The 141,737-nt window shown below is 47.1% G+C and overlaps 2 protein-coding genes and 1 long non-coding RNA gene across 4 annotated transcripts; 1 reads left to right on the top strand and 2 right to left on the bottom strand.

Annotated features, from left to right (window-relative positions):
* Positions 1–20,116: 20,116 nt before the first annotated feature.
* On the bottom strand, positions 20,117–23,230 carry LOC140916926 (uncharacterized). The gene is made up of 4 exons (XR_012160688.1): positions 23,146–23,230; positions 23,000–23,048; positions 21,327–21,407; positions 20,117–20,239 (listed from the first exon to the last, which is right to left on the bottom strand). It is a non-coding gene; the product is annotated as an uncharacterized lncRNA (long non-coding RNA).
* A 17,063-nt stretch (positions 23,231–40,293) lies between these two features.
* On the bottom strand, positions 40,294–89,480 carry LOC140916925 (protein eva-1 homolog C-like). Of its 2 annotated transcripts, XM_073358824.1 has the most exons (8): positions 89,193–89,480; positions 73,498–73,697; positions 53,936–54,059; positions 53,118–53,270; positions 52,170–52,313; positions 51,076–51,147; positions 47,953–48,042; positions 40,294–42,466 (listed from the first exon to the last, which is right to left on the bottom strand). In XM_073358824.1, exons 1-8 carry the CDS (start codon positions 89,299–89,301, stop codon positions 42,081–42,083), a joined length of 1,278 nt encoding a protein of 425 aa, XP_073214925.1. In that variant the 5' UTR covers positions 89,302–89,480; the 3' UTR covers positions 40,294–42,080. The 2 variants fall into 2 exon arrangements, with proteins under 2 accessions (XP_073214925.1, XP_073214926.1); XM_073358825.1 differs by lacking the exon at positions 47,953–48,042.
* Positions 89,481–97,183: 7,703 nt separating this feature from the next.
* CLIC2 (chloride intracellular channel 2) lies at positions 97,184–114,297 on the top strand. The gene is made up of 6 exons (XM_073360583.1): positions 97,184–97,610; positions 105,143–105,252; positions 106,265–106,390; positions 109,068–109,174; positions 110,246–110,427; positions 112,316–114,297. The coding sequence occupies exons 1-6, from the start codon at positions 97,554–97,556 to the stop codon at positions 112,475–112,477; spliced, it is 744 nt and encodes a 247-aa protein (XP_073216684.1). The 5' UTR covers positions 97,184–97,553; the 3' UTR covers positions 112,478–114,297.
* Positions 114,298–141,737: the final 27,440 nt, after the last annotated feature.

Below are 141,737 nucleotides of genomic sequence, written 5' to 3'. Positions count from 1 at the left end.
TCTTTGGGACCACACTCTGCTTAGAGATCTGGGCCCCTGTATCCCTCTTCCTCAAGTACTCCCTGCCATTAATTTGGACAACCTTAACATGCTATATTCTGGTTCTGCAGAGGCTAATCTCACAAAACCAATATGATAGGGTTCAATTGCTTGGAGGTTTCCGTGTTGAGGACAGCAGAACTAACATGAGCTATTGGTTGCCTGGTTCTTCCTAGCACAGGTCATTTATTCCTCAGGTGATCAGTGGAATTACACTGTTAGCACCTTTTGGGCTCTTCTGCTTTTACAGGAGATTTGGGATAGGAGTTACCAGTAGAGGTATGTTTTTGGGTAGGAGAATGTTTAGGTTCCCAATGCCCTTCTCTCTTCCCAGGGGCAAAATGGGATCCTCCCTTCCCCCCAGTTTTAAACCCCTCTTTCTGTGGCCTGCCCTCAATAGATGCCTGAATCTGTTCAAAGGTGTCAGCTAAAAAATCCATCTCATCCACAGCCTTTACATCTTTGTCCCATAGACACTACTTTACATCAGCCTTATATATGCTTAGGAAATGCTCTTGAGCAACAAGATCCAGTTAATTAAGAAACAAAAGTGATTTTAAGTATAAAAGTAGGATTTAAGTGGTTTCAAGTAATAACAGACAGAACAAAGTAAGTTACCAAGTAAAATAAAATAAAACACGCAAGTCTATGCCTAATACATTAAAGAAACTGAATACAGGTAAATCTCACCCTCAGAGATGTTCCAATAAGCTTCTTTCACAGACTAGACTCCTTCCTAGTCTGGGCCCAATCCTTTCCCCTGATACAGTCCTGTTAGTTCCAGCTCTGGTTGTAACTAGGGGATTTCTCATGATTGGCAGCCTCCTTTGTTCTGTTCCACCCCCTTTTATGGCTTTGGCACAAGGCAGGAATCTTTTGTCTCTCTGGGTCCCGAACCCTCCTTCTAAATGGAAGAGCACCAGATTTAAGATGGATTCCAGTACCAGGTGACATGGTGACATGTCCTGTGAGACCCCAGCCTCCATTCTTTCCAGCCTGACTCACATGAACACAGGAAGGCTTACAGGGAATGCATCCGATGAAGTGAGCTGTAGCTTACGAAAGCTTATGCTCAAATAAATTTGTTAGTCTCTAAGGTGCCACAAGTACTCCTTTTCTTTATCTAAACAGAGCCATTTACAACCAATTGTCCTGGTTAATGGGAGCCATCAAGATTCTAAACCACCATTAATGGCCCACACTTTGCATAATTACAATAGGACTTCAGAGTTATATTTCATATTTCTAGCTTCAGATACAAGAATGATACATGCATACAAATAGGATGAACACACTCAGTAGATTATAAGCTTTGTAATGATACTTTACAAGAGACCTTTTCATGAAGCATATTCCAGTTACATCATATTCACTTATAAACATATTTCCATAAAACATACGGAGTGCAATGTCACAATTCCCTCAAAACTTGCCACTTCCTTACCCCTCACCCATTTTCCCAACAAATCTTTCATTTTGTTTACATATTCCCCATTACTCATACCAATATCCCTCTTAAGATTCCTAAATTTAACTCTATATGTTTCAAGCGTAATCTGAAAACTTTGCAAAACAGTATCTTTAAATTTACAATAATCTAAAGCAGTAAATCTCAAGCTATCTGATGTGGGGAACCGGCAATTTTTTTTCCCTAATGTGCGCGCAGACTAGCAGCTGATGGCTCACGGACTGGCACCAGTTCGCCGACCACCACTTTGAGTAACACTATCTAAAGCATCTTCAATAGGCATTACATTACCTAGAGAGCTCTGAAAGCAGGAATCTCTGCATTGGTTGCTGGCCAGAGCTCTGTTTGGGGAAGGAGATGGTATATTAGGAATGGAAATGGTGGGAGAGTTTAGAATGTGAAAAGGGGAGAATCCAATTTGTGGTAGGTCCAAAAGCCATTTTGCCATGGGTTAGCACTCCTCCTCTGCGCTCAACTTTGCTTCTTCATCCTATCTCTTAATCTGTTTTCCTGGCCCCCATTGCCATAACTGAGCAGCAGGATAATGGTTCCTGGTATCAGCAAGCAGGCTCTGTCTGGCCTTGCCACTCAACCTGGGTCTTGCAGAGGATGACCTAGGAGCACTCTGGCTGAGCCTTCCATCCCCTAGAGCTCCCAGCTGACTCCACAGTTTCAGATAGCCTCTCATCACCCTTTTACTGCCCCACTCCCTGGGGGATGGGCGGGATGGGAGTCTTTGGTTCTGATTCGTTCAAAAAGTCTCTGGTGAACTTTCCTAGTCCCTTTGGCACTTTTGGAGAAAATGTAGCCTAGTGGATAGAGCCCAGGGACTTGGAAGTCCTGGGTTCTGGTCTTGGGCCTTGCCACTGGCCTGCTGGGTGCATTTGTGTGTGCAGGTCACTTCCCCACTCTGTGCCTCAGTTCCCCCAGCTGTAAAATGGGGCTAATGCTATGGACCTGCTTTGTAAAGCACTTGGAGATCCACTGATGACACGTCTCTATAAGTGCTAGATGGGATTATTTCTGGAAGGGTGGGCTCTGGTGACTAGGGCAATTGGACCCAACACTGGAGTGCCAATAAGAAGACTTTGGAGGCAGGTTTTTTTCCTTTTGGACAGGAGCTGTAAATGTGACTGTATATGTACAAGTCCCTCCTCCTGCCCCTGCTGTGCAGGGAAGGACAGGCCAGGCTGATCTCTGGGGCATGGGTCATTAGTGGGGGCAGTCAAGCCGCACTCCAAAGCAAGTGATCAAATCTGGTACAAGCCTTTCAATAGGGAGAGAGGTGAATGTGCTGCACTGGAGAGATGGGCCGAAGCTTCTCAGCAGATAGTAAATGCTCCAGAAAATGCATTTTTTCAGGGCGCCAAAATGATTTGCAAATTCAGTGAAATTTGACAATAGTTTCAGCTGAAAAAAATTCAGAAAAGTCAAAATATTTAATTTAAATTATTTCAGAAGGCAATGTTTTGACATTTCAATCCAATTTTTCCATTCAGAACAGAATTTTGTTCCAAATTTGCGTGATTTACAAAGAAAGAAAGAAAGAAAGAAAGAAAGAAAGAAAGAAAGAAAGAAAGAGAAAGGTGGTGTAAAACACCCCAAACCAACCCAAAATGAAACCAAAAACTCCCAAAATGCATTTAGGGTTGACTGAGCCGTGTCAGTTGCTTTGAAACAATGTTTCTTTCTTTTTTTTTCCAATTTGGCAAAAATTAAAAAAAAACATGAAAAAAAAATCAGTTTGGGTGCAAATCCAGCAGATTTGTTTTTCCAGCTTTTGGGCTGGCTTCCTGAAAAATCCAGTATTTGCTCCACTCTGCTACCCCGGCCTGTGTGTTTGGCAGAGAACAGGGGTTCCCAGACTATGGTCTGCAGACTCTTGCTAGTGACTCGCAGGAAGCTGGCTGCTCATATGGACCTGGCTTCTCCTGCGTCTGAGAAGCTACGTGGCATTAAAAGGCGCTACAATTACACTTTGGGTATAAATGGTTTTTAGTATGTTTCAAGTGCTGTGCTTTTGATTCGATTCAGTGTAATTTCATGCATAGAGAGAGGCCAGGGAAGGGTTTCTGAAAAGGGGGAAAAAACTATTTGATCAGTGAAAATGTAGAAAGTAGGGCTGTCAAGTGATTTAAAAAAATAATTGTGATTAATCACACTATTAAACAGTCATAGAATACTATTTATTTAAATATTTTTGGATGTTTTCTACATTTTCAAATATATTGATTTCAATTATAACACAGAATACAAGGTGTACGGTGCTCACTTTATATTTATTTTTATTACAAATATTTGCACTATAAAAAAAAAAGAAATAGTATTTTTCAATTCACCTAATACAAGTATTGTAGTGCAATCTCTTTATCATGAAAGTTGAATTATGTACAAAAAAATGACTGTATTAAAAAATAAAACAATGAAAAACTTTAGAGCCCACAAGTCCATTCAATCCTATTTCTTGTTCAGCCAATCGCTCAGACAAACAAGTCTGTTTACATTGCAGGAGATAATGCTGCCCGCTTCTTGTTCACAGTGTCACCTGAAAGTTAGAACATGACACAGCTGAAGTTGGCATCACAACATATTTACATGCCAGATGCGCTAAAGATTTTTATGTCCCTTCATACTTCAACCACCATTCCACAGGACGTGTCCATGCTGATGACAGGTTCTGCTTGATAACAATCTAAAGCAGTGTGGACTAACGCATGTTCATTTTCATCATCTAAGTCAGATGCCACCAGCAGAAGGCTAATTTTCTTTTTTGGTGATTTGGGTTCTGTAGTTTCCGTATTTGATTGTTGCTCTTTTAAGACTTCTGAAAGCATGCTCCACACGTAGTCCCTCTCAGATTTTGGAAGGCACTTCAGCTTCTTAAACCTTGTGTCGAGTGCTGTAGCTATCTTTAGAAATCTCACATTGGTACCTTCTTTGGTTTTGTCAAATCTGCAGCAAAAGTGGTCTTAAAATGAACATGTGCTGGGTCATCATCCGAGACTGCAATAACATGAAATATGTGGCAGAATGCGGGTAAAACACGGCAGGAGACATACAATTCTCCCCCAAGGAGTACAGTCACAAATTTAATTAATGCATTATTTTTTTAATGAGCTTCATCGGCATGGAAACATGTCTACTGGAATGGTGGCCAAAGCATGAAGGGGCATACAGATGTTTAGCATATTTGGGACGTAAAGACCTTGCAATACCAGCTGCAAAAGTGCCATGCGAACGCCTGTTCTCACTTTGTGGTGACATTGTAAAAAAGAAATGGGCAGCATTATCTCCTGTAAATGTAAACAATTTGTTTGTCTTAGTAATTGACTGAATGAGAAGTAGGACTGAGTGGACTTGTAGGCGCTAAAGTTTTGTATTGTTTTGTTTTTGAGTGCAGTTATGTAATAAAAAAAATCTACATTTGTAAGTTGCACTTTCATGATAAACAGATTGCTCTACAGTACTTGTATAAGGTGAATTGAAAAATACTGTTTCTTTTGTTTATCATTTTTACAGTGCAAATATTTGTAGTAAAAATAATAATATAAAGTGAGCAGCGTACACTTTGTATTCTGTGTTGTAATTGAAATCAATATATTTGAAAATGTAGAAAAACATCCAAAATATGTAATAAATTTCAATTGGTATTCTATTGTTTAACAATGTGATTAAAACTGCAATTAATTGGGATTAATATTTTTAAATCATGATTAATTTTTTTGAGTTAATCATGTGAGTTCACTGCAGTTAATTGACAGCCCTAGTAGAAAGTAAGGCCCGCTTCTCTCTTGCATCAACGCAGCACAAAGGGGTCATAATGCTGCAGAAATGCCCCCCGGGAAATACCCTCTGCATAAAGGTGTTCCCCAGCCAGTGCAGAGTTGCCAGGATCACAGAGGTCCCTTCTGGCTTTATAATCTATGAAGCGTTTTGGTCTGCCTCCCCTCTACCCTTTTCGAGAAGCCAGTCTCCCATCCCTCCATCACTACAGGAGGAGAATCTCAGTGGGTACCAGGGAGTATGATTTTACAAACCAGTTTTAAAGCCAGTTGACTACACACATCTGTAATACTAGATACCAGTTTTCAGAGTAACAGCCGTGTTAGTCTGTATTCGCAAAAAGAAAAGGAGGACTTGTGGCACCTTAGAGACTAACCAATTTATTAGAGCATAAGCTTTCGTGAGCTACAGCTCACTTCTTCAGATGCATATCGTGGAAACTGCAGCAGGCTTTATATATACACAGAGAATATGAAACAATACCTATTCCCACCCCACTGTCCTGCTGGTAATAGCTTATCTAAAGTGATTTCCAGCACAAATCCAGGTTTTCTCACCCTCCACCCCCCCACACAAATTCACTCTCCTGCTGGTGATAGCCCATCCAAAGTGATAACTCTTTACACAATGTGCATGACAATTAAGCTGGGCTATTTCCTGCATACCAGTTGTAAGCAAGGTCTGAATGAGTTCTCTCCTGACAGCTAGCTGGGATGGGGAGAGACTTCAGGAGCTAACTGTATTTAGATGAACACACCTGCTCTGCCAAGACACCCAGCAGATAGAGCTGTGTTGCTCAAATATCAACTTTAACTGGTGTTGATGTGACATTCTATACCTTGGGGGAGTGCCCTGCAACTCCCATATTCCTCATTTGTATATAATTGTGATCTTGCACATAAAGCATGCCATGTGAGGTATCAGGGGTAAGGTTATGAACTGGTGAAAGTCACTGTTCTATCTAAATATGCATCTCTTTAATGCATATGAAGTTATGAGATTGTGTTGTATGGTTGTCAGTAAGACATGCTGTAAGTTGGGATATTGGTCAGATGTTAGCTCCCCAAAACAGCAAGGAAAGTAATCAATGCCCAGGTGGCTGTTGAACATCTATCAACAGCCATTGTCCAACAAGGGAGCAACAATGCAATGACTCACTTGCACAAGGCCGCACCAGGGGAATTGCTCAACCTTGCCTGGTGACTCAGCAATGCCCCCCAGACATGCCTGGACTTGCATTCTCCAAGCACATGGATTAAGGGTATAAAAAACACAGTGGTCACATGCTTGGCTTTTCTCTTTCCCCCACCTATGCTGCAAGCAACAAGGACGCTCAGAAGACTGAAGACTCCAACAGAGGAGACTTGCCCAGGTTTCAAGGGTGAAACCTGTGTATTATGACTTGTGAGAAAAACTGCTTAATCTAGATGTTGCCCAGTCTAATAGGGTTCAGAGTTTAGACTGCGTGCTTATATTTTCTTTTCTTTTGGTAACTAACTCTGACTTTTTGCCTATCACTTATAATCTATCTTTTGTAGTCAATAAATTTGTTTTACTGTTTATCTTTACCAGTGAAGTTGCCTGAAGTGTGTGGTAAACCTGCTCAGGTTTACAAAGGCTGGGGTATACAACCAGTGGCTCATCTTCAGCAGTGCAAGATGGTATATTCCTGAGGTACAAGACTGGGAGCATTTGGCTGGTGCCTTACTCTGTGTGATTCATCAATGGCCCTGGGAGCATTCCTGCAATCTAACTGGGTGTAGGGCTCCACATGCTGTTGTGCTGAGTGATAACAGCACCTGGAGGGGTTTGCTGCTTGTCACTAGCAAAGCATTGTGAGAGACAGCCCAGGCTGGAGAGTTAAGGGGGCACAGTGCTCCCATGGTCCCAGGCTGCACCCCAGGGATCCCATCACAGGTGGGTTACAAATCACTTTAGTACTGAATGCAGGGGTAGTGAAATGTTATCGATGTTGTAATCTTTATTGTATGAATAAAGGGGAGAAGAACTGTGCTTAACGTGTCCCAAATGAGGGGGTCACCCTCAGCTGAAAGGACCTCCCTAAACCAGGGGCTCAAATGCCAGACCCCTGTGAAAGTAAGAGGGGTGGGGACAGGTGTCCCAGCCAGGAGATGTGGTCTCTCCCTAAGGGGCTCTGGTCTGGTTTAACCAGTTCCTCTTCACTGTTCAAAGATAAAGCTAAATAGATGCCATTAGGAGCCTTTGTTATTTTAAGTGCTTAATTGGGAGCTGAAATCACTTGTGGTGGGACTGTGTTTCTGCCCAGCCTGCTAAAAGCTGACAATCACTAAGAGACTGATGTGCAGAGGTCACACCAGGGAGTCAGGTAGCAGCAGAAGGTAACTGACAGTTGACCAGCAGGAGCAGAACCAGTGGCTGGCAGGGAGGCCAGCAGAGAAGAGCTATGGCTGGTGAGGTGGCCAGCCAGAGCAAGTGCTCAGATGGCAGAGCAAGCAAGGTGCCTTCTTGCTGGGGTGGGTGGTGAACTCACACAGATACACCTCTGAACTCTGGGCTCTCACTGACCAAGGACAACCACTGTGAGTGGGGTATGGTGAGGGAATGGGTGGCGGGTGAAACCACGCTTTGGGGAGGATAGCCTGCTGGCTCTGCCCCTTATGCCCAAGGCCCAACCCCCCACAGCCCCAACCCCCCTCCCCCAAACAGGAGAATCCCTGAGGGTCCCCCCAACCAGAGGGTGCCGGCCTGCCCACCCTAGCCACACCGGGCCAAGCCGCTGGCCCCCCCACTACCTCCTCTGAGCACTGGGCTGGCCCCAGCGCCAGTCCCCGAGAGCTGGGCCAACCCCAACACTGGGCTAAGCTGCCTCCATGCCCCTCTGAACACCAGGCCAGCTTCAGCACCTTGCCTGCCCCCCCGAGCGCTGGACCCCCCGGCCAAGCCACCCCACTCCCACGCCCACCACTGACTCTCCGCATCCCTCCTCACTTCTCCGTCCCCAAGGAGGAGGGACATTGCAAGCAGCAGGGACTACCAGAGTGGGGGTGGAGTGGAGGAGATATGGCAGGGAGGCAGCAGAAGCAGCAGCAGGCAATGGGGGCCTCGAGGAAGGGATGGGGTGGGGCCACTCTAGGTCAGGTATCTGGCAGTGGGTGGGCAGCAGTGCCAAGGAAGGCTAAGCCTTCCCTGGCCTATTATACCTGCTGCCCATGGGTGAAGGAGCAGAGAGGGGCACAGAAAAGAACTTTTGGTGGTAGAACTCAAGAACATGAGGCAGAAGACTCTGTCTCACGCATGCTGGGGTGGGCGTCCTGCTCATAGTTTTATGTTTATGAATCCTGCTGGTGGTATGTTCCCTAATTAATGTCGGGTGACTTCCCTCCTCTCATTAAAAGTTTCTTTTCTACACTCAGACTCTGCTTGCGAGTGGGGAAGTATTGCCTCTTAGAGGCACCCAGGGGTGGTGTGTAATTTTCCCAGGTTACTGGGTGGGGGCTTGAGCCATTTCTGTGTTCTATTGTTGAAAAGGAACCCTAGATATTTGAACCCAGCCCTGGTTGCTGCCAGTTCCACCTGGCAGAAAGGTTACACAGTTTTTGTTACCACTTTGCGGTGGGGTATTCTCATGGAAGTGTTATCATTTCATGCTCTAGGAGGTGTGTATGTGGAGAAATGGTGGCTTCTCCATCCCTAATGACATCTGGATAATTGACTGGCACATGGAGCCACAGAGCTCGAGCACAGACAATGAAAATGTCTAGTATGTGTGTAGAAGTGAGCATGTCACAAACAGCTGGTGTTCAGGTGAAATAACAGCCACAATTCATTGTTGTTATCACCACAGTATTTACCAAGGGATGAGGTGCCAGTTATTCTTTCGATAGCGCTGCCAGCAGATGCGATCAAATGCTGTGCTTGCATCCCAGGGGCCTTAGTTTAACTGGGGACAGAGTTGCAGGATCAGATCCTAAGTGCCTATGTTCAACCACATATGTAAACAGGGTCTGAATGAATGCTTCCCTGACAGCTAGCTGGGAGGGGGAGAGACTATGGGTGTGTTTATTTAAATACAGTTTGCTCCTGCCTTGTTTACATAGTCATAATATACAGCTGTGTCAAAGGATCAACTTTGGCTGGTGTTGGGTACAAATGACCTTAGTACTGAATGAAGGGGTAGTGAAATATGGTTACCAATGTTGTAATTATTGTAGGAATACAGGAAAGCAGGACTGTGCTTAACCTGTCCCAAATGAGGGGGGCCACCCTCAGTTGAAAGAACCTAATTAAGCAGGGGCTTGAATGTCAGCGGTCTGGGAAAGTAAGAGGGGTGGGGACTTGTGTCCCTAGCTAGAAAACTGTATACCTTCAAAGGGTCTTTTGAGACTGGTTTAGCGTGTTCCTCCCTACTGTTCAAGAAATAGAGCTAAATAGGCTTCATTAGGACCCTCTCTGTTATGTCAAATACTGAAATCAGCTGTGGTAGGAGTATGTTTCTACCCTGCCTGCTAAGAGCTAAAAATCACTGAGAGCTGAAATCACTTGAGATGGGGTAGTGTTTCTGCCTAGCCTGCAAAGAGCTGAAATTTACTAAGAGACTGATGTGCAGCGATTGTAGCAGAGAGGCAGGTGGCAGCATGGTGAATGAGTGGCTGGTGCAGCAGAGAGGCATGATGAGCGGCCAGCAGGGCAGCTGGTGGAGAAGCAGGGTGATAGTGGTGAGCAGGCCGTCAGCAAAGCAGCGGTGGAGAGGTGCGATGAGCGGCTAGCAATTAGTGGAGAGGCACAGTGAGAGCGGTGAGCAGGCAGCCGGCATGAGTGGCCAGCAGGGTGGCGGGCAGAGAGGGGCAGAGAGCAAGTGCCCGAGCAGCAGAGCGAGTAAGATACCTCTTTACCCCACCGGGGGAGGGGGAAGTGAACTCTCCACATGTACCTCTGAACTCTGAGTCTGCACTGGCCAAGGACAGCAACTGTGAGTGGGGTGCAGAGAATGGTCAGGCAAGTGAAAGGGACCTTTGGGTTGCTGGACTTAAGAACCTGAGGGGAAAAGGACAATGTCCAACCTACTTGGGGGTGGGTCTTTTACTCATGGTTCATGTTTATGAATCCTGCTTGCGGTGTTTTCCCAAATTAACGCAGAGTTACTTCCCTCCTTTTATTAAAAGTTTCTTTTCTACACTCAGACTCTGTGCTTTTGAGTACAGAAGTATTGCCTCTCAGAGGCACCCAGGGCTGGTGTGTAAATTTCACAGGTTACTGGATGGGGGCTTGAGTCAGTTCTGTATTGTATCAATGGAAAGGAACCCCTAGATATTGAACCCAGCCCTGGTTGCTGCTGGCTCTGCCTGGCAGAAGGGTTACATATAAAACAGGATAAAACAATAACCACTGGCTCAAATCTCTCATGCTTGCTCTCAGCCCAGAAGCAGATTTTGTTAATGGGGAGAGGAGAGGGGGTTTATAAACACACATCTTCCTTTCCAATCTATGGCACATATGTGCCCCCATCACTGGAGTATCTGAGCATCTCACAATCTTTAATGTATTGACCCTCCTACACCCTTTGAGGTGGGGTGGTGCTGTCATCCCCTTTATTCAGATGGGAACTGAGACAGAGGCTAAGGGTATGTCCACACTGCAAAAGAGACCTGGCAGCAACCTCTGGATTGTGCAAATCGTTGGAGAAGCAGGTTTGTCTGGGGCGCGTCACAAACACCTTGGATCCCATGGTTTTACATATTTTCACTTTGGTGTTTTTTATTGTAGCCAAAACCAAAACTCCCATTGAATACAATGGGATCATGATGAGGTTTCTAATAATGCTATAATAATAATAATAATAATTAATTAATAATAATACTGTGAATTCAGATGTACAAATTACATTAATGTGGGTTTTTGCATGTGCTTTTACTATGTTTCTAATCTAAGGTTCTAAACATGGTTCAGAAATGTTTTTTCTTGTCTTGCACAAGAACTGAACATGTGTACGAGACCATGAACTTTGCAATTTGCTGAGATGCTAAAAGCCAACACTTCAGGTTAGTCTGGGACTGGTTTCACTTTCTTGTTGATAAAGAAGGAGGAATCTTTAGTCTGTTTATTCAGACTCAGCTGAGGCCGAGGAATTTCTACACAACATATTTATAGCAGCCACTTAGATATGATTTCCGTGTTAAGGAGAGGGAATGGTCAGAGAATGTTATTTCTTATTTACTTTTAAAAAGAACCTGACAAAATACATTATCACACAAGTGGCATTTCTGGGGCATATATCAGGAAATGCCAAATCACATCATTCTTGGTCAATAAGTCCCCTCACACTGAGCACCACTCCACATGCCTGGGAGGTGGGTTACGCTTCCCCTAGTGGAGGCTAGCTCCCTGTCCCACCTCTTCTACCAGTGGCCCCACCCACACGCCACCCCAGACCACACTCCCTCCCCTACTCAGCCGCCTACCTGCTTGGGCACCCTCCACGATGTTCACAGTTTCCCTCTTCTCCTCCCCTGCGAGGCCCCCACTGCTAGCACTTTCTGCATCCCTCCTTTCCTCCACTTCCCTCTCATCCCGCACAGGGGTGTGTGTATGAGGAGGGATGTGGTGGGTGTCTCACTGAGGTGCGGGGGGTGGAAGAGAGGAGGGAGATGATGGGGAGAGTCTCGCAGGGAGGGGGATGCAATGGAGGTGAGCAACGAGGAGGGATTCACCAGGCAGTGGCAGGCAGCGGGGCCTTGGGGAAGGGGCGGAGCAGGGAGGGGAAGAGGCTGACCACAGGCATAGCTACCATGGCTCAGGCGTCCGGCAGCAGGGCAGCTTTGCCAGGGGATTCTTGGCCTCCATTGGCCTATTATACCCGCTGCCCATGTCCACCTGTCTGAAGTAGTTTTGTGTTATTTAAACCCCATGTAAGCAGATCGGGTACACCTGCAGTGCTCAACATGGCAAAGAACCCAGGCCACATTGGATAGCTAAAGGGAAAACTACCAGCTATGCCCACCACAAACAGATCAGTGCTTGACATGTATCTAACAAGAAGCACTCATGTTCACAACTTCTCCCAAGGTCTCGTCTACTTTCTTTTGGTTTATTTGGAGAGCCCAACATCCCAAAAGAAGCAAATTGCATCAGCAAAGGAGAACAGAGCTGCCGCTCTTTGATCAACCAGTGAACCTTGGATTGGTGCCCACAGCTGTGCATTAAGGCCTACAGGGGACAGCTAGTGACAACTGGAGCAGTCACAATGCTCTGTCCCGTAACTAGTCAATCAGGCAGTGAATGACTGAGAATGACGGTGGAACCAGTAGAGGGGGGCCAGAACTAAACCCTGGAGTCAAACACCCCCAAACTATAGGGAATTTGGATCTATAGCCACACATCCATCCACCACTGTGATGGGGGCTCAGCACGGGGAGTAGCTGCCCTGCGTAGATTGTTCTTCCCTTGTGTTGTTACCTTCCTATACTGACAGTGAGTGCAGGGGAGGGAGAGCCCATCCTACACCTACACCATGACTTCAGTGGGACGCAAGCATGTGCAGGACAGGATTGCCATTATTGAATCAGGGCCTGTGTGCTGGAGAGGCGCTAGGAGGAACAGCAGAAGAAACCTGGCTGCCACAGCTGACTGCGAGACACCTGCACGTGTTCTAGTAATGTCAGCTGTTTTAAACCTCAACTGGAAATGCAAAGCCCTTTAAATCAACAATAAAACTCAGACTTTGTTTCTTAAGTGAGTTAACCTTCGTCATTCCGAATCTGTGGTTCTGAAGTTTTATATAACAGAGAGAATATTACTTTATTACCTTAAACCCACAAAACAACATACTCTGTCCTAGACGCAGCCTTCTTTACAATAGCCTCAACTTCACCCTGGCTTACCAAGGACCCAAGCAAATGACAGGAGCTGACGAAAGTCCAGAGTTGAATCTGATTGACTGCCACATGAGTCATTTTTATGTTCCTGTGCCTCAGCTGTGATGGAGAATAAAAGCCTCTGAATTAGTTGGGATTGTTGGATTAACGTTGTCTGTGAGTCTACGTGAATGATTGTTTTTTACCCTAAAAATCTATGAAGCTATAACACTGCTAGGCACTGACTTGCTATCTGCACCTGGGCCCCACATACTAGGGCTGCTCTTTGGAGCCCAGGAAGGTGGGGATCTGGCTATCTGGGCAACATCTCTTGCTCTGTACATCATGAAGGCAGCAGAGATCAGCTGAGTTGGTTCTGCTGATAGTTCCTAGGGTGAAATGCTCCGAGGCCAGCAGCAAGGGGCTTTGGTCTCACAATTTACTTTGTCCAGCAGTTGGTGGATTATTTCTGTTTCATTTGGCTTTGGTCCATGACTGTTCTGTGTCTTGTTCTGGTACCCCATGAACCCAGTAAGTTCCAATAGCCTGTTCTCAGTCCCTGCACTGACACAGGGATCATGGACAGGTTGGGCAGTCAGCCAGCTAATCTGAAGCTTCTCAGACTTCGCCTACTTTCTGAGTCCCATTTGCCACTAGATTCTCTGCCTGCAAAGCCCTTTCATGATGTCATCCCCCTCCCACTTAGGTTTTATGACTTTTTCTTGGGAGAATGGGCAGGACTCTCACTGGTTCCAGGAATGTTTATGAGGCCCTTTCTTACCCACTAGAGCCCTATGCCGTATGGTCCTATGCCCTACCCCTGGTGCTGGGGTTGGACCTTTGGCTCTGCCCTTTGGCTTGGCAGCTGGCTCTGGTTCCAGGCGCCTGACTCCAACCATTAGGCCTGATTGCCCATGCCCTGGTCCCGACAGGGAGGTGTAACGGGATGTATTCCCCATCTTAGCTCTGAAAGAGTTAACCGGAGCTGGAGAGCTCAGTTAGGGCACCTGGTTGCACCTTGTGGGTGGGCCAGGCCCAATTACAGAGGAGTGCTGAGACTACCTCTGAGCCCTTTTCGCTGCCAGTTTGGGTCTCCAGAACCCTGCCTTGTTGAGACAGACATGCCAGCCTGCTGCAACACAGACCCAGGGTCTGAACCACAGACCCCAAAGCTGCAGACTTAACTGCAAACATCTTAAGAAGTTCTCCTGTCTCCAGCACCCAGACACCAAGCTCCCAATGGGATCCAAACCCCAAATAAATCTGTTTTACTCTGTATAAAGCTTATACAGGGTAAACTCATAAAGTGTCCGCCCTCTATAGCACTAATAGAGAGATATGCACAGCGGTTTGCTCCCCCAGGGATTAATCACTTACTCTGGGTTAATTAATAAACAAAAGTGATTTTGTTAAGTATAAAAAGTAGGATTTAAGGGATTTCAAGTAATAACACACAGCACAAAGTAAATTACTAAGTAAAATCAATCAAAATATGCAAGGCTAACTTAGGATCTAGTTACAAATACTAACTTCTCTCCCTAGATGTTATCTCAGGTACAATCCTTTTCAGACCAACGTTGTAGTTGATGGCCTGGGTCCAGTAATCACTCACACCCCCATATTTACAGTCCTTTGTTACAGTTTCTTTCAGGCATCTCTTTGTGGCGGAGAGGCCATTTCTTGAGCCAGCTGAAGACCAAAATGGAGAGGTTTCCAGGGCCTTTCATTGTCTCTCTCTTATGGGCAGAAACCCCTTTGTTCTTCTGTGCAAAATCACAGCAACAAGATGGAGTTTGCAGCCACCTGAGCAAGTCACATGTCTATGAATGATTCAGCTTTTTGCAGGCCAACGCCATTGTTTACATATTAGTTGGAACGTTCCCAGGAAAGCTCAGATGTGGATTGCCGTCTCCCAAAGTCCATTGTTAGTTAAGTGCTCCCAATTACTTGAATAGACCCTTCACAAATATGTTGGGCAAACACTTCAAATACAAGCATAGAGCCAATGCTCATAACTTCAGATATAAAAATGATACAAGCATACAAATAGGATGAATATATTTAGTAGATCATAACCTTTGCAAAGATATGTTACATGGCATATCTAGCACAAAGCATATTCCAGTTATGTCATATTTACACTCATAAGCATATTTCCATAAACGTATAGAGTACAATGTCACACCTCCTTCAAAGTGTCCGGTTCTCTGATACTCTCCTTATAGTTTTCAGAGTAGCAGCCCTGTTAGTCTGTATTCGCAAGAAGAAAAGGAGGACTTGTGGCATCTTAGAGACTAACCAATTTATTTGAGCATAAGCTTTCGTGAGCTACAGCTCACTTCATCGGATGCATGCTCACAAAAGCTTATGCTCAAATACATTGGTTAGTCTCTAAGGTGCCACAAGTCCTCCTTTTCTTTTTGTCCTTATAGTGATGTCCATGGCCAATGCTACTCTGGGTCAGCAGGTGGGAGGGTGCCGTACTGTTGTCAGGTGTTTGGTTTTCGACTGGAACGCCTGGTCAAAAAGTAACTCTGGTGACTCCGGTCGGCGCTGCCGTTTAAAATCCAGTTGCAAGCCGGGGACTAAGGCAGGCTCCCTTCCTGTCCTAGCTCTGCACGGCTCCCAGAAGCGGGCATCAGGTCCCTGCTGTCCCTACACACATGGGCAGCCAGTGACACTCAGCATGCTGGCCCCATCCCAGGGCCAGCTCCACAGCTCCAATTAGTCGGGAACCTTGACCAATAGGAGCTGCGGGGGCAGCATCTGCGGGTGCAAGGGCAGTGCGTGGAGCCTCCCTGGCTGCCGATGTGGTGAAGGGCTGCAGGGAGCTGGCGGCCGCTTCCTGGGAGCCACGGTAAGCACTGCCGGGACCCTGCACCCCAACCCCCTGCCCGAGCCCGGAGTCCCCTCCTGTACCCAAACTCCCTCCTGCAGGTCACACCCTGACCATACCCTGCCCCAGCCCCCTCTTCTACCCCAAAACCTTCAATGCTGCCCCACCCCAGGTCCTGCACCCCCAGCTGGAGTCCTCACTCACTCCCTACACCCCAACCCCCTGCCCCGCCCCGATCCCCCTCCTGCACCCCAAACCCCTCACCCCAACCCCAGAGTCCACACCCCCAGCTGCAGCCTTCACCCCCTACCCCCCCACACACACACCCCACACCTCAACCTCCTACCCCAGCCTGGGGAGAGTGGGGGAGAGTGAGCAACAGAGGGATGGGGGATGGAGTGAGTGGGGGTGGGGCCTTGGAGAAGGGGCAGGGGAGGGGTGTTTGGTTTTGTGCCATTAGAAAGTTGGCAATCCTAGGGTCATGCGAGCTCCTAAGCTGGGTTTGGCTGGAGAGCATGGGATGCAGCATAGCCATCCTAGCACTTAGGGCTCCTGCCCACACTAGGGCAGCCTGAGAAATTTGATGAAATAAAATTATAGATTCTAAGCCCACACAGGACCATCCTGATCATCTAGTCTGGACCTCCAGCACATTTCAGGCCACAGAACCTCACCTGCCTACAGCTGTAACAGAGCCCTAACCTCTGGCTGAGTCACTGACGTCCCCAGAACATGGTCTAAAGACTTCAAGGTACAGAGACTCCACCACTGATACTAGTTTAAACTTGCAAGTGAGCCATGCCCCATGCTGTAGAGGAAGGTGAAAACCCCCCAGGGTCTCTGCCAATCTGACCTGAGGGAAAATTCCTTCCCGACCCCAAATATGGTGATCAGTTAGACCCTGAGCATGTGGGCAAGACCCACCAGCCAGACACCTGGGAAAGAATTCTCTGTGGTAACTCAGAGCCCTCCCCATCTAGTGTCCCATCGCTGGCCATTGGAGATATTTGCTGCTAGCAGTCGCAGATCGGCTACAATGGTAGGCAGTCCCATCACACCATCCCCTCCTTAAAGAGCTCATTCTTGAAGCCAGTTAGTTTTTTTGCCCACACTGTTCCAAAACTTCACTCCTCTGATGGTTAGAAACCGTCATCTAATTTTGAGCCTAAACCTGTTGATGGCTAGTTTATAGCCATTTGTTCTTGTGGCCCTATCACGATTGGCCCTTAATTTAAGTAATTTCTCTCCCTCCCAGGTGTTTATCTCTTTGGTGTATTTATCGAGAGCAATCATATCTCCCCTCAACCTTCTTTTCGTTAGGCTTAACAAACCAAGCTCTTTGTGTCTCCTCTCATAAGGTAGATTTTCCATTCCTCGGATTATCCTAGTAGCCCTTCTCTGCACTTGTTCCAGTTTGAATTCATCTTTCCTAAACATGGGAGACCAGAACTGCACACAATATTCCAGATGATGCCTTGTATAATGGTACTAAGACTTCCTTGTCTCTAGTGGAAATACTTCACTGATGCATCCTAGGACTGCATTAGCCTTTTTCACAGCCACATCACACTGGCGGCTCACAGTCATCCTGTGATCTACCAGTACACCCAGGTCTTTCTCCTCCTCTGTCACTTCCAACCGATAAGTCCCCAGCTCATAACAAAAATTCTTGTTCTTAGTCCCTAAGTGCATGACTTTGCATGATTAAACTTCATCCCATTTCTATTACTCCAGTTTTCAAGGTCATCCAGATCATCTTGTATGACATCCAGTCCTCCTCCATATTGGCAAAAAAACCCACCTCCAGGCACAGGAACTCTCCCATGCTGATACTGCAGCACCGAAACCACGTCCTGCGCCCCACACCTCCTGTTGTCGTGGTCAGAGCCAGAACCCTGAAGAGTTGTATCCTGAGTGTAACTGTCACCCCCCTTCACCTACCCATGGTACAACTGCCTGTGGGCTCACTCTGTTGGGTAGCTCCACACAGGTTAGCACGATGAACTCCCTGAGCACTCATATACCTGGGTTACGGTAAATCCAAGTTATTGAACACCCGGGGGTACTGTCTGCAGTGAGGGAGTGGCTGGGATTCTCAGAAGGCAGCTAAGCAAATGAACCCTTCTGAAGCTCACAGGAGAGCTGAGTGCACATCAGCAAAGCTCCCCACGTCCTTTCGAGTGTTTTATTTGCTTAGGCTCATTTGCTATATCTCTTCTGGGCCACGTTTGCTCAGTTACGCGGCTCCACGCAGAGCTATGTCTCCCTAAGCCGTGAGCGGCCAGTGGTGCGTTCCAGATAATGGCCAGGGAAAGCTTCAATCAGACCGTGGCTGACCAAAATGTAAAGTGGCTCCGCTCAGATGCACACTTCCACTAGTTTCAGAGTAACAGCCGTGTTAGTCTGTATTCGCAAAAAGAAAAGGAGTACTTGTGGCACCTTAGAGACTAACCAATTTATTTGAGCTTTTGTGAGCTACAGCTCACTTCATCGGTTGCATACTGTGGAAAATACAGAAGATGTTCTTATACATACAAACCATGAAAAAATGGGTGTTTACCACTACAAAAGGTTTTCTCTCCCCCCACCCCACTCTCCTGCTGGTAATAGCTTATCTAAAGTGATCACTGTCCTTACAATGTGTATGATAATCAAGGCGGGCCATTTCCAGCACAAATCCAGGGTTTAACAAGAACGTCTGAGGAAGGGTTGGGGGGGGTAGGGAAAAAGAAGGGGAAATAGGTTAGCTTGCATAATGACTTAGCCACTCCCAGTCTCTATTCAAGCCTAAGTTAATTGTATCCAATTTGCAAATGAATTCCAATTCAACAGTCTCTTGCTGGAGTTTGGTTTTGAAGTTTTTCTGTTGTAATATCGCAACTTTCATGTCTGTAATCGCGTGACCAGAGAGATTGAGGTGTTCTCCAACTGGTTTATGAATGTTATAATTCTTGACATCTGATTTGTGTCCATTTATTCTTCTACATAGAGACTGTCCAGTTTGACCAATGTACATGGCAGAGGGGCATTGCTGGCACAAGATGGCATATATCACATTGGTAGATGTGCAGGTGAACGAGCCTCTGATAGTGTGGCTGATGTTATTAGGCCCTGTGATGGTGTCCCCTGAATAGATATGTGGACACGGTTGGCAACGGGCTTTGTTGCAAGGATAGGTTCCTGGGTTAGTGGTTCTGTTGTGTGGTATGTGGTTGCTGGTGAGTATTCGCTTCAGGTTGGGGGCCTGTCTGTAGGCAAGGACTGGCCTGTCTCCCAAGATTTGTGAGAGTGTTGGGTCATCCTTCAGGATAGGTTGTAGACCCTTAATAATGCGTTGGAGGGGTTTTAGTGGGGGACTGAAGGTGACGGCTAGTGGCGTTCTGTTATTTTCTTTGTTAGGCCTGTCCTGTAGTAGGTGATCACTAGTGCCCGCCATGGCCAGCGGGGTGCCTCTCCTGAGACCGCTGTTAAATTGCTTCCCAGAGCAAGAGGCTGGAGCTTCCTCCAGTTTAGAATATTTATGTGATTCATTGCACTGATTTAGCATACGTCCCACATTACATTCACAAAGCCAATCGGCTCCACGTCAAGCAACAAACGTGAGGAAATGGCAGACTTCAGCTTGCCTCACAGCTTTAATTGCCCGCCCTTGTTTCTGTGCATCACGGTACAGTTTTTAACTGGGTCTCAGCGTGAGACGTCTCAAGCAACAGTAGCCACACCTACCACTGCCTGCTCTGTCTAGTTACATTTTTTGCCATGAAAACTTATGAAAAATGGATCCTGGGGCTGTTTCTTCTCAATGACTATTTATAATTGGGAAGGCAAAGGAAAAGGAGAATTGCCTCCATTAGCTTCTTTCTGCTTTAAAATTACTGCCTATGTGTCCCGCTTCATGAACACTGTCCTCATCCCCCACAGCCTGTGTCCCCTGTTTCTCTTTCCCCAATTGTTTCTTATTTATTTTGTCTGTTCTTTTCCTTCCCTTCCTGTTTTGTGCAGCTTTCCAGGTTTGGCTCAGTCAGTTTGAAATATTTTTTTTCAGTTCGGCTCGGATTACTTTCTAAATCACTTGTCCAGCCCGCCCCCATCTCCCCAATCACTCCCCACTTTCTAATTTTCTTTTGTTATAGGAGGCCAAGCATGAGAAACACTATACAGAGTAGCAAAAATATACTACATACACTACAGTATAAGCTGTAGGAAAGAATAATATTCTTTTAAGTGGCTGCCGTGGCTGGTGCACGTTGCACTAATCTCTCGCAGTTCAAATCCCCATTCCTGCAATGAGACAGAAATTGAAGTCAGTGTACCTTCTACATCAGTCTTAGCATCCAAACCCTGTCCAAATGCTGGAGGTCATTGCTACAACTCCAGTGTCCCCCCATTGCTAGGACATGTACTGCTTCCCTGGTGGTAGCAATTCTCACAAAGACCAGGCAGAGGTAGTTTAGCCACCAGTTCAGAGCAGGTCCAGATAACACACTGGTTAAGATGCTGGTGGACGCTAGCACTCCTGTCATTGTTACCACAGGGGGAGCTGCATTGGTGGTAGCTCAGAGGTCAAGTATTTGAAGAAAAATGTCTGTCTCTCAGGCCTTGTCCAGACTAACAAAAGCCCAGCCTCCACTGGGAGACTGTAAATGTTCATCAGCACTGGATGCTCTTGAGCTGGTGCTGAGAGGTTTAACTACTAGTCTAGACAGGAAGGAGTGGGCTGCGGCCCTGAAGTCTCAAATGCTTTTTGTAGTGGGGCTGAAAAGGCCTTTGTCCTGTTTTAACTAACCCACCTTCAGCACTGATTTCCCTAGAGTGTCCAGGGCTAGAGCAGTGGAGAACTGGTGCTTAGATAGCATGGCAAAGGGTAACAGGCTAAACTGCAAGAGAAGGACAGAGGCCCTCGGCCGTCCTGGTCCCGTGCAGTGTGGGGAGACCACTGAACGCTAGTGGCAGCTCCAGAACAAGTCAAAGCAACACTCTCTGTTGGAAAGGAGCTAGAATCGCCCTTGCTGTGTCCCGTTGTTGGGCACGAGCTGGGCTTTGCGGAATCTGCTACTGCTCTGTTCCACATCCCTAGCACAGAGCACTGAGGTGCTGAGGCCCTGGCAGGAGCAGGTACGACATGAGCTGAGTTTGGTGTTGTGCCTAGCACACCTGGCCAGTGGAGTCGGCTGCTGCTGCATACTGCCACTGCTCAGAAGCCAGGCAGGCCTGCAGCAGAAGTTGAGCCCTGTCAGTGCCCTGTACCTCTCTGTGGCTGGCTCAAGCCAGTGGGAAGGGCCCCCCACTTCCTAAGAGCAAGGTACTGATTTAGAGGGGGAATAGCCCACCCTTGTCATTCCCTGATTAAATACCTCCCGGCTCTCACCTCTGCTGCCTCTCTCCAATCTCTTTCATGTACTCGTCATGGCCGGTTGTCACGCTGATGTAACTGAGCTTCTGCAGCAGCCTGCAATTGACAGGTGTTGTTACGTGTGCTGTGAGCGATAAAGTCTGGTGATTCATGTCCCTGCCCCTTTCGATGTGTGCCAAAGGGGGGAGGTCAGATTCAAGTCCCTGAATCCCAAATCCACTTGGATGGTTTCAGTTAAAAGGTGTTTGTTTTCTGATTCAGATGTGGCCAGAATCTTAGGAGAGAAGCTGATCTCACAGACATTTCAACCTTACCACTTGTGAGATTTCAGTGTCATTTTAACAGGGTGGGCTAGAGGCGGTCACTCGATTCCCTTAGAAGAGCAGCAGGAAGCTGCAGAGCAAGGGAGTTTGCAATGCGTAAGCTCCAGCAGAGAAGAGAGGGACTTGAAAACTTTGGGTTAAGTGTTTATTAATGTAATAACACAGAAGCTGAGAAGGGTCAAAGGGTTTGTGAATTATTGAGGAAATCCCTTGAAGGGGTAAACTGAGGCAAGGCAGGCCACCTGCAGAGCAACCTCTAGCCGTGAGGGGGCAGCGGGGAGGAGGCCAGCCTGGTGACGTTCATAAAATCAAGACAAGAGCTTTAGACCTGATGGGGGCTTGACCCTGAACCCTGGCGCTGATGCAGCCTCATACCAAACCTCAAATGCTAGCCCTGAGGATACAGCCGCAACATGAACCTGAGTGGTAGCCTAAACCAAATCCAGCTCGGAATAGCACCTCCCTCGCCGGCCCCTAACTTTCAGCCCTTGGCAGGGCCATGCTGGCAGTGCCATGAACAAGGACCACGCAGGTACAGGGAGCAGCCCAGGCAGTGGATTTCCCCTGTGTACCTGGTATGCTACACAGCACTGCCACGGTTAATAGGAAACCTTGTGATTTTATCCGGGTGCTGTTGCACAATAATATCTTGGACACTAGAAAGTAATGCAGAATACAGAGCAGGGAAAGTATTTTACTCTATGGTTTAAAGCACTATGTAAATTTATGAAAATATTAGTAGTGATCATTAATTATTGACTGATTGTTAACAAAGCTCCCCAGAGCAACCTAGCATCCTTTGTAAAGAGGAATTTAAATCTGGTCTAAGGACCACGCAGGTACAGGGAGCAGCCCAGGCAGTGGATTTCCCCTGTGTACCTGGTATGCTACACAGCACTGCCACGGTTAATAGGAAACCTTGTGATTTTATCCGGGTGCTGTTGCACAATAATATCTTGGACACTAGAAAGTAATGCAGAATACAGAGCAGGGAAAGTATTTTACTCTATGGTTTAAAGCACTATGTAAATTTATGAAAATATTAGTAGTGATCATTAATTATTGACTGATTGTTAACAAAGCTCCCCAGAGCAACCTAGCATCCTTTGTAAAGAGGAATTTAAATCTGGTCTGCTAACAGCGAACACCTCGGTTAGGAGTGACTGACAGTTCCAGAATGCACATGGAGAGGAAAAAAGAAAGAAAGGTACACGCAACAGGTCTGGGATGATGATTTTTTCAATGGCAACTGCCTAGATGAAATGAAACAGCCACAAATCAGAGTAATTCCAACTCTTCAAAACACACTCACACTCACTCGTTCATGCTCACTAATAAAAAGGGGCTGCCCCCAGCATTACATACCATTCTGTGAACCGGTCTAGCTTGCTGTGGGAATCTGATCCACGGCCCTCTATTCATGAAAACAATCACCATTGAGAAGTTAGATTTTATTTTCTTGCCATGTAACAGCTCTCGAGTCATTAGACAGGAAGGAACAGCTGGGTTACCTTTTGCTCGGCTTGACATGATAGAAGTGTCTCTGCTGCACTTGTTTTCTGAAGTCTGAACTCTGAATCTCAAGTGGAATGTTTTATGGCTCAGGAGCTGAAGACAGCCTCACGAGCACCTCCCCCTGGGGTTTCAGAGTTCCTCCTCTAACTTTCCTCCAGTTGCAAAGGAGCTGTCAGCACGGGACAGGTGTGCTCCTTCTCAGTGAACTGCATAGGGAAATGAAGGCAAATACACTGATTTTCACTTCTTCTCCTTTCTCTTCCCCCATACACCCCACCAAACGTGCTGCCCTTCCCCCCACCACACCCACTAGCCTTCCTGCATCCCGTCCCTCCAAAATGACACAACCCAACCCTCTCTTCCCACAGCCAGTTTCTATTCTGCCTTCCCACAGCGGCTTGTGGTTCAGTCCCTTAGCCCTGGGTCGCTGTCTCCTGGGTGCTGGCCAAAGACGACCCTGAACTAGCAGCTGGAAGGCAGCTTACATGGGGAATGTGTATGGAGTGAGAAGGAGAACTTCGGAGAGCAAAGAAGTAAGGTGAGGCTGGAGCCCTTCCAGGTCAGGGTCCCCCACCCCTTGTTGTGGCTTTTTCAGAAACACTCCGGGGCCACTGTGCTCACATCTTGGGGGAGTAATCTGGCCCCTGGACTCTAGTTCCAGACTCTTGGATTTTGGGGTTCTTTATAAACAATATAAATAATGAGTCATTGGGCCAGAGAGAGAGAATGACTCTGTTGCCTAGTGGTTATGGCACCCACTGGGCGGTCAGGGGGACCCAGGGTCCAACCCCCTGCTCCAATGACTAATTCTTTAGATGTAGCAGGAGAGATTGACAGGGCCTCACCCCAGAGTCTCCCATCGCCCAGTGGTTAGAGCACTCTCCTTAGAGGATTTAAGCAGGAGTCTGCCACATCCCTGGCGAGTGCGCTACCCATGAGGCTAACAGTTTTAAGGGAGGCTGCGGTAGCAACCTCTGCCCAGCCAGACTTTGAATGGGACCCAATCCAGCAGGCAGCCTCGGGGCACACCCACTGGCCCAGGCCCTAACAAGACTGATCTTCCCCCAATGTGTGCATTGCTCTCAGGCGTAGACAGGAGATAGGCATCAGGATGCCCAGAGGGAGGCAGCAGTACATGTGCTCCAAGGCAGAAATTGAGGCACCGAGGGAATTCGGACACCTACAGAGTTCGGCAGGAGTTTTGTGAACTACAGAGGAGCCTAAAACCAGGACGTAGGCACTGAAATCTGGGCTTTGGGCACCTGAGTCCCTTTGTGAATCTAGGCCTTCCTCCTACTATACCTCACTGCCCCACCTGGAAAGTGAGACACAGCATGTCCCCACCTCCCAGGCATGTGTGAAGAGTTGACAGCCATAAGATGCTCGGATATGATGTTCATGATGCCACACAAGTATCTTAGCTAGGTCGGGTCTCACCAGGGTGCCCTGCCCACATTTCAGATGTTCTTTCGGAGCACCAGCCTCAGCATCCCTGCTGGGTGAAAGCCAGAAGGCAGAGGCTATTTCTAAGCTGCACAGGGCACCATCCACAAAGGGCTTTCGAGCTAAAGAACAATGACTTGAACTGTACCAAAAACCACCTGGGAGCTTGGGTGACCTATAGTGCTTGCCAGAGTAGCATGTTCTAGGCAGGAAGTACTGCTAGGTAAGCAAGCAAGCACATTCCTCACTAACCAAACTTTCCAAGTGCGACCCCTAGAGCAATCACATTTGGAGACCATTGCAGTAATCCAGTCTTGAGGGCAAAATAGGTAACTTGTTGAATTCACACTCCATGTAAATCAGGAGTAATTCTGCAGCTGTATGGCCGGTCTAAATGAGAGCTGAATGAGGCACTTAGCGTTTGCCCTTTGCCCCAAGGTATCCACCAGTGAATGCGGACAGCGATGTGTCTGCATCACAGCCAGGCCTGAAATAAGAGCATAAGCGGCTGAGGATGTTAGGTGAGGCCAGTCCCACCCTACCAAAATCGCCTTGCTAATCTTCACTGGAAAAAGAAGATTGAGACTGATTTGTGTCAGGCGTACAATACCAAGAACATGGGTCCCAGTAATCTTTTAGTTCCCCGATCACCCTTTAGTGTTCATTTATAATGTAAAGAAAACATTTACAAAGCATTCAAACAAACAATATAAAAAATGTAGCTTTCCATAGGGACTGGTAGCAAAGTGGCTTCGATTGCTGTGGAGTGGAATAATTGCTGTTTCTTACATCCATCAACAGGAGCAGTTACATTTTCAAGACATGTGCATTCAGGTCTTGCTGCCCTGGTTGTTATATGGAAGATGTGCTGTATGTCTCATACTCTTTGCATGTAGGGTATGTTTGTATTCTATAGGGATGTGTTTATACCAGCAGAACCAGGGACCCAGACTACATCACTGGTAATAACAATACTGGAAATTATAAAATAGCCAGCTCAGGAGTTTTTGCCATTTTTCACTATTTTACGAGGCCAAGCATGAAAGGCAGTTGTATGACTGGGCAAATCACCATATTATGTAGTTTTTAAAGTTACTGCATAATTGTACTCCAGAGTTTAACCTTTGATTTTTAAAAAAAATGTCTCCTGCCATTTTGGTTGCAAACGTCACCTTCAAAATGTAAACGGATTGTAAATCAATTCAGTGATACCTGCCTGAGTCTGCAGACGTACAGACAGACAAAATAGCTCACATGCAAGCATGAACTCTTCCCGTTCATCGCTGTGGGGTGTTAACACTGAAACAGGATGATGAAGATCTAAAGATCAGCAGATCGCTAACTATTTGAACAAAAAATCAAGCTAACATGCTCGTCCATTGCTGGATGTCATGACAGATATTTGAACAGGTGCAGAGGGACAGCTAGCGGCTGTCACGAGTTGCTAGGATGGAGAATGAAAAATTCAAAACCCTTCTTCCCAAAATTTAAAGTCACTTATACGAGTGTGTCTTGTCCAAAACATTAAACCATAATGTACTGCTTTCTCCTGCGTTACATCTCCCTACAGCTCTCGGCAGTGCAATTGTTTGTCCAGAGAACTGGATTGGCTTTTGTTTTTTGCATTTAACAGATCAAAACGTATCACCTTCGTAGGCCAATTCGCTCACCTTGGGCTCTGTTCCCCAAAGGAGATTTGTTTTTATGTCAGTCGCCTGTGAAGGATTGAGTATTCATAGCATGTCGCTACTGCTCAGCAGTTAGGAAAGTGTAACTAAAGAAACTGCATTGTCATTCTATAAATGGTATTTACCCTGGGTGTTAGGCATGCAACGAAACTATGAATATAGACAGGGAGCACTAAATTTAGTATCTGAAAAACAAACACAGCTCTCTAAGTACATCCAACTAAAAAGGAACATAATGAAAATTTCTGAGGTAGAAGCGAAACTCGAACAGCTTAATGGGACTAAATCGGGGGGCCCAGATAATCTTCATCCAAGAATATTAAAGGAATTCACACATGAATTTGCAAGCCCTTTGGCAAGAATTTTTAATGGGTCTGTAAACTCAGGGGTTGTACCGTATGACTGGAGAATTGCTAACATAGTTCCTCCTTTTAAGAAAGGGAAAAAATGTGATCTGGCTAACTACAGGCCTGTTAGCTTGACATCTGTAGTATGCAAGGTCTTGGAAAAATTTTTGAAGGAGAAAGTAATTAAGGACATTGAGGTCAATGGCAAATGGGACAAAATACAACATGGTTTTACAAAAGGTAGATCGTGCCAAACCAACCTGATCTCCTTCTTTGAGAAAGTAACAGATTTTTTAGACAAAGGAAAGGCAGTGGATCTAATTTACCTAGATTTCAGTAGGGCGTTTGATACGGTTCCACATGGGGAATTATTAGTTAAATTGGAAAAGATGGGGATCAATATGAAAATTGAAAGGTGGATAAGGAACTGGTTAAGGGGAGACTACAGCGGGTCCTACTGAAAGGTGAACTGTCAGGCTGGAGGGAGGTTACCAGTGGAGTTCCTCAGGGATCGGTTTTGGGACCAATCTTATTTAACCTTTTTATTACTGACCTCGGCACAAAAAGTGGAAGTGTGCTAATAAAGTCTGTGGATGATACAAAGCTGGGAGGTGTTGCCAATTTAGAGAAGGACAGGGATATCATACAGGAGGATCTGGATGACCTTGTAAACTGGAGTAATAGTAATAGGATGAAATTTAATAGTGAGACATGTAAGGTCATGCATTTAGGGATTAATAACAAGAATTTTAGTTATAAGCTGGGGGCGCATCAATTGGAAGTAACGGAGGAGGAGAAGGACCTTGGAGTATTGGTTGACCACAGAATGACATTGAGCCGGCAATGTGATATGGCTGTGAAAAAAGATAACGCGGTCTTGGGATGCATCAGGTGAGGTATTTCCAGTAGAGATAAGGAGGTTTTAGTACCGTTATACAAGGCACTGGTGAGACCTCACCTGGAATACTGTGTGTACTTCCGGTCTCCCATGTTTAGGAAAGATGAATTTAAACTGGAACAGGTACAGAGAAGGGCTACTAGGATGATCCGAGGAATGGAAAACCTGTCTTATGAAAGGAGACTCAAGGAGCTTGGCTTGTTCAGCCTAACCAAAAGCAGGCTGAGGGGAGATATGATTGCTCTCTATAAATATATCAGAGGGATAAATACCAGAGAGGGAGAGGAATTATTTAAGCTCAGTACCAATGTGGGCACAAGAACAAATGGATTTAAACTGGCCGTCAGGAAGTTTAGACTTGAAATTAGACGAAGGTTTCTAACCATCAGAGGAGAGAAGTTCTGGAACAGCCTTCCAAGGGAAGCAGTGGGGGCAAAAGACCTATCTGGCTTCAAGATTAAACTCAATAGTTTCTGGAGGAGAAGGTATGGTGGGATAATATGATTTTGGCAATTAATTGATCTTTAACTATTCATGGTAAATAGGCCCAATGGCCTGTGATGGGATGTTAGATGGGGTGGGATCTGAGTTACTACAGAGAATTCTTTCCTGGGTATCTGGCTGGTGAATCTTGCCCACATGCTCAGGGTTCAGCTGATCGCCATATTTGGGGTTGGGAAGGAATTTTCCTCCAGGACAGATTGGAAGAGGTCCTGGAGGTTTTTCGCCTTCCTCTGCAGCATGGGGCACAGGTCACTTGCTGGAGGATTCTCTGCACCTTGAAGTCTTTGGACCATGATTTGGGGACTTCGGTGCCTCGGACGTGGGTGGGGGGGTTTGTTGGAGGGGTGGGTGGGTGGGGTTCGGTGGCTTGCGTTGTGCGGGGGGTCAGACTAGATGACATTAATATCTATGAATCTACAGGAATATGTATTTGTGTAGCTCCTACAGGTTCCAGCTGAGACTGGGGCACTACCATGGTCGACACTCCATATACCCATAATAAGGCCAGTCCCTGACCCAAACAGCTTACAATCAGAAAGACAAAAGGCTGGTACTGGAATGGTCTCATGTGATAGATGGGGACCTGAGGCACAGACATTAAGGTCACACACAGTCTGTCTCAGAGCTGAGAACCTAACCCAGCTCTTTTGCCTTAGCCACAGGTCCAGCCTTTATCTCTGTTGCCTGTTAGGGCTCTGCACTGAAACCCAAAGCCAGGCTTGTGGCTGAGTCTCTTTGTAACACGAAATCCTTTCTGCTGTTCATGGGACTCTCCAGTTTGTTAACCTGGGTCCAAGGCTCTCTCAAGCTTTCAGAGGTGCATATGGCTTGTTCCTCTGTCTGCCATGGCAGGTAAGGAGGGCAGGCCTGGTCTGAGCCTGCCAACATCCTATGGGAAGAATTCTGTTTTCATTGCTTTACAGTTTCTGCTCGTTTTGTTTCCTATTGTTTAGTCCTCCAGAATTTCAGATATTCTCTCTCCTCAGGCAGTTAAAGGGACATCCTATGAATCCTCCTCCTATTGTTATTGGGTCCAAACTGCTGACTGCTTACAGAGGTGGTCAAGGCTGGTTCCCCACTCTGGCAAGAAAGAAAAAAAACCTCCCTGGCTTTGCAGGCTGCCAAAAGGAAAAATGTGCCCTTTTAAAATCCTGAGATCTGTGCCTCTGGTTCAAAATGATCCCATCGCTCTGCCACCATATCAAGGCTGATTCCCCAGTCTGACACACTGAGTGCAGAAGGTGGGGGCCCGCAAGTACTCTAAAAATTAACACTTGCCACTCCAGCCTGCTATTAAACTCCCAAGGTTACAGCTTTTTTCTGCCACCACCCACTTTCTTCCGGCAACTCACAGAAGTTACTAGATCGCAGGCCCTGGCTCTCATGGGAGACTTCAATCACCCTGATATCTGCTGGGAGAGCAATACAGCGGTGCACAGACAATCCAGGAAGTTTTTGGAAAGTGTAGGGGACAGTTTCCTGGTGCAAGTGCTGGAGGAACCAACGAGGGGCAGAGCTCTTCTTGACCTGCTGCTCACAAACCGGGAAGAATTAGTAGGGGAAGCAAAAGTGGATGGGAACCTGGGAGGCAGTGACCATGAGATGGTTGAGTTCAGGATCCTGACACAGGGAAGAAAGGAGAGCAGCAGAATACGGACCCTGGACTTCAGAAAAGCAGACTTTGACTCCCTCAGGGAACTGACGGACAGGATCCCCTGGGAGAATAACATGAGGGGGAAAGGAGTCCAGGAGAGCTGGCTGTATTTTAAAGAATCCTTATTGAGGTTACAGGGAGAAACCATCCTGATGTGTAGAAAGAATAGTAAATATGGCAGGCGACCAGCTTGGCTTAACAGTGAAATCCTTGCTGATCTTAAACATAAAAAAGAAGCTTACAAGAAGTGGAAGATTGGACAAATGACCAGGGAAGAGTATAAAAATATTGCTCGGGGATGCAGGAGTGAAATCAGGAAGGCCAGATCACACCTGGAGTTGCAGCTAGCAAGAGATGTTAAGAGTAACAAGAAGGGTTTCTTCAGGTATGTTAGCAACAAGAAAAAAGTCAAGGAAAGTGTGGGCTCCTTACTGAATGAGGGAGGCAACCTAGTGAAAGAGGTTGTGGAAAACGCTAATGTACTCAATGCTTTTTTTGCCTCTGTCTTCACGAACAAGGTCAGCTCCCAGACTACTGCACTGGGCAGCACAGCATGGGGAGGAGGTGACCATCCCTCTGTGGAGAAAGAACTGGTTTGGGACTATTTAGAAAAGCTGGACAAGCGCAAGTCCATGCTGCTGGATGAGCTGCATCAGACAGTGCTACAGGAGTTGGCGGATGTGATTGCAAAGCCATTGGCCATTATCTTTGAAAACTCATGGCGATCGGGGGAAGTCCTGGACAACTGGAAAAAGGCTAATAGAGTGCCTATTTTTAAAAAAGGGAGGAAGGATCCTGGGAACTACAGGCCAGTTAGCCTCACCTCAGTCCCTGGAAAAATCATGGAGCAGGTCCTCAAGGGATCAATTCTGAAGCACTTAGAGAAGAGGAAAGTGATCAGGAACAGTCAGCATGGATTCACCAAGGGCAAGTCATGCCTGACTAATCTAATTGCCTTCTATGACAAGATAACTGGCTCTGTGGATGAGGGGAAAGCAGTGGACGTGTTGTTCCTTGACTTTAGCAAAGCTTTTGACACGGTCTCCCACAGTATTCTTGTCAGCAAGTTAAAGAAGTATGTGCTGGATGGACTATAAGGTGGATAGAAAGCTGGCTAGATTGTCCGGCTCAACGGGTAGTGATCAATGGCTCCATGTCTAGTTGGCAGCTGGTATCAAGTGGAGTACCCCAAGGGTCGGTCATGGGGCCGGTTTTGTTCAATATCTTCATAAATGATCTCGAGGATGGTGTGGATTGCACCCTCAGCAAGTTTTGCAGATGACACTAAATGGGAGGAGAGGTAGATATGCTGGAGGGTAGGGATAGGATACAGAGGGACCTAGACAAATTGGAGGATTGGGCTAAAAGAAATCTGATGAGGTTCAACAAGGACAAGTGCAGAGTCCTGCACTTAGGATGGAAGAATCCCATGCACCGCTACAGACTAGGGACCGAATGGCTAGGCAGCATTTCTGCAGAAAAGGACCTAGGGGTTACAGTGGACGAGAAGCTGGATATGAGTCAACAGTGTACCCTTGTTGCCAAGAAGGCCAATGGCATTTTGGAATGTATAAGTAGGGGCATTGCCAGCAGTTCGAGGGACGTGATCGTTCCCCTCTATTCGACATTGGTGAGGCCTCATCTGGAGTACTGTGTCCAGTTTTGGGCCCCACACTACGAGAAGGATGTGGAAAAATTGGAAAGAGTCCAGCGGAGGGCAACAAAAATGATTAGGGGACTGGAACACATGACTTTTGAGGAGAGGCTGAGGGAACTGGGATTGTTTAGTCTGCGGAAGAGAAGAATGAGGGATGATTTGATAGCTGCTTTCAACTACCTGAAAGGGGGTTCCAAAGAGGATGGATCTAGACTGTTCTCAGTGGTAGCTGATGACAGAACAAGGAGTAATGGTCTTAAGTTGCAGTGGGGGAGGATTAGGTTGGATAGTAGGAAAAAATTTTTCACTAGGAGGGTGGTAAAACATTGGAATGCGTTACCTAGGGAGGTGGTGGAATCTCCTTCCTTAGAAGTTTTTAAGGTCAGGCTTGACAAAGCCCTGGCTGGGTTGATTTAGTTGGGGATTGGTCCTGCTTTGAGTAGGGGGTTGGACTTCTGAGGTTCCTTCCAACCCTCATATTCTGTGATTCTATGAAATGCAAAACCCTCTTGAGAACCCAGGAAGGTGCACTTGGGAATTTCTTCCTTTGGGGTACCGAGAAGCCCTTTTACCACCACCACCGCTCATCCGGGAAAGAGCTGAGAAGAAAAACAAAGGAAATCAGCTGTTGCCACCAGCTAAGTAAACAACATGCACAAATCTCTTAGGACACAAAAATCAAATTTTGTTCTTAAAAAAGATAAATTTTATTAATTAAAAAAAATAAATAAATTTGGGACTTAGGCTTTTTCTAAATTAAAAAAAAAACAGTTACAAGGATTAAGCATCAAGAATAGCTCTTTTGAGGTCCATCTTAAAGGTTACAAGCAAACCAAAAGCACCTGGGGTTAGCACAGAAGAATCCACAAGCCATAAACAAATATAAGGGATAAACCTAATCACGTCTTCCGAAACATTTCCTGATCTACTTACATATTTGGAGTTTTAGATGAGTAGTTTTTAGGTATGATACTGATAATTTTTCATACCTGGCCCAAGCTTCTCACAGCATAACTGCTCCCTGTCTGCCTCTCCCCGAGAACAATGACAGACAGACAAAATGGGAGTCTTGTTTTAATTTTAAAAGTTCTAGCCTTCCCATTGGCTCTTTTGGCCAGGTGCCCACTCACTTCCTTTTACCTATGCATAGAAGTGAAACTTTTTAACCCTCTACAGGTAGAGCAATTAGAGAACAGCTACTAAGAGGGATTTTATAGCTACTGGGTGGATGGGTGTCCATAGAAGGGAGCTATCCCCACACTTCATTTGTCACATGCCCCCCAGATCATAGATGGTGTTGGCCAGCCTGGTTCAGGTCAGGTCAACACTGGCTGGGATTTCTTCCTGGAGGTTTAGGAAAACAGAGTTAATACGATACATGCACCTCTAATTTTACTAATAATTACATGAAGAACTAAACAGTATTTTTAGTTATAAAAATAAGAACTGGGCAATTTGGGTCCAAACTGCTGATGCTTACAGAGGTGATAATGCAGCGTTAAGGGCAATTATTGTAGCACACAGGAGTAATTGTGCTCAGGAATTCCGCTCAGCCTTTCTCCCCCTTCCTTTCTTCCTCACCTCTTGGTAACCAGATTAGGCTGCTTGAAGCCCAGAATTGCAAGGAGTATTTGCTCTGGGTGTGCAGAAGGGCAGGACACTGGGCAGCTGGAGAGAGGCACTTGGGTTCCTGCTCTGATTTAACCCCTTCTGATGAAGAGTCCATGCTTTCCTCTTGTTGTCTTTTGCTCTTCGCCTGACATACATGGTATGAAGGAGCCACCTGGGCATAGTGAAGTGCAAATCATCCCATGTACTAAACATACATAACATGCCAGGCCTAGCTACTTATATACCCTGCTGGTCTGGCAGGGTCCAAGTGGCTTCTGAACCCTAGCCCATGGGGACCACTAGAAGGCTCACAAACTTTTAAAGGGATACGACCCAATTCTTATACGCTACACCTTCCTTGCAAACTTCCCCTCCCTCCCTTCGAAATTCCAGCAAGAAATCAGAGAAGGAGCAAGGACCTGCAGTTCTTTTGGGACTTGAGTCTGGAAGCCTTCCTAAACTCTTGCCATAGCTGCCTCTGCCCTCATTTCATTTGCTCATTGTGGGCCTGATTCTGCCACCCTTGCTGCCCTAAGTGCCATACTATGCAGTTAGTCCCATTGATTACAGTAAAATATGCAACTACGGTTTGAGAGTCCAACTCTACTTGTCTGTCCTGGGATCTCTCTGTAGCAGAGATCTGCTGGGCTCAGGAAAGTCACTGCTTCTAGGGCAGTGAAGGATTTGACTTGATTATAACCACGGGCCTGGCAGGATACCACACAAAGGACAAACCTCTCCCTAAGGCCTCGTCTACACTAAACAGTTTTGTCGATGAAAGTCAGCTCTTGTTGACAAAACAGTGGAGGTGTATACCCTGAAATGCTCCTCCTGCTGATGTAACTCTCCTGCTATGCCAACATAATAAAACCACCTCAGCGAGAGGCATAGGGCTTATGTCGGTGTAGTTAGGGTGATGCAGTGTGTGTGTAGACACTGCATCTCTTACATCATGGCTCTGCCGAGCCGTGAAATTGACAAGAAAGCCAGCTCCCAAGCTGGGCTGCTTCCTGGTCTTTGCTCCAAGTTGGGCTGCCACCCAGGCTTCCAGCTTGGGCTGCTGCCAGGGCTCCCCACTCCGCCCTGCTGCCCCCCAAGATCCTGTCTCCCTACTCCCCTTTGGGAGCTCGGCAGCCAACCGGACTCTGTGTGTGGCTCTCCCCATCAGAAGCTCCAGGCAGCTTCTCTCGCTACTCTCAGCGTGGAGAGCAGAAGCAAGAAACAGGGGACAGCTGGGCTCCTGGTCAATCTCTCAGGTGTAGGATGGGCTCTCCCTCCCCTGCATTCACTGTCTGTATAGGAAGGTAGCAGCACAAGGGAAGAGCAATCTACACAGGCAGATACTTCCTGTGCTGAGCCCCCGTCACAGTGGTGGATGGATGTGTGGATATAGATCCAAATTCCCTATAGTTTGGGGGTGTTTGACTCCAGGGTTTAGTTCTGGCATAGGAACATAAAAATGACTCATGTGGCAGTCAATCAGATTCAACTCTGGACTTTCGTCAACTCCTGTCATTTGCTTGGGTCCTTGGTAAGCCAGGGTGAAGTTGAGGCTATTGTAAAGAAGGCTGCATCTAGGACAGAGTATGTTGTTTTGTGGGTTTAAGGTAATAAAGTAATATTCTCTCTGCTATATAAAACTTCAGAACCATAAATTCGGAATGACGAAGGTTAACTCACTTAAGAAACAAAGTCTGAGTTTTATTGTTGATTTAAAGGGCTTTGCATTTCCAGTTGAGGTTTAAAACAGCTGACATTACTAGAACACGTGCAGGTGTCTCGCAGTCAGCTGTGGCAGCCAGGTTTCTTCTGCTGTTCCTCCTAGTGCCTCTCCACACACAGGCCCTGATTCAATAATGGCAATCCTGTCCTGCACATGCTTGCGTCCCACTGAAGTCAAGGTGTAGGTGTAGGATGGGCTCTCCCTCCCCTGCACTCACTGTCAGTATAGGAAGGTAGCAGCACAAGGGAAGAACAATCTACGCAGGGCAGCTACTCCCTGTGCTGAGCCCCCATCACAGTGGTGGATGGATGTGTGGCTATAGATCCAAATTCCCTATAGTTTGGGGGTGTTTGACTCCAGGGTTTAGTTCTGGCCCCCCTCTACTGGTTCCACCATCATTCTCAGTCATTCACTGCCTGATTGACTAGTTACGGGACAGAGCATTGTGACTGCTCCAGTTGTCACTAGCTGTCCCCCGTAGGCCTTGTTGAACTTCAGACAGGTGGACATGGGCAGCGGGTATAATAGGCCAGGAGAGGGTAAGACTCCCCATACGCACGCAGGGGGCGCACGCAGGGGAGGAGGTGGAAAGAGGTGGGAAAGAGGTGGGGCAGGGCAGAGTGGAGATGGAAAGAGGCAGGGTGGGGGTGGAGCCTTGGGGGGAAGGGTGGAGCACGGGTGGAGCAGGGGCAGGGCGAGGCAGGGCAGGGGAGGCTTGGAGGAAGGGGTGGAGTGGGGGATGGGCCTGGGGCAGAGCCCAGGGTTGAGCAACCCCCCAGCATTTTAGAAAGTCAGCACCACTTGCAGGCGGTGAGGGCCTCGTGGAGGAGGGGGGAGGAGAGGAGGGACGTGGAGAGCAGTGGGGAGGGGGCCAAGTGGGGAGGGAGTGGGGCCTGGGGTGGAGTGGGGTGGAGTGTGAGTGGGGCCACTGGCAGAACAGGTAAGACCGGGAGCTAGCCTCCTCCAGGGAAAGCTTTGCCCACTGCCCAGACATGTGGAGTTGTGCTCAGTGTGAGGGGACTTATTGACCAAGAATGATGTGATTTGGCATTTCCTGATATGTGCCCCAGAAATGCCACTTGTGTGATATTTTGTCAGGTTCTTTTTAAAAGTAAATAAGAAATAACATTCTCTGACCATTCCCTCTCCTTAACACGGAAATCATATCTAAGTGGCTGCTATAAATATGTTGTGTAGAAATTCCTCAGCCTCAGCTGAGTCTGAATAAACAGACTAAAGATTCCTCCTTCTTTATCAACAAGAAAGTGAAACCAGTCCCAGACTAACCTGCAGTGTTGGCTTTTAGCATCTCAGCAAGTTGCAAAGTTCATGGTCTCGTACACAGTTCAGTTCTTGTGCAAGACAAGAAAAAACATTTCTGAACCATGTTTAGAACCTTAGATTAGAAATATAATAAAAGCATATGCAAAAACCTACATTAATGCAATTTGTACATCTAAATTCACAGCTATCTTCGAGACACCACTGACTTCCTGAGGAAACTACAATCCATCGGTGATCTTCCTGAAAACACCATCCTAGCCACTATGTAGAAGCCCTCTATACCAATATTCCACACAAAGATGGAATACAAGCCGTCAGGAACAGTATCCCTGATAATGTCACGGCAAACCTGGTGGCTGAACTTTGTGACTTTGGCCTCACCCATAACTATTTCACATTTGGGGAAAATGTATACCTTCAAATCAGTGGCACTGCTATGGGTACCCGCATGGCCTCACAGTATGCCAACATTTTTATGGCTGACTTAGAACAACGCTTCCTCAGCTCTTGTCCCCTAATGCCCCTACTCTACTTGTGCTACATTGATGACATCTTCATCATCTGGACCCATGGAAAAGAAGCCCTTGAGGAATTCCACCATGATTTCAACAATTTCCATCCCACCATCAACCTCAGCCTGGACCAGTCCACACAAGAGATCCACTTCCTGGACACTACAGTGCTAATAAGCGATGGTCACATAAACACCACCCTATACCGGAAACCTACTGACCGCTATTCCTACCTACATGCCTCCAGCTTTCACCCAGACCACACCACAAGATCCATTGTCTATAGCCAAGCTCTACGATACAACCGCATTTGCTCCAACCCCTCAGACAGAGACAAACACCTACAAGATCTCTATCAAGCGTTCTTACAACTACAATACCCACCTGCTGAAGTGAAGAAACAGATTGACAGAACCAGAAGAGTACCCAGAAGTCACCTACTATAGGACAGGCCCAACAAAGTAAATAACAGAACGCCACTAGCCGTCACCTTCAGCCCCCAACTAAAAGCTCTCCAACGCATCATCAAGGATCTACAACCTATCCTGAAGGATGACCCATCACTCTCACAGATCTTGGGAGACAGGCCAGTCCTTGCTTACGACAGCCCCCCAACCTGAAGCAAATACTCTCCAGCAACCACACACCACACAACAGAACCACTAACAGAGGAACCTATCCTTGCAACAAAGCCCGTTGCCAACTGTGTCCACATATCTATTCAGGGGACACCATCATAGGGCCTAATCACATCAGCCACACTATCAGAGGCTCGTTCACCTGCACATCTACCAATGTGATATATGCCATCAAGTGCCAGCAATGCCTCTCTGCCATATACATTGGCCAAACTGGACAGTCTCTACATAAAAGAATCAATGGACACAAATCAGACGTCAAGAATTATAACGTTCAAAAACCAGTCGGAGAACACTTCAATCTCTCTGGTCACTCGATTACAGACCTAAAAGTTGAAATTCTTCAACAAAAAAACCCTTCAAAAACAGACTCCAAGGAGAGACTGCTGAATTGGAATTAATTTGCAAACTGGATACAATTAACTTAGGCTTGAATAGAGACTGGGAGTGGATGGGTCATTATACAAAGTAAAACTATTTCCCCATGTTTATTTCCCGACTCCCCACCCCCACTGTTCCTCAGACGTTCTTGTCAACTGCTGGATATGGCCCACCTTGATTATCACTACAAAAGGTTTTCTTCCCCTCCCCCACCCCTGCTGTTTTGCTGGTAATAGCTCACCTTAAGTGATCACTCTGGTTACAGTGTGTATGGTAACACCCATTGTTTCATGTTCTCTATGTATATAAATCTCCCCACTGTATTTTCCACTGAATTCATCCGATGAAGTGAGCTGTAGCTCACGAAAGCTTATGTTCAAATAAATTTGTTAGTCTCTAAGGTGCCAAAAATACTCCTTTTCTTTTTGCAAATACAGACTAACACGGCTGCTACTCTGAAACCTGAATTCACAGTATTATTATTAATTATTATTATTATAGCATTATTAGAAACCTCATCATGTTCCCATTGTAATCAATGGAAGTTTTGGTTTTGGCAACAATGAAAAGCACCGAAGTGAAAATATGTACAACCATGGGATTTAGGGTGTTTGTCACCCCCTCATCCCCTGGACAAACCTGCGTCTCCATCGATTTGCAGAACCCTGTGGAGATAACACAAAAGGTAACAGCTATGTAAAAAGGAACAGCTCCTTTGTGTCATTGTAATTAGCAAATGGTTTGTCACATTGCTGAGTGTTGTGTCATTTTTTAAACAAAAGGCCCTATTGTAATGCATAGGTCCAGGGGGGACTCATTGGACCAGATTTTCAGCTGATCTACACGGCACAGCCCTAGTGAGTGCAATCAATGGAGCTATGCTCATTTGCACCAATTTATGGTCTGTCCCATTATTCCGAATCACCTGACACGAGAGAAATTAAAATCTGAGCACCTCATTATCCTCTCACTTATTTCAGTGTAAACCAGGCGTAACTCCAGTAAAGTTAATATAGCTACCCCAGTGTGAGGGGAGAATTAGGGCTTGGCTACACTTGCGAGTTAGAGCATGTTAAAGTAGCCCCGGGTGCCCTAACTCACGACGCGTTCACATTGGCAAGGCACGTTGAGTGCCCGGACTCCGCGGCTGGAGCGCTCCTGGTAATCCACCTTGAAGTGAGGCATAACGCTTGCTGAACCCTGGCTGGAGTGCCGTGGCACCAGAGTGGATGTCCTGGTCTATTAATACACTCTGATCGGCCTCCAGAAGTGTCCCACAATGCCTGTTCTAGTCACTCTGGTCATCACTTTGAACTCTATACCCTGCTCTTAGGTGACCAACCATCAGACCCGCCCTTTAAATTCTCTGGGAATTTCACAAAGCTTTCAATGAGAGTTGAGTGACTCCTTACCTTTGGAGCAGTTATGCAAACACCATGAAGGGATAATTCATTTACCTCGAGCTATGGAAAGTAAGTGTATCAACGTTGTTTGATACGTTACAAGTGCATAGCACATTATTGGTGTTTCTGGGTGTGATTTTTCTTTTGGGCAATAGCTGGTCTTCCAGAAATTGAGGGACAGAAAACAGCAGCTGGGGACAGAAGAAGGCAAAACTTCATCTGCCAGTTTATTTTTAGGGGTCAGCAACGTGTCCGTACACGGACACAAGTGTCCATGGTAAAAATGTTGAGGTCCATGGGAGCGCTCACCTTGGGAGGCTCCCCACAAGTGGCTCTCCGTCCCTGCTGTTGCTGGCGGAGGCATGGCCAGGTGGCTCTGCAGGCTGCCTCTGTCCCCCGTCCCTGAGCGCTGACTCTGCAGCTCCCAGCCTATTGGCGGTAGTGGCAGTGGCTGTGAGCCCCCAGGCCCTTTTAAATTGCCACAGGGCTCCTAGGCGCATACCCCATAGCTACCCAGAGTCAGCGAGAATGGGGTGCAGCAGCAGTGCCCGTGCCTAGCACCGCCCCGCAGAGCCCTGCCCTTTCCTGGTAGATCAGGGGGTTGGGAACATGGAGAGGGGAGAGGGCCTCTTGGCTGTGCCAAGATCCAGCCTTCCCCAATGCTCCCCCTTGGGGGCCGCTCTCCTGCGGGCTGGCCTGGGATCTCATGGCAGTGCACGGAGCTGATCTCGCAGAGGGGTCTTTCCTTACGCCTGGCCAGGCCCTGTTTGCGTTAAAATCCCCCTCCGCATTTAAATAGCACCAGCCAAATATTTCATGCGGTTCTCAGAGGTGTTGAGACTGTGTCAATCTCCACTTCCCCAGGGAGTAGCAAGGAGCTGGCTGCACCTTTGAAGAGGCACTTTGAAATTAGATGGGCTGCTCAGGTTTATCTGCATGTGAATTGCTGTGAATCAAGGCAATCAACTCGGGGCACTGTCCCTTTATGAGCTCACGAGGGGTTCATCCCCCAAACCAAGGGGAGACCCCATTGCCAAGGCCATCTGTACCCATACGCAAAGTATGCAGCTACGTAGGGCACCAGGAAATGTGGGGCATTAAATTTCCTGGTGCCCTGCGCAGCTGCGTGCTGCTCCAGCCCCTGCCCCACCTCTTCCCTGTGGCCCCCGCCCCTGCTCTGCCCTAGCTCCGCCTCTTCCCACCCCAGCCCTACCCCCACACCCCTGAGGAGTACAGCAGGGGTGGGCCTGCACTTACCGGTGGCGGGAAGTTCAGCGTCCTGGCCCCAGCCTCGCCGCCAGTGAGTGCTGGGGGGTGGTTCCCTCCAGCTCCCCAAGCCAGCCCAGTCCCCTCACAGACGCCTGGGGCCACACATACACACACCGCGGGGGGGATGGGGGGGGCGGGAGGGGGGCTGCGTAGGGCCCCAGAATAGCTAGGGATGGTCCTACCCATTGCACTGCCTGGTTTCCACTCCCAGGCCTTGCAGGCGGCTCTGAATCAACCCCCTGAAGATTAGAGCAAAGGCCAGTAATGTTACACGGCTGCTTCAAAACCCATTCCCATACTAGTTTACTGGGTTTTTTCAGTGTGGAAAATTGTGTGCGCTATTTTACAGATTGAATGACTTAATGACATAACCCTCCGCCAATGTCAGTCACTAAGTCAGGTAATTTTGTCAAGTGTCCGTCACGCAACATGGTGGGACTGACCCCTGTTTGTTCCTAGTACACTCAACCTTGTCTGTAGCATTGCTAATTCAAGCACTGGATCTTGCACAGCTCTGACCTCTTGTACCCACCTCTGTTCTAGTCCAGTGCCTCACACAGCACTGTCTGTCTTACTCATTCCTCCCTTTCTCTCTCTCATTTTTACTTAGAATATGCATCTTTACTGATTTTCCCATACACGCCAAAAAACAGACTCTGATCTCCTTGGCTCTCTATCCACACAATGTTATCACATATCATTAAGGAACATTGACCATGAATTGTAATGTAAAATGACATAACTGGAATAAAAAACAGAAGACAGTTAGGAATGAGTGAAAAGGAGGATAAAGGGGCCTTATAAATAGGCCTATAGCCAAGAAATTAACAGTAACTGAGTGTTAGCAATTGACTGCAACACAACCATGAGTAAGCAGAGCATTCAGTATGAACTGCATCATTAATTGGCTAAAAATTAGTCACATGTCACCAAGAAATCAGACAAAACACCACATAATGTACCAGTCTGATTTCTTGCTTGATATTATTGAGATAGTTCACTGACAAACACCCAACTCTAATGACAATGCAAGGTTTCCACTTCTGGATTCTTCTTGGTAACCAAACCAGGGTAATTCCCAGTCAGAACTTCCAGTTGAAATGACAGACAATCCCATTCAATCCTGCCCTGCAGCACTCCCTGCTGTTTTAAACCAGGATCTCAGGGAGGACAGAAGGATTTTGAGATTTCACAATTTTTGTTTTTCCTAAACTGAAGATCTCAATGTTTTCTGCAAAGGAACATTCCAAAAAATATTTCTTTTGGGGACATGCGAAACATATTGTTTCAATTTTTACTTTTTTCATTTTGTATTATAAAAATTTTGTATTTACTACAAAATGCAAAAAAATTGAAACTAAAAGTTGTTTCAAAACAAAAAAAATCAAAGACGTTTCATTCTGAAAATGTTGGTACAGGTCATTTCAACATTGTTGGAATCCGTTTTCCCCCATGTATTTCTTCCTAAACAAAGTTCAGGAAGAATTCAACCCCATTTTGTGAAACGTTTTGCTTTCAACAGAACTGTATATTCTGGTGAATATGGTTATGTCTTCATTTCTCCAACCAGCTCGCCTCTTGAGCAGAGACTGCCAATCGTAACAAATATGCTTCTGTTGTGTGTGATATAAATACTGATTATGGAATGTATGGTTTCTATAGCAGGAAAGTTATTACATGGCGTTCACAGAATGTATACTAGTTTGCCTAGCTTTGTTTGAGTCATGACAAATCTCTGTCAGGGATCAGACTGTTATCAACATACTCGTTGCACATGACCTAAGCCTGTTATGAGTTTGGGTCCCCAGAGATGAAAATTGTCTCCCTTCCCACCCTGCCCCCACTCCAGGAAGAGCTGCTTGCTGATGTGGAGCCAGTGCTGGCTCATTGCTCTGACGGGTGGCCCCTGCTCCTTGTTCTCATTTGGTAGCAGATTTGAGTTTGTGAATAGCATAGGGGCTGGACTCTTTGAGCATCCAGATCTCCTCTCCCTCGTGGGCCCTGTGCTCAGCAGCACCCTCCAGGGCTGCGGTCAGCTCCGGGCTGAAGATGTTGGATGCATGGTAGGTGCGGCTGAGGTGGCGGAACGAGGAGTCTGAGGAGCTGTCATCGTTGTGGTTATCCTCATTGTGGTCATCCTGTAACTTGCCCCGGCTCAGCTCTAAGCTGCTCCCCACTTTTGAGTCTTTTAAGACCTCCTTCATGTCCTGTATGAAGGCCATTTTGGGGCTGAAGATACAAAGCAGGAACACCAGGCCCCCGGAAACCCCACACAGAAAATAGAGGCCCACTTTCTCGGGGACACCTAAGGAGAGAAGTGCAAACACGTCAGAAGAGAATATGAATTACTCCTAAAGAGCAACAAGCATCATTCTCCTTAGCAATGAGCTACCAGTCTTGTAGCCCTACTGAGCAAGCACGAGAGCAAGTGGGAAGAAGGGATGTAAAAGAACAAGGGCCCTCAATCCTCATTCTTCATAGTATAGGGGTCAGGAAGGAACCTCCCCTGTTCCCCATGATAACATATTATGGAATTAGGAGAGTGTGACATTCTATACCTTGAGGGAGTGTCCTGTAACCCCCATATTCCTCATTTTTATATAATCAGAATCTTACATATAAAACATGCCTTGTAAGGTATCAGGGGAAAGGGTATGATTTGCTGAAAGTCATTTATCTATCCATATATGTGTATCATTAATGCATATGAAGCTATGAGAATTGTGTTGTACGGTTGTCACTAAAACATGCTGTAAATTGGGGAATCAGCCAGATATTAGCTTCCCAGAGGCAACACCAAGGAAAGTAACCAACGCCCGGGCGGGGTGTGAAACAACCCATCAACAGCCATTGTCCAACAAGGCAGCTACAATTCAGTGACTTACCTGCGCGAGGCCACACCAGGGGAATTGCTCAACCTTGCCTTGGAGGCTTAGCAATTCCCACCAGACATGCTTGGACTTGAGTGTTCCCCAAGCACATGGGAGTGAGGGTATAAAGCAGAACATAGCAGGCCCATGTTGGGCCTTTCTCCTGCCCCCACCTATGTTGCAATCAACAAAGACACTGAGAAGAAAACTGAAGACTCCAACAGAGGAGACTGGCCCAGATTTAAGGGACAAATCTGTATATTAAGGACTGCAATATCCAGTGAGGTGAGAAAAACTGCTTAATCTAGATGTTGCCCAGTCTAATGGGGTTGAGAGTTTAGACTGCGTGCTTATATTTTCTTTTCTTTTGGTAACTAACTCTGACTTTTTGTCTATCACTTAATATCACTTAAAATCTATCTTTTGTAGTCAATAAATTTGTTTCACTGTTTATCTTTGCCAGTAAGTTTGTATGAATTGTGTGGCAAATCTGCTCATGTTTTGCAAAGGCTGGTGTATATCCACTTTCCATTGATGAACCAATTGGTGAACCAATTAATAAATCTGCATTGTTCTTCTTGAGCAGAGCAAGATGGTATATTTCCTGAGGTGCAAGGCTGGGAGGATTGGGCTGGTGCCTTTCCCTGTGTGATTCATGAGTGGCCCTGGGAGTATTCATGTAATATAGCTGGGAGTGGGGCTCCACATGCTGTTATGATGAGTGATCACAGTGCCTGGAGGGGCTTGCTGCTTGTCACTTGCAAGGCACTGTGAGAGACAGCCCGGGCTGGGAGAGTGTTCAGGGGGCACAGCAGTCCCACCATCACAGGCTGCACCCTGGGGATCCCATCAAAGTGGCGCAGCAAGCAGGGTGAAATACACAGCTTGTTGTACTGCTTCGAGCAGGGGGTTGGACTAGATGACCTCCTAAGGTCCCTTCCAACCCTGATATTCTATGATTCTATGAGCAAGACTTGTACTTCATACAGTGGTGTAAAGATTTTAAGTGAGGCTTTAAGTGTGGTGGCTAAGGACAGTGAGGAGGAGGCTACTGATTTGTTATTTTCTGTTTGCTTATTTCGAGAAAGGGAAGTAGGGACAGAAAAGCAGGAACCTGACTGAAATAATGAAGCCATTGCAAAGCTGGAGCTTTTTAGACTACAGGTTGCAGAAAAGGAGAGAGAAACATGAGCGGCGAGTCTTATTCCTGGCCTGGGCCCGGCTCCGGCAATGTCTGAGGCCAGGTCTCCCTCGGCCCTGCCTTCCACCCTGCGTGCCCCCGCCCCGCACGTCCCCTGGGCCATTTAAAACAGCCCAGGGTCCCCACTCACCACCGGCAGCGCAGCGGAGCTGGGCAGCTTCCTGCCTGCTCGCTCCATGTTGCTGCCGCCCCCTCCCTGCAGCCCCTGCGCAGGATGGGTCTGTGTCCCGCCCCAAGCGCCCCTGCAGCCAATAGGAAGCTGCGGGGGCAGTGCCTGGGGTAGCAGCACATGGATACTCCCGACATGCTCTGCCTAGGAGCCCCAGGTAAGCGCTGCACCCCTGCTTTGGTCCCCAAACTCCCTCCAAGAGCCTGCACCCCCTCCCATCCCCAAGATCCCTCCAAGAGTCTGCACTCCTGCCCAGAGCCAGCACCCAAACTCTGTCCCAGAGCCTGCCCCCCTCACCCCCTCCTACACCCCCACCCCTTGCCCAAGCCAAGAGCCTACACCCAAGCTCCCTTCCAGAGCCTGCACCCCAGCCCTCTGCACTCCCTCCCAGAGCCTGCACCCCTCACCCACTCCTGCACCCCCAGAGCCTGCACCCAGCACCCAAACTCCATCCCAGAGCCCCTCCCCCACCCAAACTTCCTCCCAGAGCCCAACCTCTCACCTGTCTTGCACCCCAATCCCCTGCCCCAGACCAGGGCCTGCACCCCAGACCTCCTTCCTCCCACCCAAACTCCCTCCCAGAGGCTTAGGCAAGTGTGGGGTGCAGTTTGCGGTGGATGGAGTTTGGGGGGGGCGGGTTCTGAGCATCACCAAAATTTCTACAAACCTGCCACCGCTGATCAGAGACTATTGGAACTGAAAGACCTGGAGGTAAAGGAGAAGCAGGAGGAAAGAGAAACAGAGCAAAAACACCAACTGGACCTGCTAGAGAAGCAGCACCAGAACACACCGACCCCAGTGATTCCCATCACTCCAAAAATCCACAATTTGGAACAATTTATGTCCTGCATACAAGGAGACAGATAATATTGTTGAATATCTGACTACCTTTGAAAGGCTGTGTGCAGTGCATGAGATCCCTGATGCCAAGAGAATTCCTACCCTGATTGCAAAATTAACTGGTAAAGCTCTGAATGTATTCAATGAAATGCCTATTGAGGATGCTTTAGACTATTGTAAATTTAAAAACACTGTTTTGCAAAGGTTTCAGATTACCTCTGAAACACAGAGTTAAATTTAGGAATCTTGAGAGGGATACTGGTATGAGTAATGGGGAATATGTGAACAAAATGAAAGATTTGATGGGAAAGTGGGTGAGGAGCAAAGGTGTTACAAGCCTTGAGGGAATGTTGGATCTTGTTGCTCAAGAGCATTTCCTAGGCATATGTAAGACGGATGTAAAGCAGTGTCTATGGGACAAAGCTGTGAGTCTGTGGATGGAGATGGCGTCTCTAGCTGATGCCTTTGAACAGACCCAGGCATCTATTGAAAACAGCACTGACAGAGGTGTTTAAAGCTGGTGGGAAGGGAAGATCCCATTTTATCCCTATCAAGAAGGGAGGGAGGCTGGGTACTCACCTCCCCAAAACCATTCCTCTAGCCCTCATCCCAAACCTCCTGTAAAAACAGAAGAGCCCATAAGATGCTATCAGTGTAATTCCACTGATCATCTGAGAAACAAATGCCCTGTGCTAGGAGGAAGCAGGCAACCAATAGCTCATGTTAGTTCTGCTGTCCTCAACACAGAGCCCCCCCACAAGCAATTGAACCCTATCGTATTGATTTTGTGAGATTAGCCTCTGCAGAACCAGAATGGAGCACGTTAAGGTTGTCAGAATTAATGGCAGGGAGTACATGGGGCAGAGGGATACAGGACCCAGATCTCTCTGGTTAAGCAGAGTGTGGTCCCAAAGGCTAGTATGTTACCTTGCCAAATGGCAGAGATTGTGGGGGTGGGCGAAAGCAGATTCCTTGTACCACTAGCTAAAATCCATGTTGTGTTGGAAGTTTTGGAAAGCATTTTGACTGTAGGGGTAATGGAACACCTCCTAGTTGACCTGCTTCTTGGTAATGATTTTTCCATGTAGCTCAGGTTAAAGTATTTGCCTGCAGCAGGAGGGAGTTTCATGCTGGGACCCCAAGGGAAAGGGTAAGGTCTCAGGAACTGCTGAGGGAATTGGATTCCTCTGCAGCAGGGGGAAGCCACATGCTTCCAGGTGTGAGAGTGGTTGAGACCAGCTTCTGCATTGCAGCTACAGGCAACACCACATTAGGAAAAGATGGGGATGTAATGGCTGCCAGGGAGAGAATTGTCCAGGTAGTTAGCTACCAGTAAGTTGCAGATGAACCAGAGACAGCCCCCACTCTAGGAAGCATAGGGAAATATGTCCCAAAGGGGAGTCCAGAGAAGGGGGAGGGAGTCTCAGAAACCACTGAGGTGGGTGAGGATCCCTGTGACTCTGTAACACAGGGAAGCAGCGTGCTTCCAAGTATGGGAGGAGCTGAGACTAGCTCCTTTCCAGCAGAAGGCAACGTGTCCTCAGGAGCAGGGGCAGGAGAGGTGTTGTCAGTAATAAAGGAAACTGTTCCAGTTGTTAGCTGGCAGAGTTGCTGATGAACAAGGGACAGACAGTATAGGGTGTTACACCTTGCTCAGAAGCATCTGTCACTGGTCCCAATAGGAGACAGGGTGCCGGGCTGGAAGGCATTGGTTTATTCCAGCAGGATAAATTCTGTGTTTCTCTGACTAGCACAATCAAAAATGGGTTTGACTCCTGGCAGGGTGGGGGCAAGGCAAACAGTGAGTGGACTGGTAACTCCAGGAGTTACTTTGTAACTCATTTACACTAGTAACTTTCCAGAATGGAGAGCTAGTTCGCCAAATGGTACAGCTCACACTGAGCTTGGGGGTCTGAGCAATAAACATTGTGAGGCACTGTCTCTCTCTCTCTCTCTACAGAAACGGATGCAAATCAATATCCTGCAAAAGGCTACGGGTCTGGCTACACTGCAGTCAGAGGTGTGACTGCAGCACGTGTAGACAGACCCAAGCTAGCTCTGGTCTAGCTAGCTCCAGTGACAATAGCAAGGAAGTTGCAGCAGCATGGGCTGTACAACTCCACCCAGGACCCTGGGTATGTTACTTGAGTGGCTAGCCCGCGCTGATGCACCTTCACTGCTATTGCTGTTGGAACTAGCTAGATTAAAGTCAACTTGGGTCTGTCTACATGTGCCGCAGCCGCCCCCCTGGTTGCAGTGTGCAGACACCCTAAGGGAAGGGGGCCAGGAAAGGGGTGGCCATGGAGTTCCAACAAGTGGCCAACCAGACTGGCATCTTTGCTTCTTCCCAGAGTGAGTGAGGAATTCAGCAGGAATCACATTCTTTAAAGTCCTCTCTCAGATAGACTTAGTACTGTCTCCTTGCCTGAGGGAGAGAGAGTTCAACCCTGGGGTCATTCAGTCCTTGAGTCTCCATGACATTGCTCCACCCCTGCAGCAGCATTTTGGATGTGGCTTCAATGGCCAGCCTACACCAGAGGGGCACTAATGGGCATAAAGGGAACGCACAGTGCTGCAGGCTCTTCTCCAAGTGCCCCCTAACATGTCCATGTCTCCCGGCACACTAAAGCAAGAGAGACAGAGTGGAATGTGACTCTCTGCCCACACCCTCTCCACAGAGCACTGTGCACATGCTCAGAGAATTCACGTACCCCAGAGATGGGCAAACATTTCCAGAGAGCTAGTAAAAATCATCAGATCTTCATGGAGCCTGGACAGCCTCGGCCCACGGTACCAGCCACCTGCAGTGAACAAGGGGACATGGTCTTACTGGCTAGGGTACAGGGGTGAGGCGCTTCTCAACGCCCTCATCCACTTTGTGGACTTCAACCTTCACCTGTCACCACACATCTGCCAACTTTCACTCCCACCCCTCCCTCCTCGGTTTTGCTCCTCCCAGGCACTCGGCACGTCTCTCTTTCATGATCCTCGCCATCCCATTCCTAAGTTCTTCCTGTCCACTCTCAGTGCCTTCCATTGTCTGCGTTCCCACTCTTTGCTCCCCCACTACCGTCTCTCTCCCCTCCATGCCATGTTCCAAACCTTCTGCTATAGCTCCTCCTAGTATTCCTTTGCTCCTAGCCACTTCTCTGCCCCTTGGATCTGTTCTTCCCTTAACTCTTCCACAGTCTGCTCCCCTTTGCTATGTTCTGTGGTACCCCTCCTCTGTGGGTCTCAGAGCTTCTCCTATCTGCCACTCTGCTCACTTCTCCTGGCTGGTCTGTATCTATCTGTCATCTCCCCTCCAGAGACCCCATGTTATTGCCAAACCATTTGGCCACATCCTCTAGATCTCACTCCTGGTTTTGCAACCTTGGTTTTGCTCATGAAAAAATGTTACAAAGCTAAGTGTGTGTGGAGGCAGTGCAGGGGGAAGAGTTCTCTTCCCAGTTCTTGTTAGCCTTCCACCAGCTGCCTTTTCTCTAATTCATCTGCCATTGCATGAACTCCCAGTGCAACCTGACTGCCACTGCTACCGTGCAGGGTGCTACAAATACACCAAAGAGACAGGCCTCACAGAGCAATTCCACTTCTCTTTTGCCACTGGCAAAATGTATCCTGCAGTGTTGGGCTGGGATCCTAGTCCACACCCAGATAACTATGGGGACTGAAACCTGCCCTTAGTCAAGGAGAAGGTGGAGTCCCCAGGAAGAGCTGGGGTCCATTGGGAGAGTGTGTGATACCGAGGAGAGAACAAACCCGGTGTGACGGTGCCCCCCATAAGGCTTTATGGAAATATGCTTTTGAATGTGTATATATGACATAACTGGAATATGTTTTATGCTACATATGCCATGTAACATATCTCTGTAGAGGTTATGATCTACTGAAGCTATTAATCCTATTTGTATGCATGTATCATTTTTGTATTCAAAGTTATGAATATTGGCTGTATACTTGCTGATTTTAAATAACCTTAGTAAGACATTTGGTCAACTTCTTTAGAAAAAAGAAAAGGAGTACTTGTGGCACCTTAGAGACTAACCAATTTATTTGAGCATGAGCTTTCGTGAGCTACAGCTCACTTCATCAGATGTTTGATGAAGTGAGCTGTAGCTCACGAAAGCTCATGCTCAAATAAATTGGTTAGTCTCTAAGGTGCCACAAGTACTCCTTTTCTTTTTGCGAATACAGACTAACACGGCTGTTCCTCTGAAACCTTCTTTAGAAAGGAATTTGCAAAGTTAAGTGCCCAATCAAGAAGCATTTAATGAACAATGGATGTTGGAAGGCTCCAATCCACATAAGAAGTTTTCCTGGAGACATTCAAGATACCATGTGGGCTGCCTGTAAAAAATACTGAGTAATGCATGGACATGTGACTTGCCCAGGTGACTCCAAAACTCCATCTTGGAGCTGGACTTTGCATAGGAGAGAGGAGGGGGTGTCCACCCACAAGAGAAAGTCTATTTAAACCCCGGGGAGACCCCTCCATTTTGTATTGAGCTGGCTAAAGAGAGAGCCTCTCCACCCCCAAGGATATCTGAAAGAAACTGGAACAAAGGACAGTAACTGCATGGGGTTTGAGTGATTGCTGGACCCAGACTAGAAGGAGACGAGTCTGTAAAAGGAAGCTTACTGGGTGAGGATTTTATCTGTATTCAGTTTTATTACTGCACTAGACTTAGACTTGTGTGTTTTATTTTATTTTGCTGGGTAATTCACTTTGTTCTGTTTGTTACTACTTGGAACCTACTTTCTCTATTTAATAAAATCACTTTTTACTTATTAGTTAACCCAGGGTATGTATTAATACCTTGGGGGGCAGGGAGGAGGGAAACAGCTATGCATCTCTCTCTCTCAGAGTTATAGAGGGCAAACAGAAAAGGAGTATTTGTGGCACCTTAGAGACGAACCAATTTATTTGAGCATAAGCTTTCGTGAGCTACAGCTCACTTCATCGGATTTTTTTTAAAGCTTATACAGGGTAAAAAGGATTTATTTGGGGTTTGGACCCCATTGGGAGTTGGGCATCTGAGTGTTAAAGACAGGCACACTTCTGTAAGCTGCTCTCAGTTAAGCTTGCGTTTGTAGGATGTGGTTCAGACCTGGGTCTGTGTTTGTGGCTGGCAAGTGTGTCTGATACAGCCAGGCAGGGTTCTGGAGTCCCAAGCTGGCAAGAAAGGCAGGGGCAGAAGTAGTCTTGGCACATCAGGTGGCAGCCCCAAGGGGGTTTCTGTGATCCAACCAGTCACACCCGGTGAATGAATTCCCAGTGGAGAGGGGCCGCTACAGGGCAGAGCGGGGTCTAGCAAGAGCATTGATGGAACAGCATTAAGAAATAAAAGACTGAATGAGACATCCTAGTGAACAGCACTGCACTGAACTGCCTGCATAACCAGGCCGGGGAGCTCAAAGTAATTTCCCACACCCAGGAGACACAGAGGCTGTGTGCCTAAATAAAGGAATAGAGCCCTCCTTCTGTTGCACATCTAGGATAGGCAGATGAACTGGATCTCTGTGACCCCTGTGACCATCAGCCTGATCCATGAAGGGAAAAGGCCCTGATTTAGATTTCTGCTTCCCTTTCTCTGGGCTCAGTCTGCATTCCTCATGGAGGGTAGAAGTGCCTGGCTCAGGGACTTCCCCCTTCACTGCGATGCAGGAGCCAGATTTTGGGCAAACCTTCTTGCACACAGCCTGTGTGAGAGGAGCCAGCCTGGCACATCACATACATGCAGTCCCCAGCCAGCCAGGAAACCCCAACCGGACACTCAAACAAGAGCCTTTCTTAGCCCACACAGCACAGCCCCAGGGGAACAGCAAGTGTTTACCATGTGTGTAGTCGGAGAGCGAGAAGGGGTCTGGGGAATCCTGGCCCACCTCCTCGAGCAGCTGCCTTGGCACTGTAATGAGAAAGGAGACTGCACTGAAAGGGCAGCTCATGTAGAACCCCTGGGATGCGGGTAGCAGCCAGGGATGGAGAGGAGACATGAGGGCTGCACAGGTACCTCAGGTGAGGGGTGTATTGACAGATCAGGACCAACCACCACTGCCAGAAATGTACATACAAAATATTTCCCTATGTCAAAGCAGTGGGCAAGGAGACAGCACAGGAGCCAGCCTCAGTCTGACCGGGGGAATTCTGTGGGTCAAGGAGGGAGGGCCAGGTTGGGTAAATAATGTCCTTGGCCTTGACCACCAAAGACATGAGTTCAGTGAGTCACGTGTCATCCTCGTCTGTAGTGGGCAGAGAGCAGACCCCGGGCTGAAATAGCAGGGGGGCTACTGGCAGGACAGAGGCACATTGGTAGAGTTGTACAAAGGTCCCAGGGGGTGCTGCAGGTCAGGAGGCTGGCATGTGGTACAGCCATGGGGGCAGAGGCAGCTTGCACAGAACCTGCCCATGCCCTGGCTGGTTGGATATTAATCTTGCTTTCATGAGCCCTTAGATCCTTACAGTTTGCTACTTACAAAGAAAGACAAAAATATTTCCTCTAATGGGGAGATTTGAGGATTCACTTTCTGTCTGTATCTATGCACCCTGAAGCTTCCCATCTCCCCACTCCGCACCTGCATGCACATGGTTAAAGATCCATGCCCCAAGAGGAGAAGACAGAGCAACAGCTGCTCAGCATCTGCCCTGTTTCTCAGGGGCTTGGCTTTGTGGCCATTTCTATAGTTCTCAGCCTGCTGCTGACAGAATGCACAAGCATCTCTCAAGGCAGGAGACATGACACCACTCTCATCTAAACTGATCCTGCCCAGCAGCCTCAACAGCTACGCTAGTGGCTTGCTAGGCCAACGGGTGCCCTTAGTCCTCAAGATGCCCCTGCTCTCTGGGATCTGTGTTGTACATCGTAAAGCACTTGCTGGAGTCCTTCCAGCCCCTCCCCAGTGCAGTGTCAGGGTGACCTGGGACTCTTACCACATGTATAGGAGACCCTCAACTGTTTTTTCTCGCCAGGGAAGCAGGGGTCACCAAAGGTGGCCTTGTTAGCCGAGATGGTACAGTTCTCCTTCCTGTGACACTTCCGAGAGACTCTCCTCAAGGCATCAGGAGCTAAGCACTCTGAAAATATAGACCAGGTGGTCACCAGGCTGTGGCACCTGCATTCCCAGCAGCAGGCAGAAAAGCTTAGAAATTGCTTCTGGAAACCATGTAACCCAAAGCCAGACTTGGTCTGTAATATCCCATTCAAATGCACCACGTAGGAGTGTACATGAATGAGCCCATAGTGGTGACCTTGTCAGGAGCGCATGCCTCCCTGCCCACTGAGCACGGAGTTAGCTGTGAAGGAAGGGTGCATGTATTGTGTCCATGCGGCTGATTATATGCATACATCCTCAGCCCATATGGCAGTGAGCTGGCTGAGAGACTGCGTATCCCAGCGCCCAACAGTCACCTATCCCCAGCAATAGGCTGGGAACGTGCATGTCTCGATGCCCACACAGCAGTGATACAGCTGTGCCCAATGTAACGTCTCTGACAGCATAATTACTTATTAAGAACATAAGAGCGGCCACACTGGGTCAGAACAATGGTCCATCCAGCCCAGTGTCCTGTCTTCCAACAGTGGACAGTGCCATGTGCTTCAAAGGGAGTGAACTGAACAGGGTAGTTACCGAGTAATCCATTCTCTGTCCATGCCCACCTTCTGTCAATCAGAGGCTAGGGATACCCAGAACATGGGGTTGCATCCCTGACCATCTTGGCTAATAGCCATTGATGGACCTATCCTCCAGGAACTTATCTACTTCTTTTTTTAACCCAATTACACTTTTGGCCTCCACAACATCCCCTGGTAATGAGTTCCAGATTCTTCAATGTGAAAGGGGCCCAGTCAGATTTCTAGTTCACACCTTCCCAACATACCTACATTGGGTCCAGTCCTGTTTGCAGAGTCGCACTCTGGTTTGCCCCTCATGGATCTGCCATAGCTTGCAGAGTAAATTGCTAGGATGGATTTAGCCCTGCACTGCAGCCTCAGCTTGTCATTCTCACATACGGTCTTAATGCGGTGGTTAGCTGGGAAACAACATTACACAATATTCTGTTGCAGCATTAACAGCTAGGCCTTTACCATTCCAAAAGTCAGAGAGCAAATTTTATGCGGTCCTTTCTGAAGTGGCAGCTCTGAGCTCCTCCCATTTGCCTAAAAGCATCCCTTCCCAATCAATATATAAAACACCTAACAAGAAGAAACTAAGAGACTGAGCAATTCCCTTTGCTGTCGTCTCGGCAACTGGTGAATGTACTAGCTATTTGTTAGCATTTGCTTAAACGATTTGGCAGATATTTTTCATCCTATGGGATTTTTGCAAACTGTTTGCTTTGACTATTTATCTGTGTCACCTAAATCACATGGCACAGTTTAGGCTCCTTAATGGAGAACATTGTCTTCCTGTGTGATTTCACAGCACATTGTCCAATAGGGCCTGATCTGGACTGAGGCCTTGGAATACTACTGCAAGGCAAGAAAAAAAATTATAATCTCCTTCTCTCTCCAGGAGTAGGATGATCTGTCCAAGAGACAGGTGGGGTTAATTGACAATGGCTCGACAAAGACAATGAATCCCCTTTTTGCCTCTGGTACACTTATAGTGCTGACTGCACCAATAGTCTATGGAAAAACCAGAGAGGATGCTAAATGACACCCTCCTTTGCACTTTAAAGCCATTTGCAGAACTCACCTGGTCTGCACTTGTATGAAACTATTAGGTACTTGCGTGTCCCGGGACACGGGTCTGGCCCAAACACTGGGCTATGCACAGAGAACTGACACCAGCGCTGGTCCTGGCACTCATCCAGAAGTTTCTGTGGAGGGGCGGGGGCAGATGGGGAGACAGACATGAATTTAACATTAGAAATCCTGAGGCCACATAGGCATACCCTAGAATACCTTTATAATAAGAAAGCCAGGCAAAGTGCACGTAGCCCTGGTGACAGGGACCTGCTGCTGCTACTCCCAAGCTCTACGTTGCTAGCAAAGCATCAGACTGCAACAACTACGCAAGTGCTGCCTTCTATAGCTGACCGTTTCCTCCATAAGAACCTTTCAAACCATTTTAAAAACTACCAAGCCAGCAATCTCCTCTTGACAAGACAGTACCCAGTGGAGCAGACTGGATGATCACAATGGCTTTGGAATCTCTTACAATGAAATATCACTTTAGTTCAATTGCTCCCACTGACTCCCCTCCTTTTTCAGGCTGTTTAATGTATTGTCCTGGTGGCTGCCACATTTGAAAGAGGCCACCCTGACTTCCCTCTGTCTTCACTTCATCTCAGGACGTATAGCCACAGCTCTCTGGGAATGACACAAATCATGATGTTTACAGCCTACCCATATTTGTATCAGGAGCTCTCCTCCTTAGTTTAGCTCTTTGAACCTTTCCTCAAATCGTCTTCCACTTCTCCCCACACTCCTTCTTGGGCTTGACTATGATTTGTGCTGCTCAGGGTTGGCCATACTGCCCTGTGATGAGCAGTGTGACCACAGGCCTTTGCATAAAGCTAAACCAAAGGAGACATGCATAACACCCAACACACACAGTGGTAAGGAGTGATCCGATCCTGATTGACAAGGTCAATTCTAAGAAATCCTGCAGGCCCAGTCTGGTGTCAGGGCCATCTGCTGAGCACAGAGCTCCTCTCCCCAACTCTGCTGCTCTCTGCTAAATTCTGAGCCTCTCATTAATCCAGGAAGGGCCGGCCTAATCCCATTCTGGGCCAGCCACTCTCACAGCAGGAAGAAGATGTAAAGATACAGGAAACTATTTTTAATGTACTTAACTCCAGGTGGCCTCCCTGGCTGCTTTCTTGCTGGGCCTCTCCCTCCATGGTGGGTCTATTCTCCTGCTGATCCTTATCTAAGGATGTTCTTCCTCTTCACGCCACCACCTGACAGTATGGCTTTGGCCAAGGGGTAGGAGCAGATAGTTGCAACTCCTAGCTGTAAAGTGGGCTAGATCTGCTATCACCCCTAGATCTCTTTTAGGATTACTGCTTAGGACTCTTTTAGGACTGCAATGGGTACCCACATGGCCCCACAGTACGCCAACATTTTTATGGCTGACTTAGAACACTTCCTTAGCTCTCATCCCCTTACACCCCTACTGTACTTGCTCCACATTGATGACATCTTCATCATCTGGACCCATGGGAAGGAGACCCTTGAGGAATTCCACCAAGATTTCAACAATTTCCACCTCACCATCAACCTCAGCCTGGACCAGTCCACACAAGAGGTCCGCTTCCTAGACACTACAGTGCTAATAAGCGAAGGTCATATAAACACCACCCTATACCGGAAACCTACTGACCGCTATACTTACCTACATGCGTCCAGTTTCATCCAGACCACATCACATGATCCACTGTCTACAGCCAAGCTCTACGATACAACCGCATTTGCTCCAATCCCTCAGACAGAGACAAACACCTACAGGATCTCTATCAAGCATTCTTAAAACTACAATACCCACCTGCTGAAGTGAAGAAACAGATTGACAGAGCCAGAAGGGTACCCAGAAGTCACCTACTACCAAGACAGGCCCAACAAAGAAAGTAACAGAATACCACCAGCCGTTACCTACAGCCCCCAACTAAAACCTCTCCAGTGCATCATCAAGGATCTACAACCTATCCTGAAGGACGATCCCACACTCTCATAGACCCTGGAGGACAGGCCAGTCCTCTCTTACAGACAGCCCCCCAACCTGAAGCAAATACTCGCCAGCAACTACAAACCACACAACAAAAACACCAACCCAGGAACCAAACCCTGGTGCCAACTCTATCCACATATTTATTCAAGGTACACCATCATAGGGTCTAACCACATCAGCCAGACCATCAGAGGCTCGTTCACCTGCACATCTACCAATGTGATATATGCCATCATGTGCCAGCAATGCCCCTCTGCCATATACATTGGCCAAACCGGACAGTCTCTACGCAAAAGAATAAATGGACACAAATCAGACATCAAGAATTATAACATTCAAAAACCAGTCGGAGAACACTTCAGCCTCCCTGGACACTCAATTACAGTCCTAAAAGTGGCAATTCTTCAACAAAAAAAAACACTTCAAAAACAGACTCCAACCTGAAACTGCAGAATTGGAATTAATTTGCAAACTGGACACCATCAGATTAGGCCTGAGTAAAGACTGGGAATGGTTGGATCATTACAAAACCTAAACCTAATTTCCCCAATACTAATTTCTCCCTACTGTTACTCACACCTTCTTGTCAACTGTCTGAAATGGTTTCAGAGTAGCAGCCATGTTAGTATGTATCTGCAAAAGAACAGGAGTACTTGTGGCACCTTAGAGACTAACAAGTTTATTAGAGCACAAGGTTTTGTGGGCGACCGCCCACTTCATCGGATGCATAGAATGGAACATATAGTAAGAAGATACATATATATATATACATACAGAGAAAGTGGAAGTTGCCATACAAACTGTAAGAGGCTAATTAATTAAGATGAGCTATTATCAGCAGGAGAAAAAAAACTTTTGTAGTGATAATGAAGATGGGCCATTTAGACAGTTAACAAGAAGGTGTGAGGATACTTAACATAGGGAAATAGATTGAATATGTGTAATGACCCAGCCACTCCCAGTCTCTATTCAAACCCAAGTTAATGGTATCTAGTTTGCATATTAATTCAAGCTCAGCAGTTTCTCGTTGGAGTCTGTTTTTGAAGCTTTTTGGTTGCAAAATTGCCACCCTTAAATCTTTTACTGAGTGGCCAGAGAGGTTGAAGTGTTCTCCTACCGGTTTTCGAATGTTATGATTCCTGATGTCAGATATGTGTCTATTTATTCTTTTGCGTAGAGACTGTCTGGTTTGGCCAATGTGCATGGCAGAGGGGCATTGCTTGCACATGATGGCATATATCACATTGGTACATGTGCAGGTGAACAAGCCCCTGATGGCGTGGCTAATGTGATTAGGTCCTATGATGGTGTCACTTGAATAAATATGTGGACAGAGTTGGCATCAGGCTTTGTTGCAAGGATAGGTTCCTGGGTTAGTGTTTTTGTTGTGTGGTGTGTGGTTGCTGGAGAGTATTTGCTTCAGGTTGGGGGGCTGTCTATACATGAGGACTGGTCTGTCTCCCAAGATCTGTGAGAGTGAGGGATCATAGAATCATAGAATATCAGGGTTGAAGGGACCTCAGGAGGTCATCTAGTCCAACCCCCTGCTCAAAGCAGGACCAATCCCCAACTAAATCATCCCAACCAGGGCTTTGTCAAGCCTGACCTTAAAAACTTCTAAGGAAGGAGATTCCACCACCTCCCTAGGTAACGCATTCCAGTGTTTCACCACCCTCCTAGTGAAAAAGTTTTTCCTAATATCCAACCTAAACCTCCCCCACTGCAACTTGAGACCATTACTCCTCGTTCTGTTATCTGCTACCACTGAGAACAGTCTAGATCCATCCTCTTTGGAACCCCCTTTCAGGTAGTTGAAAGCAGCTACCAAATTGTCCCTCATTCTTCTCTTCTGCAGACTAAACAATCCCAGTTCCCTCAGCCTCTCCTCATAAGTCATGTGTTCCAGTCCCCTAATCATTTTTGTTGCCCTCCGCTGGACTCTTTCCAATTTTTCCACATCCTTCTTGTAGTGTGGGGCCCAAAACTGGACACAGTACTCCAGATGAGGCCTCACCAATGTCGAATAGAGGGGAATGATCACGTCCCTCTATCTGCTGACAATGCCCCTACATATACATCCCAAAATGCCATTGGCCTTCTTGGCAACAAGGGCACACTGTTGGCTCATATCCAGCTTCTCGTCCACTGTAACCCCTAGGTCTTTTTCTGCAGAACTGCTGCCGAGCCATTCGGTCCCTAGTCTGTAGCGGTGCATGGAATTCTTCCGTCCTAAGTGCAGGACTCTGCACTTGTCCTTGTTGAACCTCATCAGATCTCTTTTGGCCCAATCCTCCAATTTGTCTAGGGCCCTCTGTATCCTATCCCTACCCTCCAGCATATCTACCTCTCCTCCCATTTAGTGTCATCTGCAAACTTGCTGAGGGTGCAATCCACACCATCCTCCAGATCATTTATGAAGATATTGAACAAAACCGGCCCCACGACTGACCCTTGGGGTACTCCACTTCATACCGGCTGCCAACTAGACATGGAGCCATTGATCACTACCCGTTGAGCCCGACAATCTAGCCAGCTTTCTATACACCTTATAGTCCATTCATCCAGCCCATACTTCTTTAACTTGCTGACAAGAATACTGTGGGAGACCGTGTCAAAAGCTTTGCTAAAGTCAAGGAACAACACATCCACCGCTTCCCCCTCATCCACAGAGCCAGTTATCTCATCATAGAAGACAATTAGATTAGTCAGGCATGACTTGCCCTTCGTGAATCCATGCTGACTGTTCCTGATCACTTTCCTCTCCTCTAAGTGCTTCAGATTTGATTCCTTGAGGACCTGCTCCATGATTTTTCCAGGGACTGAGGTGAGGCTGACTGGTCTGTAGTTCCTAGGATCCTCCTTCTTCCCTTTTTTAAAGATGGGCACTACATTAGCCTTTTTCCAGTCGTCCGGCACTTCCCCCGATCGCCATGAGTTTTCAAAGATAATGGCCAATGGCTCTGCAATTACATCTGTCAACTCCTTTAGCACTCTCGGATGCAGCTCATCCGGCCCCATAGACTTGTGCTCGTCCAGCTTTTCTAAATAGTCCCAAACCACTTCTTTCTCCACAGAGGGCTGGTCACCTCCTCCCCATGCTGTGCTGCCCAGTGCAGTAGTCTGGGAGCTGACCTTGTTCGTGAAGACAGAGGCAAAAAAAGCATTGAGTACATTAGCTTTTTCCACATCCTCTGTCACTAGATTGCCCCCCTCATTCAGTAAGGGGCCCACACTTTCCTTGACTTTCTTCTTGTTGCTAACATACCTGAAGAAACCCTTCTTGTTACTCTTAACATCTCTTGCTAGCTGCAACTCCAGGTGTGATCTGGCCTTCCTGATTTCACTCCTGCATCCCCGAGCAATATTTTTATACTCTTCCCTGGTCATTTGTCCAATCTTCCACTTCTTGTAAGCTTCTTTTTTGTATTTAAGAGCAGCAAGGATTTCACTGTTAAGCCAAGCTGGTCGCCTGCCATATTTACTATTCTTTCTACACATTGGGATGGTTTGTCCCTGTAACCTCAATAAGGATTCTTTAAAATACAGCCAATTCTCCTGGACTCCTTTCCCCCTCATGTTATTCTCCCAGGGGATCCTGCCCATCAGTTCCCTGAGGGAGTCAAAGTCTGCTTTTCTGAAGTCCAGGGTCCGTACTCTGCTGCTCTCCTTTCTTCTCTATGTCAGGATCCTGAACTCGACCATTTCATGGTCGCTGCTTCCCAGGTTCCCATCCACTTTTGCTTCCCCTACTAATTCTTCCCGGTTTGTGAGCAGCAGGTCAAGAAGAGCTCTGCCCCTAGTTGGTTCCTCCAGCGCTTGCACCAGGAAATTGTCCCCTACCCTTTTGAAAAACTTCCTGGATTGTCTGTGCACCGCTGTATTGCTCTGCCAGCAGATATCAGGGTGATTGAAGTCTCCCATGAAAACCAGGGCCTGTGATCTAGTAACTTCCGTGAGTTGCCAGAAGAAAGCCTAGTCCACCTCATCCCCCTGATCCGGTGGTCTACAGCAGACTCCCACCACGACATCACCCTTGTTGCTCACACTTCTAAACTTAATCCAGAGACACTCAGGTTTTTCTGAGTAACAGCCGTGTTAGTTTGTATTCGCAAAAAGAAAAGGAGTACTTGTGGCACCTTAGATACTAACCAATTTGTTTGAGCATAAGCTTTCGTGAGCTACAGCTCACTTCATCGGATGCATCCGATGAAGTGAGCTGTAGCTCACGAAAGCTTATGCTCAAATAAATTGGTTAGTTTCTAAGGTGCCACAAGTACTCCTTTTCAGGTTTTTCTGCAGTTTCATACTTGAGCTCTGAGCAGTCATACTGCTCCCTTACATACAGTGCAACTCCCCCACCTTTTCTGCCCTGCCTGTCGTTCCTGAACAGTTTATATCCATCCATGACAGTACTCCAGTCATGTGAGTTATCCCACCAAGTCTCTGTTATTCCAATCACATCATAATTCCTTGACTGTGCCAGGACTTCCAGTTCTTCCTGCTTGTTTCCCAGGCTTCTTGCATTTGTGTATAGGCACTTGAGATAACTTGCTGATTGTCCCTCTTTCTCAGAATGAGGCAAGACCCCTGCCCTCTCGCGCGCTCCTGCTTGTGCTTCCTCCCGGTATCCCACGTGTCCCCACTTACCTCAGGGCTTTGGTCTCCTTCCCCCGGTGAACCTAATTTAGAGCCCTCCTCACTAGGTTAGCCAGCCTGCTTGCGAAGATGCTCTTCCCTCTCTTTGTTAGGTGGAGCCCGTCTCTGCCCAGCACTCCTCCTTCTTGGAACACCATCCCATGGTCAAAGAATCCAAAGCCTTCTCTCCGACACCACCTAGGAGCCATTCGTTGACTTCCACGATTCAACGGTGTCTACCCAGGCCTTTTCCTTCCCCGGGGAGGATTGACAAGAACACCACTTGCACCTTAAACTCCTTTATCCTTCTTCCCAGAGCCACGTAGTCTGCAGTGATCCGCTCAAAGTCATTCTTGGCAGTATCATTGGTGCCCACCTGGAGAACCAGGAAGGGGTAGCGATCTGAGGGCTTGATGAGTCTCGGCAGTCTCTCTGTCACATTGTGAATCGTAGCTCCTGGAAAGCAGCAGACTTCTTGGTTTTCCTGGTCGGGGTGACAGATAGATGACTCAGTCCCCCTGAGGAGAGAGTCCCCGACCACCACCACCCGCCTCCTTCTCTTGGGAGCGGTGGTCGTGGAACCCCCAACCCTAGGACAGTGCATCTCATGCCTTCCAATCGGCGGAGTCTCCTTCTGTTCCCTTCCCTCAGATGTATCATCTAGTCCACTCTCCACATTAGTACCTGTGGAGAGAACATGAAAACGGTTACTTACCTGTATCTGCTTTGCTGGTACATGGACACTCCCCTTTCTTCTTCTGGAGGTCACATGCTGCCCATTTTTCAGGATAGGTTGTAAATTTTTGATGATGTGCTGGAGAGGTTTTAGTTGGCGGCTGAAGGTGACAGTTAGTGGCATTCTGTTATTTTCTTTGTTGGGCCTGTCCTGTAGTAGGTAACTTCTGGGTACTCTTCTGGCTCTGTCAATCTGTTTTTTCACTTCAGCAGGTGGGTATTGTAGTTTTAAGAATGCTTGATAGAGATCTTGTAGGTGTTTGCTTCTGCCTGAGGGATTGGGGCAAATATGTTTGTAATTTACAGCTTGGCTGTAGACAATGGATCTTGTGGTGTGTTCTGGATGGAAGCTGGAGGCATGTACGTAAGTATAGTGGTCAGTAGGTTTCCGGTATAGGGTGGTGTTTATGTGACCATTGTTATTAGCACAGTAGTGTCTAGGAAATGGACCGCTTGTGTGGACTGGTCTAGGCTGAGGTTGATGGTGGGATGGAAATTGTTGAAACCATGGTGGAATTCCTCAAGGGCTTCTTTTCCATGGGTCCAGGGCCACTCTCATTACCACTTCAAAAATTATTTTTCCTCGCTTGGTATCCTGCTGTTAATTGATTTGTCTCGTTAGACTGACCTCACACTTGGTAAGGCAACTCACATCTTTTTATGTATTTTCACCTGCTCCTGTATTTTCCACTCTATGCATCTGATGAAGTGGGTTCTAGACCACGAAAGCTTATGCACAAATAAATTTGTTAGTCTCTAAGGTGCCAGAAGGACTCCTCGTTGTTTTTGCTTTCCAGACTTCACCCTCCCATTGAATATCTGCCCTTCAGATTATTTTTCCACAGAGATACTGGCCTGGATTATTCCAAATTTAATTTAATCTGGTTATTTTCTGCCAATATATTAAAACCATTTCACAAGGCCTCATCTGGAATACTGCATACTCTTCTAGTCACCCCCATTCAGGAAAGATGCATTCAAACTGGAATCGGCGCTGAGAAGGGCTACAAGGATGATCAGGGGAAGGGAGGTCCAATTTCATGCAAGGAGGCTGGAAGAGCCGTGCTAAGCCAACATAGGTTTAGTGGGGAGCTGGTTGTGCTCTATAAATACATCAGGAGCAAACACCAGGGATGGAGGAGAGCTATAGAAGCTAAAGGACAATGGTCGTCCAAGGACAAATGAGGATAAACTAGCCATGAATAAATCTAGGTTGGAAATTGGAAGAAGGCTTCTAATCATCAGAGGGAGGGGTCTAGAACAGCCTCCTAACAGGAGCAGTGGGAGCAGCAACCGAACAGGGATTAAGAGGGATCTTGATAAATTTATGACCGGACTATATGGTGGGGGTTACCGACAACAGCAGGAGACAGGGTGTGGTGACTCAGGAGCTCCCTTCCAGTCCTGGTTCATTGATCCAGTTCCTCTGTACAATTTCTCTGCCCTCACATACACAGCTCGTCTCAAGTTAAAACCATCTGCCGGTTCCATTAACCATGGTGTTTATTCCAACTTCTAGGCCAGTTTTCTCAACAGTTTTCAGGTTGGCGGTGCCTTCTTCAAAGTCAAACATTTTTACTATACCATAAATACTATTTACGATAAAAGTAAGAATAAAAAATGATAGCAATGTTATGCCTATAGAATTGATTGGTGTGTGTTTCGAGAGGTGGACACAGAATAGTTGACCTTGAAGTGTGCTGGGAGTGGGGGAGTGAGATTATCTTTGCTTGAGACTGTAATAAAATTTCCAATGCTTCTTGACTCCTGCAATTGCCTATTGTGACCTCCCTGGGAGTTGCAACCCACCAGATGTGAAACTCCGCCTTAGATCATTAAGGAAGACAGCTGTAGCCTTCATAGTTCTATATACTGTGTAGTTTGGCATTACCCCGTGTGACATTTTTTCAGTCAACATAAGAGTTTTTTCATCCCAGACCATTTTGAATTGGATTTTCAATTCAAATTTCATGCAACCATATCAAATCCTTTGCTAAGATCCAAATCCATGGAATCTACTGCATTCCCTTTTCCCACTAATTTTGCAATTCTAGCCAAAATCAAAAATAGCAAATTGATTAGACAAACCTACTCTTTAGAAAACCAACTTGGTTATTGGTCCTGGTTCTGCTACTCTCTAGGTATCTGGTAATTTGCTCTTTTGGTATTTTACTAGGGAAAGAAAGAACCAATTTTAATTTTACAAATTGTTCTGACATTTGTTTTACAGTTAACACATGGCTGCATCTGATTCTTGCCCTGTGAACCTACAGGTGTGTTGTGCTGAGCAAAATACACCATGTAGCTGCAGCAAATAGAGTTAAAAATCCTCACTTCCTATACATTGTGCAGACAGCTTGTCTATGCAAAAGGATCTTCATATATTACGCAACTTCCCTGCACCCCTTCCATTTGGTTATACCTATTTGCTATGTCTGCTTTACGCATAAATTGATTTCAAGCTCTTTGATGTATGGATTATGTCTTCTCTAAGTTTGTACAGTGCCTAGTTCAGTCGGATCACAATCTACATGGAGCTTCTAGTGGTGTTTCCACGGACAGCTCACAGGGTTTTTCCTTTTGTTCCAGTGACAGAGCTGCCACTTTGTATAACAAGATGGCTAGTTCAAGTCCCACCCAAGGATAGATTTCTTCAAACAATTCAAGTGCCTCATATTGCAAAAGATGGAGAATTTGGAAAACAGGACCACAGTGTTGCTGGACCTTGTATCTGTATATTAATCTCCTTAGCTTCCCAGGGAAAGGCATTCAGATGTACTGAACACTGTTGGGAACTTAGCTCATCAGCAGAGAGACCAAAGGGACCCTAGGCTAAGAAGAGATCCTGCACCATTCCAAAGTATTGTGGCTTTCTCACGCCTTGGCTCAGGGCTCTCCCGACCTGTTTCTTTTACTGCAGCCACTAGGCATTAGCAAATTCCAATTTAAAAGCCTGATGAGGCCTTGCCCACAGTTTAACGACTGCCAGCTTATTCTTTCTGTCTTGCATTAAAATGCTGCATGCGCAGCTCCAGAGTCAGGACTGCACAGCTGCTTTTCACTAGTGGAAAGAAAAGGAGTACTTATGGCACCTTAGAGACTAACCAATTTATCTGAGCATGAGCTTTTGTGAGCTACAGCTCACTTCATCGGATGCATACTGTGGAAACTGCAGAAGACATTATATACACAGAGACCATGAAACAATACCTCCTCCCACCCCACTCTCCTGCTGGTAATAGCTTATCTAAAGTGATCATCAAGTTGGGCCATTTCCAGCACAAATCCAGGTTTTCTCACCCTCCGCCCCCCCTCACACAAACTCACTCTCCTGCTGGTAATAGCTCATCCAAAGCGACCACTCTCCCTACAATGTGCATGATAATCAAGGTGGGCCATTTCCAGCACAAATCCAGGTTTTCTCACCCCCCCCCCCACCCCCATCCTGTATTTGTGCTGGAAATGGCCCACCTTGATTATCATGCACATTGTAGGGAGAGTGGTCGCTTTGGATGAGCTATTACCAGCAGGAGAGTGAGTTTGTGTGTGTGGTTTTTGGAGGGGGGTGGGGGGGGTGAGAAAACCTGGATTTGTGCTGGAAATGGCCCACCTTGATTATCATACACATTTTAAAGAGAGTGGTCACTTTGGATGGGCTATTACCAGCAGGAGAGTGAGTTTGGGGGGGGGGGGGGCGGAGGGTGAGAAAACCTGGATTTGTGCTGGAAATGGCCCAACTTGATGATCACTTTAGATAAGCTATTACCAGCAGGAGAGTGGGGTGGGAGGAGGTATTGTTTCATGGTCTCTGTGTATATAATGTCTTCTGCAGTTTCCACAGTATGCATCCGATGAAGTGAGCTGCAGCTCATGAAAGCTCATGCTCAAATAAATTGGTTAGTCTCTAAGCTGCCACAAGTACTCCTTTTCTTTTTGCGAATACAGACTAACACGGCTGTTACTCTGAAACCTTTCACTAGCGTGTAAGTGATATACTCTCAACAGCACCGATTATTACGGGCACTGGCCTCTAGATGGCACTTCCTCCCTTCACAGACACAGATCAATAAGCAAACACAATTACTGGCTGCAACTCAGTTGCTCCCTAAACAGAGTAGAATTTGGTGTTACAGAGAAATCCTTAAGTTAGATGCTGGCAGCACAAACACTGCAGCCAGAGACTATAACACAACAGCTTTTTAGCTCAATAGCAGCAGCTCCAGAAAGCTATGGCTTGTAGCACTTGGTTTTATGCTGAAAGAAGGAACACTGACCAAGACACCAAGGTTAAGAGAAGAGTGCCCTGGGCTTTCTAACTCCCACATACACGGCCATTTGGAGATGGGTAGAAGGGACCAGTGGATGATGCCTTGACAGTGCAACACCCGCATAGAAATGCCCCACAGTCACAGCACTGGGTCGAAGCTCCAGACCTGAACTCATGGGACATGTAGGATTTGAGCCCGTGACTTTCTGGCCCAGAGCTGAGCAGGTTAGGATCAGGTATTTTAAAGGACCAGTGCTCCAATGGGGCTAAAAACAGCCATGAACGTACCTAGAAAATAAATTCAGAGGTGGCTGTTGAGGAGTTCTGTGCGGATTGTTTCCAGCAAAGGATGGAGTTGGTTGCAGCATGCAGGCATTAGTCATCCTGCGTGATCTGTGATGGGCTGGAGCAGGCGCTCAAAAGCCCCTTCTTAAAATACAAAAACCAGTTTGAAAAGAAGTTTGGGGGTGATTGTCCCACGATGGAGGTGCTTCTGCTTTGGACTTCAATATGGTGAGTTCTTTGGGGGAAGACATTCCCCAGTCCCTCCACACTACTCTCAGCAGAGCCCATGCACCCCAGGGACATGGGGTTTAGCATACACAGAGAAGGCTCATTTTCACCACAGTCTCTAGGTAAAATACTACCTTTGCTGCAACTTCAGTCAACGGAAGCCCCATATAAGCAGCCAGAGCCAGGCCTGAGGTGGATCCAGGTTTGGAAGAATTATTTTAAGAGGACATTGTCAGCTCTTCCATTGAATAGGCAGAGCAAGCGGGAGCTTAGGGCAACAAACTCTGTACGAGCATTTGCAGAGCTCTCTAAGCTCCATGGTTCACCAGCTCTAGTGAGATGTTTAGAAGAATCTGCAACAAGATGCTGGGGGTTGTTTCTAATGGGAGTGCCTGGGTGCCACAGCTTTGCAGAGGTCAGGGGAAACCCCCCCAGAATGGCATTACTGAAAGCTTGGTAGCAGCTGGGAGACCCAGAAATAACCAAATAAGGGATAAGAACTGATCATCTGGTCTAACTCAATTTAATCTAAATTGATCTACTGCATTCTGAGCTGTGGTTAACCCAAGAAGTGCTGGCCTGACACCTACAGCTGGCATTCACTCAGAGGACAGGGGAAAGATTTAGAGCAGGGGTCAGCAACCTGCGGCATGCGTGCCAAAGGCGGCAGCCAGCTGATTTTTAGTGGCACTTTTCTGCCTGCCAGGGTCCTGGCCACTGGCCCTGCTAAGCCCGCTGCTGGCCTGGATGGATGGAACCCTGGGCTGGCAGCAGGCTGAGCAGGGCTGAGCGGCTCAGCGCACTGCCGGTCTGGGGTTCCATCTGGCGCCCGCACAGCCAGTCTGGGGTTCCATCTGGCGGCTCCTGACAGCCGGGGTCCTGGCCACCGGCCCCACTCAGCCTGCTGCTGGCACGAGGTTCTGCCCATCCAGGCCGGCAGTGGGATGAGCGGGGCCAGCGGCTGGGATCCCAGACCTGCAGCGAGGGCAGCAGATGGAACCCCAGACAGGCAGCGTGCTGAGCTGCTCAGCCCGCTGCTGGTCTGGGGTTCTGTCCACTGGCCCCTGCTAGCCAGGGTCCTGGCCACCGGCACCGCTTAGCCCGCTGCCAGTCTGGGGTTCCATCGGGGGGCCCCTGTAAATGTAAAATTTATTCCTGGCACGTGAAACCTTAAATTAATGAGGACTTGGCACGCCACTTCTCAAAGGTTGCCGACCCCTGATTTAGAGAGTCAGGAGCCTATTTCTCATATATCTTACTCCAGTCTTTTCATAGATTCACAGACTCCAAGGCGGGAAGGGGCCTTCGTGATCATCTGGTCTGACCCCCTGTATAACACAAGCCAGGGAACATCCCCACAGTAAGTCCTAGAGCAGATCTCTTAGAAAAACATCGCTTCTTGTATTAACAATGGTCGGTGATAGAGAATCCACCACAACTCTTGGTACGTTGTCCAGTGGTTAATTACTCACTGTTAAAAATGTATGCCTTATTTCTAGTCTAAATTTATCTAGCTTCAACTTCCAGCCATTGGATCATGTTAGACCTTCCTCTGCTAGACTGAAGAGCCCATTATTAAATTTTTGTTCCCCATGGACTACTGACTAATCAAGTCACGCCTTAACCTCTGTTCGTTAAGCTAAATAGATTGAGCTCCTTGAGTCTATCACCATAAGGCAGGTTTTCTAATCCTTTAATCATTCTCATGGATCTTCTCTGACCTCTCTCCAATTTATCAGCATCCTTCTTGATTTGTGGGCAACAGAACAGGACACAATATTCCAGCAATGGCCACATCAGTGCCAAGTATGGCTTCCTGGTTGCCTGCCCCCCCCCTTTTTTTTAAAGGAAAAGGCTAAAACCAGAAAGGTCACATACAAATAATCCCTTTCTATCTACTCATGCAACTTTAAATGTAGCCAATATGGAACAATTCTTTGACATTCTCATCCTGAGCTAGCTTCCACAGCCCCACCAATGGAGGCACATGTTGAGAAGAATGATTTTAAAAGGAGACTACCAGCCCGGGGCAGCACAGCTCTCCTATTTACTATGGGGAGAACAAGTGGAAGCCTAGGGCAAAACATTCTGTATTAGCACTTACAGATCCCCGTGTACAATTGGGGGTTAGTACTGAACTTAGCCATGAAACCACAGCTGAAAGGAACATGTGCAGGCAAAGAGGCTTTAGAGTCCCAGACACTGCAAAATGTATGTGAGCTGCTGTTATACTTCTGGGTCTCTCTATTACTCTGTGTCTCTCTTCTACTGCAGTGCCCATTCAGACTCTTTCAGGTGTCCGTTGTCTCTAAGACCAGTGCTGGCAAGAGCCTACACTAGATATGACAATAGAAAAATGTCACATGAAATCCTAGGCCCCTGACAGGACTCCACTCTCTGAGGGCTGTGTACCCAATCAGGTCATTCCCATCTGGTGTTATATCTGTCCTGCGTCTTTCAAAGCATATTGCACTGGTTTCAGGGTGACCCCACACACCAAGGCAAGACAATTTGCCAAAGCCTGGTCTTTATGGCTAGCCCAGAAAGCAGGCAGCCTGGGAGATCAGGGATGCTTAGTAGAAGTGATGAGATGCAAAGGTAGACTTGGCAATGAGAGTGTTTGCTACCGCTCTGGAGACAATCCTGGATCAGTTCAGGGCTAGATCCCAGCAGACAAGCCAGGCACCCTGCAGTGAGGAAGGATGGTCCAGTGATTAGTGCATTTGTCTAGGCTGGGAGAAATCTGGGTTTGATTCTCTCCTCTGCCACGTGTGACTGCAGGCAAACTCCTTAATCCTCACCTTGTAAAATGAGACTCATAGTCCTGCCCTGCCTCACAGAAGGCTGCTAAGATAAGTGTATTACTGATTCCCATGGTGGGGCCAGATAGAAACCTGCAGTGTATACCTGTGCTGTGCTGAAATCCAGAGTGGTGTCTCTGATAGCTCTGCAGCCCGTAGGAGGGTGAGAAAGTGCTCTCTATAATTGTGAGGTGTCTCTTACTCATTGTACTTAGCCCTAGGGTGACCCTGTCTGGATGACCTTGGTGGGGTGTCACACCAGTGCTGTTATTTACATACCATTTCTTTGGTTCTAACCCCATCATCTTGTGTACATGAGATAACTGGAGGCTTGAATGACTTCATGGATCTAGCATAGGGACTTCCCTTAAAGGGTTGGCAGCCTTCTGACCTCATGAGAGAGGCAGTTGGGGGAAAAGGGCACATACCCTGGAGCACTTGGTTTAGAAAGCCCCCTAAGAAATGCCCTGCATGCTGGTTGTGGTGAGTAAGGGAAAGTCAGTGGGCCCCACGAGTGGCAGGAATAGGGGACTGATGGATACAGGCCATAAAGACAAATAACTCAATAAGCCTCCAAACTTGGTGACTGGTTCCCTCTACATCTGTAATTACACAAATGGAAAACAATTTTGACCCATTTCACTCTTAAGCCTCAATACCTTAAGTCAACAGACCTTACTTCAGGGGCCCCTACTCCAATGCTAGGGGTTGACTGCTCCCAGCGGCTGCTACTCCCCATGGACCACTCTCCAGATAACTTCCAGAGCTGCCCCTGGGGCCGCTGCTGCTCGGGCAGTCCCCGAGGCACCCTGGGACCCATGCTCAGGTGCTCCCCAGAGCCAGGCACACCAACTGGTGCATGGGTGCTCCCTGGAGCCAGCTGCTGGGGCCGCCCAAGCAGCAGCCGGTGCGGCCAGCCCTGGGGATGGCCTGAGCAGCTGGCCCTGCGGCCGTTCCAGCAGTGGCTGGTGCGGCTGGCTATGGGGCACCGGAGCAGCTGGTCCTGGGGCCATCTGCTCGGGTGGCCCTGCAGTCAGCCGTACCAGCTGCTCTGGAAGTCCTGGAGGTCACAGAAAGTCATGGAATCCGTGACTTCTATGACCTCTGTGACAGAATCACAGGCTTATCCATGATTAAAATGATCAGTGGCTGGACCAAATGATATTTCCTAGTTTGTATACTTGGACTGGCCAGGGAGATTCAGTCCCTGGAGGGAACCAGGGAGTTAGCCACACCCTCCTCTAGCTGGGTCGATGGGCCCAGAGTGTTGTAACTAAAGAGAGGCTCAACACAAGGACAGCTCAGGCTGATGTGAGGCGTTTGATGGGGAACAAAAGTTGGGAATGGAAAGCCCAGCCTGTGGGTGAAAAGCCTTTGGTATGTTTATTAAGTCAAAAGTGAAATGGCAGAGAAAGAACTAGAGCTGCTGGGCTAGGGAATCTTCCAAAGAGACAAAGCTACTGTAACTAGTTGTGTGATTTATGCTCATTATCAGCAGCATTATTTTCACTGAAATCAGGTTGGTTTCCAGAGAACCAGGAAAGTTGGTTGATTCTGAGGGGTGAGGGGATTGCCCCAGCGGTCACCCATGTTAAGAGTGGTGATGGATAACTATGCTAACTCTGAGCTATGGGGAGATGGTAACACTGCTATCCCCTGTCTGCCTCATTCCTTATTCCATTCATGACTCAGGGAACATGACATCCAGGGCACTCCTAACTGCCTATGGAGGGTTGCTCTTATTATTGAGGCATGTACTATGAAAGGGTCAGTCTGAAGTTATAAGGAAGGTTCCAATCAGCTCTTAGTTCTCCTGTGCTGCTCTGCCCACCTCTTGCTCTAATATTCTCTGTAAGTCCAGCTGCCCTTGGCAGCCAAAGGCACAAGGACAAGGATTTCCACTCTCTTGGTGAATCTAGAACAAGGAGGTGATGGTGAGTAAAAAGGAGCTCAGTGGTGTTACCACAGGCTCAGCTACAAAACAAGTCAGAGCTCTCAGTTCAATTGCAAAACCCAGCTGCATCCTATCCCCAAGATAAGCCAACAGGAGGCAATTAAATTTCACAAGTATAAAGTCCCCTGGCTCATGAGATCAGAGACCCAGGATCAGTCTAGGCTCATGGCTTCATTTTGACTCCCTGATATGTCAGCTGGGACAGTCAAGAATGTTTCTACTAAATGAAAAGGATGAAGATCAGCTTGCTGTAAATGGTGATAAATGGCCTGTCACTAAATAAAAAACATTCCACTGTGATTGTGATGAGGATCTAACTGGTGTCAGAAAAGTCACTGCCTGTTTCAGATGGTTAGAGGATGCCTCCCACCTCAAACAATTTTCACAGTAGTTGTCAGAACCTAGTGGGGTGGGGGTGGTTCAGTTGCTTTAAAACCCCAACATATCTCCTAGTTTCTTATCCAGACACCCCTCCTTAAAATGGTGACACTATCCATACCCAGAATGAAAAGTTAGCTGCTGCTAATGTCAAAGAACCTGTGCCTCTATCTGGCTTTCTGATTTTTTGGCACACAATGTCTTTCCTTCATAAGCCCACATGAAGGCAGATCTCTTCCCAGCAAAGTGCAATGTTAAGGAAGTATTTAACCAGGTTTAAAAATTGTTTTGCCATTGGACTCTACACAAAAAAAGCACCTCTCGAAGAATCTCTTGGGTGAAAAGAATAAGGACTTAGGTATTCACCTCCACCATACATGACTCGAGTACCCAGAGTCAAAGGATAACAATGATTTCCTTTCATTCTGTATTAGCCCCAGTAAATTAAAAACCATGATCTCTCTGTATTTAAATCTTTGAAATTTACATTTCCTAAAGAAGTGGTTGATACTGGGCATGTGTGAGTGGGGTAATTGCTGATAAGAATAGAAAGGTATATTAGGAGAGACCCACAGTGCACCATAAAAGGCCAGCTGCCACCAGGCAGTTTTGGAGTCTGAGTCAGAGAGAGATTCAGTCGGGAGCAGACGGCTGAACTGGAAACCAGCAAGAGAAGCCAAAGGAAAGAAGTCAGAAAAGCTGCTGCAGAGAGAGACAGAGAAAAGAAAACTGGAGCAGAGCAGAGCAGAGCTGACTGACCAGGAGCTGAACAGCGATTAAAGAAGAATACTAAAAGATTTATCACAGCAGCAGTAGTGATATAAAGGGATACCAATGAATTTATAAAGTAAGCTTGCCAGTTTTAATATAATTTTAGTGTAGTGTAGTCTAGCATAGTATTTAACATGTGTATGCTAGAAGTGTGTGTGTGTTTTTAATTGTATTTTACTTATGCAAAACTTAAAGCAGTGGTTCTCAACCAGGGGTACGTGTACCCCTGGGGGTAGTCAAAGGTCTTCCAGGGGGTACTCAACTCATTTAGATCAGTGTTTCTCAACCTGGGGTTTGCAGCCTCCAGGGAGGTCATGGGACGGGCTTGCAAGTGCAGGGCCGAAATCAGTGGGTGACAGCCAGGGCTTCAGCCCTGGACAGCAGGGCTTGGACTTCAGACAAGGCTCACAAGTGAAAAACAGGCTTAAGAATCACACTGAAATGTAAGTACAATATTTATATTCCAATTGATTTATTTTATAATTATATAGTAAAAATGAGAACGTCAGCAATTTTTCAGTAAGTGTGCTGTGACCCTTTAGTATTTTTATGTCTGATTTTGTAAGCAAGTAGTTTTTAAGTGAGGTGAAATGGAGTATGGAAGACAAATCAAGACACCGGGAAAGGGTACAGTAGTCTGGAAAGGTTGAGAACCACTGATTTAAAGAACTACTGTCAGCAATTTGTTACAAACTGGCCACTTGTAACAAAGCACTTTGCTTAGAATCGTAAACCGTATACTACTGTGGTTTAAATGCTCTTTAAATTTGGAACAGGGGATTTGTGTCTTGGGGATTTTGTGTTTTGTTTAGAATTTTTAGGATAGAGCGTATTAGGGATTATTAGTTACTTTGTTTTGGAAAACAATACTGCCTGTGTCAATTACTTTATCCGAAGGCTATATCCATGTCCTTTAGCGTTTCCTTAACAACCCTGGAAACTTATACCTCGGGAAGGACAGTTTAAGGGGGGTAGGGTATTAAAGCGGCATCCCCAAAATCAATTTTTCGGGGTTACACGGTCACTGGACCATCCGTCCTCTCTGGGTTAAGCCCTAACATGGACAAATTTCTCACAATTAATTTTTTGTATGCCTATTCCAAAATTCATCTTGGTTAAAATAAATCTGTAATGCCTCTTCCTAGGTTTATATCCTCAAATGCAGTTCCAGGAGGTGAACCCCACCCAGTCCATCACAGAAGTCCCATTGTCAGTACCTTTCATCACTCCACTGGTAAAACAGCATCCTGAATTCCTTCTGCATGTATAGGTAAGGGGCGGGGCTTCACTACAAAGTCCCAAACCACCCACCATTTTTTAGGATGGGACCTGAGGCGACAATGTTTGAGGGCCAGTTGGCAGATGTGGGGGCACTTTGGGGGGACCCTGATCAGACAATCTGATCTCCCTTGCCTGAACCCAAGAGTATCCCATGTCACCCTGAACACCTCCATGCATGGTACTGCCCTGGTTTCCTGCAGTCCCTTGGAATGTTGTTACTTGTGAATTTCAAGGATGTTTTTGCTTTTACCTGGCGGGCTGTGGCAGACACACACATGATGCTCTCACCAGAGATATTGCCAGTGCTTGGGCAGAGGTTCTGGCTGGGCACTCGACGCCCATAAAATGCAGATAGGATGCTAATGGAGGTCTTGTGGGGACAAATGACTCCCAGTTGCTCCCCATCACAGGCATGGGCTGTGTGGTTCTTCAGCACCTTTTGAAGGTAACCTGAGAGGAGTAAAACACACAGATGTTGTATGCAGGGTCGTTGTAGCCATGCTAGTCCCAACTTGTCCCTATAAAACATAAAGAGTCATTAGAGCTGGGAAGTGTTAGAGCTGCAGGGAATGAGAACACAGCCTCCAGACTCCTGGCAGCGGGGGCAGGAAGGTTTCATAGATTCATAGATATTTAGGCCAGAAGGGACCATTATGATCATCTAGTCTGACCTCCTGCACAATGCAGGCCACAGAATTTCACCCACCACTCCTAAAAAAGACCTCACACCTATAAAAGGTTCAAGACCCAGTTGGAGGAGATGGCCCTGAAGTATCCCAGGCAAATGCAAACTCAGTAAAGGAGGGAGATATTGTGGCAGGGAGGGGAATGCACTTTTCTGCCAGGCAGAGGGAGGGGAATATTGTACCAAGGTCTATACCAGCAGTTCTCAAACTATGGGTCGGGACACCAAAGTGGGTCACAACCCCATTTTAATGGGGTTGCCAGGGCTGGCATTAGACTTGCTGGGGCCCAGGGCCAAAGCCTGAGCCTTACCACCCAGGGCCAAAGCCAAAGCCTGAGGGCTCCCACCATGGTTGGTGGGACTCAAGTTACAGGCCCCCTGCCTGGGGATGAAGCCCTTGGGCTTTGGCTCCCGTGCCTGGGCCAGTGAGGCTTGGGCTTTGGCTTTGATCCTCCCCACCTGGGGCAGCAGAGCTTAGGCAGGCTCAGGCTTTGGTCCCCACTCCTGGGGTCATTTTTGTTGTAGTAATTTTTGTTGTCAGAAATCGGGTCACAGTGCATTGAAGTTTGAGAACCCTAGTCTACGCTAAGGGTTGTCCAAAGTGGGATAAAAGTAATAAAAACCAGCTCAGCCACTTGGAAAGAATAAGCAAGAGTTGGAGACAAACATTTGGGTTTTTTTTAACCTGTCTTTAAGCTAAAAGAACCAATTGGCGGTTTTCAAGGTTTTTGGTGACATAACAAACTTACTGTAGAAACAGACCAAGATGGTTCATAGATTCATAGCTTCTAAGGCCAGGGGGGACAATTATAATAATCTAATAGTTTTCATAACAGACCACAGAAATTCACCAGCAGCACTTGCCTCAAGCCCAATCACTTGTGGTTGAACTAGATCTTATCATTAAGAAAGACATCCAGTCTTGACTTAATGACACCAACTGAAGGAAAACGCCCCACATCCCTTGGTGAGCTGTTGTGATGGCTAATTATTCTCACTGTTCAAAAGTTACACCTTATTTCCACTTCAATTTTTCTAACTTGAATTTACAGCCATTGGATCTTGTTACACCTTTGCCTGCCAGATTAAAGAGCCCTGTAGTATCAGATATATTTTGTGCAGGTACTTATAGACCAAGATTAAGTTGCCTCTAGAGACACAATGCACTGGCACTCAGGGAATTGGAGTTCAGATCACCAGCTCTTCCACAGCCAGTTCCTCACATTGTTCTCCTATTCCCCAGCTGAGCAGAGGGCTTGGGACACTGAGGAGACATCAAGTTTGTTCTGGAGGGACCTGCATTAAGACCTCTCCAAGGTCACTTCTACATTAAAAAATGTAAGCCAGGCCTTATCCTGAGAAGACTATCACAGGAAGTGGCCATGTCCAGGCCCCATTTACACAGGAGTAAATCAGGAATAACTCCACCAAAGTTGGCAGAATTATACATTAGTGTAAGGGGAGAATTAGGCCCTTCACTTTTTAGCTTCTTCTCCTTCCCCTCATCACTGTTATTCAGCTCTTTACAGCAGGGAATGAGATGTGCTCAGTCTGACATGAAAGCTTCTACAGAAGCATTTCCCCATGACTGAAGCTCCAGCCCTGTGTCTGAAATACATAGCTTGTGTCAGGGAGCTTTTGCTTATCAGCCAGCTGAGCAGCGGTGGTATCACTGAGAACAAGAGAAGCAGCAAGGAGGCAAAGTTAAAAAACCATGAAAGCTTGGTTCTAGATATTGAGGGGCCAGTGCTCCACACATGAAGTTTTCAGGTCCCACATGAGTCATTCCTCACCCTGCTCTTCTCTCTCTGCAGTTCCACTACTCATACTATATCTCCCTCATTGGGCCCCACTCAGCTAAACAAGGAAATAAAACCAGAGTAAGTTACAATTGCCTCCCTCCCAGTTCTCTGTGCCATTTGCAATGATTAATTTAATGACATAGACCTACTAAGTGAAGGACCATGTGGAGAGGCTCCCCCATGTAGATCCCTGACCTCATTAACATGTGATCCTGTGCTACGGAAGTCAAGGAGATCATTGGCAGTGAGCTGTACAGTAGCAGAATCTGACCCTCAGAGGGCACCAAAGCAGCAAGAGCTACAGGGCTTAAAACCAGCCAAAGCCACAGCACAGCACTGAGGGCCACTTTCAGTTCCCCTTACCATGCACACTTCAGCCTGAGTATATCCTGACACTCATGACTGTGGCCAGACTTTGAAGGAAAGGTCCCTAGGGAACCCTCCCTACTTCACGTCTCACGAGCCCATATTTAGACAGACACCTATATGCTCCATTCCAGAGGTCAGCACTGTCCCGCGTTCAATGGGGCGCCAATGCCCCCTGACACTGCACTTTTTGCAGCCATTGTGGGCAAGGCCAGGTATACTGTGCAGGCGTTGGGCCTACATCCAGTATAAAGGTCTCTTGGTTTCTATGACAATCTGGGGGGTCAGGCTGAAAAATCCACAGCAGCTGGAGGTGAATTACAAAAACAGGAGCTCCTTATGTTGTTAAATATGACAATGAATATAATCCAGTCTGGGTACCAGGTTATTTCACGCTGTTAATTTCACTCAGCCCCTGAAGATCAGTTCTCAGTGCATGGCAGATACTGCCATGTAGGCCTCAGCAGTGGGGAAGAGGGAGGTTTTAGTAGCTGAGGAGGCGGCAGTTGGGATTTTTGGCTGCGTGGAAGGTGATGGAGGCAGAGTGGGATTGTGGGATGAGCACAGTAGCTGGATGTTGGTGCTAAAAGGGCCAGCAGTGAAATAGCAACCACATTAACTATTTAAGTGGTCTTCAGTGGGTTTCAGAATTAATACTGCAGCTCAGCTCTCTTGTTTAAGACTGTCAGGCTGTCTAAGGCAAGACTGCATCCGCTTACACTCAATTTTCTTCTGGCAGGTTTTCTTTGCAACCATTTTGGGGTGGGGTTGGTTATTTATAATGAAAGTTACAATCTTTAGTGCATTTCTCTGGCAAGGGGTGGACATTGACAAATGCTGCAGCTGAAGAATCATGGAATACATAGCGCCCTGACCATGAGCGACTTGCCCTCTCCCCACCCAACGTACATCGTACTGGGCTTTTGATTAGATTTGCTCATATTGCCCCCCATCAAAATTCATTGCCAGGTCGAGGGGGAGGAAATCTGGCTGTGAGTTGCCTTCCCCGCAGCTTGTGATTAGCAGGGAGCTTCCCCCTCTCTGATACTTGCTGAGGGAAGGAACCATGTCCTCTAGTACCAGCACTGGCCATTAATTACTGAGGTTGTATGAAACTCCTGACATATCAAAGCCCGTCCCACCCTTATCTCCTTCTTTGTAGGCTGATCTCACTCCAGCTCCCCGAAATCCTTCCCTGGCAGTACTGTCCTGCCCCAGGGAAGGATGGTGAAGGATTGTGTGTAAACCCTGAGGGATCCTTTACATACCTACAGCACATGCCTGAGCTTGGGGATTTAATAGCGAGGGTGGGTAGTGAATTGGTCAACCTAATGCCAGCTTCCCTTCTAGGTTTTAGGCCTTGTCTACACTGGAATTTCAACCCCTGATGTAGCTGCATCTCTGTCTGTAGGAGTTTGCACTATTTACACCAGTGCAGATCTCACCAGACTGGCTACATGAGGCATTTGTAGACAAGGCCTTAGAGATCCACAAACCAGCAGCAACCCAGATTTACAAGCAAGAGTCAAAGTCTAAGAAACACTTGTCCTAGTCTATGACTCTGAGTAAAGTAGTCAATTGACCAGATTATTTTTCACTCACTGGTCTGAGAAGCTCTGAATTCACAGCTGGTGAAGGATCTGGAAAGCCGTGTGGCGGGGCTGTGTACATCCAGCTAACCCCCATCCCCCAACTGAGCTATCTGGGGAGAGAGCTGCCATCCACACTGCGTGTATCCACACCTGTTCTCTGAATCCATCCAGAAACACTGGTACCAGGCTCTGCTGCACAATGGACTCTTTTACCTTCCCGGTACTCAGGGCTAACCCTTTGATGTCTGGCGTCAGAGCTCCTCATAGTGCAGGGTTTCCTGTATGCAGACTCACTCCGGGCCCCACAGGGTTAATTTTACACTTGGACACAGCAGCAGATTTTTTGATTATTTTCTTTCCTTCTCTTTTCATTGGTGAGAGAAGAATAACGGTCTGAAATCTGTCCCTAGAGGGCCTCGGCGTTTCACTGCTGGTTCGTTCATCTTAATGCCATTACAAAGAAGAAAACGAGAACGGAAGGGAGGAGGATGGAAATGCAGCCAAGAGGGCAGCGGATCAACCACTTTGGTGGGGTCCCTGCAAAGTCCACCTCCCCCAGAGGGGAAGCAATAGCATTCCTTGGAATGGGCGCTGGTTCCAGGAAAGAACAGTGCTGGACCAACAAGGGCAAAAGAGGGAAGCTCTTGGGGTACTGGTATCCACTGAGAGAGGGGGACAGGATCAACAAGGCCACAGAGCAACATTCAGCCCTTGGAAAAATACTGCTCTTCAAGGGTCCCCACAGAGTACAGTGGTTCGAGCATGTAATAGGGTTGCCTAGATTAGGATCAGATCCAATTAGGATCAGATCCAATTTGTTCTAGGCACTGCACATACCTGCTAAGAGGCCACCCCTACTCCAAGGAACTTATGTTCTAAAGAGATGAGACAAACAAAGGGTGGGAGAAAGCAAGTGTAGTTATTCCCATTGTACAAATGGGGAAACTGAGGCAAAGAGAGATTAAGTGACTTGCCAAAAGCCATGCAAAGTGGTGGTGGTAGAGCCAGAAAATGAATCCAGGGTTCCTAATTCTGAGCCTGGTACCTTATGCTTCAACATTTAATTTAGTGCTGTGAAACAAGACGGACTGACAGCCCCAAAGACCAAAGTGTTCCACTGAGCCAAAGGATGATGGCAGTGCCAATTTGCCCCATTGGGGCCATTCTTCGTAGCCCATTCAGTCAGTTGGGCTCCCTGTGCCACTGCCTGAAAGAGGCCAATTACTGTAAATTAATGTGGGCACCTCTCTATTAAAAGCTAGACACAGTGCACGAGTTCATGTCACAAGCAATGTATCAATAGCCAGCAGAATACAGGTGTCCATCGACCAGTGAACGGAATCACAGGTCAGAGTGTGCCTCCAGGGCACCACAGCAAATACCCTTTAAGTGAAGGTGGCAAGCAAATGACAGAACCAGAGGCTCAAGTTGATTGGTGGAGGAGGGTTCTGATCGGTGAGGCACAAAACAATAGCCCACCCAAGTTAGAACTTACTGCTAAGGTGCTTAACCAGCAACAGTAATGATTCCTGGCAGAGGTGCGTCGTTGATACACCAAGGAGGAAAACGCATTGTGATAAGTGAATCTAAAAGCCCGACGCTGCCAAAACCTCCAGATTCAGCATCCAAAGAAGTGTTGGCATTTCTCTGTAAAATGCAGGGTGCTGGGAATTGTATAACAAGACAGATATGTACAATACACCACAGTCCATGGGGTTTCATTTTTGTAAGGAAACACACTGACCTTGGCTGTACAGCTAAAAATCCGCTAAGCACAGTGATAAACCCAAAATATCACTTATTTTTAGAAATATTCATCATCTTGATGCGTAGTCACAGTTGTAAGCATGTCATATTCCCTTCTAGATAAGCACATATACTCATAATCACATGCTCTTCTCCTGCATGCTTCCCTCCTCTTAATTCACTTTCTCACTGTTGTCTCATCTGAACAAACGTCCAGTTGTACAAAAATGTATGCATCTGTTTAACTTAATGCACACGAGCAGTCCATTGAAGTCATTGGGACTACTTATGATTGTATGATTTTGCAGGATGACCAGCTTATATTGCAAGGTCTTCAGGACAGAGACTCAGTCTTTATCTATATTGTAAAATATATGCCAAGCACATCTATGATTCTATATAGGTTATAAATGATAATGTTAATAATTATTACTTCTTGTTGCAGATTCTAGGTAGTATAGTCCAAACAGCATTGCCTATGCTAAAAAGAACTAGGATTAGAACTATCATTACATTAATAGATTTGAAAGTCAGAAGATACATTTTTATCAATGACTTGGAAGTAGGGCTGTCGATTAATCGCAGTTAACTCAAGTGATTAACTAAAAAAATTAACCATGATTTAAAAGATTAATCGCAGCTTTAATCACACTGTTAAACAATAGAATACCAATTGAAATTTATTAAATATTTTGGATGTTTTTCTACATTTTCAAATATATTTATTTCAATTACAACATAGAATACAAAGTGTACAGTGCTCATTTTATATTATTTTTATTACAAATATTTGCATTGTAAAAATGATAAAATAGTATTTTTCAATTCACGTCATACATGTACTGTAGTGCATTCTCTTTATCATGAAAGTACAACTTACAAATGTAGATTTTTTTTTGTTACATAACTGCACTCAAAAACAAAACCATATAAAACTTTATCATCTACGAGTCCACTCAGTTCTAGTTCTTGTTCAGCCAATCGCTAAGACAAACAAATTTGTTTATATTTATGGGAGATAATGCTCCCTGCTTATTATTTACAATGACACCTGAAAGTGAGTATGTGGCACTTTTGTAGCCGGCATTGCAAGATATTTATGTGCCAGATATGCTAAACATTTGTATGCCCCTTCATGGTTTGGCCACCATTCCAGAGGATATGCTTCCATGCTGATGATGCTCTTTAAAAAAATTATGCATTAATTAAAAATTTGTGACTGAACTCCTTGGGGGAGAATTATATGTCTCCTGCTCTGTTTTACCCACATTCTGTCATGTATTTCATGTTATAGCAATCTCAGATGATGACCCAGCACATGTTGTTCATTTGTCATTGCAGATTTGACAAAAAGCAAAGAAGGTACCAATGTGAGATTTCTAAAAATAAATACAGCCCTTGACCCAAGGTTTAAGAATCTGAAGTGCCTTCCAAAATCTGAGAGGGACTAGATGTGTAGCATGCTTTCAGAAGTTTTAAAAGAGCAACACTCCAATGTGGAAACAACAGATCCTGAATCTCCAAAAAAGAAAATCAACCATCTGCCAGTGGCATCTGACTCAGATGATGAAAATGAGCATGCATCGGTCCACACTACTTTGATTCATTATCGAGCAGAACCTGTCATCAACATGGACATATGTCCTCTGGAATGGTGGTTGAAGCATGAATAGACATATGAATCTTTAGCGCATCTGGCACATAAATATCTTGTAACACCAGCTACAACAGTGCCATGCGAATGCCTGTTCTGACTTTCAGGTGACATTGTATACAAGAAGCGGGCAGCATTATCTCCCGCAAATGTGAACAAACTTGTTTGTCTGAGTGATTGGCTGCACAAGAAGTAGGACTGAGTGGACTTGTAGGGGCTACAGTTTTATACTGCATTCAAAAACAAAGTAGTTATTTTTTGTACATAATTCTTCATTTGTAATTTCAACTTTCATGACATAGAGGTTGCACTACAGTACGTGTAATGGGAGAATTGAAAAATACTATTTATTTTATCATTTTTACAGTGCAAATATTTGTATTCAAAAATATAAAGTGAGTACTGTACACTTTGTATTCTGTGTTGTAATTGAAATCAATATATTTGAAAATGTAGAAAACATCCAAAAATATTTAAATGGTATTCTATTATTGTTTAACAGCACGATTAATCATGCAATTAATTTTTTTATTGTGTGATTAATTTTTTTTAATTGCTTGACAGCCCTGCTTGGAAGAAAACAAAATCATCACTGATAAAGTTTGCAGATGAGACAAAAATTGGGAGAGGAATAAACAATGACAAGGACAGGTCACTGACAGAGAGAGTGGGATCACTAGGTAAACTAGATGCAAGCAAACAATGTACATTTTAATACAGCTAAACGTAGATGTATACATCTAGGAACAAAGAATGCAGTCCTCACTTACAGGCTGGGGGACTCTATCCTGGCAATCAGTGACTCTGAAAAAGATTTGGGGGCTGTCGTGGATAATCAGCTGAACAGGAGCACTCAATGTGATGCTGTGGTCAAAAGAGCTAATGTAATCCTGGGATGCATAAACAGGGGAATCTAGAGTAAGACTAGAGAGGTTATTTTACCTCTCTGTTTGGCATTGGTGCAACCACTGCTGGAACACTGTGTCCAGTTCTGGAGTCCACAATTCAAGAAGGATGTTGATAAATTGCAGAGGGTTCAGAGAAGAGCCACGAGAACAATTAAAGGATCAGAAAACCTACCTCAGAGTGATAGACTCAAAGAACTCAATCTTTTTAGTTTGACAAAGAAGAGGTGAAGGGGTGACTGGATCACTGTCTACAAGTATCTACATGAGAAACAGATATTTAATATGTGCTCTTCAGACTAGCACAGAAAGGTGTAACACAATTCAGTGGCTAGAAATTGAAGCTGGACAATTTCAGACTGGAAATAAAGCATAAATTTTAACAGTGAGAATAATTCATCCTTGGAATAATTTATCAAGTGTCATTGTGGATTCCTGCATTGCTGACCATTTTAAAATCAAGATTGGATGTTTTTTCTAAGAAATCTGCTCTAGGAATTATTTTGGGGCAGGTCCCTGGCCTGTGTTATACAGGAGATCAGACTAGATGATCACAATGGTCCTTTGGACCTTGGAATCAATTAATCTGACCTTCTGCATAATCCTGGTTATAGACATTCATCCACTGATTCCTGAAGTGGATAGACTTATTCTTTCCAACTATGTAAGTCAACTCTAACAAGCTCAATAATTTGTGGGCATTTAAAACATACCAGGCCAAATTCAGCCCAGGTGTAAGAATGCACCAATGTACTTGACTTATGAGCCAAATCCTGAAGTCAACAGAGTCACTAGGGATTTACACTGGTGTAACTGAACACAAAATTTGGCCCTTTGCAACCATCGACTTCAGTGTGGCTGCACTAGAACTGGGAGAAATTTTTTGGTCGAATAGTAAATTCACCAGAAAAATGCAGCTTTGTGGTGACCAAACTATTTAAATCTTGATTTAAAGACTTCAATTTACAGAGAACCCACCATTTACTCTAGTTCAAACCAGCAAGTGACCCTGACCCCACACTTCAGAGGAAGCAAAACCCCTCCATGGTCTCTGCCAATCTGACCCAGGGGAAAATTCCTTCCTGACCCCAAATACAGCAACCTGTTAGACACTGGGCATGTAGGTGAGACCTGTTAGGAGAATGTGAAATAAATAGGATAGAGACTAAACAATAATCTTGCTTCTGGCCTTGCTTTTAGTTTAAACCGGCTGAACAAGCAAGCAAGAAAATATGTGAAAGTACAAGGCTGCACTCCCTCCTCCCACCACAAGTGGGTAGCCTTGCCTTTCAGTAACAAGGGAAGATAAGGGGCTAATCAAGCAGTGGGAGGGTATAAGAAGGAGACGCAAAGTCTGCAAGAAAGTGACCATGGCCAAAAGAAACCCTGCTCCTTACCCCTCCCATCAGGTACAAAAGAGGTACTCATCCCCCCTAGACTCAAGACCTCTCAGAACAGAACACGACCATATATTGGAAGGAGTGGTACCAGGGGAGGGGAACTAAAAATATAATTAAGTTTGCCAAGAAGGGGGGGAGGGGGAAGAGGGAGCTCCATCAGTGTGCAAAGCTAGGGCTTAGGAGAAGAAGGGGGTAGCATATTAGCATATTGAACTGTAGTTGGGGGAGGGGAAAAGGAAAACTCTATCAGCGTATAGAGTTAGCCTAACTGGTGTGAAGGGCTTTGGAATGCGTTGGCTTGCTTAACTCCATAAACTCACTGAATTGCTTGTAGACTGGACTCTGGACTGTTATTTTCCAGTGAACTGTGTCTGGGAACTGAGAGGAGCTGGATTCTCGCCAACAAGACCTACCACCAGACACCTGGGAAAAAATTATCTGTAGTAACTTAGAGTCCTTCCCATCTAGTGTCCCATCTCCAGCTGTTGGAGTGCCTACATTAGCAAGATTTGGCCCAGTGAGCACATATTATTACATTTGCTGTAATAAATTATTCAGGAACCAGAACCATAAGTTATTTTTAAAAAAACCCTTAAATAGCAAGATTCAAAGGGGGATTGGACATTTATACATATAACAAGACTATGGAAACAGCAGAATTAATGATAAGAACAAGAATATAGGAAGGGATATAAAACTTCCTGCTTCAGGGTTTAAGACAACCTCTAACTATTAGGGATCAGGAAGAGATCTTTCTGGGGGACAGATTATCACCCAACCACCTACTGTAGAGTTTCTTGTACCTTCCTCTGAAGCAGGGTGGATTTGATTTAAATCACTAGTCAGGAAGACTAGATTTAATCATGGATTTCTACATAAAAGTGCATTCTTGTTGGTTGTTGTAACCTTAATACATATTCTTCACAACTCAGAGATAGATGTAGGTTTCATTTTTAGAAGGTACACACTATACATTTTTAAGTGATTTATTTTGACAACTTTTCAGATTAGTTTTACAGCTATATCAGAAAATGAATGATTGCTTGGTTATTTCATTTACCAAAGGTAATTGAAGCAGATATTTATGAAGTCATTGGGAGGTGAACTATCTCCAGTTCAATAGGTTAATCATTAATATTTGGAGGATTTTCTTGCCATGCTGTATTAGGAGGAGAACATCATCAGACAGACATTTAAATTTTTTATTTAACTAAAACAACAACGTTATGAATTCTGGATTTTTTTCTTCAACAGCAAAAATAATATTTTAACAAAACAAGCATATTAATTTTTGAATTTAGTTAAACATTCAAGTTTTTTAAAATCAGGTTTGTTTCTGTTAAAATTGTTTTTAACTAAAATACTTAAATGAAATATTAAAAAAAAAGAAATTAAATCGACTATGTCAGCCATATAGGCTTCTGTAGCTAACTCAGTCGTCTTCACCTTCATTTTCCTGTTTGTTCATAATCTGGAAAAGAAAAACAAGCTTTCCTGCTTTTTCAGGTCCCAAACGATTTCTCAGTTTGGAATGAATTAGTCCAAAGGAAGAAAATATTCTTTCTACACCGGCAGAAGAAACTACTGCTGTTAAAAGTGAGATTATCATTTCAACAGTCTCTGAATCCAAGCGCTTAAGTGATTCTACCAGTTCACTGGTGTGTCTTTCTTTAAAAGATCATCAGCAAACATATATTTCTTGAATGGTTCTTATTACCAAACTGGGTCTCTTTTACGGCCTGCTGCCATTATAGGTTTTCCCTTCTAATGAGAGAATGGTATGGTAGAGCTCAAATCAATGAAGGCTACACTCAGAAAGACCTCAAGACTTCTGGAATATGCTGCTCAAACAGTTTCACTTTTGTGTCTACTGCCTGTCCCTCCCTTCTCACATTTATCTCCAGACTTCTTCTCCTTGTCCAGACCTATTCTGCCCCCAACAATCTTCTATTCATTGAACTTTTTGAAACTTTGCATTTTTAAAGAGAGGTAAGGGATTGACTCTGTGTACACAAATTTGCAGAAGGACAATAGGGTTGAAGTCTATTATTTCTCACCTCTATATATTAATTTATTTAAAAACATTTTTGCTGTTAACAAGCATGTTATCTCTGGAGACACAAAATCCACAGTTTGAGAATGGCAAAACTAAGCATCTCTGATGGTATCTTCTAGACTGAGCACTGAGTCCCATTGGGTAGATAGAAAGATTAACCTAAATAATCTATACAGAAGCCCCTGGAACCCCATAAAATTGGGTCCCTAATCCATGAATTATTGGAACTCATTTACAAAACTTTTCATAAACATTACATGAATATATTGTCTCATACTATAGAATTAGAATTTATAATCCCTAGTCCATTATGAGATATCATTGAGCTATAATGTATCTTAATTAAAACTATCTTTAGATAGGTCTTTTCCTCAAAACGTATTGTATCAAAAAATCTGATTTAAATAAAAAAAATCCAATTCCATAATCTGGAAAAGAAAAACAAGCTTTCCTGCTTTTTCAGGTCCCAAACGATTTTTTTTAAATCCAGTCTGGAATTCCTAAATTCCTTAGAACAGGAGCATTCTGGGAACTGTAGTTCAAATGGTCTCACAGGTCCAGGAGGGTGTGTGTGTGTGTGTGTGAGAGAGAGAGAGGGGGAAAATCACACTTTTGGCAGCCCACACCACCTCCAAGTGTGGTCCAAACAAGAGAGATTTCATTGCTTGATAGCCTGCCATACATGGTGCTGACCTGTTCTTTAAACTTCTATGTATATTGAATGGCCAACTGAGCTTACAATGACAACTTAATTGTTGCCAACTCTCACGATTTTATCATGAGCTTCATGACGTTTGATGGTTTCTTAAAGCTCCAATTCCTGGAGTCAAGTGACTATATGGAACTCTCAGCTTTTTTTTTTTTTTTTAAAGTACGTTTCTAGCCCTGATGGTCACAGAGAAAAGCTTGAAAACATGATCTGAGGGCACCCTAAAAGCTGAAAACTCAAAAGGCATCTAATAATCCAAATATATATAAATTGTATTGGGCTTTTCTTTAGTCTCGTGATTTTAGGTGCCTGATGCCAAGCATTCAAAAATGATTCAATACTGCAGTGTGCTCCCAACTCCCACTCTCTCTTGTAGCTGGCACCTCCCAGCAATGATTGTCCTGACAGTTCAACAGTTTTCTTTACAACCATTAGGACTAAAAACTTTTATTTTAAAATGAAATCTGAAATGAGGCCAAAGCTGGTGAAGGCACTGGTGGAACGTGGGTACATGGTATATTGCGTAATACCAGAATCCAGCCTCTGCTTTCACAGCTGCGGGCGGATTGGGGTATATTGTTTTAGGAGTGTTAGAATTAAACAGACTTCAGTCCATACATTTGTTTTAAGGAATGGGGCTTGCAGGGACTTGTTCCTGCCTTGAGGTTCCAGTGACTCAGTCCCTCTTCTCGTGGTTATGAAGTTACCATAACCGTGCCTGATGAAGCCATTTCCTCTTATCTTACTGCAGCCCCATCTGTTATTCTTATTAACATCTTGATATGCATTAATGCTTCTACAAGATGCTTAGGTTTAATGAAAGGCAGGCAGTTCAGTTTATTATCCTACTAGCCCTGGGCTGTTTACTGTGAAACCCAAAAATACACAGCAGGTTTCAGTTTACCACAAAATGGGAAGCAGCTGGGTTTCGCTCAAACACTTTTTGGTCCAGGAGTCTTTGGACAAAGGTGGGGGGAAACATTTTGCTCTTTCTGGCTAGGCACAAATCTCTAGAGGCTGAGCTGGAGTTTGACTGAGCTTAGTTGGAGAAATGTCACAAACTGTAATGGTCACATAGTAGGGCCAGTTTCTCTACTTGCATAAATGGCTGTAGCTCCACTGAAGTCACAGGAGTTTGGGTGCTCGGAACCATTGAGCCCAGAGGGGATACATTTAGCTGGGCTCATAAATTCTAGGGCCAGACATTTAATTGCTCTAAGAAACCCCTATCTGTTACTCCAGCACCATGAAAGGACCTTGAAGCCGGTGTAAGCAGCCCCCAAAGACTACCTGCAGTGCAAGGGTGCTGGTTCAAATCCAGGCATTAGAATCCAAATCACTGCCCATCTGAACCCCTGCACAATGAAAAATTCCAGCTCTCTCGTCCCAGCCAGAGACTCCATTTGTGGCTGTGCTCTACCCAACCCCTCATTTCATCCTGTTCATTTCACAGAAGCAAAACACTGCTCAAATGAATGTCCTAAATATATATGGCATCACTGGGCTCCCCCGACTTGGGTGCCCTCCAGGGTCAGGTTGTACCTGCCAGAGTTTCCCCAGAGTGTCACACACACAAAGGAATATTCTCTCCCTCTGTGGCAAATGCAAACCCTTTTAGTCATAGAAAGGGCAACAGTCTGCGGATCCTTCATGGTAAAACAAAACCCCTCAGTAAAATGCACTCACAATGCACCAGCTCTTCAATCCTATACAAAGGTCTGTTCCCAGATCTCTCACCTGAGTCATTAACCTCTCGGTCCCAGTTCCATTCCCCTGTCCCAGGGCCTCACTCTCCAGGCCTCCACCTGAGAGTTCCCAGACCTGCTGCTCTCCCATGAGCATTGAAGCCATTAAGCCTTGCTCTTCCTTGAAGATTTGGAGCTCAGCCTTCTCCTGTAGCCCCACGTGAGGTCTCCTGTGAGAGGGCCCCCCTCAAGGCTCCACTGCCCCAGGGCTCCTCATCTGTGTGCCCCACTTCACTCAGGGGAACCTCCCTCGAGGACCATCTTCTTATTCCTGTGCCCAGCACACACTGACCAAACTGGGTCTTCCCCTCATTCTCAGGGGCCTCTGCAGCAACTTTCCCACAACTTGGCAGGTTTCTCCAGCTCTAGCCAGTCCTCCCCATGGCCTTCCACAGAACTCACCCCAGCAGCCACAGTTACTCTTCTTCTCCAGGCTTCCTGCAACTCTCTCTCTCTGGGGCTAGTCTCTGTTCCTTCTGTCTGTGTTCTGAGGAAGCTCTCCCCTGCCCCTTCCTGTCTTCCTCCCCCTCAGCCCCAGGTGCCTTCCCTTAAGCCCAACTGGAAGGCAACTGGCCAGTCACAGGTGCATTGGAATCAACTCCTTCTTCAAGGTCCCCGTCACACTATGACATGTGAGTTCTAAAGGCTGCTCGGCTTTGTCTCTGTGCCTCACAGCTCACTCGTACTATGCCCAAACCTCCACGGGGCAGGGAGGAAATGTCACTGGGGTTAAAGCCTCATTGATTCTCTTCTCACATAAGGGATCGTCCTAGAATTAATTTTCTGCTTTGTGACTTCGTCATTCTAACTTGGCCAGCAGCAGCAGTGGCAGTCAGGGCCCTTCTCCTAGACCATTTGTAGCAAACACAGAATGGCCAGAGCTCAGGGAAGGTATTGTTTGCTTCGGGGTCTGATCTGGGTCAGACGGAGAATAGTCTTGCTGGTGAATCACAGCCGTCTTGAACTCAGACGGGGTGTGTTTGTTTGTGTCACTCATTCCCTGACTCACCAGAACTAAATACAGCCTGTGCCACCCCCACACCTCTGACAAATATAACCCTGCCCTACCTCTGCATCTGCACTGGTGGGAATCCCTCCCTGGATAGGTCTGAGAATCTGATCTCTTGGGTGTACAATTAGAGGAAATTGTCCACCCATCTCCACCCCACCCCATCCTCATTCACTGTCTGCTAAGAAGTGGTAGCGATAACAGGGCTAAGACTTAAGAAGATTCTTCTCCCTACAACCTACCCTCACCCTCCACTGTGCCATCTCACAAACTCACCTGAGAACTCAGGGGCTGCCTTCAGCACTGTTGAGAAGAAAAGGAAGCCCAGCAGTGCCCCCAGACATGAGACCCGAGCCCCAAGCAACCGCTGAGACACAGTCATCATGTAGCTTGTCCCAGATTCCCTGTCGCCTGGGTGCCAGAGCCACCGTGACTCCAGTCCGGGTGGGATCTCATCTTTCGTTGTTGCTGGTACTGTAGCTCAGAGGCTCCTATTGTCCATTAACAATGGGTTGGTTCTTTTCATTGCCAGAATTATTAGGAACTTGTGTGTGTGTGTGTGTGTGTGTGTGTGCGCGCGCGTCTCTCTCCCTTCAATGAGAAAATGACTCATTCATTAACCAGTAAAGTCTCATTCTCACAGCTAGGATGTCTTTCCCACCACCACCACCACACGCACTTTAAAAGGAGGACTATGTCACAACAAAGGTCCACTGGAATTCTGCAGCAAGACCTGGTGGGGAATTGTGCCACGGAGCAGGGTGCACAGAGTTTTCACTGCCAAACGCAAACAACGTCTCTCCACAAATCAGGGTTTCATGTACTTGCCAGATTTCTAGCTTACACCTCTAGTTTCTCAGAAAGACGAAAAGCCATTTTCCCTGTTTAAACCATGAATAAAGATATTAAATATATATAATCTCCATCTCAGCAAATGTCCAGTTAGTCTCCATTTTGCATTTAATGGAATGGTGCCAGGCAGCTGCCTGCCACACAAAGAGGCATTTTCCAGAGGAAATGTGCACCCTGCACCAACCTCACAAATGCTCATAAAATGATTCCTTGCATGAAAATTCACTCAGGGAGAGCAAGTGGGCTGGTTCTCCCTGGCAGCGGTAAAGCCCCAGAGCTTCTACCACTCTATATGCAATTCTAGCTGCCTCTATCCATCCACAGCTGCTCTCCCCACCCTCCCCTGCTGAGAAATCAGTAATTTGCCTGAGGCATTGAACTGACTTTTTGGGGGCACTCAGGACACACAGCACTTTCACAAGTGGGGGAAAATCTTCAACACATTGTTGTTATGCCTGGCAGTCTGAAAGGGTTACAACGTGGGCTGTTACTTCAGCTGCAGAACTTTGATAAGCCCAAAGCAAAGGATTTCCTCCAAAGTCCAGAGAATCAGCTGCTTAGAATCTGAGGTCAGCACCAGAAAGACAAGACAACAGTGTCAAGGACAAGGGCACTGGCACAACTCTTTAAAGAGCTCTCACGTGGCTGTTAGAAATCCGTGACTCCGTGGTATCAAGCAATTTACCTGGAAAATGTCACTTGCAGCAACCTGCAAGGAACTTGGAGAGGGGAGCACCGGGGGCAGTAGGGAAGAGTTTGGAGAAGGAAGTCAGTCTGTGTGCACATGGTTGGCATGCTAGCTGCAGCATCTCTGTAAAAAGGTCTCTTTAGAAAGAGCCAGGTTAGTTTCAGAAATCAGGAGCGTTCTCATGTTATTGCCCAGTATATAGTACATAAAATTGCCTTTTCTTGCTCAAGAACTGACTGCAGTGTCCTTAGATTTATTTATGACTCTAAATTGTTTATCAAATAATTTGTATCAGCACCTCCTTTGGACCAGTTTGTTGGACTATTCAGTAGCTGTGCTGTTTTGATTGGTCACGTAGTTTTGTTTCTGTTCCCCTACTGGACAAGCATAACTCTTAAAATCAGGTTTTCCCCTTGTGGATACCCTGATTACAAATACCAGATGGGAAATGTTTGTGCAGCATTATCTGTTGCAGCTCTTACCACAGCCTGGCTCTGGCTTCTGGCCTGGCCAGGGAGCAAGACATCAGGGGGAAGAGGAGGAGCGGGGCCTCATGGTGAAGGGGGGGCTAAGGCCCACTTCAGCCCCTGCCTCCACTGTGAAGAGGCTGGTGCCACCCCTGTGCCTCAGGCAGGCATGGGCAGTGCCACAGGGAATCCGGGACAAATGCTGTCCCAGAGTCATTCAGCCTGGGACTGCGACTTGAAGTCTGCATTTCGGGACTGTCCCACACAATTCAGGATGGGTGGTCACCCTTCCCATGACTCAGGTTCCAGATAAACAGCCCAGAATTAGTGCACTTCCCTTTTCTCCTACTTTAGATCACTGTGTACTGTTGCCCACAGCACACCTATTGCTCCATCGCATTGTGAGACCCTGCCACGGTTCTGTGTCAGTTTATGAGAGTTCCTGTCCAGGCTGTGTCTCAGTGTACTGATTCCAAGCTCACCCCAAATGTACTGTGCTCCCCTCTTTGTTATACCTCTGTGGGCAGGCCCAAGTAAAGGCGGGAAAATGGGTACTCTACCAGGGCCTGGTCCAACAAGGGGCCAGGCTAGAGGGCCACAAGCCTGTCTCCATGAGAAAAAAAATTCAGGCTAAATTGCATTTGACTAAATGTTATTTATATGTTACTAAATATGTTTACATGTTACTAAATGACTAAATGTTATTTATATGTTAATTATATCATCCCGGTGAGTCTGTTTGTATCCATGCGGCATCCAGATCTAGCAAGATCTGCTGAGATTTACCGGAGCTACTTAACAGAAGCAATATTCCGAATAGGGAGCTGGTCCTCCAGGGTGCCTAGAAGGGCTGAGACAAGATCCCAGGGACAGGAAACAGTACTTCCAGAGTGCCTAGAGAGCATTTGTCACTGGTGTATTATTAATATATGTTCAATACTGCCATGTCTGGCTATCAATACAAATCAAAAAGCCAGGAATATCAGGAGCATAAAGAAAGCGGGGGGGCGGGGGGGAGGGAGGGGAAGAGAAGATAAAGGTCTCCAATCAAGCCTCCAGTTTTTGAAGACAAACAAGACCTGTAAACAGTTTAGCTCAAGCAATGCCCAAACTGGGGAACTGGATGAAAGAACCAGCAAGGTGAAAGGGATTTCAATATAGAGACTGTGGAAAGTGATGAAGACAAGCAGCCAGATGAATCTTGTGATTCCAAGATAATGACTTCCCAAGATAGCCGAGTAATATCGCCACCAGCACCACCAGTGTCAGAGGAAGGTGTTCAGGAAACAGGAGAGAATAGGGTCGCAGTCCATACTGATCCATGATTTTTAAAAGTTCCAGGATTGTGACCTAAATACATTACAGATTCTGTTCATCAAAAGCCTATTCTGTCTTGAGCACTGAATTTCAGAGTAATGCAGAAGCTAGTAAAGTCAATGCCAAAAGATACTGACGGCCGTAGTTTTCCCTGAATTTCTTCTCAAATGTAGGACTTCCTTCAACAGAGAAAAGACTGGTTTCAAGTCTACTTTTGGAAAAGAACTTAAGCTGCCACCACATATCTTACTTAATGAGATTGACAGCACATAACAACAACTAATTTTCAGTGAGGTGTGCATAGCCCTATGAATTTTTTGCACATTGCCAGTGACTGTGGCAGAAGCTGAAAGACGTTTCAGCAAGCTAGCACTCATCAGAAACTGCAGCCAATCTACTAAGGCGCAGGAAGGCTTAGGTCACCTTGCTGTTTTGTCTATTGAGTGTGAACTTGAAAGAAAACTTGACTTTAGTGAAGTTGTTCGTGATTTTGCCATGAAAAAGGCCAGAAAAGGCAAGTTGTAAAGAAACGAGGCCTATCTCTGCCATTTCAAAAATCAAAGAGTATTTTTTTGTTTCATTAACTAATGTGTCTGTGTGGAATGGGATGGGGGCCAGTGTTAGGAGTTTGCCCTGGTCCCCGTGAAATGTTGCTTGGGGCCTGTCAGTGTACTTGTTATAATTACATACCAGGGAACTCATGTCTCCCACAGCCATCATACATCAGTATACAGATGCTGTCCTGCATCTGTTTTACCTGCGTTCATTGCTACCCCAGCGCCACTGCAGGCAGGGGATAACTGAGGCTGTCAGCACTACAGGAAACAAACTCAGTGCCCTACACACAGGTTCCCTTTCTGTGTGGGCAGCATTACAATTGGTTTAAGTAATACTCCTGATATACAATAAGAGCATCTCCTGTGTCTAGGCTATTGCAAGGCCAGCCGCAGGAGGTGGGTGGCTGGGTGAGATACCTCAAAGAGTGTCTCTTCCTTCCTGTCCTTGGGCAGGAGGTGAACAGCAGAGGACAACTTCAGAGCTGCAGGGTATCACCAGGCAGGTGATGATATGCTCCATACCAGTGGCTGTGTCTTATGGCTCCATGCTATAACAGCAGGAGCTCTGAACAGAAATGCTTCCCACGCGCTCCACTGCAGCAGACAACTTTGGTCACCAAACTGTCCTTACAATAGCTATTTTCTGACCAGTGGCATGTTCATTTTCAGAAATCTCTGAATTCTCTCTGCGACTCTGGGGTGACTCATTCAAGATAGGAAGCAGGGGCTGTGTGCTGCGTGTGAGCTAATCCTCAGCATACTTAACACTTTCATGGCACTTATTATCTCAGAGCACTTTAGAAAGGGATTTTTGCCCCCATCCTACAGATAGAGAAACTAAGGCATGGAGAGGCGAAGGGACTAGTCCAAGATCACACTCAGTGTCAATGTCAGAGTGGATGAATCCACCATCTGATTTAAACAACAAGTACTTATTAGGGGGAAACAGCAGCAAACCAAACAAGCCGCTTTCCATCAGAGTTTCCAGCTTCATCATTAAATCAAGATTGGATGCTTTTCTAAAAGATGTGCTCTAGTTCAAACAGGAATTATTTGGGGGAAGTTCTATTGCCTGTGTAAAGAGAAAAGGAGTACTTGAGGCACCTTAGAGACTAACCAATTTATTCATCGGATGCATGAAGTGAGGTGTAGCTCACGAAAGCTCATGCTCAAATAAATTGGTTGGTCTCTAAGGTGCCACAAGTCCTCCTTTTCTTTTTGCGAATACAGACTAACATGGCTGCTACTCTGAAATATTGCCTGTGTAGTACAGGCGGTCAGACCAGGGTCGCATCTACACTAGGAGCTTAGGGTGTGATTCCGCCCTCATGTACACATGCGTGCTCGCTCTCAGTGAGCTAGCATGAGCACAAATAGCAGTGTAGCCATGGTAGCAGCAGCAAAGGCACTGATTTTCCATGCCTAGGACAAACCTACCTGAAACCGGTGGGTACATGACTAATCCGTGTCCCTGCTGCTGCTACCAATACTACTGCAGCTGCGCTGCCATTTATACTCACACTAGTTCGATGAGAGCTAGTGTTAGTATATGTACACGAGTAGGGAAATCACACCCCAAGCTCCTAGTGTAGACGTAGCCTACATGGTCTCTTCTGGCCTTGGAATCTGTGAAGCCTCCATTTTTGCTTAATCCCACAGACCACAGCCTTTCTGAAATTTTCAATATAGCCCCCCTAGTTGCTGAATAGCATAACTGCAAGTAGTTATCATTACAGAGCACAGCTCCCCTGATTCCAAGGCTGGGGCTTGTGCCATTGGCCCATACATGCAGCCAGAGCAGAATCGACCAGCACTGTGCACTGTGGCTGACAGTGGGTGCTGCTGCTACAATACTGAAGTGTGCAATGCTGTTCCAGGCAGAAGCATCATTCTCCGACCCCTGCTGGGGCTCAGCCTATGTCCTGAAGTATGAGGGCTGGCAGGAGATCTGTGAAAATAACTGAGTTTTTGGTTCAGTGGTCACATGGGAAAAGTCAATGAAGTTTAGTTTCAAGGTGGGAGGAAATGGCTTGGTTTTGAGCGGAGGTATTTTTTAACTTTTTTTAAAGTCAGCGTGAAGTGAAATTTGAAACAAACAAGTCAGTTCAAAGCCCAAATGGAAATGTTTTGGCTTCTTTCCAAGCTTTTTTTTTAAACTGAAACAATTCGGTAAATTTGACCTGAATTCACGACATGGTTTGATCAACCTAAATCCACATTTTTCATTGAAAAAAAGTTTCATCCAATAAATTGCCCCCTGCTGTAATGGAGAGGCTTCACTTTTGTTTTCCTAGTGGATGCTCTAGCTCTAATCAGGAATCTCAGGGTGGGGATGGGAGGTGGGGGTGGAAGGGGGGAGGGGGAAGGGAAGGGCAGCCAGCCGGTAACAACATCCTTCCCTTCTGGAGAAAAAGCAAGTTGGTCAGGTTTTCTAATGAAATAACTTTATAGAATCATAGAATATTAGGATTGGAAGAGACCTCAGGAGGTCATCTAGTCCAACCCCCTGCTCAAAGCAGGACCAATCCCCAACTAAATCATTCCAGCCAAGGCTTTGTCAAGCCGGGCCTTAAAAACCTCTAAGGATGGAGATTCCACCACCTCCCTAGGTAACCCATTCCAGTGCTTCACCACCCTCCTAGTGAAATAGTGTGTCCTAATATCCAACCTAGTCCTCCCCCACTGCAATTTGAGACCATTGCTTGTTCTGTCATCTGCCACCATTGAGAACAGCCTAGCTCCATCCTCTTTGGAACCCCACTTCAGGTAATTGAAGGCTGCTATCAAATCCCTCCTCACTCTTCTTTTCTGCAGACTAAACAAGCCCAGTTCCCTCAGCCTGTTGCGGTTTAAAGACAAGATAGGACAAAGCTTTAAGTAAACAAGCAAGCTGGTTTGCTAACGGGATTTTGCCTGTTAGCTTTTTATTTTTTTTTTTTGGGTGTATTATATATTTTGATTGTAAAAGGCATTAATAAAGGAAATAATATGACTTTTATTAATATTTTTATTTATTAGTTTTTATTTATTATAATTTTTGTTTTTAGGCTTTGAGCCTAGTTTAAGGAAGCTTTTTATGGTTTATGTTTTTTGGGCGATTTTTTATGGTTTATGTTTTTGGACGGAGCAGTGTATGCACTGCTCCTACTCAACATTTAGAGTGTGTCCTGAATGTTTCCAGGTGCATAAACTCTATATGAACCCTTCACTCAGCCTCTCCTCATAAATCATGTGCCCCAGCCCCCTTATCATTTTCGTTGCCTTCTGCTGGACTCTCTCCAATTTGTCCACATCCCTTCTGTAGTGGGGGGACACTACATCATCTCCAGTAGTAGGCTCTTACGCTGAGTCTGATTGAGAGATTCCCTGCTAAGGCATAGGGCAGTCACTTCCCCCACTCCTGTGCTGCAAGGACAGCAGTGCCCTCCATTGGCCCCTGGGAGTCTCTGGGCCAAAGAGAAGGAGCCATCCTCAATCTCCGTGTTTTTGTCTGAAGAGCTGATCTATTTATGATGGACTTTCATTGAGCCAAAGCAAACTCTTTGTCCCAGCAGCCCCCAATCAGCAAAGGACAGAGTATGGAAGGCCGACAGTAAAATTCTCCAGCTTCTCCTAAGTCCCCCAAACCATTCTTCCCCTCCATTTCACCAAGCATTCCCTCTCCTGCGCGACCTGTGCAAGGGCAGGGGACACCTGGAGATATTCCCTTGTTTACTATGGACCAAGCAGATCCCCTCTCCCCTGTCACACAGCCCTTGATGATACACAAAAATATCCATGACAAATCCATTAAACTCTCTAAGGAAATGGGGGAATAACACATGGAAAGCGAACTTGATCCAGAGGAGATGAGCCAGAGCCACAGCTTCAGATCAGGATCAGAATTGAAACTCCTGCCGATTTGGGGGTTGCTCACATCTGGGGTTCTAGCTCAGCCCACAAAAGTGAGAGGCCAGAGGTATGAAATTCAGACCCTTCCCTGGATCTCTGGGGCTTTCCCCAAAGGGCGGAGAGAGATTCAGATCTGAGCTGCCAGTGTGGGCCCTGCTCAGATGTTGATGTTTAAGGCAGATACTATGTATTTTAAAGTTGTGCCTAGTAGAGGGAAATAGGCCTCTTTTATCAGTGAATCTGAGGTCTCTCCCAACAACACTTGCTTTCCCTTAGTGAGAGTTGTGGGGTAGGGAAGGATGTGCTCTGGAGCTGGGGACTTTTTGCCTCCTGGACAGGATAATTAGATAAGTGATCTCTCCAACTGATGAAGCACAAGACACTTCCAGCCCATTTCCTGTGATAAAAGATCTCATGGGTGGGAGGTTACAGTAACAGAAGTGGAAGGATCTTTTCTGGGACATGAGCCCACAGCTCAGAGAGAGCTCAGGGCAGCATCTGGTCTGCTTGATAGCTGACAGGGGGACCTCATGCATGCTCTCTGATAGATTAGGATGCTGAGTCACAACTGGGAGGCCCTTGTGGAAATACCCTTGCCCCTCCAGCAGCTGCTGCACACACTCTGTCACTCCTCCTCAGTTCAGAACTCAGGAGGAGGAAGGAAAAGAGCCACGATAGAACTGCCCATTGGTGAGTGAAGCTGGCAACGGGGCTTGGTGTATCTTCATTAGAGAGGTCCTTCACCGTACACCAGTGGCTCTCCCACTGGATCGCCACCTGCTTCCACTCAGAGGTTCAATAGCAGCAGAGAACAGAGCAACTTGTTGCAGTGGAGAGCGGCTAGCAGTTTGAACAAGCAGAGAGGATGGCAAGCCAGTGGCACAGCCCTCGGAAGGAGCCCGAGATTGAGCTTTTCGTGAAGGTGAGTTTCAGAGACATGTACGCTTATGAATTCTGCACACTGGATTCACCCCAGGCAGGAAGGACAATGACCCACTAAACTCACCAGTTACTTTTGATGAAGTTACCTGCAGATTTTTTTGCAAGTTCTTTATCATTTCAGAGTGGGGGGGCATTGTCCCATTTGCAATTGTCAGCGGTACATATGGTCAAATAGACCCGTGACTACATGTGTGTGTGCACAGCGATTGGCAGAAAAGGGTGGCAAGCATGCCCAGACTGGAGGAATTCTGAGTCTGGGCTCTGCAGGGATCTATGCATTCTACTGCATAGTGCCAAAGGAACCGTCAGGTTATAAAGTTATCACGGGGATCAAGTTCTTTTGGTGTGACGTTGTGTTGTTAATTGTTGTTATGCTGATATAAATCATATGTACAGCAGTGTAAATATGGCATGTGCCTTACAGAGACAGATAAGGCGTGATCCTGTCCAGAAGAGATAACAGACAATAATACAAACACATTCATTCAATTTCTGCTTCTCTCCAAGTTGTGATTGCAAGACAGACTCTCTGAACTGCTCTGTCTCTCTTTTACTCTGTCTGTGTCAATTATTCAGCTGACAGTTTTGCTGTAGAAATGTTTTCCCCTCAGTTAAGTGCTTTGGGGATGGATTTCCTTTGGAACACTTCAACTCCCCTCTTCAAAACATTCTTAACAGAAGTGGAGAGAGCAATAAATAAATCAGATATCCTGAATTTCCAAATGAATGTCTGAGAGAGAGACATGACCCTGAACAACTTCCATAACTTTAAATTCCCCGGCCCTGTGCTTGTTACTTGGCTGGCCATTGATTACACCATCACAGTAATAGAACAACACGTGACTTTATCTAGGGCATTTTGATGCAAACAGCAAATGCTCAAGATTTGAGGCTGCAAATATTGTTGAGATTCTGAGTCTTTTAAAAAGAAATGTTTAATGTTCTAAAAGTGTCATTTAAATGAGACAGGAGGTTTTATTCCCCAACTATTACAACAAATCCTTCCCACAGCAAATAACAGAAGGCTATCTCGGTCTATGTTAGAAATCTAGGGACTCAGACTCCACTCTCATTGTTGATGTACAGGACTGTCCAAAGTAAAATTATTCAGGGTTAGGTAAAAGATATTATCTGTCCTTAACCTCTCAAAGCCTAGGCTAAGCTGCTGAACATAGATACTTCATTAAGATCATCTCCTGTTTACTGTCCTTCAATTGATAAAACCAAACTTGTCCCAGGGTATTTTGCTGGTGAATTCAATTCTTCTGTGGTTCCCTGTTTTATCACTGTTACCTAGCTAGTCCCTAACTATCTTAGGGAGAGGCAGGAATATGATACACAAGATTGTTTCAAAACTGCATCAGAATCAAGGGGCTTTTTATTAGAGAAGAGAAACAGAAAACAAACGGTTAGTCAGTACTTCCCCTAAAACTTACTTAATTTAGCAGTAAAAACCCCCCTTGGAACAAGTAGTACAGTGGTAAACTAACAGTCCCCTACTGTAAGTCTCTTTGTTTTAACCATCTTTGGCAGGCAGGCTTTAATGAAACAGGGTCTGATCTAAAGGGGTGTTGAGCAACCACAGATCCCAATGGGAGTTGTAGGCACTCAGCACCTCTCTAGATCAAGAGCCAGATCCTGCTCCCCAAGTAACACTGGAGTAACTTTAGAATTACACCCCATTCACACCAGTGTTGGTGGGAGAGAATCTGGCCTTAAACCCCGACACTGTTTTGTGTGGGAGAAGAATCCTGTGAGATGCTGAGTGCTTCCCGCAAGGTGCCGAACACGTAGTTCCAAGCACCTTACAGGACTGGGTGCTTGGCACCTGGTCTAGTCTCCTGGCAGAGATATTGACCCATAGGACATGGATGGTGTGATGCATCTGCCCTTTTACCTACCTTTGCTAATGTTTCCAGAGTGGCAGTTCCTGAAGATCTATTGGGAACTTCTTGGTCTTGATTTTTCTTCCTTGTAACTCATGCATCTTCACATGGTAAAAGCTATTATTTGTGATCATTATTTCTATTCCTGAGGCATACACTGTTGAGCCAGGCACTGTACAAACACATTGTAAGAGACAGTCCCTGGCATGGCCCCTGGGCATGTCTTCATTGCAGTTCACTTGAGTTAGCCATACTCAATTTACCCCTCTGGAGTTAGCCTCACGTACGTGAGAACAGCCACACGGAGGACTAACACTTGAGCTGTTGTATCCACACCAGCATACATTGCATTCACTCATGTGTGGCAGGACGGCTGCTGGGGGCCATCCGATGGTTCTTTGCATTATTGTAGGCTGAGCCACTCTATGATCTCTTTGTCAGTGGGTTGTGGGGAAACTTGCCTCTCCTTTCTGGGCACAGGGGGAATTGTGGGAAGGTCATCAGAGAACTATCAGCACTCGAGTGACGCTAGCCTGCATTCACACTGCAGAGTGGTCATACCAGCAGTTGACAAGTTGTACTAACTTGAGCTTTACCCTATACCCACACTTGGGCTCATCTACAGGAAGTAACAGCATCACCACACTAGAGTCAAAAGTTTTGTGTCCGGATGGGACTCGAGTTATAACTCAAGTCAACTTTGTGGTGAAGACAAGACAGACAGGGTGGGAGAAAGGAATGATTATCTCGATTTTATAGATGGGGAAGAGAGGCACAAAGACATTAAGGATGTATTTTAAAGACACCAAATTTCCCTTGATTTCCAGGGGGGTTAGTGCCTGAATACCTTTAAAAATCTGACTTGAAGTGACTTGCCCAAGGTCACACAGGAAGTCTGTGTCAGAACTGGTGATAGACTGGCCACTGCCTGAACTGTTAAACTAAGAGCCAAATCCTCAGCTGCTATGGATCAGTGCAGCGCCACTAAAGTTGGTGGAGCTACACCAATTTATATGAATTAAGGATCTGTCTGTCTGTCACTGGACTGGCTTTTTTCTACAATCATCATTCTGTTGTTAGAATTCAGCTCTGTCTAACATTACTCAGCTTTGGATTAATTTGTAAAAGAATAGAAAAAATATAGATCTTCCCTGTGCCCTCACTCTGGCACTTTGCTCCAATCAATTTCTATCTCTTCATTCCCCCTTGGTCGGCAAGATTGGTCCTCTCTTTGGGTCACCCAAGCAATAATCTTTCTGTGTATGTGGCTCTCCCTCCCCAGTGGCTGTTCCTTAGCTGTCACTGAACTCTCAAGCCTGGATGATATGGCTGCCCCCATTGCAATGGCAGGGAGAGCTCCTTCCAGCTCAGGAGTGTATTGTAAGGGGCCATTTATCAAATTGCAAATTGCACTAGCATGACGTGATATATGCCATCATGTGCCAGCAATGCCCCTCTGCCATGTACATTGGCCAAACCAGACAGTCTCTATGCAAAAGAATAAATGGACACAAATCAGATGTCAAGAATTATAACATTCAAAAACCAGTTGGAGAACACTTCAGCCTCCCTGGACACTCAATTACAGAACTAAAAGTGGCATTTCTTCAACAAAAAAACTTCAAAAACAGACTCCAGTGAGAAACTGCAGAACTGGAATTAATTTGCAAACTGGACACCATCAAATTAGGTCTGAATAAAGACTGGGAGTGGATGTGTCATTATACAAACTAAAAACTATTTCCCCATGCTAATTTTCCCCCCTACTGTTACTCACACCTTCTTGTCAACTGTTTGAAATGGGCCACCCCGATTACCACTGCAAAAGTGATTTTTCCTCCTGCTGATAATAGCCCACTTTATTTGATTTGTCTCATTAGAGTTGGTAAGGCAACCCCCATATTTTCATGTTCTCTGTATATATATATATATATATATATCTTCCTACTGTATTTTCCACTCTGTGCATCTAATGAAGTGGGTTTTAGCCCATGAAAGCTTATGCCCAAATACATTGTTAGTCTCTAAGGTGCCACAAGTACTCCTCATTCTTTTTGCTGATACAGACTAATACGGCTATCACTCTGAAACCTGTCACCATTCTTTCAGTACCACTTGTATTGTAGTTGTGGAATTAGGAGACCATTCACTCCTTGCAAATAGGTCTCCATAAATCAGCAGGTAATGACTTCCAGCTGTCTGTGGCCTAGTCTGAATCCAAATCAGCCATCTAGCACCGAAAAGCTCAGCTTCTCATTATCAGTGGCTATAGGGTAGCCAGTCTCCATCTTAGGTTTACGGGTTTGGTATTTTTTCAATTCTCTGCAGTAGTAAAGATCTCGGAGAAAGGCAATAAAGCTCTCTAAGCTTTCAGCACCCAGAAGATTTTCCTCATTTGTAAATATGACTATTTGAAAAGATTTTAGTTATTACCTTTTTTAAAATCGACAAGTAGGATTTTGTGAGCAGTCCAAATTATTTTCTTACACACCCATTAAAAGAGGGGGTGACAAACACAGCAGATAAGGGCATGAAGCGGAGGTGAGGCAGAAGAACGTCTGAGTGCTGGTAGATATACCAATTGATTTTTAAAAATCATATTAATTCATTTGTTCATATGTAATCAGTTCATCCCATTTGGCCTACCTTTGTTGCCATAATTTCATTATTTGTCTAACCTATAGGAGTTAGGCACCCAAATACTTTTGAGGATCTGGACCTAAATTACTCCATTTCTCTTAATTCTTTTATTCTGATCCCCCGCCCCCATTCTGTAAATGGTGTTTGCTTCAGCAGCAAGAGGGCACAGTCCTGCAAACACATGGGCTTGGCTTTCAGTCTCTGAATAGTCCTATTGACTTGGGTGGAAATGCTCAGGGGCTTAAAATTAGGCATGTATGCATTTGCAGTGCTGAGGCCTTATAGTTATTAGTGGCTTATTCCGGTTCCATATGACTCTTGAGATGGAAATTATTGATTACACAGCTGTTTGATCAGAAATCATATCAGAAAATACTCTTGGGAGAATATTCATTTGAATAGTTTCTTTTCAGCATAGTAAAGGTAAGGGGGGAACATTTTTAAATTGCCATTTTGTTTATTTAAACCTTCAACTTTCCTTGGTTTAATTCTGATGCACTAGTTGTCTTTACAAGAGTCTGATGGATCAGGGTAAAATTTCCAAAGGTGCCTATGTGAGCAGGGGCCTGATTTTCCAAGCTATGTAGGTGCAGGAGCCTAAAGCTGCAGACAGATACCTAATGGGATTTCTGAAAGCCCTAAGCAGGCTGGGTGCCTCACTCCCACTGAAAGCCCATGGGAGTTGGGTGCCTAACTTGTGTGGGATTTTTAAAGTACCTCTTAGGCACCTAGCTGCATCTTTAGGCACCTGAGCACCTCTAAAGTCTGGCCCTTGACTTTCAATGGGACTGAGACTCCCGCAGTGCCTAAGCGTATGTCAACACTGCAATAAAACCCCTGCGGCTGGCCTGGGCCACCTGATTTATGGGCTCGGGCTGCGGGGCGGTAAGATTGCTGTGTAGACACTGGAGCTGGCCAATGCCAGCGAGTTAGGGGCCTAACGACCTTTAAAAATCTACCCTTAGGTACTTCTGAAAACGTCACCCTGAGAGCCCAGTGCGGCCTGCAGAGCCTGCTGTGCTGGGACTGATGCCCGAGAATGAGCCCAGCTTATGGATTTATAAATGTGGAACCCCCCAGCTGGCGTTATTACAGTCACTTTTCAGAGTAGAACCCCACTTGGAGAAGGGTCCAACAGTTTGAGAATTATTATAGCCTTGTATTGAACGATCCCACCTCTCCTGTACTGACCTGGGCTGGAGTCAACCCAGAGCCTTCCAAACACATGCAAGACTCCTGGAGGAGCCTGTCTAGATGTATTTGTTTATTAGGATTTCTACAGAGAATGAGGGGTGTAATCTGTGTCTGACAAGGTAGCCCCAGGACTTGCCCAGTAGGCTTGCAGTGTTCTTCATTTTTGTTGCACTGGCTGAAGACTGACTTTCGTTTTTAAAAAGGGAATTGTTTGTCTGGTTCATGGAAAATCTGAGCCTTTGGGAATTTATGCCTTGTCCCTTTAAATCAGCAAGTGAACAGCGAAAAGAAAACAAACTACTGTTTTCCTGGAACATGTTAGTGCATTTTCTCCCACACCCTCCCTCTTGAGTTTTTCCTCCTGCCAGTGAGGAGCCTCCCTTCCTGTTGAATCCATTATCAAACTCCATCCTCCTTTTGTGCCTCCCTCCCTGACTGCTACCACCAGTGCTGAGTGTACCAGCCTCCCCCTCCCTTTCGCGCTTCCTGTCTCAAGAGCCCCTGACAATCCAGCTTCTAGAGACAGGCTTTCCAAAAATATGGCAGCAAGGGGCACAGAGAGCTTTCATACTGCCTTCCCCTCTGACCCAGCTCCCACCAGGAAACAGAAACAATATCGCACTGGCTTACAAAAGAATCACCGTGAGTGGTGCTGGTTCATGAACCCAGCAGCCCCACTAGGGGCATGGCCCACCTGCTCTGATGACAATCAGTGTTGGTGCATTTCAGGTGCTCAGATGCCATGGTGACAAGGGTGGTATAAATAGCTAGATGTAGCTCACGAAAGCTCATGCTCAAATAAATTGGTTAGTCTCTAAGGTGCCACAAGTACTCCTAGTCTTTCAGGGGGTTGCTTAAGTGTGACTTGATAATGTTATGTTTGCTTTTGTATGCACTGGAGGGGTTCAATGCAGGCTTTCTGGGCTAGTGAATCCAGCCTATGGCCACTGCCACCTATAACTTATACCTCCCCCCCTTACACAACTCCTCTGACTTAGCTCCCCAAGCCTGTGTGAAAGTTAGTGTACTAGGGGCTAATTACCTCCTGCTTTGCCTCATGTGTGATCATTCACAATTGTGCAAATGAGCTGTGAACTGTCACCAGATCAGAATGCTAGGCCTACATCCATGGCCCCGGCAAAGCTCAGAATGGCATGGGTGCTGTAGTGGCCACTGCACTTCCCCGGTACTGGGCTGTCTATGCACTCGGCTTCCCCCACCTCTCCCCTTCATCTTCCCCATGTAATTTCAAACAGCCTGATGCCCTGTCTCTGTAATGGACCCTCAACCTCTAACCACCCCCAGACTTCTGGGAAGGGATTTCCAAAATACAGACACAAACCTAGATCTGAATTTCATGCTTAGGTGTCTCTCTGTTTAATGGGATGGACTGGACCCCTGAATCCTAACATATCCCTTAAAAAACCTAAACACATATGCAAATGGTGTAGCCTGGGCCTATATCTAGATAGACTATAAATGTGCCATGTGACTTAAATTATAATTGCTATGAGAACCATCTGAGCATCTCCCATCTCTGGTCCATTTGAAATCTCAACAATAATGTTGCATTGAATCTCCTTTTTTAAAAAAATGGAGAGAAAGGCACCTTTGATGATCTGGGCCTAACTCCCAATGAAACCAGTGAATCACCCGTTATGCTGCCACTGCCTGTTTACCAAGCCCGGAGCTGTGCTAGCAGCTACTTGCCCAAAGCCACTTGCAGAGGCCCAGCTGTGGGAGACATCTGATGCCCAGTGAGCAGCATTGGTCTATTTTGCTCCTTCTGCAGGCTGGCCTGGATGGCGAGAACATTGGGAATTGTCCCTTCTGCCAGCGTCTCTTCATGGTTCTGTGGCTCAAAGGTGTCAAATTCAACGTGACCACAGTGGACATGACAAGGTAAGGGAACAGAGGTAATTCTTGCCAGTGAGACATCCAGAGTACACAGCAGGAAAGCTCAGGGCTGCCCCTTGGTTTGTGTGCACCAACAAAGTCTCTAAGGTGCCACAAGTACTCCTCTTCTTTTTGCGGATACAGATTAACACAGCTGCTACTCTGAAACAAAATCTTAGTGTCATGTGGCTCAATTGCTCTTCAATCTACACTTCAGATCTTTCCCACTGTCAGCATCACGTTCCCTTTCATTACATCTGCCACGTCACTGGCATAGATGTAGTTGACTGGCATCATTACGAGGTCTAGCTGTGACCAAATTCTCGCCTCACTTATGCACCCTCCCCCCCACCCCTGCTGACCTCCATGGAATTACACAGGGGATAAGCCTGCAGGGAATTTGGCCCCAAAATCAAAGTTCAGGCCATTGTACCTTAAGCAACTGGGGACACAATGTGAACAACAAACATTTGTCCATGGAAATTCATGCAAGATGTCCTGTAGTGACAGGGCCATGACAAGATGGCAGTCAGCCCTCTTGGCAAATTGAAATGACTACACATATCCCATGGGCTGCCAAAGATGGATATCCCAATGGCCAGCAAAGTCAATGGGAGCTGTGAACTCAGGGTATAATTTGGCCCTTTATCTAGAGCGCTCCCTCTGCTGATCAGCATGGCTCTGGCTCCAAAACACGAGGCCCATGATTCCTTTTCACCACTGTGTCTCCTCCATGTACTAATCAGTGTCTCTCAGTATTTGATGCCTTCACCATGTGGTGTTTAAGAGCAGGTTGGACAAACACCACTCAGGGATGTTCTAGGTTTACTGGTCCTGCCTCAGTGCAGGGAGCTGAATTAGATGACCTCTCAGGGTCCCTTCCTGTCCTACCATTCTATGTTCTTCTTGGTGGTTGTGCATGGTGGTGAGATGAGATTGTGACACTGCACTTGCAGTGAGGCCTTCACCTCAGCAGTGAATCCCTCTTTTTTTTTTTTTTTTTTTAAATTCATTTCAGGAAACCTGAAGAACTGAAATCTCTGGCTCCAGGGACCAACCCTCCATTCTTATTGTTCAACAAGGAGCTGAAAACAGACTTCATTAAGATCGAGGAGTTCCTGGAGCAGATGCTGGCACCTCCTAAGTATTTAATATCATAGTATTATGTACTTCTTTTCCACCTTCCAGCCAGGAGATATGAACTGCCACCAGATCAGAACACTGGGCCTAGATCCGTGGCTATGACAAAGCTCGAATGGCATGGGTGCAGTAGTGGCCATTGCATTTACCCAATTCTGGGCTTCCCCCGCCTCCCCTCTCACTCCTTGCACTTTGCAAACATTGATCGGTTCAGCAATGGTACTCATCTTGTTATCTTGTGTGGTGGGGGCACGGACAGAGGCAGAGAGAGGGACTGGGAGCCAGTGGCAGCCAGAATTTTGGAGCCCTGGTTCTAGTCCCTTGCTCTGAGCAATGTATTGCTCTCTCCATGAAGGTATTGCTCAGGCCAAGGTACTGCTGTGTGTCCCTGGGAAGAAGCAGAGATAGGCTTTTGCCTAGTGTGAGACCGTTGGTTTAAGGTTGTGACCCCCCACCCCCTTCCTCTATGAATAGCTAAGCAGCAAGGAAACAGTTTGGCCTGTGAAATAACACAATGGAAGGAAATTCACTGTGTGATCTCTGGATGCAGGCAAAGAGGGAAAGGGGCTCGACAGGCAAGCCACAGGGGTGGGGGATGTGGTGAGAACGTGCAGGTGGATCAGTTTAGAGTCCCAAGAAGCAGATGCCGTTATTTTTGAAGCAGGGGAGGGGAAGGGATTCAAAAACCTTTTTTCTGCTTGTTTTTGAAAGGGGCAGGTGCATGTAGCTGAGCCAAAGCGAACACTCCAGCCCAGGGGTTAGGAATGCAGCCAGCTCCTGGCCGAGCGGTTATGATGCGCTCACTCTTGGCTCTCTCCCCGACCGTTCACTGCAGTGGTAAACAGGAGACACCTTAAAGGGCCGGAACAGTTCACAGCTGGGGCTTTAGGACAGATCCTGAGCTGTAGAAAGTTGCGTGGCTCTCCCGAGTCTCCCCACCTTACGCCCCTGATGAGTTACCAGCTGTTGCTGGCTGCATGGCTGTCTGGATGGAACCCAAAGCAACACTCTTTGGATAGGAGGGAGCAGAATCCTAGCCCAGGGTTCCTCCTTCAGCTCCATATTGCCCTGAAAACTCCCCTTTGTGCCTAGTCAGACTTTGGGACATACCTAGCTAGAGGTCATCACTGCATGACCCTTTCCAGCTTGCACCCACGTCCCAAGCAAGCTGGCATGCGGGCACTCCAGGAGCTCATGCTAGAGGAATCCAAGGTACCCTCTAAGTCCTAGGGCCAGATCTGCAAACGAGCTCAGCACATTGGGCACATGTTGGGTGCTGGGATCTTTTGCAAATCTGTCCACAGTGGCGGGTACTGAGCCCCTCTGAAAGCCCTGGCCTGAGAGGCCAGATTCCTGTGGGAGTTAGGGGCTGAAATGCCTCTGGAGGAGTGCACCCTTAGCGACCATGGGACACACCAACGCTCAAGGCTCAAGCGTTTCACTGGGCGACTGCTGAGCACATGAAACACTGAGGCTTTGCTCTCCATCCTCACTCACCTCACAGCTTTCAGCCCAGAAGGCACAGCACAGAGATGAGGCAGGTGTGAGTCTCAACTCAGTGCAATGGCATGGTGCAGTCCTGCCCTCTCTTCTCCCAGACAAGAGCACTTACACCAACGGCTTATAGATTAACTCCTGTACAGAGTTCAAAGCTCTTTAGCCCCTCAAGTCTTCCCCTTCTTCTGGGAGCTAATTCAAGCCTCTTCCCCTAAACTCAGGAGTCCCACAGCCTCCTCCATGGCCTGAGTAATAATCCAGGCAGGCTTACTTCCCTTGCATTTTCAGAGTCCGCTAGCCCCCCTCCTGCCCTGGGAAAGCTCAGCCAGCAGTAGTGCTGATCTCCTGTGGAACCTCCTCTAGGTACACCCGCTGCCAGCTGAACTACCTTTCCCCAGGTCCAGGCACTTGTTAGCTGCCAACCAGCCACCTGGGCATGGCATTAATAACCTACAGGTGGGCTGAGCTGGGGTTGCTCTCCTTAAAGGGGACAGCCACACTGTGACAAACACACTCATGGGAAAAAGCATATTACCTGCTCAGATGGTCTGGTCTAGTTACAGGACAGCACCCCTTGCCAGGAGAGGTTTTGATACCTGCAACAGTGTTATGTTGGGACACCCTTCAACCTTCTTCTCTCATGCCTCACCCCAGGCCACTGGATAGGTACTGGAGCTGCTAGCCTGCGCTGCTACAGCTTTGCTGCTATTGCTGCCGGAGCTAGCTAGGTCAGAACCGGCTCGGGTCTGTCTACACGGGCTGCATTCCCCGCTCTGACTGCAGTGTTGACAGACCTTGAGTCTGGCAAAGCCCATCTTGGGGCCAGTGCAGGGCTGGGCCTAACACAACAGCTGAGCTGATATTGGCATGCAGGGTGTACTGGGATACCTCGAGAACAAAAGGCATTTCCCCATGGGAGCTGTGTGAGTTTCCATCTCCCCCTCCGTGCCAATCTGTGCACACCTATCTGAAGCCAGCATCCTGGAAGTGCCAGCAGAGCTCAGAGCTTCCCTCTATCCCTTGGGCAGGAAGCTAGATGAGGTTGATCATTGCAGGACTTTATGCTTTTGAACCCATCTCAGTCCTCGTGGGTTTTATAGTCACTAGAAGAGAATGCAGCTGAGTATCCTTCTAATGGCAGAGTGAATTCTCCATATATGACTCTGTGCATTTATCTGTTTAAGGTACCCACACCTGAGCCCCAAATACAAGGAGTCCTTTGATGTGGGCAGCAACATCTTTGCTAAGTTCTCTGCATACATCAAGAATCCCCACAAGGAAGCAAATGAGAGTAAGGAACCCTGGGGTATTTTTATTTATTATTCTGAGTCCATCATTTCCCCTGGAAATTTACTTCCCTGGATCCTGAAGCAAAACCTATTAGAAAAATAGCTCGCTCAGCCAGGGGGATCCAGAGGGTGTCTCAGCTGTCCACAGTCCCTGAAGCTGGGGATGTTGGTGCACAGAATGGGAACTACAGAACTTCCAGGAGAGGTGGGAGGAATGCCTCTCAGCAGCAGCGGCAGGGATCTAAAGGTGCTGAGTATTGGTGACAACTCCTGTGTGCAGGATTCCTGCTCTTTGAGAGGGCATCCTATGGCTGGGCTGGAGTCCCCGCTGTCTCCCACACTCCACCCACCCAAGTGATGCCCCTGGCAATTAAAGCAATAAAGTGGAAGGACGGAAGCAACCCTGCCTTTCACCCAGCACCATTTGAGGATCATGATCCATAGCTCGTGCTGTAAAGGCCTGGAAGCAGCATAGCATCAGGATAGGTGGCTGTTAAAGGAGCAGCTCTGATAGCTCTGCCTGCACAGAGCCCTGTTCTGTACACACTCTGAGCAGTTCTGGCACACCCTACTGGGGGCAGCGGGACATCGCACTGTGTTTGGTGGATCTGGGCTTGGGGAGGCCGTCTACCACTGGTTTGGCCAACCCCCTCTAACCAGTCCCTCTCAGAGAAGGTGGCAATACGTATTAGGGGCATGTTCAGATCCTATAGCTCTTTGGAAGGTGCCGAAAGGATATATTCTGGGGTTTCTCCACCAAAATCCCAACAGTGGTCCCAGGTGGAAACCCCTCTTCAAGTATGGCCCAGCTCAATGGTACAAGTGTCAGGGACTTGTCTATGAGGGTGGAGATTTTTTTGGTGGGGGCAGGGGCGTGGATTGTGTCTATACCTACACATTGGGGCAGGTTCATTATCTCATGCCAGGAGCCCTGACTGTGATCTCAGTTGGGCTGGTGTAGATCAAGAGTAACTCTACTGAAATCAGTGGAGTTGCAGTAAAACTGGTGGGTGTGAGAGCAGAATCTGCTCAAGGTCTTTCACACTAACACTGCGGTTTCTCCTTGGGTGCAGATTTTGAGAAGGCTTTGCTGAGGGAGTTCAAACGCCTGGATAACTACCTGAACAACCCACTCCCTGAAGAAATCGACCAGGACAGTACCGAGGAAGTCCTGGTCTCCAACAGGAAGTTCCTGGATGGGAACAGGCTGACATTAGCTGACTGCAATCTGCTGCCCAAGCTGCACATCATCAAAGTAAATCCACCTGCTAGCTACAGAGGCCACAACCTCTGGGTCAAAGGGCAGGCCAGCACACGAAGTATGGGATTTTCAAAAGTGCCTTCATGCCCAGGGAGTGCAAGGTCCTGTGACAGTTAGCAGGACTTGTGCTCCTAAATCACTTAGGCCTACCTCCTCATTGAGATCAATGCCAGTTAGGCACATGTACCTTTGAGGATCTGGGCCTTAGGGGCTTGGGAGAATCACCTCCCAAAGCAGTACAGGTTCCTTTACACTCCCAACTAGAGCCAGCTCACCATATCTGACCTTGTGAAGCTTTGGGGAGCTGAGGCACTGTCCAATTCCAGCTCAGAATATTCTGACTCAAGCCTGTCTGTACTCATCCCCTTTGGCGCCATCCCCTGCTCTCTGTCTCGCCTGTCCCTTCAGTAGGGCATTTAGCTGAGCAGTGGACTGGCAAGGGAGGCTAGAACAGCTGAGCCAGGTCTGAGCATTAAACATGGGTGAATTTCATCCCAAGGAGAGTGAAGGAAGCTCTATCACTCGAGGGATCTAAAGCTAAACAGGAAAAGCACTGGAGAGAAACCTGTAGGGACAACCCCACTCCAGCCCCTGCTCTTCGTGAGGGACCAACAGTACTAGCCAGACCCAAACACAGTACTGTCAACCAAAGTCTGGGCAGCTCCTGGCTAGCTCTCAAAGGCAATGTCCCAAGTAAAGGTTTCACCCCTTCTGTCCAGTGTGAAGCTCTGATGTTATTTTCAGGAGTATGGCTTTCACAGCCAGTACTTTTGGAAGCGCTGGGACACCTTTGTGTCTCTGGTTCAAAGCCAGACTGGGTGGACAGCTCCCCTCCTGCCTGCAACCCTCCCTTGCTTCTGGAGTTAATAGCCTTGAACCCATCGATCTCATCCATGATGAACAATAAGTTTGAAATTAGGGAGAGGATTGCTGCAGGAACAGAGCACAGTGTGTAATAGCCATCCCTGACATGCTGGATAGATGAGCCAAGAAAGCTGAGATTTTGAGCTTCAAATCTGGCTGTCTTCTTCCTCTGAATGGGGGTATTGATCCAGAAGGAACAGGAGGGATTTGTGCGAACTCAGTGGACTTCACTGTTTCATCCACTTCATGATTTTCACTCCCGCTCTTACATGGATTGCCTTGGCCAACCTTTAGGGGGCACCCTGGGAGTTCCAAATCAAGATTAGTTGCTCATGGAGTCCTGTTTGGTCCAACATGCTACAGTGAAACCTCAGAGTTATGAATGCCTTGAGAATGGTTGTTCGTAACTCTGAACAAAATGTTCTGGTTCTTTCAAAGTTTACAACTGAACAGTGATGTAACACAGCTTTGAAACTTTACTCTGCAGGAGAAAAATGCTGTTTTTAACCATCTTAATTTAAATGAAACAAGCACAGAAACAGTTTCTCTACCTGGTCAAAAATTTTTTTTAAACTTTCCTTTTATTTTTTTAGTAGTTTACATTTAACACATCATTGTAATGCCTTTTTTTTTTTTTTTGTCTGCTGATGCCTGATTGCATACTTCCAGTTCCAAATGAGGTGTGTGGTTGACTGATCAGTTCGTAACTCTTAGGTTACCCTATAGCACCTATAGGCCCCAGCTGAGACTGGGGCTCCATTGTGCTGGGCATGGCCCAAGGTGGGATTATTGTCCCCGTTTTACAGCTGTGAACTAAGGCACAGAGAGATTACGTGAGTTGCCCAAAGTTGCCCAGGGAACCAATGATGGAGCTGGGAAGTGAATCCTGAGTTTCTGCATGCCAGACCAGTGCTTTAACAACAAAGCCTGTGGGCTTCCAGGTCCATGGGGCCAGATCTTATCCTGATACCCAGAAGTCTAATAATCACCTGCATTTTCTCACCCTTCACCCGTCTAGATTGCTGCCAAGAAATACCGTGACTTCGAGATCCCAGCGGAAATGACAGGCATCTGGCGCTACCTCCACAATGCCTACTCCCGTGATGAGTTCAGCCACACATGCCCAGCCGACGAGGAGATAGAACGCACCTACGCCAGCGTTGCCAAGAAGATGACCTAGGGGGCAGCTGGTTTTTGAAACCCCTCTTTCCATTGGAAACACTGCCATGAAACCTGCCTTCTTCTGAATGGCCACGCCAGTAGAACAGCCCAGTCCTGTCACCTGCAAACATTCAGGATCTAGGAACTGCAGGAATCATTATGATGTAATTAGTAACTGCCTTTCAGAAAATAACCCCGTGCTTCCAGCTGCTGCAGCTACCCTACTCATGTGTAGATTGACTGCACCCTGACTGTACAGCTATAATCATTGCATGTATAGAAATGGCACCACTCAGCTGCCGAGGCAGCTGCTTTGTCATTCCTTAGAGGCTAGGATTCCCAACCATTTTGTGGGCTCACCAATGTTTATTGTGCAAAACTGCACAGAGCTGGTGACCATGTGGCATAGTGCGGTTTAAGTATCACCCTTTTGAATCTGGAGGGTGGGATACAAATGATGTCTTAGATCCCAGAAAAATGGGTTTTTACAGATGCATAGAGTTTAGGCCAGAAGACACCATCAGATCATCTAGACTTACCTACCCTGTATAACACAGGGCATTACATTTCACTCACTTACCCCTACTTTGAACCCAATCACTTGTGTTTGGCTAAAGTATATTTTCTGGAAAGGCATTTGAAGACATTGAGAGATAGCACAGGGCTGCACCAGCGGGGGCTGCTCTAGGTCAGGAATGAGGTGCCCTGGAGGAGCTGTGTGAAGGCTCTAGAATGGGAGGCTCTGCAAGTCACAAAAATACCAACAACAGACATTGAACTACAGTGCCTTCCCCTCCTCCGATACCAGGTTTCCATTGCTCTGTCTCCAATGACTTCAGCGGAGCTCCTCCTGAGGCATGTAGGTGTAGGTTCGAAGTGGATCAGGCTCACACATATCACAATCTCAATACAGAGCACCAGCAGCAAAGAGCCATTTCTTATACAAAGTTCACCTGGTAAGTGTCAGTGATCAGCTTGGAAACTCTTGCAAGAGAACTGCCCCGTCTTACTCCTGGAATGTGGACTGCTAAGACTTAGGTGCTTCATCTCCAGATCTCCCTGACCCCCTGCAGCAACACAGCTTGACCAGGAGAGGTTCCCCTTTCAGATCCAGGCAGTGCAGGAGTTTTCCATGATTGGGCAAGAGACTGTGAACTTTCTTTCCCCTGATCCCACACAAGCTGTACCCACCTGCCCAGCCAACCAGGGTGGACAAAAATTGATTTACTTTCTAAAACAAAAGGGTTTTTGTAATTGATGTGCAGCGTATCAAGGTCAAACTGTGTGTGCGTGTGCACAGAGCACCCAGGTCCATTTCTACCACTGGGTGAGCCTAGCACAGTTCCACTGAAGGGTGACTCCAGCTGAGGATCTGGCCTACATAAGCATGGAGTGACTGATGCTTGCTCAAGAAGTATGACCCTTGAGGCCCTTTTCTACCACTGTGACCTTGGGAGTTGCTACTAGCTCCGGCATAGTCCAGGAGGCAAATGATAGAGGTTTCCTGGGAGGGGCTGGCTCAGTGCTCATGGCCACACTTTCCCCTCCTCCATTAGATTTGTGATGCTGGCGCCTCCTGCCAAAATCTGTACCCAGGAATCTGTCCCCTCTCCCCAAATAATACAGAAGCTAATGGCAACATAGATATTCTGTAGAATGCAATGGCATGCCTATAATGTACTAAGCATTACAGATCTGCACTGGGCACTGAGATGGTAAAAGCCCCCTAGAAAACTCACTAAACTTCTCTCTTACTTGTACTTTTGCACTAAAAAGTGTGTACTCGCAATTCTGCTTTTGATATATTTGTTAGTTTCATTAAAGTGATAATAAACTTTATTTTATATACAACTTTCACAACGCGGCCCCAGACTGCTGTCCAGGAGACGCTGAGAGCTAGAGAAGGCAGTAGAGCATAAAAAGGTGTCTGGTTGTGCTGGGAACATGAGAAAGTGAATACTAATTGCCCTTCTAAAATAAACAGTAATAATAACCTCCATTTTCTGTGCTGTCCCTTGTGCTGGATGGATCTCAACATGCTGTACAGACTAGAGGGATATAGACACCACCTGGAAGGCAGCCTGCTCTTGGGTGGCACACCGCATCTGCTCTGCATCCCCAGTTCTACAGGAATTCCACGGCCCCTGTAATTCCCTCAGAACCTGCAGAATGGGAGAAGCCACAGCTGCATAGCAACAGCTGTGGTATCCTTGATGATGTCACTCACTTGCATTAGGAACAGTGCAAAGGAAGGGGCCTGCTGACCACACGTTGGTTGAGGACATGGCCCTTCATAGGGCTCTCAGGCCCCTCAGTTTTGGCAGCATGGCTTGTCTCTTTGCTGTGCTGACATTAGTCCCCTGTTGATATCTGAAGTGCCCATGCCACCAGTGAGGGGTGCAGAGCATGTAGGGGGTACTTACTGCTGGTCAGTAACCTCCACCCTTGCTTTCTGCACCATGTGCTTGGATTTGGGGGAGGAACACTCTGCATCCAGGGACTGATCCCTGACTCCTCCCCAAGGGGTAGGCCCCATCCCCCATTTCACCATGTCCATCACAGCACCAATCCACGGCAAACATGAGTCTGTTCAGCAGCAGCAAGCTGTAGCCACTGGTGCTTTTAGCTCTTGAGGTCCCCAGTTCAGTCCCTGGTGTGCAAGGGCCTCCATGTTGCCTGAGCATTCTACACAGTGCCATCGGATGCCACCATGCAGCAACATTTCCTGCCTTGCTATGAGCCTGTTATGCTTCATTTACTTCCACCTGTTTCCTCTGTGCAATGCAAGGGAGGGAAGTAGAGGGGCCAAAGACACTAAACAAGATGGACTCAGAGAGTAAAGAGAAAGAGCCAAACGCACAAGAAATCAAGAACGTGTATTAAACATGTCAGGGTTTATTAAATAAAATAGCTCCGAGTGGGGTTAAGCCACCAAGTGCTAGAACTGGGGGAATGAACGGCGGCAAACCTAATGAGATGGACAATTGCTAAGTGCATATCCTGGAGGCCTGGAAAATGATTAGCAATGGGTTTTCTTTTTCTTTTTCCCACTTAGCTTTCCCTGTTGCTAGACCAAGTCAGTCATGTGATGTGCAGGAAACCAGCGCAGCTGCCTTGTGGTTTTCAACATGAGACTTTGATTGTTCAATTTTCTTCTTAATCATCTGCTGATCCTGGGGCATGCAGCCCTCTCGCCTTGTGACCTCTGCAATGGGCCTGACAGGCATAAGTACCAACTGACTCATACACAGTATGTGTCATGCTATTTTGTCTTCCTAGTTTGTCTGAAATTTTCAATGCTGAAACAAGCCTAGAACAGTTCCAGCCCTTTAAGATTCCTCTTATAGTGCAGCACGGGGATGTCTCTTTCCAGGATCTCAGCATTATTCAGTGAAAGTCACCCTGCAGGATAGGGGGAACCTTTAAAGGCACCAGATGCCTGATTCTCACACTGCAGGATACTTGACTCCAGTGGGTTTCCATGCATGCTGTGGCAGGGGAATACAGCCCCAGGACTGTCACCTATATTTCAGTGGTTCTCAAACTTTTGTACTGGTGACTTCTTTCACATAGCAAGCCTCTGAATGTGACCTTACAAATTAAAAACACTTTTTATATATTTAACACCATTATAAATGCTGGAGGCAAAGCAGGGTTTGGGGTGGAGGCTGACAGCTCACGACCCCCCTTGTAATAACCTCGTGACCCCCTGAGAGGTCCCAACCCCCAGTTTGAGAACCCCTGCTATATTTCAATATGGACTATTTCATCTGAATAGAGTCAAGCCCTGTTCTCTCTCTCAACATACTAAGCCAGTTATCCCCTTAGGGTATGTCTACACTATGAAATTAGGTCAAATTTATAAAAGTCGATTTTTAGAAAGCGATTTTATACAGTCAATTGTGTGTGTCTCCACTAAGCGCATTAAGTCAGCGGAGTGCATCCACAGTACCGTGGCTCGCGTTGACTTTCGGAGCGTTTCACTGTGGGTAGCTATCCCACAGTTCCCGCAGTCTCCGCTGCCCATTGGAATTCTGGGTTGAGCTCCCAATGCCTGATGGGGCAAAAACATTGTCGCGGGTGGTTTTGGGTACATGTCGTCAGTCACCCCTCCCTCCATGAAAGCAACATCAGACAATCGTTTTGCACCTTTTTTCTGTGCGGGTGCCATACTGCTTTCAGCAGATGGTGCAGTAGGGATGCAAACAGTCATCATCGAGTGCTATGAATCCACCTTGCAGGTCCTCTATATGACCGTCATCATCCACCACTTCTGCTGCCACTCTGCTTTCCTACTCTCCTGGTGGTCTCGCAGGTCTTCTGTATTACTATTGTCATCCGCCACTTCTGCTGCAACTCTGCTTGGCTGCTCTTGTCTCGCTCATGGCAAGCATGCAGCCCGCTCAGCTGTTGTGTCCTGGCAGCAGACGGTGCAGTAGGTCTGCAAAACTGGTCATCCAACCACCGTTTCCCCTGCAACTCTTCTTTCCTGCAGACGCCATACCACGGCAAGTATAGAGCCCACTCAGATCACTGCGGCAGTTATGAGCATTGTAAACACCTCGCGCATTATCATGCAGCATATGCAGAACCAGAACCTGCAAAAGCAGGCAAGGAGGCGATGGCACTGTGGTGAGGAGAGCGATGAGGACATGGACACAGACTTCTCTCAAAGCACGGGCCCCGGCAATTTGGCCATCCTGGTGGCAATGGGGCAGGCTCATGCCATGGAACACCAATTATGGGCCTGGCAAACAAGCACAGACTGGTGGGACCACATAGTGTTGCAGGTCTGGGATGATTCCCAGTGGCTGCGAAACTTTCACATACATAAGGGCACTTTTATGAAACCTTTTGACTTGCTTTCCCCTGCCCTGAAGTGCAAGAATACCAAGATGAGAGCAGCCCTCACAGTTCACAAGCGAGTGGGATAGCCCTCTGGAAGCTTGCAACGCCAGACAGCTACCGGTCAGTCAGGAATCAATTTGGAGTGGGCAAATCTAAGGTGGGGGCTGCTGTGAGCCAAGTAGCCAACGCAATCACTGAGATGCTGCTATCAAGGGTAGTGACTCTGGGAAATGTGCAGGTCACAGTGGATGGCTTTGCTGCAATGGGATTCCCTAACTGTGGTGGGGTGATAGACAGAACCCATATTCCTATCTTGGGACAGGAGCACCAAGGCAGCCAGAACATAAACCGAAAGGGGTACTTTTCAATGGTGCTGCAAGCACTGGTGGATCACAAGGGACGTTTCACCATCAACGTGGGATGGCCGGGAAAGGTACATGACGCTGGCATCTTCGGGAACTCTGGTCTGTGAGAATGGCTGCAGCAAGGGACTTACTTTCCAGAGCAGAAAATAACCATTGGGGATGTTGAAATGCCTATATGTATCCTTGGGGACCCAGCCTACCCCTGAATGCCATAGCTCATGAAGCCATACACAGGCAGCCTGGACAGTAGTCAGGAGCTGTTCAACTACAGGCTGAGCAAGTGTAGAGTGGTGGTACAATGTGCATTTGGACGTTTAAACGCGTGCTGGCGCAGTTTACTGACTCGCTTAGACCTCAGTGAAACCAATATTCCCATTGTTATTACTGCTTGCTGTGCGCTCCACAATATCTGTGAGAGTAAGGGGGAGACGTTTATGGTGGGGTGGGAAGTTGAGGCAAATCACCTGGCCACTGATTACGTGCAGCCAGACACCAGGACGATTAGAAGAGCACAGCAGGGCGTGCTGCACATCAGAGAACCTTTGAAAACCAGTTTCATGGCTGACCAGGCTACGGTTTGACAGTTCTGTTTGTTTCTCCTTGATGAAAACCCACCCCCTTGGTTCACTCTACTTCCCTGTAAGCCAACCGCTCTCCCCTCCCCCTTTGATCACCGCTTGCAGAGGCAATAAAGTCATTGTTGTTTCAAATTCCTGCATTCTTTATTAATTGGTCACACAAACAGGGGGATAACTGCCAAGGTAGCCTGGGAGGGGTGGGGAAGGAGGGAAGGACAAGGCCACACAGCACTTCAAAATTTATTGAATGCCAGTTCTTCTGTTGCTTGGGCAGTCCTCTGGGGTGGGATGGTTGGGTGCCCCGAGAAGGCCCCCCCCCCACGTTCTTGGGTGTCTGGGTGAGGAGACTATGGAACTTGGGGAAGAGGGCGGTTGATTATGCAGGGGCTGCAGTGGCGCTCTGTGCCTTTCCCGCACCTCAACCATACACCAGAGCACATCATTTTGATCCTCCAGTACCCTCAGCACTGCATCCTGCCTCCTCTCATCACGCTGCCACCACATCCTGTTGCTCCAGCCATCTATCCTCTTGCGTATCCCTCCTGTCCCCACGTTCATTTTGTGCTTTCCTGGACTCTGACATTGTCTGCCTCCACACATTCTGCTGGGCTCTTTCAGTGCCAGAGGACTGCGTGAGCTCAGAAAACATTTCATCGCGAGTGCGTTTTTTTCGCCTTTTTATCTGTGCTAGCCTCTGGGACGGAGATGCTAGTGGCAGCATTGAAACATTTGCATCTGCGGGAGGAAAAAAGGGGAGAGTAACATTGAAAAAGACACATTGGCCATTTAAAAGGAGGGGCTGATGTTTTCAGATTAACGTTCAGCACAAACCCAACTAACCCCCCCCAATACTCTGGGATGATCGCTTCACCATAGGTGGCGAGTTATATGGGCTCGTGGAGCCCTGGCACCAGGAATATTCAGAGCTGGGGGCCCCACTCCACCAATATTTGGAGCTGGGTCTCTCCCCCGGCCCTGCCTGGAGCAGGCTCCGGCCCCCACCTGCCACGCATCCTCCCCTGCCCCCCGGCCCCAGAGTGTCCCGGAGCATCCCTGCCAGAATGAAAGCTGCAGGCAGCTCTCCCTTGCTTGCCTGCCTGCGCTTCCGCTTCTGGCTGCTGCTGCCTGTGGCAACAAGAGGCTCCGGCAGCAGGCTGAACACTTAGGAACGGGAGGAGGCACGCACCCCACGTGGTTGGCAGGCCTCCTCTGGCACCCACCAGGAGGAGGCACTGAGGGGACTTTTGGAGGGAGACTTGATCATCTGCAGTGGACCTCACTCACCTGAGCAGCTGCCGGGGCTTCGGTGAGTGTCTGACCTGTAATCTGCCCTCCCTCTCCCCAGCCACCACTCCTGCCCCATGCTGGGCAAGGGGCAGCCCCAGCCCGCCACCCCCAGTGAGGCTACGGTGAGGGGCAGCAGGGGAGGAAGGAAGCCACATGTGATGGCAGTCCCCTCCCTTCCCCCAGCATCCACCCACTGCAGGGGAGATGGTGTGGGAGGCTTCCTGGACCTAAGCAGCTGGGGCTTGAGTGAATTTTGTGACACTCTGCCCTTCCCCCCACCCTGCAACCATCACTCCTGCCCCACGCTGGGCAAAGGGCAGCCCCATCCCCCACCCCCAGTGAGACTACGGTGAGGGGCATCAGAGGAGCGGAAGGGCCCCTCACCCAGAGCTCGCTGCTGCCAGCGGGGAGAGGAGAGGGGGAAAGTCCTCTCTGACCCTAGCCCTGGGGCAGCCTATCTGCACCCAAGCTCCTCATCCCCGGCCCTACCCCACCCCAGAGCCTGTGCCCTCAGCACCCCAACCCTGAGCTCCAGCCCTGAGCCCCCTCCTGCACTGTGAACCGCTCATCCCCAGAGCCCTCACCTGAGGGGAAAAACATGCAACTTAAATTTCGCGGTCAGTTTGGGGTATGATCCTGTTTAGCACAATACTTGATTATTTTATACCCTTTAAAGTATGTAATTGGTTGTATACAGGTGTTACGAAGTGGGAATGTTCTTAATGTTTTCTCTGAATGCTTTGTGGGTGCCTCAGTTTCCCCTATGCATTTCTTAAGGATCTAGGTAGTGGGATACGGGTGTGTGATTGTTGTAGAGCCCTAGAGGGCCAGTATGATGCTGTCTATCACACCATGCACTTCCTGCAGTGAGTCTGCTCAGGCGGGGCTCCTGGGGAAGCTAGAGGGCTCTGCACCCCAGCTACGCAGTCAGACGTGACTCTCAGCCATCCAGTAAAACAGAAGGAACACAAGTCTAAAACAGAGGTCAATAGCAACTGGGATAAAATACAACATGGTTTTACAGAAGGTAGATTGTGCCAAACCAACCTGATCTCCTTCTTTGAGAAGGTAACAGATTTATTAGACAAAGGAAATGCAGTGGATCTAATTTACCTAGATTTCAGTAAGGCATTTGATATGGTTCCACATGGGGAATTATTAGATAAATTGGAGAAGATGGGGATCAATATGAAAACTGAAAGGTGGATAAGGAACTCGTTAAAGGGGAGACTACAGTGGGTCCTACTGAAAGGTAAACTGTCAGGCTAGAGAGAGGTTACTAGTGGAGTTCCTCAAGGATCGGTTCTGGGACCAATCTTATTTAATCTTTTTATTACTGACCTTGGCACAAAAAGTGGGAATGTGCTAATAAAGTTTGTGGATGATACAAAGCTGGGAGGTATTGCCAATACAGAGAAGGACCGGGATATCCTACAGGAAGATCTGGATGATCTTGTAAACTATAGTAATAGTAATAGGATGTAATTTAATAGTGAGAAGTGTAAGGTCATGCATTTAGGGATTAATAACAAGAATTTTAGTTATAAGCTGGGGAAGCATTAATTGGAAGTAACTGAGGAAGAGAAAGACCTAGGAGTATTGGTTGACCACAGGATGACTATGAGGTGGCAATGTGATATGGCCGTGAAAAAAGCTAATGCGGTCTTGGGATGCATCAGGTGAGGTATTTCCAGTAGAGATACAGGGCCCTGGTGAGACCTCATCTGGAATACTGTGTGCAGTTCTGGTCTCCCATGTTTAAGAAGGATGAATTCAAACTGGAACAAGTACAGAGAAGGGCTACTAGGATGATTAGAGGAATGGAAAACCTGTCTTATGAAAGGAGACTCAAAGAGCCTGGCTTGTTTAGCCTAACCAAAAGAAGGCTGAGGGGAGATATGATTGCTCTCTATAAATATATCAGAGGGATAAATATCAGGGAGGGAGAGGAATTATTTAAGCTCAGTACCAATGTGGGCACAAGAACAAATGGATATAAACTGGCCATCAGGAAGTTTAGACTTGAAATTAGACAGAGGTTTCTAATCATCAGAGGCGTGAAATTCTGGAACAGCCTTCTAAGGGAAGTAGTGGGGGCAAAAGACATATCTGGCTTCAAGATTAAACTCGGTAAGTTTATGGAGGAGATGGTATGATGGAATAACATGATTTTGGCAATTAATTGATCTTTAACTATTCATGGTAAATAGGCCCAATGGCCTGTGATGGGATGTTAGATGGGGTGGGATCTGAGTTACTACAGAGAATTCTTTCCTGGGTATCTGGCTGGTGAATCTTGCCCACATGCTCAGGGTTCAGCTGATCGCCATATTTGGGGTCAGGAAGGAACTTTCCTCCAGGGCAGATTAGAAGAGGCCCTGGGAGGTTTTCGCCTTCCTCTGTAGCATGGGGCACAGGTCACTTCCTGGAGGATTCTCTGCACCTTGAAGTCTTTAAACCATGATTTGAGGACTTCAATGGCTCAGACATAGGTTAGGGGTTTATTACGAGAATGGGTGGGTGAGATTCTGTGGCCTGCTTTGTGCGGGGGGTCAGACTGGATGATCATAATGGTCCCTTCTGACCTTAAAGTCTATGAGTCTAGTCTATGAATCACAACAGGTACAACAAAATATAATATACCGAAGCAGGGAAGTGCTGCTTCTGACTTTCCACTTTTAGTTGACCCTTGTAAACTTGTGGCACTGGCACGTTGTAGCTTCATTTTATCCCAGCACCCTCACCTCTTCCCACACACTCCCTCCTGCACCCCTCACCCCCTCCTGTACCCCCAGGCCCTGCCCCAGCCCGGAGCCTGCACCCAGCACCCAAACTCCCTCCCAGAGCCTGCACCCCTCCATCCATCCTGCACCCCCATCCTGTGCCCCAGCCCGGAGCCTGCACCCAGCACCCAAACTCCCTCCCAGAGCCCAGCCTCTCAACCATCCTACACCCCACTCCCCTGTCCCAGCCCAAGGCCTGCACCCCAGACCTCCTCCCCCAACCTAAACTCCCTCGCAGAGTCTTAGGCAGGTGGGGAGTGGAGTATGGAGGGGGCGGGCTCTGAGCATTCTGGGCACCACCAAAATTTCTACAAACCTGCCGCCCCTGCGCTTCACCCCTCTCCCCACCGCGTGGCTAACAGTGGGGATGATTTCTTTTCAGCCACAGGCAAACAGCCCAGCAGGAACAGCCACCTCTGAATGTCCCCTTAATAAAATTCCCCTATTTCAACCAGGTGACCATGAATGATATCACTCTCCTGAGGATAACACAGAGAGATAAAGAACAGATGTTGCTTGAATGCCAGCAAACACTGTGAACACACACTGCCATGCTTTCTTATGCAATGGTTCCAGACTACATGCTAACGGCCTGGCGTGGTAAAGTGTCCTACCATGGAGGACATAATTAGGCTGCCCTCCCAAGAAACCTTTTGCAAAGGCTTTGGGAGTAGCTCCAGGAGAGCTTCATTGAGATGTCCCTGGAGGATTTCTGCTCCATCCCCAGACACATTAACAGACTTTTCCAGTAGCTGTACTGGCCGCGAATGCATCCCAAGTCTTCTGGGCAAATTAATCATTAAACACACTTGCTTTTAAACCGTGTATTATATTTACAAAGGTACACTCACCAGAGCTGCCTTCTCCGCCTACAAGGTCTGGGAGCCTGGGTTGGGAGGGTACTGTCTCCAGGGTGATAAACAATTCCTGGCTGTCGGGGAGAACAGAATCTCCATTTGCCTGGTGTGCGCTGTCTTCAACCTCCCCCTCTTCCTCATCTTCCTCATCCCCCAAATCCTCATCCCTGTTGTGTGAGACTCCCTTGCAGGAGTCCACATACAGGGGTGGGGTAGTTGTAGGGGCACCCCCTAGAATTGCATGCAGCTCATCATAGAAGCGGCATATCTGGGGCTCTGACCCCAAGTGGGCGTTTGCCTCTCTGGTTCTTTGGTAGGCTTGCCTGAGCTCCTTAAGTTTCACGCAGCACCGGTACGAAACTCCAGAAAAACCTGAGTGTCTCTGGATTAAGTTTAGAAGTGTGTGCAACAAGAGTGATGTAGTGGTGGGAGTCTGCTATAGACCACCGGACCAGGGGGATAAGGTAGATGAGGCTTTCTTCCGGCAGCTCACGGAAGCTACTAGATCGCATGCCCCGATTCTCATGGGTGACTTTAATTTTCCTGATATCTGCTGGGAGAGCAATACAGCGGTGCATAGACAATCCAGGAATTTTTTGGAAAGCGTAGGGGATAATTTCCTGGCGCAAGTGCTAGAGGAGCCAACTAGGGGGGGCGCTTTTCTTGACCTGCTGCTCACAAACCGGGTAGAATTAGTGGGGGAAGCAAAAGTGGATGGGAATCTGGGAGGCAGTGACCATGAGTTGGTTGAGTTCAGGATCCTGACGCAGGGAAGAAAGGTAAGCAGCAGGATACGGACTCTGGACTTCAGGAAAGCAGACTTCGACTCCCTCAGGGAACGGATGGCCAGGATCCCCTGGGGGACTAACTTGAAGGGGAAAGGAGTCCAGGAGAGCTGGCTGTATTTCAAGGAATCCCTGTTGAGGTTACAGGGACAAACCATCCCGATGAGTCGAAAGAATAGTAAATATGGCAGGCGACCAGCTTGGCTTAATGGTGAAATCCTAGCGGATCTTAAACATAAAAAAGAAGCTTACAAGAAGTGGAAGGTTGGACATATGACCAGGGAAGAGTACAAAAATATTGCTCGGGCATGTAGGAATGATATCAGGAGGGCCAAATCGCACCTGGAGCCGCAGCTAGCCAGAGATGTCAAGAGTAACAAGAAGGGTTTCTTCAGGTATGTTGGCAACAAGAAGAAAGCCAAGGAAAGTGTGGGCCCCTTACTGAATGAGGGAGGCAACCTAGTGACAGAGGATGTGGAAAAAGCTAATGTACTCAATGCTTTTTTTGCCTCTGTTTTCACTAACAAGGTCAGCTCCCAGACTGCTGCGCTGGGCATCACAAAATGGGGAAGAGATGGCCAGCCCTCTGTGGAGATAGAGGTCGTTAGGGACTATTTAGAAAAGCTGGACGTGCACAAGTCCATGGGGCCGGACGAGTTGCATCCGAGAGTGCTGAAGGAATTGGCGGCTGTGATTGCAGAGCCATTGGCCATTATCTTTGAAAACTCGTGGCGAACCGGGGAAGTCCCGGATGACTGGAAAAAGGCTAATGTAGTGCCAATCTTTAAAAAAGGGAAAAAGGAGGATCCTGGGAACTACAGGCCAGTCAGCCTCACCTCAGTCCCTGGAAAAATCATGGAGCAGGTCCTCAAAGAATCAATCCTGAAGCACTTGCATGAGAGGAAAGTGATCAGGAACAGCCAGCATGGATTCACCAAGGGAAGGTCATGCCTGACTAATCTAATCACCTTTTATGATGAGATTACTGGTTCTGTGGATGAAGGGAAAGCAGTGGATGTATTGTTTCTTGACTTTAGCAAAGCTTTTGACACTGTCTCCCACAGTATTCTTGTCAGCAAGTTAAGGAAGTATGGGCTGGATGAACGCACTATAAGGTGGGTAGAAAGCTGGCTAGATTGTCGGGCTCAACGGGTAGTGATCAATGGCTCCATGTCTAGTTGGCAGCCGGTATCAAGTGGAGTGCCCCAAGGGTCGGTCCTGGGGCCGGTTTTGTTCAATATCTTCATAAATGATCTGGAGGATGGTGTGGATTGCACTCTCAGCAAATTTGCGGGTGATACTAAACTGGGAGGAGTGGTAGATACGCTGGAGGGGAGGGATAGGATACAGAAGGACCTAGACAAATTGGAGGATTGGGCCAAAAGAAATCTGATGAGGTTCAATAAGGATAAGTGCAGGGTCCTGCACTTAGGACGGAAGAACCCAATGCACAGCTACAGACTAGGAACCGAATGGCTAGGCAGCAGTTCTGCGGAAAAGGACCTAGGGGTGACAGTGGACGAGAAGCTGGATATGAGTCAGCAGTGTGCCCTTGTTGCCAAGAAGGCCAATGGCATTTTGGGATGTATAAGTAGGGGCATAGCGAGCAGATCGAGGGACGTGATCGTTCCCCTCTATTCGACATTGGTGAGGCCTCGTCTGGAGTACTGTGTCCAGTTTTGGGCCCCACACTTCAAGAAGGATGTGGATAAATTGGAGAGAGTCCAGCGAAGGGCAACAAAAATGATTAGGGGTCTGGAACACATGAGTTATGAGGAGAGGCTGAGGGAGCTGGGATTGTTTAGCCTGCAGAAGAGAAGAATGAGGGGGATTTGATAGCTGCTTTCAACTACCTGAAAGGGGGTTCCAAAGAGGATGGCTCTAGACTGTTCTCAATGGTAGCAGATGACAGAACGAGGAGTAATGGTCTCAAGTTGCACTGGGGGAGGTTTAGATTGGATATTAGGAAAAACTTTTTCACTAAGAGGGTGGTGAAACACTGGAATGCGTTACCTAGGGAGGTGGTAGAATCTCCTTCCTTAGAGGTTTTTAAAGTCAGGCTTGACAAAGCCCTGGCTGGGATGATTTAACTGGGAATTGGTCCTGCTTCGAGCAGGGGGTTGGACTAGATGACCTTCTGGGGTCCCTTCCAACCCTGATATTCTATGATTCTATGATTCTATGCTGCGGGTCCCTGTGATAACCTCTGTCCTTCATGCCCTTGGAGACTTTTTCAAATATTTTGGCATTTCGTCTGTTGGAACAGAGTTCTGATAGCATGGATTCATCTCCCTATGCAGCAATCAGATCCAGTATCTCCTGTTCGGTCCATGCTGGAGCTCTTTTTGAGATTCTGGGACTCCATGGTCACCTCTGCTGATGAGATCTGCACGGTCACCTGTGCTGATCAGCTTGCCACGGTGGCCAAACAGGAAATGAAATTCAAAAGTTTGAGGGGCTTTTCCTGTCTACCTGGCCAGTGCATCCAAGTTGAGAGTGCTATCCAAAGCAGTCACAATGGAGCACCTGGGATAGCTCCTGGGGGGCAATACCGTCGAATTGCGTCCACACTACCCAAAATTCGACCAGGCGATGTTGTTTTCAGTGCTAATCTCCTCATCGGGGAGGAGTACAGAAATCGATTTTAAGAGCCCATTAAGTCGACAAAAATGGCTTCAGTGTGTCGACGGGTGCAGGGTTAAATCGATCTAATGCTGCTAAATTCGACCTAAACTTGTAGTGTAGACCAGGGCTTACAAATGTTCTCCTCTTTCCACCGACGCATCCTCATTATTTGTAATGCTATTTACAAAGCAATGCATGCTCTTCCATGGCAGCTGGGGAGTTGCTGGGGGGCACGAAAGCAGGCAAGGAAGGGGCACAAGCATCCAAGGGGGATGAGTTTGCAGGCTCTTTTGGTGGAGGACTCACAAAGTGCATGTCTGCATTGAGATGGTCATGTGGCAGGCAGCCTCAGTTGGTGACACAGTACTTCCAGAAGCAGGCTGGGACAAGGATAGTGGAGGAGAAGTGTGACAGTCAGTGGGAGGGGATACAGCACAGTTCTGATACAGCAGCATCGTTGAGCTTTGTGGATACAGTTAACTAGCCAGGCGCCTATCATTGCTCTGTCAATCAGTTCCAAAGCCAGGTAGTTAGATGGCTTTCTGTTAGCGTTTGGACCCACCATTCTGCATCCACAATAGCTTGTGAGTAGAAAAGACAGATAAAGCACCTGAGGGTGTTCAACTGAGCAGACTGACCTCCCTAACCCTTTAATTCACCATATAGGTGAAACTTTGTGGTGGGAAATTAATGGTTTCAGTGGAACAGCTAAGAAGTCTCCATTTTTGAGAAGGGTTCCTGAAAATCCCTCTGTTTGGATCCTAGGCTGTCAAATTGAGGGTTCACACAGGATAGATAATGTTGCTGTCCCACAGATGGAGACAGATCTCTGAAGAGACCTGGGTCCTGATTCAATCTCAACTCTGTTAAATTGGCTTTGCACGGGTATAACTTCATTCACTGCACTGGGTGTACAATGGCATAAGTACAAGTTACAGAGCCACAGAAAGGTACAGCTGGAAGGGAGCTTGAGAGGTCCTGTAGTCAAGCCCCTGCACTAAGGCAGGACCAGGAATACCCAGACCATCCCTGACAGGGGTTTGTCCAACCTCTTCTTACAAACCTCCAGTGATGGGGATCCCACACCTCCCTAGGTCACCTGTTCCAGAGCTTAACTATCCTTTTCTTAATACCTAACCCCAAATCTCCCTTGCTGCAGATTTAGCTGATTATCTTTTGTCCCACCCTCAGCGGACATGGAGAACAATTTATCCCTGTCCTCTTTAGAACAGCCCTGAACATATTTAAAGACTGATCAGACCTTCCCTCAGTCTTCTTTTCTCCAGACTAAACACACCCAGTTTTGTAACCTTTCCTCACGGGTCAGGTTTTCTAAACCTTTGATCATTTTTGTTGCTCTCCTCTGGGCTCTCTCCAATTTGTCCACATCTTTCCTAAAGCGTGCTGCCTTAGAACTTGGCACAGTACTCCAGCTGAGGCCTCTCCAGAGCTGAGTAGAGCAGGATAATTAGCTCCCATGTCTTACATATGACACTCCTGTTCATACGCCCCAGAATTATGATAGTCTTTTTTTTTTGCAACAGTATCACATTGTTGGCTCGTATTCCATTTGTGATCCACTCTAACCCCTAGATCCTTTCTAGCAGTACTGCCAGTTATTCCCCATTTTGTAGCTGTGCATTTTATTTTTCCTTCCTCAGTGAAGAACTTTGCACTTGTCTTTATTGAATTGTTGATTTCAGACCAATTCTCCAGTTTATCAGGATCATTTTGAAGGAGACTCGGAGCCGATGCTCAGCCAGCTGTGCACATTATGCTGACAGTGAAAAGACCACAGGCAATATTCTATCTTTAGTCATCAGTTAAAATATTCCTAGAACATACTGGGCCAGATTCACTCCAGGAGCCAGGCCTGGTGCAGGGAGTCTGTCAGGTTTGCTGTAGTGCAAGGTACCTACTGTCTTCCTTTCACCCAGGGGCCTGCAGACAGGCAGTGCAGCCCCAAGTCCAGGCTGTGACACCTACAGAGTGGGTATAGCTACAGCAGCCAGTGAACCCAGCTGGGCTCATCTACAGAAACTTGTGGGAGCTGAGGAATTACCCTGGGATCACTCCTGCCTACCCCCTGGGATGAATCCTCTCTGGGATGCAGTGGCTTTTGCTGGCACAGGAGGGAGCCGATTGCTCTACAACCAAAGTCACTGCTGTTCAGTATGGCCAGTTGAGTCCTTTGACGCTTTTATTGAGATGTTCACGGAGTAATTGACTGTTGTCAGTCTTTTGAGCAGTCAGGTTTCACATGCAGCCAGAGCAAGGGGATCTAGCATTTCTAGCCTCCTCAAAGGTGTGGGAGGTACCTGGGGAGCTGAAATTTCGAGTCCCCACTCTCCCTGAATTGCACTCACCCCTACAGTTCCTTTTCACAGTTTGACTGGGGAAAGCGCCTACAGCTCCTACTGCTGGCCTTCCAACCCACTCCCAGAGCCGACAAAACTAACACTCTGCTCGATTCCTGCAGCAGGTGATGAGCATCCCACCCTGACAGACCAGATGGGCTGGCCCTTAAGAACAAAGAACCGCATTCAGCAAACTGCCCCTTCCCCTCCTGGAGACTCCATTCGGCTCTGTGACTCCCCAAGAGCTAAGTGTTCACCTCGCTTGCTGGGTTTCTGTGGGGGCTGCTCTGATTTGGTGAATCCCTGGCTCCGGAGCTGGTCTGCGACTGCCAGTTTCCACAGGATCATCTTGACATTGTCCACCTGAAAAGACGCAGGGCCATGCTGGTTCACAACAGCCATTTGCTGTAGAGAAAGTGCCCTCCTTGGAACCTTTTCCTTCCCTCCCCACCTCCCAGTCACACAGGCTAGTGAAGAGGCTGCCTCAGCAGCACTGCAAGCTGCAAGCATGTTGCGGCAGCAGCTTAGATTCCAGCCCCCTGGCAGCAGGGCCAGCGAGAGCTCCCTCATATTGGCGCCCCGAGTCTGCACAGCAAGGTCCTGCCAATGACAGATTAAACTCCAACAGTGTGAGCTTCCCTCCAGCAGTGCCCTGTCACAGCCCCTAGACTTCAAAACTGCTCTCTCCAGCACCAGGCCTACTCCAGGATGACTGACCCTGTGTCTGATCATTTGAGACTTGGCATCTCAAACAAGGCTGACTACTCCATAGTGAAAAACAGCAACAATGCCTGTCTGTCTCACTCACCAGGTTATCAGGGACGTCCTCCAGAGAAGTCTCTTTGCCTCCTGAAATGACAAAATATCTATGGCAACACCATCATCAACAGAACACAGAGCAACTGGGTTTTCCAGTAGAAAGACTGGGTAACAATCAAATGGGTGTGACGAAGTGTACCCCATCTTCACCCCCTACACATGACTGTAATAATCTTTGTGCAAAATATGCCTTGTGAGCTATCATTTGAAAACTAACAACTCACTGGTCAATAGTATCATGGCGAAATGTATGCAGCAATATTATCTGTAAAGTTTGGTGGCATATATTCAAAACCAGTCCTGATTAGGCAGGACCAGTCAAGCAGGTCTTAAACAAAGGAGTGTGTATTTACTGCAATTTACATGTAAGTGGTAACCAAGGTCCTTGAGACAGCAAGAGGGAGACAAAGCAAATCTGCATTTTAGCAAACAACAGCATGAAGCCTCTTTCATGAAGAGACTCCATGTCTCCACCCTCACAGCTGGAAGGAACTTTAACTAGGGGTGACCCTCAGGAAAATGCATTTCAAAGGCTGACTGAACTATAAAAGTCAGGGGCAAAAACACCCCAAGATATCTCTCCCTGTCCAGCCCTCTCTTTTTCCTCTGAGAAGATAAAAGAAACAGCCACTGGACTTTGGAAGCAGGCCCTGGCCTGAGAGTTTGGTCAGCAACGTTACTGGAAACACGTGGTAAGGGACTTCACCTTGAGCCAAGTCTAGTTAGTTGAGTTTAACCCTAGAAAGTGTTTTCACTTTATTTCTCCTGTTACCATTTCTGATTTTAAGGCTTTATACTCACTTAAAACTTTATCTCCTTGTAGTTAAATCAGCTTGTTTCATTCTTTAATCAAAACTGATCCAGAGTTGTGAACTGTGGGATAACTTCATTTAAAGTGGCAATGGACCTAATCTATCTGGACTGTCCTGGAGAGCGCTAGACAGTGCAGAACACACATTTGGGAGAAAATCTGGGCCCAGCAGTGTGTTGGGGTCACACTGCAGGTAGTAACCCTAGTTGCTGGGAGCCAGAGTGTGGCAGGTCTGTTGCTGACAGGCTGCTGGGGTCAGAGTTGCTGGACAAGGACTGTACATATAGGCACGCAGGGGGTGACCTCATACTATCTGGCTGGTTGTGGGAGCTACAGCAGCAAAGCACTGTGAGGCACCCCAGGTTGCAGGGCAGGCGGCGACACAGCCCTTCACTGGTCTGGATTGCACCCTACAATGTCATAATGGGACCAAAGGAAATTCTCCTCTCTCAGGGATCAGAGCACAGGACCACAAATGAGGGACAGGAGAACGGACGGCAGGCGCCAAAGATGCTGGGTACTCACCCTTCCAATGGCCAGCTTTTTGAATCTGGCTTATTCCTCCTTCCAGAGCAGAGGGAACTGAGTTCAGACTCCTGGACTGCCTGAGCCCAGCAGAATGGGTGTCATCAGGTATGAACCCAACTGCATTCTCTGCCAAGTTAAAATCCGTAGGAACAAAATCTGGGTTAAACAGAGAAACTATGACAAGGTTCCTGGTACTTTAGGACAGTCCTGCTCTTCAGACAGACAGGCACACTGCCAGACAGGCAGAAGAATTTGATATGTTGTGAGGGGTGGTGTTGGAATCATAGATTCATAGATATTAAGGTCAGAAGGGACCATTATGATCATCTGGTCTGACCTCCTGCACAATGCAGGCCACCGAATCTCACCCACCCACTCCTGCAATAAACCTCTCACCTATGTCTGAGCTATTAAAGTCCTCAAATCATGGTTTAAAGACTTCAAATCCTTCGTCACTCATGACTGTGGGTACATCACATGGCCAGGAAGGACATCTGAGTTCACAGCCTGGTCTCTGTCCCATGCCCCACAGGAAATGCACTCTTGCTTCTGGCAGGATGAAGTACTTTGGGCCACATCTGTAGTGACCACTGTCAGCCAGGCTAGGTGGGAAGCGATGTTCCAAAGGGGTGTGGTTATTGCCCTAGAAGGCACCCTATGGCTTTGTCGCTGGCGCTTCTGGGCACCTAGAAATCTAGAGCTTTGGCAGTCAGCTGTGGAGACTTGGCACTCAGGCAGTATTTCCCCCTAGGCTGCCCCCACGTCCCTCACTGCCCCAGTATGCAGCCGGGAAGCCCTGAGTGGATCCTTCCAAGGGGACAGAGTGGTGCCTGCTCACTTAGGAGCTGTCCATGGGGGGTGGGCAGCAGAAGCTTAAAGAGAGGGCTGGATACAGCTGGTGATACCAAATTTCGAATCCCTCCCACATGCTGCTGGACGCCAGTGTCCGGAAGGACCAAGTAACAGATGGGGCAAAGACACGCAGAGGAGCCACTGGCAACAGCAAAAAGACACCAGTGACTGAGCAACCAACCTGCTGGATAACTGAGCTCTTTCCCTCACAACAGCCACCTGCAGGCGCACGGTGCTTTGAGGAACAGGAATTTGTATGGCAAAGTAAGGATTACAAGTCAGCTGGGCCGCCAAGACATCCCAGATCACTTGTTAGAAAGATCAGTGTATGTCCAGTGCTTTCTAATGCAATATGCATCAGCACTGCTATTGCTCTTCTGTATCCATCCTCTATGGGCCACAGGTGCTGGCACCAGCTGAGTCCCAGCAGCTGCTCTAGGGTGAAATTCTGGCCTCATTAAAGTCAGCAGCAAAACTCCCATTAATTTCACTGGGGCCAGGATTTTACCCACTGCCTTCAGTGGGATTTGCAGGTGCTCAGGAGCGCTGAGCATTGGGCCTCTTTGTGTTTTTCATAGTTTCCCATATGGCTTTTGTTCTCTGCCAAAGCGACCTGTACTTCAACATATTCCTTCTAGCTCATCTGATCCTGACTCAGAAGCAGGCCTGGGGTCTCTCCAGATAACGTTTGTTCAAAGGTTTCCATAGAACATCAGTGGAACCTTGAAGAGGCAGCTTTGAATGAGGCTCATGATCACCACCTCAGTCATTAATGGAACTTACAGTCTGAATCTCTGTGAGGGGAAGCCATTCATGCAACAGGTGCCAACGACTGATCTCCACAGGCACTGTTCACCACTGGACTCCAACCTGAAATTCTCCCCCACCCACGAGCCTTCAACAGACCAGTAACAACACCCAGCTCTGACAGTGCATTTGTCATGTGTAGATCTCCAAGTACGTCACACGTGATGAGGGGCACGCCATTACCCCTGTTTAGAGGGGCACAGGTAGGTGAAGGGACTTGCCCAAGGTCATGCAGTAGCATAACCAGGAATCGAAGCCTGGTCTCCTAATGCCCGGTGTGGTGTTCTAGCCTCTAGGCCATATTGCTTTCTACTTGGCTGCTCTGTAAAATACCAAATGACGGAATCCTGATGTCTCTGACTTACACAGTATAAATAATGTTTTAATTACAAATCCCAAGTCTCACAGCCCTGGTTGGGGCAACTTCCCACTAATACCCCACTGAGAGCTTCACCTGAGTGCGAACAAACTGATCCAGGGATGCAGGACTGGCCCCATATATGGTGTTCATAGTAAGACATTTGTTACATTAGTTATTAAAAAGGGTAGTAACTCTAGAAAATTGCTTTACACATGAGCTGTGGTTTCCAGATCTCCCGTTTAGAAGCCAGACATGCCTATGTAATCTCCCATTCTCTGTGGGGTCGTTGTATATTTAATTCTGTCTGGCTACCTATAGGGTATGCAGGGCTCTCACCACAGGAGCATCTGAGCACCTCACCTGAACTCAGCTACCTGCATCTTGTTTAAAAAAACAACAGATCAGTGAGATCAGGTTGCTCATGAATAGACTGGTCTTTAGTAATTTAAAAATAATTCTAGCCCTTATGCAGCATTTTTAACCAGCAAATTTCAAAGCAATTTGCAAAAGTGGTCAGTATCATTAACCCCAAATGGGGAAACTGAGGCACACAGCGGCAGTGACTTGCCCAAGGTCACCCAGCCGGCCAGTGGCAGAGCCAGAAATTGAATGCTGGTCTCATGAGTCCCAGTCCACTGCTCAATTCATTAGGCCACACTACCTATTTGATCCTAATTTGACCCAGTTATACACAAAACTAGACCAGGACAGGTTTCAGAGTAGCAGCCGTGTTAGTCTGCATCCGATGAAGTGAGCTGTCGCTCACAAAAGCTTATGCTCAAATAAATTTGTTAGTCTCTGAGGTGCCACAGGTACTCCTTTTCTTTAGACCAGGACAGTCCATCTCATTGGCTGTAGAAATATTCTGGCATGCTAGCTTGTGGTTCTAATGAAGCAAATCAAATCAGGTCTAAGACCAAGGCAGGGAGATGCAGGCAGGTTTGCATGCACTTTCCAGCGGTCGATGTCAAACTAATGTCAGATTTGGTTTGATTCCAGTTGGAGCTGGACAGGACCTGCCCATTAGGACCAAACTCTGCCTGGCATATCGGTGCTGCCAGCCAAGTGAAAAAAAGACTCAGTAATGGCTCTTACCTTGCACCCCATCACTCTCAGTATACATGGGATAGGTGTCCATGTGGCAGGCTGCCAAAAGCACTGCCAGGGTGCACACCAGAATCCGGGGATGCATCTCCTGGACTCCTCTTCTCCTTGGAAACTTGATCAACGTTGTAGGAGCCTGCCAGCCTGATGCAGGGCTAGGAAGGGACCTCTTCTTTTATACATTCCTCGTGTATCAATCTCTGTGAGATCAATATGTCATCATTATGACAGGTTTCAGAGTAACAGCTGTGTTAGTCTGTATTCGCAAAAAGAAAAGGAGTACTTGTGGCACCTTAGGGCTTATGCTCTAATAAATTGGTTAGTCTCTAAGGTGCCACAAGTACTCCTTTTCTTTTTATGTCATCATTGTGATTCTCATCTTCCTAGCTGGCCGGCCATCCATCCTGGTGACAGAGCCAGGCATCACTATTGTCAGCTGGGTGCCATCCCTTAAATCTCCCCCTATCGCCACTTGAACAGGTGGTGTTAACAAATGTTTGGACTGGCCCTTGAAGAGCTCCACTGTTTACCTTGGCCATGCTGAACAGGAGAAGGGGTAGTTCCCCTCTCTGCACCCTGACGTCACGGCCCTGAGAGCCTCACAATGAACATGGCAGGTTTCGGCCAACGCTGAGTGGAAAGCTGAGGAGAGACGACAGTGAAACAAAACTGCCATTTTGGACTTTCCCAGCCAGGGTTAATGATAAAGGCCCAGATCTGCAAAAAATATTTAGGCACCTATAACTCCCATTGATCCTAACTACCTTTGAGGATCTGGGCCAAAGTACCCCCACTTCGAGACATCCCCTCCTATTGCACTCCCGCTCAGAGATAATGCAGACCGTCTTCCACAGGACACACACTAGAAGTCCCCATTCTCCAACAACCACACAAGTTTAGTGGTCATCCCCCCCCCCACAGGTCGGAATAACTAGCACCAGGCTGCTGCTGAAGTTCGCAAGGGGACCCCTTTTCTTTCACTGAACCTCAAGCTATGGCTAAAGGGCCTCCTTCTAGGGGATGCCAAGATTAGTACAATCACACCAGGGTATTGATAAAGTCCCCTCTCCCAGGGATGCCCCGATTGGGATGGTCCATGCCCATAAATGTTAGGGGATTTTCACTGGGTTGTGCGATTTTGTACACACTGCACCATTCACATTTGTTTCTATATTCTGGAGATTTTCAGTTTTGAGTTTAATATTTATTCTTCCATTTGCAAAGGTGGTGGCAGGAGATCAGGGGAGGGAAAGCATTGCATTGTTGGCTTCCCTCCACCCTACACATGCTCAGGCAATGGATATGAGCATAAATAGTCAGGGGGAAATTGGGACAAAACTAAGGTGTCTTATGAAAGATGGAGGTTTCATGTGCCCTTGGTTAGCTCTTTGGGGCTCTTCCCCTACTTCTCCCACTCATGGTCTCCACTGGCTGGATGTTCCATACCACGGTCACTATCACACAGCCAATGGCAGATTAGCCACTGGGCCCAGGCCCTTGGAACCCAGCCAACTGGGGGCCCCAAGCTTCCGCCTGGTGGGTTGGGTGGGGGAAGCCCCTGTGCCCCCTGACCCTGTTGCCAGCAGAAGCTGCAGAATGAGGGAAGCCCTCCCCCCAGCAGCACTGCTCCATCCCATCCCCAGCAGAAGCCATGGGACAGGGGAAGCCCTTTCCCCACTGGCGGCACCCCACCCCATCCCATCCCATCCCCAGCAGAAACTGCGGGACAGGAGAAGCCTCTCCAGCAGTGGGGGAGGGGGGGCAGAAAGGAGCAAACAGGTTGTGGGGTGGGCAGAATGGGGGGGACCATGGGTGGAACAGGGGCAGGGTCCTGGGGAAGGGGCAGAAAGAAAGTGGGGCTTAGGGTGGGGCTGCAGATGGAAGAGGTGGAACGGGGGCAGGACTATGGGTGGAAGGGGTAGGGAGGGGCCCCCTACTTGTTCTGGCCCAGGGCCCCAGGAAACCTTAATCTGCCTCTGCACACAGCCCTTGCCATGGAAGAGTGGACAGGGCTTGTTGGAGTCCATCCACACCATCTACTGAGTCTATTGAGTTGAACTATTGAGATAGGTGAGGTACTGACTCCCCTTCCTCTCTGCTGTGCAGCCAGGACATGCTCCCCCATCGGTGTCCCGGCGCCTAATGAATGGAAAATGTAATGTTTACTACTTTACAGTAACAAGCATCATCAGTGGTGTTGCTAGAGCCCAAGCTCTGGGATCTTCCTATCCGTCAGAATCCTAGAGCCTGGGCCCCAGCCTGAGCCAGGAAGTCTACACAGCCATGAACCAGCCTGACAGCCCAAGCCTGCGAGCCCAAGTCAGCTGGCACAGGCCAGCTGCGGTGTCTAGTTGCTGTGTAGACATTGCCTAAGGGGAAATGGGGCCAGCCACACCTGTGCCTGAATTAATTAGTTGCTTCCAGCCTGAGGAAGCACGGCTAAGAGGGGTCAGGTGACAGATTAATGGACACCTGGGCTTATCAAAGGACTGAGAGCGTGAGCAGACTAGAGAGGGAATCACAGGCTGGGTAGCTCACACCCAAGGTAGGGTCTGTAGGGGAAAGGGAATGTCACGGGAATCAGCCTAGGCTCAGTGTCTAGCCCAGAGCACAGAGAGACTCTCAGATGTAGCCCAGAAAGGGACAGGGCCTAAACGATGGGTTGAAGAGAAGCCCCCCATGGCAGAGGGACCTTTTTGCTTGTTTGGGACTTTTTAGTTGGATTTTGCTACCCCAGAAGGGGTCTGTTTGCTGAAATGTGGCTGGAGGCTAAGCCACATCTCCAGCACAGATCTATGTGTGCAGTGCCAAGGAGACCAACCTCAGGGAGGGAAACTGGGGCTGACAGTGCCAGCTGCATCATGCTCAGCCTGCAGAGAGCACTATGGGGCAGCCATGACCTGTGATGGGGGCTAGTGTATATTCCATAACATCACATTTAAAGGCTTGTTAGAAATTGCACCAAGATATTTCCAAAGTAATTGGCAATAAAAGAGATTCTTAGAAGTGTTGCTCAAAGAAGGGGTCATGACTCCAAAGAGGGTTGCAAATAGGTGCCAGGGGATCATGACCACCTTGCCTTTCCCATAGTGTATGTGTGTAGCGGTGGGGGGAGTCTTGGCATAGACTAAGCTTTTGGGGGCCAGGGACCATCTTTTGTTCTGTCTCTGCCCAGCACCTAGCATAGCAGGGTCTTGCTCCATGAATGGGGCTCCTGAGCACAACGCTCCTACAAACCATAAATAACAGTAGAGGAGAGGAGGGATGTTGGAGGGGCTGTGGGTTGGAAAAGGCTGAGGAAGAAAGAAATATTTTGCCTTCCACTTGCTGAGAAGAGCCAAATTAGATACAGCGTGGTTGGGGGACTCTTAGACATGCATTTGCTGTTGCTCCCTCTCCTAAATTGAGGCTCATTTTTCATGCAGCAGCTTGAGGGACTGGACTAGTGATCATTACCTTTGTCTGCACATCATCAGCCAAGGCCTAGATAAGACTGATGAGGCCCAGCACTTATCCATCCTCCACCCAAGTGCCAGCCAGCTCAGACTATTCTCCTCTGATGAAATCCATTTCTATTTCCAATTTGTTTCCACTGTCTGGATGTCAGATTTCTTGAGACAGAATTAAATATCCCTGATGGGGACCCATCACTCTTGTCATCAGACGAAACAGGCACGGGGGCCAAGAAGTGAGCCAGAGAACAGTCACAAAGGGCCATGTAAAAAGGTGGTGTGAGTGCAGAGATCGGCAATTACGTCCTATCAGTGATATAGCTTTGCTGGTCCCAGTCTAGCCCAGATCTCAGAACCACAGCACAGCTGGCTGGCAGATGGTGCAGGTTGGGATTGATAGTCAGTGACTGAGATTTAGGGGGGCCCAGGGCTAAAATAGCACAGAGAGCTGCAGGCCAAGTGGAAAGGGCGTTGGTATTGCTTTGTGGAGGCCCAGGACTTGGAGCACGGGTACAGCGCGGGGCACGGGTCACTTGCTGGGGGATTCTCTGCACCTTTAAACCACGATTTGAGGACTTTAATAGCTCAGACCTAGGTTAGTAGGGTTTGTTACAGGAGTGGGTGGGTGAGATTCTGTGGGCTGCATTGTGCAGGAGATCAGACTAGAAGCAGCTGAGGATGTATTAAACTCCCAATGTTACAGCTTCTCTTTGACCTTGGATGGGTAGATACTGCCACCACCCAAATGCAAAAAAAAAAAACACAAAAAACAACCCTTTTGAGAACCCAGAAAGGCGCACTTGGGAATTCCTTCCTGTGGGGTACCCTCAAGCCCTTTCACCTCCCCTCCAGAGAACAGCTGAGAAAGAAAACAAAGGAAATCAGCTGTTGCCACCAGCTAATTAAACAACATGCACAAACCTCTTAAGGACACAAAGATCCAATCCTGTTCTTAAAAAACGTAAATTTTATTAAAAACAAAAAGAAAGAAAATACATCTGAAACATAGGCTTTTTTGCTAAATCAAAAAAAATCCCAAAACAATTACAACAATTAAGCATCATGGTAGCTCTCTTGAGGTTTAGCTTAAAGATTACAAGCAAAACAAAAGCACCTGGTGTTAGCACAGGGGAGTCCACAAGCCAATAAGAAATAAAAGAAATAACCTTAATCGCGTCTTCCTAGACCTTCCCTGACTTACTTACATATCTGGGGTTTCAGAGAAGCAATCTCTAGGTATGATCTGATGGTTTTTCATACCTGGCTTAAAGCTTCCTACATCATAGTTCAGCCCTGTTCCTGCTCTGCCTCTCCTCTCTCTGGAGAACAACAAACAGACAAAGGGAAAGTTTTTTCCCAATTTTAAAAAGTTCCAGCCCTCCCATTGGCTCTTTTGGTCAGGTGCCCACTCCCTTCTTTTTACCTATGGGCTTTTTTAACCCTTTACAGGTAAAGCAAGTAGAGAACAGATATCAACAGGGATTTTATAGATAACTGGCTGGCTGGGTGTCCACAAAAGGGAGCTATCCCCCGCCCCCTCATTTATCACAGGTTTGAATGTGCCGTGTGTGGTTGCCAGATTACATCCTCTATTTTATACATTTCTGCTGTTCACGTCGTCTCCCTGGATGAACAGCAATATATTTGCTAGTGGTCTCATGGTCTCAAGCTCCCACTGCTCCATTCACCTCGGGTAGCTCGTCTCCCTGCAAGCAGTTCCCTATCCCTGCTCTTGCTGGTGGAGCTGGAGAGGAGAGATCCATGCAGCCACACTGTTATCTGTGTCTGCTGCAGGCACCGCCCGCCTCAGCTCCCATTGGCTGGGGGAGAGAGACAGAGATACCATCACTAGTGGCCAGACAGAGTCTGCCATGGAGGCAGCATCATTAGTTGCTAGGCAGAGTCCACCATTGAGGCAGTGTCACTAGTCACTGGGCAGAGTCAGCAGGGACGGCATGAGGCCATCCCCCCTCCCCAAGCGCTGACTCCATGACCAATGGGAGGTCTGGGGGATGGAGCCTGCATGAAGGCAATGTGCCTGGTGCCTGCAGATAAGATAAGAAAAAAGCAAAGAGGTTCTTTCTAGCTGGTGGCATTGCAGGTCTGTATAATGAAATGGGGCCCTTTATTTAGTTTTTTACCCATTGTCCCATGTAATGTTGGTAGATTGTGTAGGACGAGCACCAGCAGGAGCACCAGGAGGCACTGAACCTGATGGGAGCATAATCCCAGACACACAGGGAGGGTTAGAACCATCCACTGCCCCAACTCTTTAGGGTAGTAGCCATGCTCCTCACCCCCTGCACCCCCTGTGGACAGACCATGACTGTGCCTCCTCCTCAGCCGCTTTTGCGCCCAGGGAGGCCCAGCCCAGCAAGGTCCTGCGGTCAGCAGAGTGTGGAGTGTGGGAAAGTGGAGCAGGAACTGCCTCGTGGTAGGATGGTGTTGGTGAAGGTGCTTGGTGGTCCCTGAGAGACCAGGTTTCTATTCTTGGTGCTGCCTCTGCCAGTGATGTCCTGTGTGACCTTGGGCAAGGCCTCAGTTTCCCAGCTGTCACACAGGGATAATAATAACCCATTGTGCAGGGATAATAACCTATATCTCTCTCTCTCACACACACACACTCACACACATGGGTTGCTTGTAAACAGCCTAAACCTGAAGCTGCAAGGTCCAGGCCAGCTGGTGACAGCAGTGTACATTAATGTGAGAGCATTCACAACTAAACTAAAACTGTGGAAAAATCAGATTTCTCAGGGGAATCTCACTCATTTCCCAGCATGCAAGTCACTCATTTCCCACATGCAAGTCACTTGTGGAAGAGCTCGGCTCTGAAATACAGGTCAGTGGTTCTGAATACACTACTAAGCGTGACCTGCCTTTGCAAAAATTTGATCAGCGGTTTGCAGATTTCAGAAAACACAAAGAAAGCTTTGATATGTTTGCTCATCCATTTTCTGTTGATCTGGAAATAGCACCATGGGATTTACAAATGGAACTTATTGATATGCAGTGCAACACATCTTTAAAGACTAAATTCAGAGGAACCGAGGATGCCACAGAGTTCTTCAGACAGCTACCATCATCTTCCCAAAATCTTTGCAAAACCTTCAGAAAAATCATGACCTTGTTTGGCCGTACTTACATTTGTGAGAAACTTTTTTCCACAATGAATGTAAACAAGTCAAAATACCGAACACACCTATCTGATGCACACCTTGCTGCAATCCTGAAGGTTTCAACGCTCAGTCACTGAGGCCAAACATCAACAAACTGACAAAAATGAAGCATTGCCAGGTGTCTGGCAAACACTAAAAACTCTCTGGCAGGAGAAGAATTGCATAAAGTTGTATGACAGTTTTATTATTTCTAAGAAATTCTAAATAAAAAATACAATATAAATGTTTTATTTTCTGAACACCATCTTCAGTGACATTATTGGCCCACTGGAAAGATTTGAGGACTGGCACTGGCCCTAAGGTAAATTGAGTTTGAGACCCCTGGTCTAGATAATAGTTAGTTTTGCCTTGAGTGCAGAGGACTAGACTAGAAGACCTCTGGAGTCCTACGATTCTATGATTTTCTAGTCCTATTGATTCTATTATTTTCTAATTTAGCTTTTCTCAGAATGACTCTGAATCTCTGATCACACACTTCACCACAGAAGGCCCTAGCCTGAAATGCCCTTCCCTCCTCCCCACCCCCAGGCGTAAAGTGACAGCTTGCAATCCCAACAGAATCCTCATTGCATAGCGCTACCTTAATATGCTCTGTAGCCAGTGGCATCTCCTCTTCCATAGAAATGCAGGGGAATGTGGCTGGGGAAAAAGGGGCATGGCAGACCACACCTATCCCAGCTGTCAGAACAGCTCCCTGGGGGCCATGGGTAGCCAATATAAAATAGAGCTGCCCTGAGGATGCTCTCACTTGTGTCAGAAGATCAAGGATCTGGGGGGGTTGCAAAAATAATGCAATCTCAATCTTTCAACAAGCACAGCGTGGTCTGAGGTCTCCTTTTCCTAGCCCTCTGACCGCAGAGGGATGCAAGAGAGACACACAA

The sequence above is a fragment of the Lepidochelys kempii genome, chromosome 9 (assembly GCF_965140265.1).
Source record: "Lepidochelys kempii isolate rLepKem1 chromosome 9, rLepKem1.hap2, whole genome shotgun sequence".
NCBI classification, from domain to species: Eukaryota; Metazoa; Chordata; order Testudines; family Cheloniidae; genus Lepidochelys; species Lepidochelys kempii.
Note: the sequence above shows the minus strand (reverse complement) of the source record. Positions and strands in the feature narration are given on the sequence as shown.

What these genes read in the sequence shown, in the direction of transcription:
- LOC140916925 (XM_073358824.1), bottom strand. Translation starts at nt 89,301, where the DNA reads ATGATGACTGTGTCTCAGCGGTTGCTTGGGGCTCGGGTCTCATGTCTG. An exon ending in TTCATACAAGTGCAGACCAG is followed by an intron (nt 53,271 to 53,935) that starts GTGAGTTCTGCA and finishes GTTGTTTCCCAG; the next exon opens with CTAACCACCGCATTAAGACC. An exon ending in CAGGACTGGACCCAATGTAG is followed by an intron (nt 52,314 to 53,117) that starts GTATGTTGGGAA and finishes CTATATTTTCAG; the next exon opens with AGTGCTTAGCTCCTGATGCC.
- CLIC2 (XM_073360583.1), top strand. Translation starts at nt 97,554, where the DNA reads ATGGCAAGCCAGTGGCACAGCCCTCGGAAGGAGCCCGAGATTGAGCTT. An exon ending in CAGATGCTGGCACCTCCTAA is followed by an intron (nt 106,391 to 109,067) that starts GTATTTAATATC and finishes TATCTGTTTAAG; the next exon opens with GTACCCACACCTGAGCCCCA. An exon ending in CCACAAGGAAGCAAATGAGA is followed by an intron (nt 109,175 to 110,245) that starts GTAAGGAACCCT and finishes CCTTGGGTGCAG; the next exon opens with ATTTTGAGAAGGCTTTGCTG.